The sequence below is a fragment of the Molossus molossus genome, unplaced genomic scaffold, assembly GCF_014108415.1.
Source record: "Molossus molossus isolate mMolMol1 unplaced genomic scaffold, mMolMol1.p scaffold_m16_p_4, whole genome shotgun sequence".
NCBI lineage: Eukaryota > Metazoa > Chordata > Mammalia > Chiroptera > Molossidae > Molossus > Molossus molossus.
Window position 1 is genome coordinate 78,029,478 of NW_023425377.1, and position 142,368 is coordinate 78,171,845.

At 48.0% G+C, this 142,368-nt stretch overlaps 5 protein-coding genes and 3 pseudogenes across 7 annotated transcripts in view; 4 read left to right on the plus strand and 4 right to left on the minus strand.

Moving 5' to 3' along the window:
* Positions 1-8,233: 8,233 nt before the first annotated feature.
* On the minus strand, positions 8,234-52,807 carry UHRF1 (ubiquitin like with PHD and ring finger domains 1). 2 transcript variants are annotated; one of them, XM_036240338.1, is made up of 18 exons: positions 52,755-52,806; positions 51,952-52,118; positions 37,974-38,246; positions 37,132-37,292; positions 34,094-34,309; positions 27,445-27,545; positions 27,145-27,331; positions 25,132-25,255; positions 24,927-25,034; positions 24,556-24,660; positions 22,907-23,013; positions 20,718-20,880; positions 20,504-20,641; positions 17,030-17,186; positions 16,797-16,954; positions 14,396-14,494; positions 9,518-9,601; positions 8,578-8,642 (listed from the first exon to the last, which is right to left on the minus strand). In XM_036240338.1, the coding sequence occupies exons 2-18, from the start codon at positions 52,102-52,104 to the stop codon at positions 8,637-8,639; spliced, it is 2,340 nt and encodes a 779-aa protein (XP_036096231.1). In that variant the 5' UTR covers positions 52,105-52,118; positions 52,755-52,806; the 3' UTR covers positions 8,578-8,636. The 2 variants fall into 2 exon arrangements, with proteins under 2 accessions (XP_036096230.1, XP_036096231.1); XM_036240337.1 differs by having other exon boundaries at positions 8,234-9,601; positions 52,755-52,807.
* On the plus strand, positions 18,369-18,975 carry LOC118615414 (annotated as a pseudogene).
* A 4,670-nt stretch (positions 52,808-57,477) lies between the features above and the next one.
* ARRDC5 (arrestin domain containing 5) lies at positions 57,478-70,225 on the plus strand. Its single transcript, XM_036240339.1, has 3 exons — positions 57,478-57,748; positions 59,020-59,225; positions 69,698-70,225. The coding sequence occupies exons 1-3, from the start codon at positions 57,496-57,498 to the stop codon at positions 70,223-70,225; spliced, it is 987 nt and encodes a 328-aa protein (XP_036096232.1). The 5' UTR covers positions 57,478-57,495.
* An 18,029-nt stretch (positions 70,226-88,254) lies between these two features.
* PLIN3 (perilipin 3) lies at positions 88,255-111,248 on the plus strand. Of its 2 annotated transcripts, none has more exons than XM_036242014.1 (8): positions 88,255-88,300; positions 91,808-91,889; positions 95,614-95,812; positions 95,981-96,063; positions 98,723-99,020; positions 103,703-103,899; positions 105,435-105,560; positions 110,412-111,248. In XM_036242014.1, the coding sequence occupies exons 2-8, from the start codon at positions 91,824-91,826 to the stop codon at positions 110,754-110,756; spliced, it is 1,314 nt and encodes a 437-aa protein (XP_036097907.1). In that variant the 5' UTR covers positions 88,255-88,300; positions 91,808-91,823; the 3' UTR covers positions 110,757-111,248. The 2 variants fall into 2 exon arrangements, with proteins under 2 accessions (XP_036097907.1, XP_036097908.1); XM_036242015.1 differs by having other exon boundaries at positions 88,294-88,325.
* On the minus strand, positions 106,830-107,170 carry LOC118616438 (annotated as a pseudogene).
* An 8,735-nt stretch (positions 111,249-119,983) lies between the features above and the next one.
* On the plus strand, positions 119,984-129,701 carry TICAM1 (toll like receptor adaptor molecule 1). The gene is made up of 2 exons (XM_036240324.1): positions 119,984-120,022; positions 127,253-129,701. The coding sequence occupies exon 2, from the start codon at positions 127,394-127,396 to the stop codon at positions 129,452-129,454; it is 2,061 nt and encodes a 686-aa protein (XP_036096217.1). The 5' UTR covers positions 119,984-120,022; positions 127,253-127,393; the 3' UTR covers positions 129,455-129,701.
* Positions 123,586-124,373, minus strand: LOC118615403 (annotated as a pseudogene).
* Positions 129,702-142,154: 12,453 nt separating the features above from the next.
* The window catches only part of FEM1A (fem-1 homolog A), a 4,088-nt gene continuing 3,874 nt past the window's right edge, over positions 142,155-142,368 (minus strand). Inside the window, exon 1 of the mRNA XM_036240775.1 lies at positions 142,155-142,368. This exon is cut by the window's right edge and continues 3,874 nt beyond it. The gene's annotated coding sequence lies outside the window, so the exon portion shown is untranslated.

Sequence of the window (142,368 nt, forward strand, 5' to 3'; positions counted from 1 at the left end):
GTCTGTTTTAGGGGCTTTCTCCAACCTGGGGCAGCTAGATAAATGGCTACTGAGGCAGATGGATGGTGCAGGCATCCTCAGACCTTAAGACAGTGCCAGCACCCAGTGGAACCCAAAGGGGCTTGCTGAATAAATGCCACTAACAGAAACATGGAAAAGGACATACTTTTTACATATAACAGGATCTTGGACAGAACTCAGCAGTTCCCCAGGTGCACCTGAATTATTAAAACAAAAGGATCCTCCCCGGAAAAAACAGACGGGACACACCAAAGCGCACATCACATCTACCCCGCACCCGAGGGGGGGTGAGGGGGGGAATCCCCTGTAAAATCTTCCACTTTGCCCAGGTGGACCTGCACCCCAATTCCTTTGGTGCCATAGCGTCCACCCGACGCGGACCTGGATCCTTGCACATCCCAGGACAGGTCTCTTTCAGAATGAATCCGCTCCCAACTCCCACGGGGGTGGCTAGGACAGCAACAGGGGGTGGGTGCCGGAGAGACTCACAATTTATTGCTAGGGAAGAGGGGACTTCGAGATGGCGATGGAGCTGAGAGGGGGGAGGGACTAGGGGGACGCGTCTGTAATCTGTGATGTGCATAGCAAATGGATACATTTTTTAAATAAAAAATTCAGATTGCATGCTTATTTTAGGGAGGGGGTGCTAACGGAGATGGGAGGCAAGTTTGGAAGCCGCGATGGCACTGCGGGTTGACTCGGAGAGGGGAGTGGGATGCAATGATAGATATTTCGGGGAGCGCCCCTGGGAAGCGCCCCGTTAACCCCACCGGTGCTCAAAGGGCCGGAAATACAGGAGGGTTCCACCCAGGGCCTGGGCTCTCTTTATTATAACAATTTTTTTAATTATTAGAATTGTTGTTAATAATAGAAGGGCCCAGCCAAACAGGGCCGGCCGGGCCGGGCCACCCACGCTGTCATCTTTTGTGCGGGGCCGGCGGGGACGCCCCGGCCCAGCCCCCGCGCGCCCCCAGCCCAAGCAGTGCTCCCCTGCCTCCCGCCCCTGGCCCCGCCATTGTCCAGCCGCACCGCCCCCGCCCGAGGCCCAGCGGGCGCCCCGGGCCGGGCGGTTAACGCCCCCAACCTCCTCGCAGGCCGGGACAAAGCGCGGCGACCGCGGCCAGAGCAGGCCTCACCCGAGGCCTGGGCCTCGAGTCCCGGGCGCCCGCCCGCCCACAGCCCCCGGCGTGGCGCGGGTACGGCAGCGGCGAGGCCCGCGCTCGGATGCGGCGGCCCCTTCCCGCGGGCTCACCTGAGGCGGCGCGCGCGGCCCGATCCGGAGCAGCGGCGCGCGCTCCCCCGCCCTCGGCGTCGCACCCCCAGGTCCCGCTCGGGCCGGGCCCCGCTCGGTCGCTGGCGGCCGAGCCCTCCGCGAGCGCCTCGGGCGGGGCTTATGAGGACGCGGGCCAGCCCCGCCCCGGCTGCCATTGGACCCCGAGCCCACGCCCGCGCCCCCATTGGTTGCCGCTGACAGCTCCGCCCCTCCCCTCTGCCGGGCCGATCAACACCTCACGGACCGCCTCCCGCGAGCCTCGATTGGGCGGGCGCAGTCGCCGGATTCGCCTCTCTACTGGACCGTAGGCGGGTACACGCCGGCGCCTACCCACGTGCCCGCTGACCGGCTTCATTCTCATTGAAGGCGACGCACGCCAGTCAAGGCGGTCGCGACCAACTGGACGGCGGCTGGGCCTCGGATTGACAAGGACGCCTCGGGGATCCCAGAGGAACAGGCGGGTATTGGCTTGCGGGGTCAGCCCGAAGCGCGGGCTGGCTGAAGCGGGTGCCAATCACGGTTCGGGCCCCGCCCTGGTTATCAGGCGGCAGCTGAGTACGTGAGACCCTGCACAACATCAGCACCGGGTCAAGGAGGCCTGGCGGTAGAGTTCGAGACCCGTAGCCGGAATTTGGGCACAGTTCCCCAATTCAAAAAGTCCCAAGTTAGGAAGCACAGCCCCAAGGCATTACATTGTGCAACGATGAAGAATTGAGAACTGGAGAAATGAAAAGTCAAGCAGCAAACGCACTCCCCCACCCCGCCCACCCGCAAATTAACGAAGTTCATATCCATCACAATCAACAAACCTTTGCAAAGGAGGCGAGGCCTTCTGGATAAACTTAGGTGCCTTTTCCCTAGTTCCCTAAAACTTAGGAGAGGCGAGGAGTTTGGTGTTACCTGACCTAGGTGCAAAGCTCAGCTGGGCTCCACGTCTCGCCGTGGGTGGCCTCCAGTGGAGTAAGTTCACTGGGCCTGTTTTTCTGTGAAATGGATATGATGGTCACACACAAACTCTCTCTCTCTCCTCGCTCTCTCATCACACACACATGCACACCACTGTTGCCAGAATTAAGCGGGAGAAGGCACATAAACAGTTTGAACCTGTGGCTTCGCACAGTGAACATTTAATCAAGGTTTGCCGTTACCATCATTATTAACTGCGTATCAGAAAAGGTTGTGGGCACGCCTCCATTTCCCAGAGAGCAGTATAAATTGGGCAATTAAACATTTCTAGTAACATTTTCAGTGTATCTAACACTATATTCCTGGAGGTCAGGTACCCTGAGAAAGGTTCAAGGATGCTTGCTGTAATAACTGTATACAATTGTTTACCATGTTTTGTTCTAAATATCCATCCCTGCGAGATAAGTAACTTGTGGCAGATGGTACTGTGCAATACTAAGTAGCAATGAAAAGGGAGGTAGATCTACATGTACTTTCTTGGAATAATCCCCTACAGACATTGCAGAGCAGCTGCAGAGGAATCCAGGGTTCTGTGTCCAATGTATGAAAACAAATGCACAGAAACCAAGGTCATGTGGCTTCTAAGGGCACATATCTGTGTTAACACACAGGAGTAGTTGGTAAGGACTTGAATCTGTTCTGGGGTATTTTTAATCTTCCTGGAATCATATTCATATATTCCTCATGCAGTTAAAATTTAACTTTAAAATAGGAAATAGTAACTGTTCCCAAGGAACTCCATAACCAGTGGGAGAGACAGAAATGGAATTTGAGAATGGTGTCAAAAGTGCAATAGCCCTGGCCAGTTTGGCTCAGCAGTAAAGAGTTGCACGCACGCAGACCAATGATGCTCGGGTTCGATTCCGGTCAAGGGAATCAGTTGCGTTTCGTCCTAGCACTGGTTGGGTTGTGCGGGAAGCAACCCGTTGATGTCTCTCTCTCTCACATCAATGTTTCTCTCTCTCTCTCTCCCCCTCCCACTCTATCTGAAGAGAAATAGAAAAATATACTCAGGTGAGGATAAAAAAAAAGTGCAATAATGAATTTTATACACATGCGTGCACGCCTTTCTTTTCTTCCAAGTTTTCCATATAATAAGACAATAAATTACAGGTGTTTGGATTTCAGACTGAAATTTTCATTTCTTCATTGGGGCACCTAAATAGGTTGTCAAACTTACTTTGCTTAGGGAGACATTTTTTTAATGCCATCTATTGTGTTAAAAACTTACTCTTAACAACTACAGAATCAGACAGTAGGTATATTTAAGATTCACTACAATTCTTTCCACTTTTCTGTTTGAAAGTTTTCATGATGAAATGTTAGTTAAAAGTATAATCAGGGCCCTGGCCACTTTGGCTCAGTGGTTAAGAGCTTCAGCCCGCAGACCAGAGAGGACAGGTTCAGTTCCCACTAAGGGCACATACCTCAGTTGCAGTTTGTCCCTGGCCTGCCTGGTTGAGGTCATGTGGGTGGCAGTCACTCAATGTGTCTCTCTCACTTTGATGTTTCTCTCTCTCTTTCTTCCTCCCTCTCTATCTAAAGATGAATGCAAAAATGTCCTCAGGTGAGGATAAAAAAGTATAATCAGGCCCTGGCTTGCTCAGTGGTTAGAGCGTAGGCTCAAGGACCAAAGAGACTTTAGTTTAATTCTTGGTCAAGGGCACATACCTGGGTTTCGGGTTCAATCCCTGGCCCCAGTTGGGGTCATGCAGGAGGCAACCAATCAATGTGACATATCAATGTTTCTCTCTCTCCCTCTCTCCATCTCTCCTTCCCTCCCAAAAAGAAAAAGAAAAAAGTATAATCAGCCCTGGGCGGTTTGGCTCAGAAGTTGCAGCATCAGCCCTCGGATCAAAAGGTCGAGGGTTCAATTCCCAGTCAAGAGTATGTGCCTGGGTTACAAGTTCAATCCCTGGTCCCTGGCCTGGTTGAAGTCATGCAGGAGGCAACCAATCAATGTGTTTCTCTGACGTTGATGTATCTCTCTCTCTCTCTCCTCTTCCTCTCTCCCTTTCACTCTTATCTAGAATTAATGAAAAAATATCCTTGGGTGAGGATTAACAACACAAAACATATAATCACTATCATTTTTTAAGTGTCATATGCATAGTAGAAATCACACACTCCCAGAATTTTCAAATGGACAAATTTGTTTGGGGTTCTGGCCAGTTTGGCTCAGTGGTTGGAGCATCGGCCCGTGATCCAGAGAGGCCCGGGTTCGGTTCCCGCTAAGGGCACATACCTTGGTTGCAGTTTGTCCTCGGCCCTGATTGGGGTTGTGTGGGTGGCAACCACTCAATGTGTCTCTCACACGTCGATGTTTCTCTCTCTCTCTCTCTCTCTCTCCCGCCCGCCCTCCTCTCTCTCAACATAAATGCAAAAAAAACCTGTCCTCAGGTGAGGATAAAAAAATAAAAAATTAGTTTGGGGAAAACACCTACTTGCCCTGTTTTTTGCCTTTTTCATATCTTTGCAGACAGGTGCAAATCTCATGGCCTCTCCCTAAACAAGGCCAGGAGGTACACTGATACTGGCCCTCAAACAGACTGAGGCCTGATTTTTTTTTTTTCTTTATTGATTTTAGAAAGGGAAAGATAGAAACATTGATGAGAGAGAACATTGAATGGCCGCCCTGCATGCCCCCCACTGGGGATTTGGCCCACAACCTGGGCATGTGACCTGACCAGGAATTGATTCGAACCAGCGACCTCTTGGTGCATGCATGGGTTGATGCTCAACCACGGAACCACATCAGCCGGGCCTGATTGTTTTTTACATACTTGGTCTTCACCTTCTCCAATGGGCAAGGTGTGGAGCAGGAGAAATATCTCAAACTTTTCAGACTCCACTAGTGCTTCCAGGTGTCTGATGAATAAAAAAGACATGGATGGAAAGATACATCCTCCTATGCTTAAAAAAAATACACATGCACCCCGGCCAGTTTGGTTCAGCAGTTAGGGCGTTGGCCTGCAGACCCGAGTCACAGGTTTGATTCCAGTCAAGGGCACATACTTCGGTTGTGGTTCGTCCCTGGTCCTGGTCAGGGTTGTGTGGGAGGCACCAGTCGATGTATCTCTCTCACATCAATGTCTCCCCCGCCCCCACCCTATCTGATGATAAATAGAAAAATATCCTCGGGTGAGGGTTAAAAAAAAAATACCAATGGGGGAGGAATTCTAACATTTCAAAACTTCAAGCACATCACTAGACACATGTAGCATGTTTCACATTTATGAGCACAGACACAAATATGCAAACACCAGACCATAGCACACATGCTCATTTACTAAGGTGCTAGACAAAGTGGCTACTTAATAAGTGAACTGAAATCAATAGAAAACTGAACACAAGGCAGAACATACAGCACTGTTCCAATTGTTATTTAAGTTTACATATAAAACAAATATATAAATATACATGTGCCTCACCTGCAAAACGACTAAGTCAAAACTATCAGAGAGCTGTTCTGAGGTTGATTATTACAGTGCTGACACATATACATGTACAAAGAAAGCTTGAAAATGGTAACCCTCTGGTTGGCAGGATTATGTATTTTGACTTTTTCTTCATGTAGTCCAAATGTTCTAAAGAGATTGTGTATTAATTTTATAACCTGGGATGAAGAAGAAAATTTTACTTTAAAAAGTCAACCAGATGAGTCGAAAATATGGTCCATCTACAGAATATTACTCAGCCATAAAAATGAATGAAGCTCTGACCCTTGATATGTGAATGAACCTTGAAAACAAGAGACCACAAAAGACCCAAGTATTTCATGATTCCATTCATATGAAATGTCCAGAACAGGCAAATCCAGAGTGAATTTGTGGTTGTGGGGCTGGGGTGGGATTGTTTTTGGGTGATGAGAACCTTCTGGAACTACATATTGGTGATGGATGCACAATTCTGTGAACATGCTACAAACCACTAAACTGTACACTTTAAATGGATGAACTTTATGGCAACATGAAATACATTTCAATGAAGACATTAAAAAAAATTTTTTTTAATCTACCAGAAAAAAAATGTGCCTAATATTGTGATTATTTCTAGAGTGGTTCCACAAATATACTTTTTTTGGTTTCACTTTCTTTGTTGTTAATCCTCACCTCATATTTTTTCCATTGATTTTTAGAGAAAGTGGAAAGAAGGTGGGAGAGAGTGAGAGAGAGAGATTGATTGATTGCCTCCCACATAGGATTAACCTGCAACCCAGGTTCATGCCTTTGACCAGGAATCGAACTTCGACCCTTTGGTACGTGGGTGATGCTCTAACCAATGAGCACACCAGCCAGGGCTTGCTAATTTTTAACAATGACATTGTTAACTTTGAAAATGAGAAAAACTCACCAAAATTCCACAATCTTGATAATGAACCCACCTCAGTGTGTTCTGTTCCCATGTAGGGCCCACCCAGGGACACAATGTGGACTTTCTTCCATTCCTCTTTGTTAACTATCTTTCCTGTTGTTTTTTTTCCTTTATTGATTTTAGAGAGAAAGGGAGAGGGAGAGATACAAACATTGATAAGAGAGAATATCAATTGGCCACCTCCTGCATGCCCCCTACTGGGGATTTGGCCCACAACCTGGGTATGTACCCTGACCGGGAATCAAACTGGCGACCTCTTGGTGCATGGGTTGATGCTCAACCATTGAGGCACACCGGCCCGGGCTATCTTCCCTGTTTTTATTTCATATCCACACACGACATATTTTTGACATATAATTTATATACTGTACAAGTCACCCATTCGAAGTGTACATTCAATAAACTATAGTGTATCGCCCTGGCCGGTTTGGCTCAGCAGTTAGAGCGTCGGCCTGCGGTCCGGAGAGACCCGGGTTCGGTTCCCGCTAAGGGCACGTACTTCGGTTGCAGTTTGTCCCCGGCCCTGGTTGGTCGTGCGGGTGGCAGCCACTCGATGTGTCCCTTCACGTCTATGTTCCTGTCTCTCTCTCCCTTCCTCTCTCTCCCTCCCACTCTATCTGTACAAAAAAAAAAAGGAAAAATATCCTCGGGTGAGGATTAAAAATAAATAAATAAATAAACTATAGTGTATCTACAGATATGTACAACCATCACCAGATTTAGAACATTTTCATCAACCCAAAAGCCCCTTCCCCCTGCCCCATCTGCCAGCATCACTAAGCCGTCTCTATAGATCCCTGTATTGGCAGATTTCATATGAAATCATATATGACCACTGTGACTGCCTTCTTGCATTTAGTGTGTTTTCAAGGACTCCTAACACTTTTTTTTTTTTTTAATCCTCACCCGAGGACATTTTTCCATTTTTTGTTCAGACAGAGTGGGAGGGAAAGAGAGGAAGAGAGAGAGAGAAACATCAATGTGAAAGGGACACATTGAGTAGCTGCCACCCGCTCAACCAACCAGGGCCAGGGACAAACCGCAACTGAGGTATGCGCCCTTAGCGGGAACCAAACCCAGGTCTCTCTGGACCGAAGACTGACGCTCTAACCACTGAGCCAAACCGGCCAGGGGTCAACTTCTTGACTAATGATTTGGGCTGGTCTTTTAGTAGGGGACCACTGCAGCCTAGGTTTCCTCAAATGTAAATGGGGACAGTAGCACCTTGGTAAGAAGTGACCATTCTACTTCAAGCTGGAAAGCTAGATTTGACCCCGTGGCTATAGTTTGCTGACTCCTATAAAGGTCAAAATCAAACCCCTCCTGAGCAGCAGTTAGAACCACTGTCCTATGATTTTCTGTGTCTCTGTTTTCTCATTTGCAAAGTGGGGATGATAATACCTGCCTCATCTGTCTCCTGGGGTTTTTGTGAAGAGCAAATAAAATAATGGGAACAGAAGTGCCCAGTGGGCCACAAGGCGATTAGCAAATAGGAAAAGACAAAACCAACATCTGTAAAAGACATTTATTCTGAGAATCTAAAATCTGGACAAAGAATATTGATTGAACTTTTTAGAAAATGCCTACACAAGATTTTGTCATTTTTTCCTAATACATTAACCACCTAATAATAAAGAGGGAAAAAACTTTCAAACGATATTGTTCGTTTGTCTGCATTTATGTGATTTAAAATATTCCTGTTCTATTGAGGTATAAGCTGCAAACTTTGGTAAAGTTTGTAAAAAAATTAACAAATAATTCCAAAAAATACAAAAAAAAAACCCTAAGTTATAAATTTCTTGGTACATATACAGTAACTACAAAAAATTTCATTTAAAAAAAGTATTTATTTAAAAAACAAATCCCCTCTTGTAATACTCAATTGGTGAGTTGAAATTTCAATTTAAAGGAAGAACAAAACGCAACCTATCCCCAAACACTCACCCGGTTTTGGAAAGAACTGGTTGGCCAATCTGAGAATCTGGTTGGCATTTTCAATAATTCAGTGCTAAAAAAAGAGCCTTGTGTTTAGAAAGAAAGAAAGAACTAAAGGCACTTGAACATGGCTTAGTGCATCTGCTTCTGTGGTGTTCCAGATCGGACAGCATTTGGCTGCACACTCAGCCCCACGTAGGAGAGTCCAGTGGAGGTAGCTTCTGTGTGGCCTCAACTCTGCTCAAGGGATACAGGTCTCTGCTTGCGGGTCTTAACCACAGAAGCCGACTGGTGGCGGATGGCTTTGAGGCCAGAGTTAAAACTGAGCTGAATGAGATTTTTTTCCTTTTTCCCTTTCAACAATGTCCTGATGGATGACAGCAGGGCCACACCACACCCAGGGCCACCACCAGGCACCATCCTGCTGGGTGTTGGCAATAAAATGCTATCAGAAGGTGTGCTTGCTTTCAGCTTTGGGGGCCAACCCCACACACCTGGAAAAGATTGTTCTAGGCAGTCAATGCCCTCTTGCAAGAATCTCTGAGAACTTGATATTGGGAACATAAGTCGCCTTCAGGCTAAGGAATTTCTAATTTCATCTTCAGGAAAAAAAAATTTTTTTTTTTTTTTGCTGATACATTGCAGGCTTTATATTCTTTTAAAAACCAAGATAAAACACTGAGCAGTCTAACTTTCTTTCTTTCAGCCATAATACAAATTCCTGAAAATTTATAGATAAAAACAAAACAAAACCAGGAAGACAAGGCTTTTTAAAAGGAAGTAGAGGAAAAACTACATATTTAAGTTAAGCCCACTAAAAACAAGAGGGGCCAAGGATGCCTCTGATGCGTTTTTAGAAAACGCCCGGCGAGAAGTGCTTGAGGATCACCGTCCATTGCCATAACCTGGGAAGAGCTGGCTGAGGACTGCCTGCAGCGGCTGGTTCACCTGCATGGCGTAGTTCCGGCCCAGATCATAGCGGCAGGCGGGGCAGGTGAACACCTGAGCTCTGAAGGATCTATCCAGGCAATCCTATGAGAGAGTGAAAAGGTGAGACATGCCATCCACATCAGTGGGGCTACTCCTGGCCACCCACTGTCCCCTCTGACAGAGTTGAGAACAATTAATGACTTCTCATCGGGTCCAGAGGCCCCTTCTGATCCTCAGTCTCACTTTCTACCACTTACCTGCCAGCCAGCCTGACCCTCCCAGGACCCCTCAAAGACTCTAGGCTCATCCTGGCCCCCAGGCCTTGGCACTTGGCACAGGTGACACCACCTAACAGATCTGTCCTCTGGCTCTCTCATTACTTACTCCTTGACTCAAGTCACCTCCTCAGAGGAACCCTTCCCTGACACCCCTGGACTACTGAAAGCAGCCCCACACAAGCCAGTCCTAGCATCTCTCCAGTTTGCCTTAAAACAGCACCTTCTACCTTCTGGCATCATCTTGCTTACTAACACGTTCATCTCTATAGGCCAGATGCTCTCTGTGATTTGGAGCTGTGTCTGGTTGACACTCCCAGCACCACACATAGGATAAGACACATAGTAGTAGATAATCAATAAATATGCATCAATGAAAATAAAGGGAAACAGGAAGAAATTCTGGCACCAAGCCAGACTTCTGGATTAAAACTAAACCAGGCAGAGACAGAGTTATAAAGCAGACAGGCCCTAGAGAGCCAAATTCCCAATCAGAGAAACAGGAAAGATACCAGCCACCTGGGCAGAGACAAAACACACAGGTATGCAGGCACCTGTACAGGTGTGCACACCTAAAGGATGACATCATGCAACTGGATAAGGGAGTAAATGTCATCACAATGAAAACTGGCTAGTGTCGCTCAGATGGTTGGACATTGTCCCATGGACCAAAGGGTCGTTGATTCGATTCCTGGTCAGGGCACATGCCAGGATTTTGGGCTTGATCCCCAGTGGGGGGTGTGCAGGAGGCAGCCAATTGATATTACTCTCACATTAATGTTTCTCTCTCTCAAAAACCAATAAAAACATTAAAAAAAAAAAAAAAAAGGAAAGCCCTGGTCAGTTTACTCAGTGGTTAGAGCATCGGCCTGCGAACTAGAAAGTCCCGGGTTTGGTTCCTGCTGAGGGCACGTGCCTCGGTTGCAGTTTGTCCCCAGCCCCAGTTGGGGTCGTGTGGGTGGCAACCACTCGTATGTGTCTCTCTCACATTGATGTTTCTCTCTCTCTTTCCCCCTCTCTCCCTCCTGCTCAATCTGAAGATAAATGCAAAAATGACCTCAGGTGAGGATAAAAAAATAAATTAAATAAATAAATAAATAAATAAATAAATAAATAAAGGAAAGAAAGCCTATTGATGACATAGCACATTCAACCATGAATGCATGCTGAGGATTTTTTTTATCCTTACCTGAGGACATTTTTGCATTTATCTTCAGATAGAGAGGGAGGGAGAGAGAGAGAGAGAGGAACAGAGAGAGAGAAACATTGACATGAGAGAGAGACATCGAGTGGTCGCCACCCACACAACCCCAACCGGGGCTGGGGACAAACCGCAACAGAAGTACGTGCCCAGGACTTCTGGGAACCGAACCCAGGACTCTCTGGTCCACAGGATGACGCTCTAACTGCTGAGCCAAACTGGCCAGGGCTGTTTACTAATTTTTTAAACTCCTGAATTCTTTTTTCAATATAAAGTTTATAGCTTTGATTCCAGAGACAAAGGTAGCTCTTTCTGCTCAATACAACTAAGATTCGGGTCCACGTTCAAAAATCATGTTCTGAATCACTGCATGATTCATAGCATCCAAAAGGTGAAAACAGCTCTGGCCTGTTTGGCTCAGCGGTAAAGCACTGGCCCTCGGACCAATGAGTCACAGGTTTGATTTCAGCCAAGAGCACGTACCTTGGTTGCGGTTCATCCCCAGCCCTGGTCAGGGTCATGCGAGAGGCAACCAGTCGATGTGTCCCTCTCACGTTAATGTTTCTCTCTCTCTCCATTTCTCTTCCTCCCACTCTATCTGAAGATAAATAGAAAAATATCCTCAGGTGAAAATTAAAAAATAAAAATAAAAAACAAAAGGTGGAAACAAACCAAGTGTCCATCAGTGGATGAATGATACAGAGGGTGTGGTCAACCCAGACAACAGAATAATAGTATTTGGTCTTAAGAAGGAAATTCTGACACACATGCAACAATGTGAATAAACCTTGAGGACATTATGCTTAGTGAGAGAAGCCAGACATGAAAGGACAAATATACCCTGGCCTCAGTAGTTAGAGCATCAGTCCCTGGACTGAAGGGTCTCAGGTTCAATTCCTGGTCAAGGGCATGTACCTGGGTTAGAGGCTCGATCCCCGGCCCTGGATGGGGTCGTGCAGGAGGCAATCAATCAATGTGTCTCTCTCACATTAATGTTTCTCTCTCTCTCCCTCCCTCTCTTCCATTCTCTAGAAATCAATGAAAAAAATATCCTTGGGTGAGGATTAACCATAAAAAAGAAAAATTAGAATGCTAAATTTTATGTTATATATATTTTACTACAATAAAGTAATTTAACAAAATAAAATAAATTAGCCCTGGCCAGTTTTCTCAGTGGTTAGAGCGTTGGCCCTCGGACCATAGAGGCCTGGGTTTGGTTCCCACTAAGGGCACGAACCTCAGTTGCAGTTTGTCCCTGGCCCCAGTCGGGGTGTGTGGGTGGCGAACACTCGATGTGTCTCTCTCACGTCGATGTCTCTCTCTCCCTCCCTCTTTCCCTCCCACTCTATCTGAAGATAAAGGCAAAAATGTCTTCCAATGAGGATAAAATACTAAAAAAAATAAAATAAATCAGGTGCTGGGACATCAGGGTAAAGGGTCATTTTCCCGTAACTCTTCACATGCTGATGTTCTGGGAGATGTAACTACAGTTGCATGGACAGTTTGGGCAGCCACATAAATGTCGGTACCCTCTTCCTCCACAAGCTTGGAACTTAATGACACATATGACTGACCCGAGACACTTGGTCCCCGAAACCTCATCAATCCAGTCAATGTCTGCAGTGCTAGCCAGGTGTGACCTTTGCAAGCTTCCCCACATCTCGTGCCTCCTCTACGTGCTTGCCCAGAGCACTTTAGCACGTGTCACCTAGAGCCAGGAGCAGGCCAACAAGGTGCTACTATGCTTTTTCATTAAGGGATAACTGAAGCTCGGAGAGTTAGGTGGCCTTCCAAGGATGAGAGGCACAGAGCTGGGGGGAGGATCAAACCCTGGCTGCTGACTCCAAAGCCTTCATCTCACCATTGTCCACCAATCCTGAGCCTCTTCACAGGTCACAGAGCTGAAAGAACACCATCAGCCCACATGACATGGCAACACAGCCTGAGAGCAGAAAAGTAAAGGCCTGACCCTGATGGCCAAACAACCAAAGAGCTTCATGTTCTCTGAGCCTCTTCCCTAGTGTGACAGCTGAGGGACTGAGACAGGCCCAAGGCAAGGGGCCAGGGTGGAGAACAAAATCACCAGCAGCTCAGAGACCAACATTGACAAGGAAGTGGGACAATCTCTTCTAATGCCATCTGCCTGCACTGCCCATAAGTTCCTACTGACAGACTTTGGCTAGGAAATACTGACAACAAACCATTTATACAGGCCAATGCTTCCCAACTGGACGATTCTGCCCCCAAGGGACACTGGGCCATGTCTGGGGACATCTGTGGTTGTCATGACTTGGGGAGCTCTTGGAATCAAGTGGGTGGGGATCAGATAGACAGTTCAACACTCCAGTGCCCAGAACTGGCCCCCCCACAGAGAATATTCCAGCCCTAATACCTGCAATGCCACAGGGGAGACTGTAGTTTAGTCTAATTTCAGCTCCCATCTCTCTTTTTTTTTTCATCCTCACCTAAAGATATTTTTCCATTTATCTTCAGATAGAGTGGAAGGGAGGGAGAGAGAGAAGCATCAATGTAAGAGACACACATCAACTGGCTGCCTCCCACACAACCCTGACCAGGGCCGGGGATGAACTGCAACCAAGGTACATGCCCTTGGCCGGAATCAAACCAACAACTCATTGGTCCGCAGGCTGATGCTCCAACCACTGACCCAAACTGGCCAGGGCACCAGCTCCCCATCTCTTTTTCAATCATTTTGTTTCTCTCCTGAGAATGACCATTAAGCAGAGCCTACGACCTACCTCCCAGTCCCACATCCCCTACAGGCCCCAACTGTTCAGACATGACTACCTACCCAGACAAGACTACCTGTCCAGACTTCTGCACGTGCCATTCTTCCTGCCTGCCTAGAATGCTTCTCCCAGAGGCCCTCTTTAGGTGATAGGCTAAGGCCCCCTCCTCCAGGAAGCCTGCTCCTATAGGAGACAAGCACCTTATTCCTTTACCAACTGCTTTATAGTCATTTACTATGCCCAGAGCTCGGGCCAGGACTGCCACCTGTCCTCCCCCACCCTGGACTCCCAGGCATATGAGAGGTTGGAGGAGAGTGTTCCAGAGGGAGGAGAGAACCAGCCAATGCACAGCAGAGGGCTAGTATGGCTGGAGTCACGAGGCAAGGTGACACTGGAGTGCCAGGCAGCCAAGGTGAGTCCGGTGGCCAGGGCAAAGCATTGGCATTTGATTCCACAGCACCAGAAAGGCACAGGAGGGTGGGAAGCAGGGAAGTGGGGTGATGGGATCCCTTGATGAAGGCAGGGAGGCAACTATAACCAAGGCTACTTGGAAAACAGACACTGAGGCCCTACAAAAGCCAGGAGCCAGGAGTATGAAGAAGCCAAGCCAACAAGCCCATACTATGTACTGGGTGTGTGGCAGCCCAGCTCCCGTGCCCACTCCTCTCACCTTGCACACATTGTGTTGGCACACGGTTGTGATCGGACGGAATACCAGCTCCTGGCAGCAAATACACTGGAACGTTTCTTCCACTTTACTCAGGAATTTCTGAAACCAGAAAAGAGGAGGTATGAGACCAGCAGAGCCTTGTACCAGAGGAACAACCATGTTGATGAAATCTTCAGAAAATGGGGCTCCCTGCTAGGGCCTCACCACGGGTCCCGTAATTTAATCTTCCTACCCCACCCCAGGAGACAGGCATGGTTGTGATCCCCATTAAGATGAGAAAGCGGAGGTACAGACCAGTGCAGGCCTTGCCCAGGACCTGGTGATGGGCATAGCTGGCCAGGGTCACAGCCTTGATGGTGCTGAGTGGGACACCCAGCGTCGAGGTCAAGAGTGGGCTCTACCTGAGGGTGTGAATCTGGATCACTCAGTAAATGGTGCTGAGCACCTTCTGTGTGCTGCCCAGATGCCGTCCAGCAGTGGAGTAAACAGAAGAACCCTATGCCCTCATGGAGGTTGGAGCCCCATGGGAGTCAGGGGCAACAACAAAACAGGGAAAGACAGAAATGTCACAAGAGTGTTGGAAAGTACAGCATGGAGCCTGGGAGGGGACAACCCAAAATGCAGGCGCTCAGAGAACACACTGTAGAGAAGGTGACCTGAAGGACATGTGCCCAGCTAAATCATGGCCCTCAAAATGCCACATCCGAATCCCAGGATCAATACCTATTTCCCTTCCATAGCAAAAGAAACTCTGCAGGTAAAATTAAATTGAGGACCCTGAGATGGGACTATATTAAACTAAAAAAAGTTTTTGCACAGTAAAAGAAACCATCAACAAAACAAAAAGACAATCTACTGAATGTGAGAAGATGTTCACCAATGATACATACAATAAGGGGTTAATACTCAAAACTATATAAAGAACTCAGACAACTTAGCACCAAAAGACAAACAATCTGGTTTAAAAATGGACAGAGGACCTAAACAAATGTTTCTCCAAAGAGGACATACAGATGGCTAATAAACATATGAAAAGATGTTCAACACCACTAATCATCAGAGAAATGCAAATTAACCACCATGAAATAGCACCTCAAACCTGTCAGAATGGCTATCATCAACAAATCAACAAACAACAAATGCTGGCAAGGACGTGGAGAAAAAGGAACCCTCGTGCACTATTGCTGAGAATGCAGACTGGTGCAGCCACTACGCAAAGCAGTGTGGAGTTTCCTCAAAAAATTTAAAAAGTACAACTACCTATGACCCACCAATCCCACTTCTGGGTACAGACAGCCACCGACTTAACAATTTTTCAACTTTGCAATGTTGTAAAAGCAACACCCATTCAGTAGAAACTGTACTTCAAATTCTGAGTTTTCATCTTGTCCTGGGCTAGGGATACGCAGTTTGACACTTAGCCACGGTGCTGGGCAGCAGCAGCGAGAGGAGTCTGTACCACTGGAGGCGAATGTACGTGTTCTGAGCATGTTCACAGTGGGGTGGGTTAAACTGTGGTGTTCGGTAGGTTAAATACATCCGATCCCTGTGATTTATGATGGATTTATTGGGACAAAACCCCATTGTAAATTAAGAAACATCTATATATATCCAAGAGAATTGAAACAGAGACTAGAAGAGATGGTTGCACACCCATGTTCACAGCAGAATGATTCACGATGTTCAAAACATAGAAACAACCCAACTGTCAGCTGACAGATGATGGATACACAGAATGTGGTCCTTCCAGACAATGAAACATTATTCAGCCTTAAAAAAAAAAACACATTCTGCCCTGGCTGGTTTGGCTCAGCAGTTAGAGCGTCGGCCCGCAGACCAAGGAGTTGCAGGTTTGATCCCCAGTCCCAGTTGGGGTCATGCAGGAGGCGACCAGTAGATGTGTCTTTCTCACATCAATGTTTCTCTCTCTCCCTCCCTCCCTCCCTCCCTCCCACTCTATCTGAAAAAAATCAATGGAAGAAATATCCTCCAGTGAGGATTAAAAAAAAAAAAAAAACATTCTGAAACCTGCTACAACATGGATGAACCCTGAGGACGTTATGTTCAGTGAAATAAACCAGGCATAAAAGAACAAATACTGTGCAATTCCACTTATAGGAGGTCCAAAAAGGAGTCAGATCCAGAGACAGGAGTCAGATCCAGCAGCTTGGGGAGGACAATGGGGAGGTAGTGTATAATGGGGACAGTTTCAGTTTGGGAAGATGAGAAAGTTCTGGGGATGATGGGGATAAATGCATGATGATATGAATGTCTTTAATGCCACTGAGCTGTACGTTGAAAAATGATTAAGATGGTGCATTTTATGTTATCTCTATTTTGTTATAATAAAAAGAAATAGTGAGGATGGGGGGAGGCTGCCCAGGCCATACTGGGTGCTCACCGGCCCATCCTTGAGCGACTTGAGGATCTCGGTCCACAGCTTGTTGTTGCTCTGGTCCTCCTTGATAAGGCCTTTCTGCTGGGCTGTGAGGCTGTAGGGTTCCACCTTGGTTTTCTTGGGTGTCCTTCCTGGGGACCAGGCACCAGTCCTGCCACCTCCTAAGATAGAGCAGAGTGGTGAGGGCAGGTGAACCCAAGGGCACATGGACAGGCTGCCCATGGAGAGACACCCACCTTCCGACTTGCTCTTCCGTTTGCCCTTCCTAGGGGACGTGAAACCCTCCTCTTCCTCCTCCTCTTCCTCTTCCTCTTCCACTTCTTCAGCCGTCCTCTTTCTGTTCTCTTTCTCCTTCTCCTTCTTGGCCAGGGCCTCAAGGTAGCCTTCTGGGTACTACGAGAGAGCAAAATCACAGGCTGGAGCAGTGGGCCTCCTGAGCGACCCAGACTCCCTACAGGGGTTCAGGAACCAGGAACTGCCTCACCCTGACATCTACCACCCTGGCCCCAAACTTCCTGCCATCTCCCTTCACCTTGTCACTCCCTCCTCAGTCCCCAAGCCTTAACTCCTAACTGACAGCTTCAGATCTCAGCTTCCACTCACTTAACTCCAGAGCCTAGGGCAGTAACCTCATTACCATACTTACCAGGAATTCAGAGCTAACCTGCCCTGGGCAGGGTGAGTGACGCATCAAATGAGATAGTGCAGTAAAATGCTTAGCATCAGATCCAGGCAATATGATAATCTTACTATCTTTATTATTTCCTTTAAGGGGCAGGCAAACTTTCCTATACGGGATTAGGTGGTAAATGTATTTCCAGCTTTGTGGCCCAACAGCAGACAGAGCCCCTTTGTGAATGAACAGGTGTGATTGTGCCCCAAGAAAACTCTATTTGCAGACAACTGCCTCAGGGCCTTAGCTGCCATCCAACCTCATCTTGATGGCTCTTGGGCTCCAGGTCTGAACAAGCATGACTTCGTTATAACCCTGTGTCTAAGGCATCTATAGTCATGTCCAATTCTGAAAGATTTCATCAAGAAATCTCCAACTGCCTGGGCTGGTGTGGCTCAGTGGTTGGAGCGTTAGCCCATGCACCCAAGGGTCATGGATTCAATTCACAGTCAAGAGCATGCACCTGGGCTGCAGGTTTGATTCCCCCACCCCTGTTGGGGTGTGTGCAGGAGGCAACAGATTTATGTGTGTACATGTGTGTGTCTCTCTCTCCCCCCTTTCCTCCCTTCCCATCCACTCTCTCTAAAAATCAATAAAATATATCCTCAGGTGACGATTAACAAAAAACAAAAATGAAAAAAATGCAATCTCCAACCTTCTTTAAAAGAAACACTAACTTGCAATGAAACTGAAATCATAAATAAAAACCCTACTCCCAGTAGACACTGATGTTCCTGTCCCACAGCTATTCTCCGCAGTTCCCCAGCTTCTGAAATTGCCGGTTGCACACAGTATGTTCAAAAGACAACTCCTGGGTGTGTCGTTACTTTTGAAACGAGTGGCAGGAGCTGCTGCGAGCCCCAGCTGGCCATGTGCAGTCTCCGTGTGCGGTGGGCCTAGCCATGGCGCGGCAGTTGGCCTGGGAGCAGGGCATCACCCTGTGTGGGAGCGCTGACATCATGGCCAAGTTCTTCTCATTTGGCATCAATAGCATTTTATATCAGCGTGGCATTTATCCGGCCGAAACCTTTACTCGAGTGCAGAAATATGGACTCACCCTGCTTGTAACCATGGATCCTGACCTCAAGAAATACCTAAACAATGTGGTGGAAAAGATTAGCTGTACAAGTGTTCGGTGCAGAAACTGGTGGTGGTCATCACGAACACTGAAAATGGGGAGGTCCTCAAGAAATGGCAGTTTGACATCAAATGTGACAAGATTGCCAAAGATGACAGTACACCCAGAGAAAAGTCTCAGAAAGCTATCCAAGATGAAATCCACTCAGTGATCAGACAGATCACAGCTACCGTGACCTTTCTGCCCCTGCTGGAAGTTTCCTATTCATTTGATCTGCTGATCTACACAAAGATTTGGTTGTACCTGAAAAGTGGGAAGAGTCAGGACCCCAGTTCATTACCAATTCGGAGCAAGTCCGTCTGCGTTCCTTCACCACTACCATCCACAAAGTGAACAGCATGGTGGCCTACAAGATCCCTGTCCATGACTGAGGGGCCGAGCGCAGTCGTGGATTCTGTGTTTCCTGAAACCATGTCAGCCGTGTGCATGTCCTGTCTCACTAAGTAGTTTTTAGATGGAGAACTTTACAGTATACTTTACTGAGCTGTGCACGGTGTTCCAGTTTTTGGTACCTGTTTGGCTTTCCGTAGGGTTGATGTCAGGTTTGCACACTGTTCAGAGGGAACCAGCAGGTTACAAAAGTACAGTCAATCCCTTTGAGGGTGGTAACAGGAGATGGAAAACTTTTGCTATAAAGAAACTAAATGCCTTCCTAATCCAGACCTCTTGGTCAAGTAGCTTGACTCAGAGTGTAGGTCAATGTGAAACAGTAAAAGAAGTCTGAACATTCAGAATCTTTGTTTAGTCCTAAAGTAACTGATAATCCACAACCACAATATTCCAGGAAGGTTCTTTTGCAATTTATTTCATTTGTATAGTTTCCATGTTGAAAAAGATCTTCTTCCCTGGCTGGTTTGGATCAGCGATTAGAGCAATGGCCTGCGGTCCAGAGAGACCCGGGTTCAGTTCCTGCTAAGGGCACATACTTTGGTTGCAGTTTGTCCCCAGCCCTGGTTGGTCGTGCGGGTGGCAGCCACTCGATGTGTCCGTTTCACGTCAATGTTTCTCTCTCTCTCTTCTGTTCCTCTCTCTCCCTCCCACTCTACCTGAACAAAAAATGGAAAAATGTCCTCGGGTGAGGATAAAAAAAAGATCTCCAATGATTTGATTTTAATGTATATAATTTACACTTACAAAGCTGTCCCTATTTCTACTTTTTAAATTCTGGTATTATATAGAACTCTTAATGTCTTTGTATTTTACAAAATCAAGCTTTAAATGATAATGATAAAGTTAAATGTTAAAAAAAAAAGACAACTCCTTGTGACCTCCCTCCCAGGGGGCAGGTGCTATCAAACTCTCAATGACAATTAAGATTCCTTAAATAGTCCCAAAACAATTATCAGCTGTTAAAGCACCTCACCATAATAAACAGAAAACACCATAATTATAGTGCCAAAAGCCCTATTCCAGCACAGGGTGAATTCTCGAGGATGGAAGATTCCATTTCTGTAAACAGGAAGCGTTGGTTGGGAGGGATCAATCCTCATCATCTTTACACTAACTTCTCTACATTCCACCAGTTTTGCTGGTTTCTGCTGTTTTGGAGGGAGGGGCATACAAATTGATTTCAGAAAAACCCATTTACTAACACAGCTACAAGAAGTCTGTATCAACTCTAAAACGATGAACACAAAGGCCCAAACATGATCTGCCCATCTAATATCCACTGGCTACAGAACTGAAATGGAGCAGACAGCAGCAAGGTGTGGCCAGCTAGGCCCCTGGACATCACTTAGGATGAAAGAGAAACCCAGAGCTTCCAGGTCAAGAAGGCAGGTTCTGGCTGGCTGAGCACTCATGGTCCAGTCCTCCTTGGGGTGGCTGCTGCTATGACCAACCAGGAAGATGAGGCTCAAAGCAGGACTGCTGGGCCTGGTGAACATGGTCTGGACGCACCTGCATGGTTAGCCCCAGTTTCTTGATCCGGTCCTTCCCTTCCTTTGTCCAGGGGCCGGGTTCATTGTCGTCCCTCCGCAGAAGATAGCGCCACACCAAGAAGCCGGATTTCCCCTTCTCGGGCCAGTACCTCACAACCTGCAGAAGTGAAAACCAATGTCAGTGTCATCTGGGACTGGAGGTGGCCCCAGTGGGTGCAGGGAGAACCTCTCACCTTGTAGATGCCATCGTACCGGTTGCCCTCAGTGGGGGCATATTTGCTATGCTTGCGGCCCTTGACGTTGCGCACCACCCGGACCGGCTTCCCTGAGCGCCAGTCCTTGGCCTCAGCCCCTTTGCGGTCGTTGATGGGTGCACTGCAGTTGAGAGCCAGTGCCCTGTGGGGAGAGCCATGGCCACATGCTGTAGGTTGGATTGTGTGCCCCAAAGAGAGAGGGCATCAACCCATGGAACCTGTGAATGTGACCTTCTTTGGAAAGAGGGTGCTTGCAGATAAAGTCAAGTTCAGAGGAGGTCAGGATGGAGGAGGGGGGACCCTAAATCCAATGACTAGTATCCTTAGAAGAAAAGGAAACAAACACAGACACAAAGGAAAGGACACCATGTAAAGATTGAGGCAGAGGCTGGAGTGATGCCGCCATAAGCTAAGAGACCCCAAGGATTGCTGGCAGCCACCAGAAGCTGGAAGAGGCAGGCAGGACCCTCCCACAGAAATTTCAGAGGGAGTATGCCCTGGGACACCTAAATTTTGACTTTGCGTTTCCAGAAATAGGCCAGAATAAACCACCTAGTGGTCTTTTGTTACTTGAGCCACAGGCTACTAGCACATCAAGAAAAAAAGAAGAGGCAGTAAACACAGACTAGCCAGGCAGCTGTCTCGCCCAAGGGCACAGAGACCTGGGGCAAGCCGATCAGAGGTCAGGCTCAGCACACTGACCTCTTTATCGGGTGTGAAAGAAAAGAGCTGCAACCACAAGGCTGTTTTCCAGGTACAAACAGTACTTTTTAAACAAATTTCTAGTTTGTGTTCAGAAAGTATCACTTAATGTTAGCTTACGTGCAGTCCATCACATTAAATCTTTTCTTAAAACGTGATTTTAATACCTGCTGAAATTAAAATATTCCACTAGACAAATAACCTTCCCTTTTTTATAAAGACATTCAGGTACTGATACTTTGCTGTTTTACATAATGGTAATAACATAAACATTACTACCCATAAGATTTTCCCCTCCCCATGTCTCATAACACACTTTCAAAAAGCAGAATTAAAGCATTATAGGTCATTTTCATAACCTTTCCGAAAAGAAGGTACCAATTTGTATTTCTAATAATAGGGGAACACCAGTCTATGCTGTAACATTTCTCAACATTTTAGGTTTTTTTTGGCCAATTTCACAGAAGAAATAAATAGTACTTTACCATCACTTCATTTATACTTCTTTGATTACTAAAGTTGAAAAATTTTTCGTGGTCATTGGAGAGTTCTATTTTTTCTGTGAATGATCTGTATGTCCTTTTCTTTCTACTAGTTTTTCTTACTGATTTGCAACAGCTCTTTACATAATAACCATGTGTCATGTTTGTTGACTTTCCCCCCGAAGAGTCATCTGTCTCTTCATTTTACTTATGGATTTTACTAATGCAATTTATAATATTTAGGTCATCAAATCTGTTTTTTGGGCTTTATATTTTTTGTTTTTACTGATTTTAGAGAGAGAGAAAGGTGAGGGGGAGAGAGAAACATCAATGTGAGAAACATCAATCAGCTGCCTCCTGCATGCCCCCTACTGGGGACTGAATCTGTAACCTGTGCCCTGACCAGGAATCAAACCAAACCACCTGAGCCACACTGGCCAGGGCAAGGCTTTATAATACTTTCTTTACTTAAAAAGACTTCCTCCCTAGCCAGTATGGCTCAGCGGTAAGATCGTCGCCTGGGGCCCAGAGAGTCCCGGGTTCGAATCCAGCCAAGGGCATGTACCTCAGTTGTGGTTCATCCCAGCCCCAGTTGGGGTTGTGCGGGTGGCAACCAATAGATGTGTCTCTCTCACATTGATGTTTCTCTCCCTCTCTTCCTCCCTCTCTCCCTCCAGCTCTATCTGAAGATTAATGTAAAAATATCCTCAGGTGAGGATTAAAAAAAAGTCAAAAAGATTTATCATCTGGCCTCTTTGGAGAAAAATTTACTTTAATGCACTGAATGACTCATAAGTCTTTAGCAGATAGAGAAGAGAAGACATGGATTTTCAGCATCCATATATGTTCTATCACACTCTTAATGGGAATCTAACTTCCGGGACATGACAACCCAAAACAGAACCAACCCGCTTCCCTGTGTAGCTCCCAGAGAGGGGCAGAAGTGAGTTGGTGAAAAATTAAGAAAATTTTGTTTCTGCAAACCTGTTGGTGTTGGTGAGTTTCTGATCACATGACTGTTCTGCTGTCCGCTTGTTGCCGGAAAGATCTCGACCACCGCTACCAGTATATGTGAACGAATTCCCATGGTCCTAAAACAGAAGGGCAAGCTGAACCCTCACCACAGGAGAGTAGAAACTCCACTAAAAATAAACCCACAACACCCGGGATGTCAACTGTCAAAGAAACAGAAAATAACCAGTAATGATAAGGATGTGGAGAAACTGGAACCTTGTGCACTGCTGGTAGGAATGGAAAATGGTGCAGCTACTGTGGAAAATGGTATGGAGGTTCTTCAAAAAGTTAAATGTGATCTAGCAATTCCACTTCTGAGTCTGTCTATACCCAACAGAATTGAAAGCAGGGCATTTCAGAGATATCTGTACACTCATGTTCACAGCAGCACTACTCACAATATCCAAGAGGTGGAAGCAACTTAAGTGTCCATCGACAGATGAATGGATAAACAATATGGTCCACCCAGACAATAAAGTATTATTTAGCCTTAAAAAAGAAGGAAATTCTGCAGTATGCTACAACATGGATGAACCTTGAGGGCATTATGCTCAGTGAAATAAGCCAATCACAAAAGGACAAATACTGTGTGATTCTACTCAGAGGAGGTCCCTAGAGAAGTCAGAGTCAGAGACAGAAAGTGGATGGTGGGAGCCAGGGCTGTGGGAGAGGACTTGGAGTTAGTGTTTAATGGGGACAGTTTCAGTTTGGGAAGATAAGTTCTAAAGAAAAATGGTGGTAATGGTTACACAAGTGAATGTACTTAAATGCCACTGAGATGTACACTTAAAAATGATTAAAATGGTACATTTTAGCCCTGGCTGGTGTGTTCAGTGGTTAGTGTCGGCCAATGCACCAAAGGGTCTCGGGTTTGATTTCTGGTCAAGGGCATGTACCTGGATTGCAGGTTTGATCCCTTGGCCTCAGTCAGGGTGCATTCAGGCAACCAATCGATGTGTCTCACATTGATGTTTCTCTCTCTCCTCCCTCCCCCTTCCACTCTCTCTGAAAATCAATGGAGCCCAGCTGGTATGGCTCAGTGGTTGAGCATCAACCGATGCACCAAGAGGTTACCGGTTGGATTCCCGGTCAGGACACATGCCCAGGTTTTCGGCCAAATCCCCAGTGGTGGACATGCAGGAGGCGGCCAATCCATGTTCTCTCTCATCGATGTTTCTGTGTCTCTCTCTCCCTCTCCCTTCCTCTCTCTCTAAAATCAATAAAGAAAAAAAAAATTTTTTTTAATCAATGGAAAAATATCCTCAGTTGAGGATTAACCAAATTTTTTCAAAAAGGTACATGTTACCCTGGCTGGTTTGGCTCAGCAGTTAGAGCGTCGGCCTGCGGTCAAGAGAGGCCCAGGTTCGGTTCCCGCTAAGGGCACATACCTTAGTTGCAGTTTGTCCCCGGCCCTCATTGGGTCATGCAGGAGGCAGCCACTCAATGTGTCCCTTTCACGTCGATGTTTCTCTCTCTCTCTCTTCCTCTCTTTCCCTCCCACTCTGTCTGAACAAAAAATAGAAAAATGTCCTCAGGTGAGAATAAAAAATAAATAAATAAAAAGGTACATGTTATGTGTATTTTACAATTAAAAAATAAACAGAACAACCCCTACTCACCACATCATCCTCATACCCCCCAGCCAGGACCAGGGAGTATGCCCCGTCATTGCTCCGGCCGTGGATGCCCGCCACATGAGGCCGATGGACTCCTGATTCACTAACCTGTGAAAACCACCAAGAAACAAATGGCACCTTCTAGACTGGCTGTTGTAGAAAAGCTCAACCCCATACTCCTGCTGCTGCCTTCAGAGCCAGTGGCTCCACTGTCCCACTGAATGCATCACACCTCTTATGAAAACCTCTCCCCTGAATCTGGGCCACAGATTGAATTCCAGCCATGCCACCTGCTCAACGGGTGGCCATCTCTAGGTGAAGGGTCTTCTGGAAAGCCAGTGCCTATCGGCCAAACCCCAGATGTTTCTGAGTACCTGGACTCTGAACCTCCACATGGTGCCCACGGGGATCCCTGGGATGGGTCCATAGTGGTTGGATGGAACGATGGTGCACTCCTTGGTGCGCCCCACGCACGCCATGCCCTGTCCATTCAGGAAACAGATGAAAAGAGCAGTGTAAGCAAGCACAGGAGGCTGGACAGGCCTGCTGGGGGCGTGCAGGGCGAGGGGGCTACCTTACCTTGCCCCAGTCCCGCTGCGAGGAAGACGTGGCTGATGCCATCTTCGCTTTCTTCTTACTCTCTTTCAGTTTCTCCCCTGCCAACACTACCTCGCTGGCATCATTTCGACACTCAGGGCAGTACCTGTGACAACAGGGATGTTACCACTTGTCCTTAGCCCACCCCGCTCCTACTAGTCCTACAGACATAGCCGGCTCCTTCCAGCTCCCTGCCATCCTGTGCTGTCCAATATAAGGAATCTTTTATTTATTTTTTCTTTGTTGGTTTTAGAGATAGAAGAAGAGAGAAAGAGAAATATAGAAACATCCATTGCCCGCCTCCTGCACATCCCCCACTGGGAATTTAGCCCACAACCTGGACATGTGCCCTGATGGGAAATCAAACCAGCAACCTCTAAGTGCATGGGTCGACGCTCAACCACTGAGCAACACAGCCGGGCTAGATAGGAAACCTTTTATTTTTTATTTTTTCTATCCTCACCCAAGGACATTTTTGCACTTATCTTCAGATAGAGTGGGAGGAAGAGAGAGAGAGAAACATCAATGTGAGAGACACACATCAAGTGGTCGCCACCCATATGACCCCAACCGGGGCCAGGGACAAACTGCAACCGAGGTACATGCCCTTAGCGGGAACTGAACCTGGGACTCTCTGGTCCACGGGCTAACAGTCTAAGCACTGAGCCAAACCAGCCAGGGCAAGATAGGGAACATTTTAAATTTAAATTCATTAAGATTAAATAAGCCCTGGCTGGTTTGGCTCAGCGGCAGAGCATCGGTCCACGGACCAGAGTCGCAGGTTCAATTCTGGTCAAGGGCATGTACCTCAGTTGCAGTTTGTCCCCAGCCCTGGTCGAGGTTGTACATGAGGCAGCCAATCGATGTGTCCCTCTCACTTGATGTTTCTCTCTCTCTTTCTCTCTCTCTCCCCCCCCCCTTCTCTGTTTCTCTCTCCCTCCCACTCTATCTGAACAAAAATGGAAAAATGTCCTTAGGTGAGGGTTGAAAAAAAAAAAAGATTAAAGCCCCGGTTGGGGTCTTATGGGTGGCAACCACTCGATGTGTCTCTCTCATGTTGATGTTTCTCTCTCTCTCCCTCCTGTTCTGAAGATAAATGCAAAAAAAAAAAAAAAGCCCTGGGCAGTTTTGCTCGACGGTTAGAGCATCGGCCTGCAGTCCAGAGAGACCCGGGTATGGATCTTGCTAAGGGCATGTACCTCGGTTGCAGTTTGTCCCCAGCCCTGGTTGGACGTGCAGGTGGCAACCACTCAATGTGTCCCTTTCACGTCAATGTTTCTCTCTCTCTCTCTCTTCCTCCCACTCTATCTGAACAAAAAACGAAAAAAAAATATCCTCGGGTGAGGATAAAAAAAAAAAGAGTAAATAAGAAATCCAGTTCCTTGGTCATACGTGCCACATCTGAAGTGGTCAATAGCCACGTGTGGTGACTGGCGACTGTCATAGATAACAGAGCATTCTACCAAACAGATTCTTGCTCCTCTCCCACTGGAAATTTCACAGCACCTCCCAATAGTGGGAGAACCCAACTGGGGTGTGGGAAGCACGGGGAATTCAATGGGCACCTCTTCACTGCCACAGACGCAGTTTCCCCACCTCCACAAGGGGAGGTTCTGAACAATAGCTACCTCCGAGTTATCCTGACAACTGTTAAGAGGTCAGTGTGCTGACACCGGAGCCTGGTGCATCCCTACCTTTCTACCATGTCTGTGCCAAGAGCATCATGGCCAAAAGGTCTGCTCTTGGGCGATGCCGGGATGCCCGGCTCTCTGCTTCCTGCCTGCAGAGTCTCCTTTCTCACATTTACCCAGAGGCCTAAGACACACCAGGAACACAGGATGTCCCCTCACCCCAATTCTCTCATTGCCCCTTGTGGGTTTACTAGGTGATAGACAACATTAGTGCCATTTCTTGGCACCCACCAGCCCCCTATCCCGAATATCCGAGCACCACAGCCCCGGGCCTGTCTCTGGAGCATCCGAGGCATCCACTCACCACTCGTCCTCCTTGGGAATGCTGCTGAGAGGTGGGCAGAGGCAGTACGTGTGAAAGGCCATGTCACATTCATCACACAGGAGCTGCTTGTCAGGATCCTGCTTGCCCCCACACAGGTGGCAAGCGCACACCCGGCAGGTCTTGCTCTGGTCGTCCTTGCAATGCTTGCAGGAGGGCCCACTCTTCCCTGGACACAGGAGTCGAGGTCACCTTGGGCAGGGCCGGTCAAACAAAAAAGAAACAGAAGCCCCCACCCCACGCCCAATGTGGGAGACAGAGAAGAGCAGAATCAGAACTCACTTCTCATTGGGTTTTCCACCACAGGGCTCCCCTCTCCTGGACGCTCAATCTTAAAAACTTCATCCACGAAGATGATCCGACAGTCGTTGAGAGAATTATCCCTGTGAGAGACAAGCCGTTGGAACATTCCAGCTGGCCAACCCTGCAGAGGCGCCTGAGAGGACCTGGTCACGCAGCACATTCTCAGAGCGCTATCAGCTCCTCTAATGATATCAAATAAGAGGCTTCTCAAGGCCCTCGTGCATTCACGTAGCTATTCCCCTCACCAATCCAAATCCTACTAAATCAAACACAAGATAAAAGTAGCATATAAAAGTTTCATTACATGATGCATTGAGAGTAAGTTCTAACCTTCAGGCAGGAGAGGCCGATTGAACAGGGCCCATCATGCAAAAATTTGCCGCCATCAAAATACAAAAGCTTGCCCTGGTCGGTTTAGCTCAACAGTTAGAGCATTGGCCTGCGGTTCAGAAAGACCCGGGTTCAGTTCCCACTAAGGGCACGTACCGCAGCTGTAGTTTGTCCCCGGCCCTGGTTGGGTCATGCGGGAGGCAGCCACTGGATGTGTCCGTTTCGAGTCGATGTTTTCTCTCTCTCTCTCTCTCTCTCCCCCTCCCTCCCTCCCACTCTATCTGAACAAAGAGTGGAGGGATGTCCTCAGGTGAGGATAAAAAAATTAAAAAGAAAATACAAAAGCTCCTCTAAGTTAAAATGACCCCGAGTCAATGTGACACTTATATCCATAACATCCAACAGAAATGACCGCGAGCCACAAACACGTGCCACATGGGTTGTTCCACATTTCCTAAGAACCACACTCAAAAAGTAAGAACAGATGGAATTAATGTGAATGTTTCATGTAACTCGATGTACACAAAATGTTATTTTAATATGTAATCAATAATAAAAAAATTATTAATAGCTTTTTTACAAAAATACTTTATTTTTTAGAGCAGTATTTGGCTCACAGCCAAATTCAACAGAAAGTACAGATTAATAGCTTTTTATAGTCTTTTTTAGCACTAAGTCTTCAAAATCCAGTATGCGTTTCATACTCACGGCACATCTCAGTATGCACTGGCCACATTTCAAGTGCTCGGTAGCACATGTGGCCCATGGCTATAGAAACTAGACAGCACTTCCCTGGCCAGTTTGGCTCAGAGGTTAGAGCGTCAGCCTGTGGACCAAGAATCCCGGGTTCAACTCCGGCCAAGGGAACCTGCCGTACCTTGGCTGTGGTTCGTCCCCGGCCCCAGTTGGGGTCATGTGGAAGGCAGCCAATAGATATGTCTCTCTCACATCAATGTTTCTCTCTCTCCTTCCCTCCCTCTCACTCTATCTTAAGATAAATGGAAAAATACCGTAAGGTGAGGATTTAAAAAAAGAAAAGAAACTGGACAGCACAGGTCTAGACCTATCGGCCAGTTCACAGGAAATGACACCGTGAAAATGCAGATGACAACATCCAGACTGCAGAAGTTCTATGGGACAAATGATCATGTTTTCTCAAATAAATTAAGAAAAGGGGGAAGATAGGAAACCTAAAGATAAAAGACTTAAAACATGCATATTGACCTAACTGAAATCTGTAGACATTATACTTAGATCCTGATCAAAGAAATGTTTTTTAAAAAAAGTGAGATAATTGGAAGATTGAACAATGGATTGAACATAATGGATTAAAAAGACTCAATTATATGTTGTTTACAAGAAACTCACTTCAAATTCAACTACATAGGTTGAAGGAAAGGGGAAAAAAAGATATACCATGCGAACAGTAATTTTTTAAAAAAGCAGGAGTATTCAATATACATGCACACATAAATCCTCAGATAAAGTAGACTTCAGAGCAAAGAAAATAACTAGAGACAAAGAAGGACATTACACAATGATAAAAAGACTGATTAACCAGGAAGACATAACTATCCTAAATGTGTACACACCAAAGAACAATCTCCTAATTATGAAGCTCAAAGGGGAAATAGACATATCCACAATTATAGCTGAGGACTTGGACAGCCCCTCATCAACAGATAGAAGTACTAGACAGAAAATCAGAAAGAATTAGAAGTTGTGAACAACACACTCAATCAACACAATCTAACTGATATAAAGGACATTCTACCAGACAGGAATACTTTTCTTTTTCAAAGAACCATGGAATATTCCACCAAAACAGACCTTATTCTGGGCCATAAAATAAACCTCAAGAAACGTAGAAGAACTGAAATCATAGGGAGTTATGTTCTTTCAACATAATGAAGGCAAGGGGGACTTCCGGTCAAGATGGCAGCATAGGTAAACGCGGTAGCGCGTCCTCCCACAACCACATCAAAGTTACAACTAAACTACAGAACAACCATCATTCAAAGCTGCCTGAAATCAAGCTGAATGGAAATCCTACAGCTACAAAATTAAAAAAGAACTGCATCGAGACTGGTAGGAGGGGCGGAGGCACAACGGGCTGGTCCCACAGCCACGTGTGGAAGATAAAAATCAGGAGGACACTTCAGCTGGGAAGGTCCTCCCTGAGGACCGAGGCGCCAGGGTTCCAGTGCCAGGAAGAGAAGTCCCCATAACTTCTGGCTGAAAAAACCAGCGGGAACTGAGGCGCAGGGAGGCTGAGGTGGCTGGAGCCCCAGGCAGCTCCCCTTAACGGGCCCGTGCACGGACTTACTGGGACTTGCTCCCTCTAAGCTCAGAGGGGAAGCAGCTTGAGGGGTGCCAGAGACACATAGGGAAGAACTGAGCTGTTTGGTATTGGAGCGAGGGCTGGAGAGGGGGCTTTCTCCTGAAGAGACATGCTATTAGAGGCCTTTGTTCCTTTGGAGAGCCCTTCCCTGGGGCGGCAGACAGAAGCCATATCTGGGTCTCCAGCAACCTGGCTCACACTGTTTGCCCCGCCCTGGTGATTCCGAGGCCCCGCCCCACCCAACTTTCAGGCCCACCCAAATGGTTGCCAGTTGCTTTACCATAGGATTGGCCTGTCTTGGATCCTGCTTCAGGTTTTCCTAAATTCTTTCAAACGAGCAGCATCTGGTCTCAGCTAACTCCATACCTCTCGTTAAGTAATACATAGAAACAAACACAGGGAGGCAGCCAAAATGAGGAGACAAAGAAACAGGTCCCAAATAAAAGAACACAACAAAACTCCAGGAAAAGAACTAAGAGAAATGGAGATAAGTAACCTAACAGATGCTGAGTTCAAAATATTGCTTAGAAGGATGGTCAATGAACTTAGTGAGAACCTCAGCAAACTTAGTGAGGGCCTCAAGAGCATAAAAAAGGACCAGTTAGAAATGAAGGATAGCCCTGGCCAGTTTGGCTCAGCAGTTGAAGAGTCGGCCTGAGGTCTGGAGAGACCTGGGTTCGGTCCCCGCTAGGGGCACGTGCTTTGGTTGTGGCTTGTCCCCGGCCCTGGTTGGTCGTGCGGGTGGCAGCCGCTCGATGTGTCCCTTTCACGTCAATGTTTCTTTCTCTCTCCCTCTCCCTCTCCCACTCTGTCTGAACAAAATATCAAAAAAGAAAAAAGAAAAAGAAATGAAGGATGCACAGTCAGAAATGAAGGAGGCACTAACTGAAATAAAGAATAATTTACACAGATTCAATTGTAGAGTAGGTAAAGCCAAAAAGCAAACCATCGAATTGGAAGGAAGCAAAAAACACCCAATCAGAACAGCAAAAAGAAGAAAGAATCCCAAAAAATAAGGATAGTGTAAGGAGCCTCTGGGACAACTTCAAACATGCCAACATTTGCATCTTGGGGGTGCCCGAAGATGAGAAAAAACAAGAAATCGAAAACCTGTTTGAAACAATAATGGCAGAAAATTTCCCTAACTTGGTGAAGGAAACAGACATACATGTCCAGGAAGCACAGAGAGTCCCAAACAAGATGCAGCCCAAGAGGCCCACACCAAGACATAACATCATCAAAATGCAAAAGGTTCAAGACAAAGAGAAAATCTTAAAAGCAGCAAGAGAAAAGCAGTTAGTTACCTACAAGGGAGCCCCCTTAAGACTGTCAGCTGATTTCTCAAAAGAAACTTTGCAGGCCAGAAGGGAGAGGCAAGAAATATTCAGAGTGATGAAAAGCAAGAACCTACAACCAAGATTACTCTATCCTGCAAAGCTGTCATTTAGAATCGATGGCCATATAAACAGTTTCCCTGACAAGAAAAAGCTAAAGGAGTTCATCACCACCAAACCGTTATTATATGAAATGTTGAAGGGTCTTCTTGAAGAAAAAAATTAAAAATATGAACAAACAAAATGGCAGTGAATACATGTGTATCAACAATTGAATCTACAAACAAAATGAACAAGCAGAACAGAAACATTCTCATAGATACAGAGAACATTTTGTTGGTTGCCAGATGGGAGGGGTGTTGGGGAAAGGTGAAGGGATTAAGAAGTTTAAATTGGTTGCTAGACTGACAAACCGAAAAAGGAAGGGGGTTGGGGGGTGGGAAGAAATAAACCAAAGTACTCATATGCATATGTGCATAACCAATGGACACAGACAACACTGTGGGCAAAGGCAGGAGAGGGATGGGAATGGGGAGGAGGGGAAAAATGAGGAACATCTGTAATACATTCAACAATAAAGATAAGTTTAAAAAATATAAAAATTATAAAAGAACATAATGAAGTCAAATCATAAATTAATAACTAAAAGACAATGCAGAAAGCTCTAAACATTTGGCAATTAAACAACACACTTCTAAATAAGCTAGCAGTCAAAAAGGAAGACTCAAAGGAAATAAAAAAAAAACAGAGAACCAAATAAAGAGAAAAATATAAATACCAGAAAGTGTGGAAAGCAGTTAAGGCAGTGCTTAGAGGGGAATTTATAGCACTAAAATGCTTACAAGAAATTTCTCAGATCACTAATCTAAGATGCTACCTCAAGAAACTAGAAAAAGAAGAGCAGAATCAATCCAAGGAAAGGAGAAAAGTAAAAGGATGAGAAAGGAAATTAATGAAATTGGAAACAATAGAGAAAAAGTGAAATAAAGGGTTGGTTATTTTTTCACAGTAACATCACTGCAGCCTCCTCCCTGGTGTCTCTGCTGCCACGCTGCCCCCTGCAGTCCATTCCCTGGGCTGCCAGAGTGGTGATTCTCAATCATAGGTCAAAGCATGCGGCGGCATTGCTCAAAATGCCCCAATGGGCCTTGGCCAATGAGGCTTAGAGCGTTGGCTTGTGCACCAAAGGGTCTCGGGTTCAATTCCCAATCAAGAGCACATACCTGGGTTGCAGGTTCAATATCCACCCAGGTCAGGGCTCGAGCAGGAGGCAACCAATCAACATGTCTCTGTCACATCAATATTTGTTTTTCTCTCCCCACCTTCCACTCTCTAAAAATCAAAAGAAATAAATATCCTCAGATGAGGAGTAACCCTACCCCCCAAAAAAAACTCACCGCAATGACTGCCAGCAAGAGAATAAACACCAGTTCTGTACCACTCCTGGCCATACTCTAAACGTCCAAACCCATGGAGGCTCCAGGCTCCACTCCTTGCTCGCTCCCTCCCTCCACTCTAGCCCACTGGACTCCTCACTAGGCCACAGATGTACCAGGAATGGCCCTGCCCCAGAACCTTTGCACCTATCTTTGCTTGGGACACTGTTGTCCAGATATGTGTCTATATTCACTATATACAATGTAGTGATATTCAGCCACCAAAAAAGGAAGGTCTGACACAAGCTACTACATGGATGAACTTTGAGGACACTATGCTGAATGAAATAAGCCAGACACAAAAAGACAAATACTACTATGTGATTCCACTCATATGAGGTCCCCGGAGGAGGGACAGAAAGAAGATGGTAGGTGTCAGGCTGGGGGAGGGGGAGAGGAAGGGAGAATTAGTGTTTAATGAAAATAGTTTGTTTGGGATGATGAAAAAGTTCTAAATATGGGATAGTGTTAATGGTATCGATGGTTGCACAACAATGTGAATGTACTTAATGCCCCTAATATACACTAAAAAGGTTAGGATGGTAAATTTTTTGTTATGTATTATTTTAACACACACCTACAGAGAAAGGCAAATTAGAACAGAGGCTGGCAAATATTTTCTGCAAAAAGCCAAAAAAGTTTTCAGTCTCATTCCCAACTACTCAAATGTGCACTTCCAACACAAAAGGAGCCACAGATAATCAGTGAACAGATGGGTATGGCTATGTCAATAAAACTTTATTTGACAAAACAGCAAAGGACCGAATCTGGCCTGCAGTCTGCTGACCCTGGATGTGGAGCACACCACTGTGTGGATTTGTTTGTTTATGTGTATGTTTATGCTTGTTAATGCACAGAATGTCCCTGGAAGGTCATGGGAACAGTCGTGTCTCCAGAAAGGAGAACTGGTGACCAAGAGACAGAGAGCAGGGAAAATATTCACTGTGTGGCTTTCAGTACCTTCTGGATTTTGGTACATCTGAAGTTCTTACCTATTTGCCAAATCGAAACAAATAAAAGAGAACAAGGCAGGCTGAAATCTCCATCTGGGGCTCAGAGATGGTTCCTGAGCAGGAGCATGAGGGGGTCAGTCTCAGAACGATCACCAGGAGCTGAGCTGAGCAGGAAGTTGGAGTGAAACCCCAGAGGGGAGGCCAGGTGGAGGCACCAGCTGGATTGCCACTCACCCGAGCCTGACGTTGGCGTACAGCTCCCTCACTGTCCGGGTCTCACGCTTCCGCACGATCTCTGCATCATACCAGAAGCCTCGATCCTTCGGGTTATCAGGGTTGTAGTTGACCATGACCTCCTGGCCCACCTCCAGCTCCTGCCATTTGAGGATGTGTCGGGCACGGGCCCGGACGTCCCGTGAGCTCATCTGGACCACACCGTTCTCCGGGTAGCTGGGAGGAAAACCCCATGCTCAGATCCCAGGATTAACACCAGACCACTTTCCCTCCGTGAAGAGAAAAGCAAGGAGGAGAAGGCCACACACGACATAGCTGTTATTCTCATCCCAGCAGCAAGTAAATTCCCCTCTGCTGGTGTCAAAATTACACAGGTACAGAAGACAGGTTTCAATTACAAAAGGTGTTATTTGGGTTGATCCTGTGTCTCCCAAAAACATATGCTGGAAGTCTAACCCTTGGCACCTCGAAATGGAACCTTATTTGGAAATAGGGTCTTTGCAGATGTAATCAAGTTACGATGAAGCCACACTGCCGTAACCCATTATAACTGGTGTCCTTACAAGGGGAAAACAGTGACAGAGACAGAGGAGAATGACACATGAAGGCAGAGACTGAGATTAATGTGGCCACAAGCCAAGGATTGTCGGCCACCACCAGAAGAGCTGGAAGAGGCAGAAAGGATTCTCCCCTACAGGTTTCAAGAAAACCAGTGGCCCAGCTAACACCTTGATTTTGGCCTCCAGAATTGTAAGAATGAACTATCATTATAAGCAACCCAGTCTGTGGTACTTTGTTACAGCAGTCCTAGAAATTGATACAGAAAGAAATCTGGGGAGGGTAAAAAGCTAACTTTTCCCACATGCACGTTTTGAAAATGATTTTTGCAGAGGGACACACATTATTTCATTTATGTAAATATAATGCATTGGACATTAGGACATAATGGGAAGTCATTATTCTAGATACGCAGGAACATTCTGGCAGCCTTATGAAAGGCATAAATTAATTGGGCTGAAAGAAACAAATTCTAGCCCAGAAAGTGTGGCTCAGTGGATTGAGCGTCATCCCATGGACTGAGAGGTCCCAGTTCGATTCCCAGTCAGGGCATATGCCTGGGTTGCGGGTTCAATCGCCAGTAGGGAACATGCAGGAGGCAGTGGATCAATGTCTCTCTCTCACATTGATGTTTCTATCTCTCTTTCCTGTCCCTTCTCTCTAAAAAAAAAAAAATCACTAAAAATATATTTTAAAAAGAAACAAATTCACCCTCGCCGGTTTGGCTCAGCAGTTAGAGCATCGGCCCACAGACCAAAGAGTTCCTGGTTCAGTTCCCACAGAGGGCACATACCTCGGTTGCGGTTTGTCCCTGGCCCCAGTTGGGGTCCTGTGGGTGGCAGCCACTCAGTGTGTCTCTCTCACATCAATGTTTCTTTCTCTCTCTTCCTCCCTCTCCCCCTCTCTATCTGAAGATAAATGCAAAAATGTCCTCGAGTGAGAATTAAAAAAAAAAAAATTCTATCAGAAACAAAGTTAAACCTCAGCTGTGAGGGAACAACCCCAAATCTATCACGAGTGGCTGTATCACCTGGCACCCATTATTTTCACTAGTAAACCAAGAAAAACAAGGGTTGCCAAACTTTTCCTGTAAAGGGCAGGAGTAAATAATTTTGGCTCTGTGAGCTAGAAGTCTCTATCACGAACACTCAGCTGTGCAGCTATCACCAAGAAAGCACTCACAGACAGTATGCAAACAAATGGGAGTTGCTGTCTTTCAATACAGCTTCACTTACAAAAACAGCGGTGGGCCAGATTTGGCCCTCAGGCCTTAGTTTGCATCCCCTAACCAAGAGAATGGGAATCTTGTGTCTACTATAATTCCTTACTCAATTACTTCAGTAATTTGTATGGAGCTAGTAAGCTTAGTATGTGCCAGAAACTTGGGTAGACAGTAGGGACCCAGCAGAGAACCAGATGGAGATCCTGTGCCCCCTGCAATGTGAGCTCCCCGGAAGCAGACATGTTTCCCCTATGTCATGGACTAAACTGCACCTCCCCCAATGTGACTATATTTGCAGATAATAAAGTTAAATGAGGTCATATGGTTGGGTCCCTAATCTGATGGGGTTGGTGTCCTTATCAGAGGAGATACCAGCCCTGGTTGGTTTGGCTCAGCAGTTAGAGTTTCGGCCCTCAGACCAAAGAGTTGCAGGTTCGATTCCGGTTAAGGGCACATACCTCGATTGCAGTTAGATCCCCAGCCCTAGCTGGGGTCCTACAGGAGGCAACCAAGGGAGGCAACCAATCAATGTGTCTCTCTCATGCCAATGTCTCTGTCTCTGTCTCTCTCTCTCAATCCCTCCCTCCCTCCCTCCCTACCACTCTCTCTGAAAAATCAATGGAAAAATATCCTCGGATGAAGATGAAAAAAAAGAGAGAGAGAAGACCCCAGAGCTCTCTCTTTCCATGTGAAAACACAGTGAGAAGCCAGCCAAGAAGACAGTCCTCCCCAGGAAGCAACCCTGCCAATGCTTTGATCTTGGACTTCCAACCTCCAACTGTGAGGAAAGAAATGTCTGCTGGTCAAGCCACCCAACATGCGGTATGCCGGCAGGGCGGCCCAAGCCTAGTAAGACACTCTCTGGGTTCACAGACAATTCCCTGTGCCCAGCATAGGGCCTGACACACAGAGTATGTGCTCAATAAATACTCACACATTCCAGTGAGGGAGAGAGACGATAAACATGTAAGACAGTTTCAGGTGGTACCAGGGATATGTGATATGAATAAAATAGGAAATGGGGGAGGGGATCTGACTAGAAGATCAGAGCACAGTTCTCTGAGGAGACCTGAGGAGGGCTCATCCTAGCTTTGGGTCCCCATGACACTAATCCTCTAGGGGTGGCCTCCTGTGGGGTTTGGGAACATGAGGGTGGGGGCCTCGAATCCTCACCATCATCCCCAAGGCTGTGCCAAACTCCAGGTTCTATATATACAGAGCCAACAGCTCAGGCCCACCTGCCTGCAATGATACTCACTCATCATATTTCACGTGATAAATGACATCTTCTTCCAGGGTGGAACAGGAGGTGGAGCTGCAGGGTTCATCCTGAGATGGTGCCTTCCTCGTCACCCTGACAACCTGGGCCTCAAACCAAGCTCCCATGTTCGTGTCCCGAGCATCGACATACTCATTGACCTGCAAAGGAAAAGGAAACTCTCTCATCCGACCCAGGGAAGGAAATCTGATCAGCAACACCAACAAGGGCCTGTTTTGATTCTTGGCACTGGCTGCTTCAGGCCTGAGACATAAACTCAAACGCCTGAAACAGGGTTTCTCAACTGCAGCACTGTGGATATCTAGGTCACTCTGTGACGGACTATCCTGGGCACTGTGGAGGTGCTGAACAGCATCTCTGGCCCCCACCACTCTATGTCAGCAGTACCCCCAGTTGTGACATCCACAGATGTCCCAAGATGTTGCCAGTGTCCCTGGAAGCAGGATCAGCCCAAGGAGGCCAGAACTGCCCATTTCTCAAGAGAAGCTGAAAATCCATATCATTACATGAAATTTCATGATGGTAGAGGATGGCAGTGAATTCACAATTTTACAGCCACTGCAAAAGCCAGAGCCGACACCCAGGATTCTGCTTTAGGGATCAGGAAAGAAATCTGGAGTAGTGTATGTTTCTGCCAAAGAAACTTCAGGAGGTTTTCATGGCAGGACTGGGAGTGCCCAGCCACAGGGATGGAGGGGAGCTGGCCCAGCCTCATGAGCTTACAGCTGGATGGTAAAGAAGCCAAAGACAGAGGAGTGTGGGGAGTACTGCTTAGGGGTACAGAGACCGGCCAGACCTCAAGCCTTCTGCAGTAGCCTCACCTTGTACAGGCCCAGCTCAGTCTCATCCCATACATCCTCATCCGCTAAGCCTGCCTTCCCGTCCGCCTCCACAGCTGCCTCGCCGCTATTTGAGGACTTGTCCGACTCGCTCTGGCCCAGGCAGCAGCCAGAATCTGTGTCAGAAAGCTCGGAGTCTCTCTCCTTGCTGCTGCTGCTGCTGGGCTGGGGAAGCACAAGGCTCTGCCGAACCAGGAGCTGGATGGTGTCATTCAGGCGAACATCGTAGTCAAAGAGGGTGTGGCCATTCTCCATCTGCAGAGATAACAAGAGAGATCACTCACCTGCCAGACATTCAGTGTGTCTGCTGGGTGCCAGGCAGCATGAACACGTCATGAGCAAAGAACTGAATCTGCTCTCGGATTATGGGACAATAAAACCTGTCCCCTCCTGGGTATGCACACTGACACCCCCTCCCCAGCGTCCCCAGACCCTCTCAAATGAGGACTCCTGGAGTCATACAGTAAATGTCTCTGCGAACACACAATATAACTGTGCTGTGTGCTGTGGACATGCACTGGGTATCAGGGGAGACTTCCTTAGTACCCTATGTTTTACAACTTCTGTTACAGTAAACATGCACTGTCTTTATCACTAGTTCTCAAATGAGGGCAATCCAGCATACAGGGGACACTGGCCACAATGTCTGGGGACATCTATGGTTGTCTCGATGGGGTAGGTAGGACCAGAAATGCTGCCAAACCTCCCACAGTACCGAGGACGGCACCCCACAGACAATGACCTGGCCCCAATGTCAGCAGTGCCCAGGGAGGACACCTAGCCTGCGTGAGCCCAAGAAGACATATATCCCATCATCCACCAGTCTCCTTTGTAAGGCTCTAAGATCAGGTCTTACCCACCCAGGGCAGCTTTCCAGATCCATTAATTCCACCCCTCTCTGTTAACTCCTTTATCCTAATTCCACCCACACTAGACACCTGCTAACAGGACCCTGTGGCCAGCACAGCTCAGAAATCTACACCCCTGGGTGTAATTCGGCAGGTATGAAGGAGTTTTCTGTCTTCTGAGTTGCATCCCAACAGCACAAAAGGCCGAGGAGTTGCCTTTTATTGGAAACTATCCCACTGCACTCCACCAATACCCAACAAGAACCTGCAAGTGCATCTCACTCTATCCAGATGCCACTAAGGCAGGTTAGTGCCCTCGGCAATGTGACACTGGGTGGACCGTTCTCTATGGGGGCCGTCTCAAGCACTGCAAGGTGTTGGGCAGCATCCCTGGCCCCTACCCACAACGCCAGGAGCTCCCACAGTTATGGCAACCACAGATATTTCCAAACTTCCAGTGTCCCCTTGGGGCAGGGGCAGAACAACCTGGTTCAGAAGCAGTGCCCTAAAGAAAAGTGAATAGAGAGGAAAGCATACACAGAAAAATCAACTTTCCCTCCTCTCCAGTTTTTACCAAAAACTGATGTTCCAAAGGGTTGGTTGTCATGAACATGCAAATAGGACTGGGGTCACAGTGGAGGCAAGTTCCACGGTCCAAGGTCGTCACCCTTCAGTCCAGTAGTTATTCTTTCTTCATCACAAACCTGAGAATCTGATGGATGATGACCCCTGTCCCCCAGAAAAATGCATCTGAACACACTACCACTTGCCTAAGCTGTAGAGGCTGCCAGGGTCCCTCTGAAACCCCCTAAATGTCTAGGGCCCCCTCTACCTGCTCACCCAGCACAAAGTGAAAGCCTGTCTGGCACTGCCCAGGTACCACAGGGAGGCCAGAGAGACCTAGATGCGGCACCAGCTCTCCAACAGGGGCAACACAGAACCATGACACCAGGTTAGAAGTAACACGAACGGAAAGGAAGAGACAGGTCAACCTGTGTGCACCCGTTTACAGCAGCCACAGTAGCCTAAGGATGGACACAACCCAAGTGTCCCCTGATGGGTGAATGGATAAACACAATATGCGTAGCCACACTCTGGAATATTATTCAGCCATGAAAAGGAGTGAAGCGTTGACACTCGCTATAACATGAATGAAACCTTGAAAACATGATGCTCAAAAGGCCACATAGTGTGAGATTCCATTTATATAAAATATCCAGAACAGGCAAATCCACAGAGACAGGAAGTGAGTCAATGGTCGTCAGGGGCTAGGGGAGAAAGATGGAGAATAGGGCAGTGATAGCTAAAAGGTACTTTCTTTTGGATGAAAATGTCTTAAAATTTACTGGGGTGGCGGTTACAAATCACTGTAAATATAGAGCAGAATATTGAACTACATATTTTACTTATTTATTTTTCTTTATTAATTTGAGAGAGAGAGGAAGGGAGAGGAAGAGAGAGAAAGAAACATCGATGAGAGAGAACACTGATTGGCCGCCTCCTGCATGGCCCACACTGGGGATCAGACCCACAACCTGGGCTTGTGCCCTGACCAGGAATCAAACTGGTGACCTCTTGGTGCATGGGTCGATGCTCAACCACTGAGCCACACTGGCCGGGCTGAATCGCATATTTTAAAGGGATAAATTGTATGGTATCAGCTCAATCTCAATAAAGCTACTTAAAAAAAAGGCCCTGGCCATCGTGACTCAGTTGGTTGAGCGTCTTCCCATGCACCGAAAGGTCACCAGTTTGATTCCTGGTCAGGGCACATGCCCAGGTTGCAGGTTCAATCCCTGGTCTGGGTGAGTACAAGAGGCAACCAATCGATATTTGTCTCACATCAGTGTTTCCCTCTCTCTCTCCCTCTCCCTTCCTCTCGCTCTAAAATCAATAGAAATATTTTTTTAAATAAGAAAAGAAGCCCTGGCCGGTTTGGCTCAGCAGTGAAAGTGTCAGCCAGCAGACCAATGAGTCGCGGGTTCGATTCTGCCCAAGGGCACATACCTCAGTTATGGTTCATCCCTGGCTCTGGTCAGGGTCATGCAGAAGGCAACCAGTCGATGTGTCCCTCTCACATGGATGTTTCCCTCTCTCTCTCTCCCCCTTCTCACTCTACCTGAAGATATTTGAGAAAATATCCTCGGGAGGGGATTTTAAAAAAGGCTCAGTGGTTAGAGCATCAGCCTGTGGACCAAGGAGTCGCAGGTTTGATTCCAGTCAAGGGCATGTACCTCGATTGTGGTTCGTCCCTAGCCCTGGTCGGGATCATGCAGGAGGCAACCAGTCAATGTGTCTCTATCACATCAATGTTTCTTTCTCCCCCACCCACTCTGTCTCTATCTCTGTCTCTGTCTCTGTCTCTCTCCTTCCCTCCCTCCCACTCTATCTGAAGATAAACAGAAAAACGTCCTCGGGTGAGGATTTTTTAAAAAAAGGAAAGAAGGCTACATATATGTAATTCCAACTACAGATGGTCCTCGACTTACGATGGTTCAACTTGTGGTTTTTCCACTTTCTTCTAACCACTGAGCCAAACCAGCCATGGCTGAGTTTTTCACTTTTTGATGGTACGAAAGCATTACGCATTCAGTAGCAGCCGTACTTTGAATTCTGAGTTAGGATCTTGTCCCAGGCTGGTGTATGGAGTCCTATCCCTCCCATGCTGCGGGTAGTGGCAGTGAGAGGCTTCTGCCCAACCGACGGCTAACGTAAGTGTTCTGTTCACGACAGGCTGCGCTAAACTGTGATGCTTGGTAAGTCAGAGGTATTAAATACATTTTTGACTTAAAATATTTTCAACCTAGGATAAGTTTGTCGGGATGTAACCCATCGTATGTCAGAGAACATCTGTATATGACATTTTGGAAAAGGCAAGACTATGGAGACAGTAAAAGGATCAGCAGTTGCTAAGAGGTGGAGGAAGGAAGATAAATAAGTGCGGCAAAAAATATTTTTAAAGGCAATGAAACTACTGTGTGTGTGTAGTTTCCAAACCCATGGACTGTATGACACCAAGCATGAATCCCAATGGAACCTATGGACTCTGGGTGACTATGAGGTGTTGATATAGGTTCACCAGTTCTAACGAATGCACGACAGTGGGCTGTGGTGAGTATATGGGAAATCTCCAAACCTGCCTCTTTATTTTGCTGAGAAGGTAAGATTGATCTCAAAAATAAAGTTTATTAATTTTAAAAAAAGATGGAGAGGGACAAATGTCCCCAGTTTAACTGTGACAAGGAAACCAGCAGAGGGCAAGCCAAATGGCCATAAAAAGGATAAACAAGACATTCGCACCTGGGGCCCAGCACTTCCCCTCATTCGGCCAGCTCATTCTCTGTGGGGGGCCACCCTGGGCACTTCTGAGCACTGAACAGCATCCCTGGCCTCTACCCACACCTAATGCCACGAGCACCCCCACTCATGACAACTCCAGATGTCCCCAGACATGGCCCAGTGTCTCCTGGGGGGAGATGCCCCCAAGTGAGAACCAGTAAGCTAGAGAGACCCTCACATGTGCTTGAGAAACACGGACACTACTGTTCCTTCCTGGTACATTCACAGAAGCATTATCTGCAAGCAAAACTGTGGCTTATTCACCTGGCTGGTTTGGCTCAGCAATTAGTGTGTCAGCCTGCAGACCAAAGGGTCACGGGTTTGATACCTGGTCAAGGGCACTGGGTTGCAGGTTCGATCCCTGGTCAGGGTCATGAGGGAGGCAAACAATCAGTGTCTAATACCGAGGTTTCTCTCTCTCTCCCTCCCTTCCACTCTATCTAAGAATTAATAGAAAAATACCCTCGGGTAAGGATTAGCATAAACAAAACTGTGGCTTATTCATACAAAAGAATATTACACAATTGTGAGTGACAGTGAAATGCAGCGAAGTAGATGTGTCTCACACACACATCAAGGGAAATGCAAACTTCAGAGGACGAGAAAATCCTAGCCACGCGGACAACAAAGAGGCAGTGGAAGAGCTGAGCCAGAAGGGAACACATGATCAGATTTCTGTTTCACAAAGAGCACCGGACAGAGGCCGAGTTGGAGAAAAGAGAGGCCAAGCTGGGAGGAAGAGGTAAGAGAAGAGGTAGAATGCACCAGAATGGCCACTGGGGAGGCAGAAGAGGGGTGGAAAGTGCCACATAGACACTGAGGCAGAGGGGATCCTGATTTGGGCTCAGCATCCATGCCACTCTTCTCTCGTGTTATTTTTCTACTGACAACACCTCCCACCAGTTGAGCCTCTTGCTGGGCCTGAGCTGACCCCTCACCTCCATGACAGTTAGGAAGCCAGGCTGACAGAAGCCTACCAAATTGCTCAGGGCCTGGGTTCCGTGGAGGTGACACGCCTGCCCATGCAAGGGTGCAGGCAGAGGCAGGATGTGGGCAGGAAAGGGGACACTCAGGCTGGGCCAGGCTAGCATGAAGCTCCACCTCCAGGACATAATTCACAAGCTAGTCTGGCTGCATCCAGAGGCCCCTTCTGGAACTTTCCAAAAGGGCCCCGCAGTCAGCAGAAAGAAGATTGCACAACTGTTTGTTATGGTGAGGAGGTGTATTGTGTGCCCCTCTTCCCCCACCCTGCTTCCCCAAAGCTGTGCAGAAACAGTTAGGAACCACAAGGAGAGAGGATGGGCACAGGCCTACCCTATGCTAACATGTCCGCAGGAGGCGACTGAATAGTCAAAGGTTTGGGTTCATTAGTGAGATCCTAAATTTCAACCAAGGCATTAATAAAAGCTATAAAAACTGCATAACAAATGAGCAGCACCTTACGTTAGAGATTCCAGTGTTAAAATTACACTTTAAGTTAAAATGCTGAACAACCAAAATTTCCACCAAAAATTCCTTAAATTGTCTGTAGTAAAACATGTAGTTGTACCTAGATATCCACGGGGAATCGGGTCCTGAACCCTCAAGGACACCCACATTGTCAGATGCTCAATTCCCTTACAGAAAAATGGCACAGTATTTGCACATAACCTATATTTGCACACAGGCTACAGCAGGGTACATAGAGCAGGGCACGCCTACATATCCCTTCAATTGTGTGGATGGTAGTGCTTGGCACATGGCAAATTCAAGTTTTGCTTTTCGGAATTTCTGCGCTTTCTACCCCACCTCCTAAATATTTTTTTGATCTACGGTTGATCGAATCTGTGGATACAAAACCTGTGTCAGGCCCTGGCTGGTATGGTCAGTGGTAAAAGCATTGCCCGTGGACCAAAGACTCCCGGGTTCAATTCCGACCAAGGGCACAACCTCGGTTGCAGTTCGTCCCCGGCCCGGTTGGGGTCATGCAGGTGGCAACCAATCAATGTGTCTCTCTCACATCGATGTTTCTCTCCCTCTCTCTCTCTCTCTCTAGCTCTATCTGAAGATTGATGTAAAAATATCCTCAAGTGAGGATCAAAAAAAAGACAGCCCCACTGGTGTGGCTCAGTGGTTAAGCGTCAACCCATGCACCCAGAGGTCACTGGTTTGATTCCCTGTCAGGGCACGTGCCCAGGTTGTGGGCCCGATCCCCAGTGGGGGGCATGCAGGAGGCAGCCGATCAATGTTCTCTCTCTTTGATGTTTCTCTCTTTCCGTTCCCCCCCTCTAAAAATCAATAAAAAAATATATATATTTAAAAAACAAAACCTGTGTCAGCCAGTGCACCAAAGAGTCGAGGGTTTGATTCCCAGTCAAGGGCAAGTACCTCAGTTGTGGGTTCGATCCCCGGCAACAGTCAGGTTGTGCAGGAGGCAGCCAATCAATGTCTCTCCCATAGCCCACAGTGATGTTCTCTCTCTCTCTCTCTCTCTCTCTCTCTCTCTCTCTCTCTCCCCCTCCCTTCCTCCTTCTCACTCTGTCTAAAAAAATCAGTGAAAAAACATCCTCAGGTGAGGATTAAAAAACAAACAAACAAACAAAAAACTCTGCAGATATGGAGGACTGACTGTATGTGATTTGGGGCAGATAACCCTGTACTGCAGATTCAGGTCTGAAGGCAAAACTGCCTATGGTTTGTTTGTTTTTGTTGTTGATTTTAAAAGAGAAGAAGGGTAGGAGAGGAGGAGGAAGAGAGAAACAAAGACATCAATTTGTTGTTCACTTATTTATCCATTCACTGGTTAATTCTTATACGTGTCCTGACTAGGGATCGAACCCACAACCTTGGCTTATCAGGACAACACGCTAACCATCTGAGCTACCCGGCCAGAGCCAACTGCCTATGGTATTTAAATTATATTTCTCTCTCTCTTTTAATCCAAGTATGCTTCCTGGACATTTGGAATTTTATGCCATGAGCATCATGTAAATCTAAATAAACAAATATATGACTTAACAACTAAACACTTGGAAACTTGTACTGAAAGCTCTCCATGCCACCCTGGCCAACGTGGCTCAGTGGTTAAACTGTTGACCTGTGGACAGGAGGGTCTTGGGTTTGATTCCTAGTCAAGGACACGTACCTGGGTTGCAGGTTCAATCCTCAGACCCAGTCAGGGTCATACAAGAGGCAACCAATCAATCTCTCTTTCCTTCTCTCTCTCCCCATCCCTCCCTTTCAGTCTCTCTAGAAATCAATGTCCTCGAATAAGAATTAAAAAAAAAAACTTGCCATGCCTGTTGCTCCTGCCTCCTTTCTGTCCCTCGTGACATTTCTGGAGGATATTTTTCAGGGTGCTGAGTGCTACCCCAAAACACAAGAGAACAAGACATGCATGCCAGATTGGGTATGTGGTGGTTCTCTGGTTGGCATAAGAAGTGGCGATTTGGGTGAGGTGGAGGGAACATAAACCAGACTGCAGGGTCTTAATAAGAGTGTTGTGAGTGATGTACCAAGATGGACCCCCAGAACTGGAGGAGAAAAGGGAACTTGGAGAGAGGAAGTGAGAAACCGCTCTGTCCCTCTTTCAGGGGATGCAGCACGCCCCCCTCCCCACCTTCCCATCTCAGCTTCAGGCCTCCAAAGCTACCTGAGATGAGGCCAGACAGACGGGAGAAAACAAAACACAGGGAGCAGGATCCCAGAAGTGGCAGAGGTGACACAACTGCCCACTCAGGAAGGAGTGAGCAGAGTGACTAGCACCTCAAGGACAAGCATGACCCTTCTCTCACATCCTAGCCCCTCTGGACACAGAGAGGGCAATTCAGGCATGACAACTGAACTGTCCTTTGACCCTGCAGGGCCATAGCTAAGGATATGCCCTGGAGCAACATTTCGGTGGTCTGTAAGGCCAAAACTCTTGTGATATCACCACGCTGTCACTGGCCATTTTCACTCCTATAGACTCACAGGGATACAGAGAAGCCAATATGACGCAGGATGATGCCACCATTCTGATGACTAAGGAAACGTGCACACGTGAATTCTAACTTCTAATTTCCAATTTCTAATACAACAAAAACGGATAGATCTAATCCTCATCATCAGAAGCTCTTCGGGGTCCTCAATCACTTTAGAGGGTGGAAAGGGGGCCTGAGACCAAACAGTCTAAACACTCCTGCCCTCCTGCAACAAAGTGCCCTAGGGGACCTGTTCTAGCACATTCCACAGCAGTGCTGTCAGTGAGAGTAAAACCTGGCTGTACCAACCCAGAGCCTGGATCAAAGCACAGGGTTATTGGCACACCACAGCCTGTATGACAGTTCTGTCCCGCACCTGATTTGTCAACAAAATGTATTGTGACTCCTCCTGAAACGTGCCTGTTCGTTTACATACTATCTATGGCTGCTTTCCTGCTCCAGTGGCAGGTGAGCAGCCCCCAGAAAGACACATATTTACCACCAGGCTCTTTACAGAGGGCCTGCTGATCCCCGGCTTAGAAGGCATGCCCTCCCCTTGGGCACTCTCCAGGGGGAAAAGGGACCCCTTCCCTCAAGCAGCCTGAAGGATAGGTCTCTGCAAGGAGATTCTATTTGCTGCCTGACCCTACCCTTTGAGAAGATAGGCAGCATTCTGGAAAGGCCAATACAGGGACATTTGGTGGGTCACTGTGACATGAGTGACCCTTGCAAGGCCATTCCCAGTGTACCATTTCAACTGATCTTTCAGACTGACCTTAACAGAGCCTTTGAGCCCAGCAAGGCCAATTTAGCTGTTCTCCTAAATTATCTACAAAATTAGTAATTCTCTACTGGGGGTGATTCTGTCCCCAAGAGGACACTTGGTGATACTGAGGATATTCATGGTTGTCACAACTGGGGGTGCTCCTGGCAAGAGTGGGTTGGTCCAGGGATGCTGCTCAATACCCCACAGTGTCCGGGTCGGTCCCAACATAGAATGACCGGCCCCCATGTCAGGAGTGCCCAGTGGGACAGACCCTGACCTGGTTTACTGCGCCTTTATCATGAGCCAGGCATGGGGCTCATTCCTTCACATCTATTACCTCACTGAATTCTTACCACACCACAATGTGGTGGGTCCACAATCAGCCCCATTCGAACAGTCAATGGCCAAGCCATTTGGCCAGAGCAGTTGGGAAGATTATGTAAAGCACAATGCATTGTACCTGAGCCTCCTGTTCGAGGCTATGCTACAAATGACAGCTATTGTTATTTTTATGGGCAGCCAAAAAACAGGCACCAGATGCCTCTCTCCTTGCTCAGGCTGGGCCTGCCTTGGAAGTCCCTTCTCCCAATGCTCCCTGTATTTCCACCAATCAAGCGTCATAACGGCCAACCTATTAAGCCTAAATAAGCTGCCACAAAACCATCCCATGTCCTGAAGAAAAACTCAGCTATGTTCTGCTTTATAGTCTCAGTCAACCTCACTGCAGATCTTGGATTGCTATATCATATTTTTTTTTTTTAATCCTCACCCGAGGACACTTTTCCATTTTTTGTTCAGATAGAGTGGGAGAGAGAGAAAAACATTGATGTGAAAAAGACACATCGAGCTCTGGCTGATTTGGCTCAGCAGTTAGAGCCTCGGCCTGCAGTCCAGAGAGACCAGGGTTCAGTTCCTGCTAAGGGCACGTATCTCGGTTGCAGTTTGTCCCTGGCCCTGGTTGGGTCGTGCGGGTGGCAGCCACTCGATGTGTACCTTTCCCATGGATATTTCTCTCTCTCTCTTCCTCTCTCTCCCCCCAACTCTATCTGAACAAAAAATGAAAATGTCAAGTGAGGATAAAAAAAAAGGAAAGAAAAAGACACATCAAGTGGTTGCCACCCACACGACCCAACCAGTGCTGGGAACAAACTGCAACCGAGGCACGGGTCCTTAGCGGGAACCAAACCCAGGTCTCTCTGGACTGTAGGCCAACGCTCTAACCACTGAGCCAAACCGGCCAGGGCTATATTGTATTTCTTTAAAAATGCGGGAAAAAGATTGTGTACTCTCTAGAACATTCCAGAAAAACAGCTCTCTTGCACCTACTAGAAATTGCACTACTTTCTATCACTATTAGTCAGATCTGTTTGCAGACTTTACTTGCTTCGAGCTGCTGCTTCTGAGCTTTTGTCACCCACCCTCCTGTCATGTCCACACTTCCCAGTGACCAGGCCACTTAGGGAAATTGCATCAGGCTCTGTTCTTTCCTAACCCGGAAGACAGAAACAACTACACATTTCCTAACAAAGGTGCTGAGTGGGGCACTGGGAAGGGGAATAGGCAGCTGTGGCCCTGGCCAGTTTGGCTCCGGTTAGAGCCTCAGCCTGAGTCACGGGTTTGATTCCAGTCAAAGGCACATACCTCAGTTGTGGTTCGGTCCCCATCCCTGGTCGGGGTCATGCAGGAGGCGACCAGTTGATGTGTCTCTCTCACATCGATGTTTCTCTCTTTCCCTCCTCCCTTTCACTCTATCTGAAGATAAATGTAAAAAACATCGAGTGAGGATTTTTTTTTTTATCCTCACTTGAGGACATTTTTCTATCCTTTGTTTAGGTAGAGTGGGAGAGAGAGAGAGGAACAGAGAGAGAGAAACATCGATGCGAAAGGAACACATCGAGTGGCTGCCACCCACACGACCAACCACGGCCGGGGACAAACTGCAACCGAGGTACGTGCTCTTAGCGGGAACCAAACCTGGGTCTCTCAGGACCGCAGGCCGATGCTCTAACCACTTAGAAAACCGGCCAGGGCAGGATTTTTTTTTTAAATCCTTACTTGAGAATATTTTTTCCATTTATCTTCACACAGAGTGGAGCGGGGGAGACAGAGAAACATTGATGCAAGAGAGACACATCAACTGGTCGCCTCCTGCAAAACCCTGACCAGAGCCAGGACTAAACCACAAACGAGGTACATGCCCTTGACCGGAATCGAACCAGCGACTCTTTGGTCCGTGGGCCAATGCTCTAACCACTGAGCCAAACCAGCCAGGTCTTGAGTGAGGATTTGGAAAAAAAAAAAGCTACACTGTGAAAAGGCAGCGTTAAGAGCCCTGTATCTCACTGCCAACAGCCTTAAGGTTAAAGACTCTATACATATGTCTAATGCACCTTGGTGTTGCTGTCATTACGCCTTGCAACTTACACAGATGTTACAAAGACTTTAGAGTAGATCAAATATTATATGATGAATAAAAGGAGATAGGGTTGCTCCGGCCAGTTTTGCTCAGCGGTTAGAGCGTTGGCCCGCAGACCAGAGAGTCCCGGATTCAGTTCCCGCTAAGGGCACGTACCTTGGTTGCAGTTTGTCCCCAGCCCTGGTTGGGGTCGTGTGGGTGGTGACCAGCTGATGTGTCTCTGTCACATTGATGTTTCTCTCTCTCTCTCCGCACCCCTCCCGCTCTATCTGAAGATAAATACAAAAAAATAAATAAAATAAAATAAAAAGAGATAGGACCCTGGCCAGTTTGGCTCAGCTATTAGAGCATCGGCCTACAGTCCAGAGAGACCCGGGTTCAGTTCCCACTAAGGGCGCATACCTTGGTTGAAGTTTGTCCCCGGCCCTGGTTGGTCGTGCGGGTGGCAGCCAGTCAGTGTGTCCTTTTCACATCGATGTTTCTCTCTCTCTCTCTCTCTCTCTCTCTCTCTCTCTCCCCCCTCCCACTCTATCTGAATAAAAATTGGAAAAATGTTCTCGGTGAGGATAAAAAAAATAGACAGGGTTTCGTTATGTGGGTATAGACGTCTGTCAGAACTCCAAATGGTTTAAGATATGCCTTAAGTTCTGGCCAGTTTGGCTCAGCAGTCAGAGCGTTGGCCTGTAGACTGAAGGGTCTCAGGTTCAATTCCTGGTCAAGGGCACGTATCTAGGTTGCAGGTTTGATCTCCAGTCCCGGTCGGGGGTCGTGCAGGAGGCAACCAATTGATGTTTCAATGTTTCTCTCTTTCTCTATCTTTCTCTCTCTCTCCCCCCCCCCCCTCTAAAAAACAATGGAAAAAATATCCCTGGGTGAGGATTAACAACAAATAAAAATAAATAAAGCTAAAAAAAAAATGTCTTATGTATACAAATTTTACCTAAAAAGGCAATGTGAACCACGAACAAATAGTGAACTCTACTTAATGACAGCATGCTGAGTGTTTAGGGGTGATATGAACTAGTGTTTGCAGCTTATTTTGAAATGCATCCCCAAAAAAATAAGACAAAGTGGTGGGCAGACAGAGCAGGATAGAGAGCTGTGTGATAAAGAGACTACATAAAATACTAGTAAAATCTAGGGGTAGGTGTTTATGTGTTCGTGGTTTTCAACTTTTCTGCATGTTTGCAATGTAAAAATTAAAATGAACAGTGTTTGGCACACAGGTAATCCAAAATACACGCTTCCTTGAACTTGAGAGAACTCGATCGATCCAACCTGCCTTTGAACTACACAATGAACTGCTTAGCAGGCACATGCAAGAGGTTTTCGGAGACTCTGAAAGGACCTCTGCTGAACAAATAGCCTGAGTGACAAATCATAATCAGTGTGGAGGCCACAAAAATGAGCCACCCTTGAAAGAAGCAGGAGATAGCAGCCCAGCGGAGCTCCACTCACAGCCCTGACTTTTCTCAAGGTGCACAGGACTGCACAGTCAAATCCCCAAGTTTGTAGAATGGGCTTCCCCTCCCCAGGCAGGGCAGGTTAACTCAGATTCTTAAGACATTCAGGTCATCCTATCTCTCACAGGAAGGAGGCTAAAGGTCTCCTAGGGCGCTGCAAGCCCAAGAAATTAATCATCAGGTCTTATTTCAAGTAAGTACACAGGATCCTCCCAGCCCCCAAAAGTCATGCCCAGGAGCACAATGTTTATTTTTCAATCTAGACACCAGATGGCGGCAGGATCCAGTTCAAAATGCAACAACAACAAAGTCGGGCACACAGCCCAACTGAAGACTTTTCATCCTACAATCTCTACACCACTGTTCCTATAGTTCACCCAACTCCAGGATAGTCCCAGCAGATGGGACCAATACTTTGTTATATCATCTTCTCCCACTCAGGGAAATCTCATTCACAGTAACTCCTGCCATCCCCCAAGGACAACTACAAAATTGGAAACCTCCCCCAGTGCCACTGGGGAAAGCGTCCCAATTTTGGGCAGCCACCAAAGCAAAGGTGGCCATTTTAAATACTACAAGGGGCTGTGGAGAGAGCGCAAAGAAAGGAGACAGAGGAGCAAGGCCATAGATCACCCACCACACCAGCCCCAGCTCATAAGCAGCCCCACCAAGAGCAGGCCCAGAATGGCAGAAATTCCCGATTTGCAAGAACCATCTCCCGCTTCTAAATAAGCTGATCCAAATTCCTAGAAAACACACCCTGTGGGGTCAAACCCTAAAAGGTATTGGCCATGGGCCACCAGTGCATGTCTCAAAGAACAACCCAGTCCCTTCTGTCCTGATGCTTGAGTAATGATTCTAGGCTCTTACTTGAAATTCATCAGCCCTCAGCCACCTCCAACTTCTTTTCCTAGAAATGATTTTGAAGAGCAGCTTTAAAACAATAAAATAAAAAGGGAATTGAAGAGCCCAAATGCTACAGATTCGAGTGCCAGCTGCCTGCCCAGTGTGTCAATCTGTGAGTTGAGCCTTTGTTCCTGGCTCAGGCATTTGAGTTTTCTGTGGAGACATGAAGCGGGACCGGATGAGGGGGGGGCAGACTGAACGTGCTGGTGGCGGAGGAGCAAAGCCTGGACTAGACAAGAACAAAGGTGCTGGGTGGTGGGCAGCCTGCAGGGCGGGTTTACCTGTTTGCCCCTGTAGAAAAGCCTTTGTAGGCCTGGCTCCACGTGGAACAGCTCCTGGATCTTCTTCCTCAGCTCTTCCACCTTGGTCAGCCTGGAGAGCGAGTCCACAGTGTGGGCTACCTTCCCATCCATGGTGCGAACCTGGATCCACATGGTGCCTGCTGGTGCTGAGAGAGCAGAGAGTGGATCCCTGGGTCAGTCCTGCCGCTGCCACCACCAGGCCGTGTCATACGTGGGTTATCCTTGCTTTGTCCACTCTATGGACATCCAGAAACTCCCTGAATGCCCTCCTGGCCTCCCTAGTCCCTAAAGACTGCCAGAGCTAGCCCAAGGCCTAGCAGAGCAAATTGAATAGTTAACGCATAAATAACTAACACCGGTGTAGGATTTAGGAGGAAGGAGAAATTAGGGAAAGACAAACGGCATTTTGGACCCTCAGTCCAACCCACACCTCTCCTTCAGAGGAAAGATACCAACGTCCACAGGAGGAAGGACACGGCCAAACTGTGGAGGGTCGAGTTTGTTCGTTTGTTCATTCATTCATTCATTCATTCTTTGAGTTAACACTGACGGAAGAGGGAAACCCAAAAGTCCCGCGCAGGTCGGAACTTCAGAAGTCCATGGAAACTTAACTAAGTGCAATCAAATGGGAAGAACCCCACCGGAGACACGCGAGCCCGGGACCATTCGGTGTCGACGACCCCCACGGCCCCCGCGCGCGCGTGCGCGACACAGCCAGCCCCGCGGTGGCCATGGCAACTGGCCGCCCTGTCCCGGCCACCCCCGCGCGCCGCGCGTCTCACCTCGGTCCCACAACGGCCACGCGTGCCGGTTCTCGTTCCTCGGACTCAGACTCACGTCCCAGAAGCCCCTCTTGGCCTCCCTCCCGCCTGAGTGGGCCACGCCAGCGAGCCCACGCCCACCCCCACCGCTGGGACCGACAGAGGGGCCCCTCGCGCCAGGTCCCGCCCCTTTACTTGATCCAACTCGCTCACTGGCTTCGCCGCGCCAGGCCGCCCCGCCCATCTCGATCCCCATTGGCCCAGATGTGCCCGGGGAACTAAGGGCGCGCGAAATCGGGCTCCGGCGCGACAATTGAATCGCGGGGCGCCCCGCGCGCAGGCGCGGAGCCTGACACGCTCCCCCGCGACTCTCCTGGCCCTCCCCCACCCAGCCGGCGCGACCCCCGCGGGGCTCGGGGGATGTTCCGCCTGCCAGGGACCAAGTCCAGAATTCCGTAGGCGACTGCCCAGGACTGGCGGGGCTAGGCCCAGGAGACCGCGTGCAGGGCATTTCCAACGCGGGGGATGCGGGCACCGATGCTGACCGCGCGTCTTTGGACGCTCTGGAAAGTTTTGCAAAGTCTCAGTGCCGGGTGTGCCGGGTTTCCCACCCCCCTACACACACACACACACACACACACCGGCCGGAGCTGATGCCCCATTCCGCCGAGCCGCTCACCTCTCGGGCCGCCCCGACCACTCGCCTACCTGCGCGCCTGACCGGCCTGAGGATGGCGATAGAGCCGCGTGCTTGGCCCAGACCCCGCGCGGACGTGCGTGAGACCCGGAGCGCCCAGCCTGCCAACACTGCCCGCCGCGCTGCCAGCTGCTCTGATTTTTTTCCCGCGAAAACTCGGCGTTTGGGAGTTGCGGGACCGCGGGAGGCCACTCCGGGGGCGGGCGCCTGCGTGGTGATTGGCCGCTGCAGTGGCGCGAAGCAAGAAAGGGGGTGGGGGGCGCCCCCGCCTTAGTCCACCCGGTTCCCGGAGCGGGCCACGGCCCCGCCCAGCCCTGCGCGCTCTGCTGGGTGTGCCCAGCGTACAACGGGGCCCATTGGTAGGACTGGGCACCCCCAACATGCGTGGCCTCCAGGAGTCCTAGAGATCCCCGGAGTAATAGAGACCCCCTGACCTACTCAAGTCGGTTCCTGCAGCCCCCTCCCTACCCCGGGCATGCATTGACCAGTAGGGCAAGGAAGGCCGGAATCAATGTCTAAACACTGAAGGAGAATGTGGGTGGCCTCCAGGAGACAGCCTGGCACCCGAGTGGCCTGCCTAATCAACCCCAGCCCACCTTTATCATCAGGACCCGCAAGCACTCCCACACTACCCACCCGCAGGACTTGTTTGCTGGTTTTTCCCGCCTCGTTTTCCCGCCTTTTCCCCGGCTGTCCAGGCGGGAAGAGCTGCCCTGCCCCCTTTGCCCTGCCTGCTCTGCTCTGGCCAGTCTTGGAGGGCACCCATGCTGGGCATCTACAAAGCCGACTGGACAAGGAGCTCAGAGCTACGGCCCCAACATTGGACAAGGCTGACCCTGTGGGTGTCTCCAGTAGGGTAAATTTTTATTTGGAGAAACGGAGCAAGACATGAATAAATGAAGCAAATCATTTCAGACACTACATGCAATAGCTGGAGAATGCCCAGTGGCCATATGGAAGTAGGGAGAGAGGATATTCTGGTTAAGGTGGAGAGGTGAGCCTCTCTTGGAAGATGACATTTGAGCTGAGATCTGAGAGGAAAAACCAAGGACAGATGGGTCCAGGAAGGGAGGGCAAGCTCAGAAATGGGAAAAGGCTAAGAAATGTAGGGGGAGCAGCAAGGAGGCCAATGTAGCTGGACAGGCACAGCAGAGGAGAGGTTGGGAGGGGATGAGGTCAGAGGGGTGTCAGATAAGACCTTAGAGGCCACCAGGAGAACGTTGGTCTTTCTCTTGGAGGCAGCAAGTAGCATAGGAGGCTGTGAGTAGAAAAGTGATGAGTTACCATTTATTTTTTACAAGGTTTCTCTGACACTGTGTAGACTCCGTTCCATCTTGGCACTGGTACTTCTGGTTTGATTTTCCCGGTGTTGACAGAATCATGCCTCCCCTAAAGACGTCCACATTCTAATCCCTGGAGCTTGTGAATAGGATACCTTCCATAGTAAAAGGAATTTTGCAGATGAGAGTAAATGAATGCTCATGAGATGGGGAGATATCCTAGATTATCTAGGCTGGCCCAATGTCATCACAAGGGTCCTGATAAGTGAAAGAGAGGAGAGAGGGTCAGAGTCAGAAAAGGAGATGTGACAACAGAATTGGGGGTTGGAATGATGAAACCAAGAGGCAAGAAAAGTGGGAAGCCTCTGGAAAAGGCCAGGGACAATGCTCTCCTGGACCCCTAGAACACAGTCAACAACTTGATTTTAGCTCCTTAAAACCCATTTTAGACTTCTTACCTCCAGAACTGTAAAAGAATTAAGTTGTGTCGTTTTAAGCCACTAAATTTGGGGTAATTTGTTATAGCAGCCACAGGAAACCAATACACAAAGTCCAGATGCTGCTAATTTTCTCCAACTTTAAGACTCTGTACTATCAAATGCATTTCTGAGTGCCCAGCCTTCAGCCACATATTGACCACGTCCCAGGTGTAAGTAGGTATAAAGCAGGCTTACTAGAGCCTGTGAAGCAAATGAGACCTTCCAAATTGAGAACACCTGCTGCAGGACCCTCTTCTGTTCCTGCTGAGAAAATATCATTTGTTGTGCAGGCTGTTGCAAAAACTCAGCATGGCCCAAATGGGTAATACATTCTTTGTGTACATTTGGTGCAGGACACAGCCCAGGCTTCTTGGATATCTGAAGTTAAGCATCACTGAAAGAGGCATCTGGCTTTCCCTGCAGAAAAGCCTATAAGGACTAGTGACACAAGGCCCCATTTCTCTAGTAATTTCGAGACAGTCAGAGGGGTTGCTTGGGTTAATTAACAAACATGAAGATACTATGCCAAGTACCCTGGCCAAGTGGCTCAGTTCATAAGAGTGTCGTCTCGATGTGCCAAGGTTGCGGGTTCGATCTCCAGTCAGGGCACGTACAAAAATCAACGAATTAATGCATAGATCAGTGAAGCAACAGATCAATGTTTCTCTTTCTCCCTTCCTCCCTCTTTCTAAAGTCAATTTTTAAAAAACATACTATGGCCCTGACTGGTTTGGCTCAGTGGTGAGAGTGTTGGCCCACAGACCAATGAGTTGCGAGTTCAATTCTGGCCAAGGGCACATACCTCAGTTGTGGTTCGTCTCTGGCCCTGGTCGGGGTCGTGCGGTAGGCAGCCAGTCGATGTGTCTCTCTCACATGGATGTTTCTCTCTCTCTCCCCCCCCTCCCTCCCACTCTATCTGAAGATAAATAGAAAAATATCCTTGGGTGAGGATTAAAAAAAAACAACTATTCCAACCATCTCCAAAAGACACTTACAAACCCTTTAGGGAGACAAGATATCAATGTCCACAAAAGACATCATGTAAATTAAAACAAGGTACAGCAAAAATAATGAATGAGGCCTGCCAGAGTCTGGAGAATGGACAATTTCCAGTGCTGCTTCTGCATTAGTGTCACTTCCACTTAGGCACGGGCCTATGTGCTGATCAGACACCAGGAATAAGAATGCAAAAGACCTCAGTTTCCCTTTTGCAAAATGATATGCTCTTGAAGGTCAGTAAGACATTCAGCAAACTTTTATTGACTTCCCTTGTCGGAATCAGGCCCTAGATCCGGCAGACACTGGTAGACACAAAGCTTACTGAGACAAAGTCCCACTCTGGAAGTACTTCCCATCCAATGAGGAGACTCAGGCATAAAGAGAAATGCTAGCTGTGCAAGGAGATGGTTCTTCATGACAGTGTCCATGTGTAGGTGGACCACACAGTGCTCTGAGCAGCTTCAAGTCACATTGGATTTCATATCCTGGCCACATCTTTAATTATTTTTTCTAACACTGACTGGTATGAATATAGAATCATTAAAATGAAAATGATTGTGTATGGCCCCAAAACAATGTGTGAATCCTGAGAGGCACACATGTCATATTTGGAGTAGAAAAGATCTCTGGCCCTGGCCGGTGTGGCTCAGCAGTAAGAGCGTCGCCCATGGACCAGAGAGTCCTGGGTTCAATTCCAGTCAAGGGCACGTACCCCAGTTGCAGTTCATCCCCAGCCCCAGTTGGGGTTGTTCGGGTAGCAACCAGTCAATGTGTCTCTCACATTAATGTTTCTCTCTCTCTCTCTTCCTCTCTCTCTCCCTCCAGCTCTATCTGAAGATTAATGTAAAAATATCCTCGGATGAGGATAAAAAAAAAACAGAAAACATCTCTGAGCTCATTTGCTGTGCCTCTCCACCTATACGTGGGGCTCATAACACCTACCTCAGCAGAGTGGTTGGACGAATTCTTCCCACCCAAGGCCCCTAAAGCCCTAGCATGATGACAGGTGTTCCTGAGTGGTAGGAATATTGATGCCTTATGGTTGTTTTCGTTTGTTTGCTTGTTATTTTTTAGGAAAAGGTGGCCAGGCTACCATTTCACAAAACACTGACGATTCTGGGGTTCCCAAGCTGCTGCCCACTCCCGAGCAACAACCTTGCCGCCCCTCCTCCTGGTCACTGGGAATCCCTTCCCAGAACCCTGGCTGGATGATGTCACAGACAGGTGACCTCACTGAGGCCAAGGAACCCAGCATCTCAGTGGCATGGAGGAGGGGGAAGGATGTTTCTCCACCCGCCCAACCCTCCATGTCTGTGGTGAAGTCAATCGAATTAGTGCTGCCCAAGGATGCGGTCTACCTGGCCGGCTCCTGCATTGAAGGGCAGGTAGTTCTAACCCTGAACAGCACCCTGGTGGACCCCATTGTGAAGGTGGAGCTCGTGGGAAGGGGTTATGTGGAGTGGAATGAAGAAACTGGGGCCTCCCGTGATTATAGCAGAACTGTTATTTGCAACAACAAGGCCGACTATGTACACAAGTCAAAGACGTTCCCAGTGAAGGGTAAGGACGAGGCCAGCAGCCATCCCTAACTATAATAGGAACCTGGGTCTGGAAGGTAAACACACCTGTTAGTTGGTTAACAAATCCCAGAGATATCAGAAATAGCAGAGATGTGGTTCCTCCCTAGGGGGAATCCACGTAAAACAATGACCATCAGATACACATAATATGAAAATAATGAGACATAAGGAGCTGCTCATGGAGGTCTCTCCAAAGAGGTGACAACAGAACTCAGATATGAGTGATGGGAGGGATACTAGCCATGCAGATATGTGGGGGAGAAACAGCAAGATGCCAGATCTTAATACTCAGCAATTATGTGGCCTCTCTGTGTTCCAGTTAAGTCATCTGGAAAAATGAAAATAACAAGTCCTGCCTCATAAAATTTCTTTGAGGGCTTCATGATTTAATGACTTAGATAGTGCAGGGCATACAGTAAGTGCTTGATAAGTGTTAATTCTTTCAACCAAAACACTCCTCATTAGGCACCACTCCTTCCACATTTCCAAGAGATTGTAATTCCCCTCAAAAGCATCAGCCTCAAGTCTGAGATAGGTTTATTCATTTATTTCACAAACATTTAATGAGCACCTACTGTATATAACACTGTTCCAGGTGCTGGGGATACAGCAGTGAAGAAAATAGACATGGTCCCCTGTATCATTGGGTTGCCTTCAAGCAGGGAAAACACCATCATAAGAGGGTTTTGGAGAAATGCAAAAAAAAAAAATGTGAGTTCACAAAAAGTGGGGGCAGTGTGATTTTCTTCCTGGCCCACAGTCACCACTCAGTCAATCAGCAAATATGAAGCACCTACTGTGTGCTGTGCCTCCAGTGCACTGAAGACTGAGCTCCACGAGGGCCAGCAGATGTGGCTGCCTCGCTCACAGCTACAAACACGGCCTGAAGAGCCTCTGGCGTGCAGCAGGGCCTCAAGATGTGTTTGTGGAATGAATATGTGACCAAATCGTGAGGACCAGTGTCTCAGGCCCAAGGCAGAACTGAGCAAGTCCCTGTCAAGGTTTTGGAGTGACCACACCAGCCACGTCACCCACCCGGAACATTCCCTTCCAACCCAGCCAAGGCCTCGGCCTGATATTTATGGGCCATTCAGGTTCCTAAAAGCACATAGCTCAGCCTAGTTCAGGGACAGACAGACCAAGTTCAGAACAACCTCCCCTTCAAAACAATGACTAACGAGGAAAACAAAATGAAAAAGGAAGAAAAAGCTTCTAGAACCTTCTGATGGCGTCGGTGTGTTTTGCTTTCAGATAATTGGTTAAGTGCAGGCAGCCACACCTTTTATTTCCATTTCAACTTACCTCCCAGGCTTCCTTCTACCTTCACCAGCAAAATTGGCCATGTCTTCTACTACGTGGAAGCCTCCTGTATGGGTCGGGAGCACATTCTAGCAAAGAAGAGAATGTACTTGTTGATTCAAGGGACTTCGGACTTCCACAGAGAAAACCCACTGCAGGTAGTAATGGGAAAGCAGTGGTGGGGCTTGTCCTCAAAGCTCCAGGGAGGCAGGGGGCATGTGTGCGAGCAGGGACAGCAAAGGCCTGGCAGGGAAGAAGGGAAGGGCTTGGAGGCTCCCCAGGCCCAGTGAGTTCACAAGTAGGAATCAGAAACCAGGGCAAGAACTAAGACAGTGGGACTCAACAGGGGTGATTCTGCCCCCCAGGGGACTGGGCAATGTCTGGGGACATCTGTGGTTGTCACGACTGGGTGTGCTCCTGGCATTGGTGAGTGGAGGCCAGGGATACTGCTTATCACCCTATGTGCCCAGGACAGCCCCCCACAGTGAACGATCAGGCCCCAATGTCCTTGACCCCACAGTAAGTCAAGACTGAGCCAAGGTCCCCTTGCCACCCCCTGGATGAGAGAGAGGCTTGGACACTCAGTGACTTTCCTCAGGCTTTGAGCTCTCAGACAATGCAGATGGTGTCCCGCACCCTGCCCCAAGAAGCAAGGGAAGGGGGTGGCCTCCATCCCAGGGGAAGGAAGGGCATGTGGCATCAGTCTGCAGGAGCAGAGGTTTTCTGCATGGCTGCTAGAGGCCCAGGTGCAGAGGCAGAAGTTGGCGGGTAGAGGAACGTTGGCCACAGTCACTTCACCTTCCTAGGGACTATTTGCTATCAGTGTGGTGGCTAAGTGGGCCGGCATTTTTGTTTTTGAGGTCCAGATGAAAATCCCAGATCCCCCACCTACCTGCTGTGTGACCCTCTAGAAGTGACCTTGCCTCTCTGTGCCTCCATGTCCTCGTCTATAAAATGGGCATAGAGGCAGTGCCTGCCTCCTAGGTCCAGGGCTTCGCAGAGTGCCTTCATGGGGCAATAAACCTTGCCGCTGCTGCTACCACCTGTGTTATTATCTGTGTACAAAGGGTCATTTCTAGCCCAGCCAACCTCATGGGATGGTCTGGAAGGCTGCCAGAAGAGGGGTGGATCAGCCCTGAGATGAGCAGACCCAAGTTCAAGGCCTGCTTGGACACCTGCTCCCTGTGTGACCTTGAGCAGACTATGTCCCATCTCTGGGCCTCCCTTCAGAGGTTGTCTGGAGTGCAGGGGGCACAAAGCAGGAGTTGGGGGCAAAACACTGGCATTGGGTCAGATCCCGCTTTATTATTATTTTTTAAATTAATTAATTTATTTTTGTTACAGATGTTTCTCCTTTTCCCCCCACTGGTTCCCCCCTACCCCTCCCTCCCTGCCCTGTCCCCAGCTTTGTTGTCCATGTCCATTGTTCATGCATAGATGCATATAAGTTCTGTGGTTTATCTCTCCCCCACCACCCCCTCTTCTGGGGATTGTCAGTCTGTAGATCCCGCTTTATATTTCCACTGCCAGACTCTTCATTAGCCAGATGGCCTTGGGCAATTAACAGCACCTTGCAGAGCCTAGACTGTCCTGATCTGTACAATGGGAATAATTAAGAATAATAATAACAACACTTCCCTCAGTGGGTACCTGTGAGGACTGCTAAGCACTAAGCCCAATGTCTATACATAGGAGGTACCCAGAAAGTGGGAAGAGCTAAAATTGTTATCACAGCAGCAAAAGGGAGTTATCACATGTAAGTTTTGAGAATATGAAAATACCGTTTTTTCCAAGTACTCAGTACTGTTTTAACCAAACTGGTCAAGGGAGGCCTCTTGGAGGAGGTGACATTTTAGTAGAGAAGTGAAAGGGGAGAGGGAGAAAGCCATAGGGGTAGTGTTTTAGGCAGAGGACATAACATGTGCAAAGTTCCTGAGGCAGGATAGAGTGTATGGGGCAGGATGAGGGCAGGAGCTGATGGGCCAGGGCAGGGGCTACTGCTCTGGTTCAAGTAGAGGCTGAGTCTTCACCCCCCAATAATCTGTCCTACTCAGAGCAGATAGAGGAAGTCAGGTGATGACCCTTCTCTGCCCACAGCCCTCCAGGGCTCCTACCCTTCTTGGCGTAAAAACCCAAGTCCTCCCCTCAGCCCACAAGGCTCTGCATGACTTGCCCCCATCTCCTCTGTGCCCTCACCTCCTCCCTCTCTCCCCTTTTCTCACTCTGCTCCAGCCACATGGGCCTCCTCCCTGTTCCTCCAACACACCAGGAACAGTCCTGCCCCAGGGCCTTTGCACAAATTGTTCCCTCTGCTTAGAACACTAAAAGGTGACCTTCCTATCCTTCCAATCTTAACTCACCTGCATGATTGATAGGTGAATAAACTGCCACAGGCCCCATGCAGGGCATTTTAGCCACATCTATCCAAATTAAAATGAACATGCACTTTGCCTCAGCCATTCCCCTTCTAAAAACTTATCCTACTAATATTCTTTCACATGTGTGACATGACCTCCCACAGCACTGTTTATAGTGGCAAAAAAAAAGGGGGGGGGGTCTAATGTTTGTTGCTAAGGGAATTGTTTTAGTAGAAGTACCAGGTCAAAAAAAAAATAAAAATACTCTATAGATATAGTAAAGCAAGAGAGGCAGAGACAGGCCAGATCTCTAAGTCACTGGGTTGAAGGAATAAAGCAAAGCTCAGAACAGCAGGTCTAGCTTGGCACCGTTGGTGGTGAAAACAAATTACTTCCTTGCAGGTGTAACTAACATCTCTGGAAGGAGAGCAGAGCAACTGGCAACAGATGCTGCCTCCTGGGAGGGGGCTGGGGAGCTAGGAGCAAAAAGCAAAGCAACTTTTCCCCTTTCACTTTTTGTTTTTAACAGCTTTATTGAGATATAATTCACATACATTATAATTCACCCATTTAAAGTGTACACAGAGTTATGCCACCATCACCACAGTCCATTTTGTTTAAAATATGTTTTATTGATTTTTGGAGAGAGAGGAGGGGAGAGGGAGAGAAACATTGAGGGGCTCCTCCTGCACGCCTCCTACCAGAGATGGAGCCCAAAACCTGGGCATGTGCCCTGACCAGGAATGGAGCCGGTGACCTCTTGGTGCATGGCTCAACGCTCAACCACTGAGCCACACCAGCCAGGCACCATTGATTTTAGAACATTTCATCACCCCCAAAAGAAATCTTGCATCCCTTAGCTATCACAACCTCCCTTTGATCACATCCCCAGCCCCCTGACAACCACTAATTCACTCTGTCTCTGTGGAGTTACCTATTCTGGACATTTCACATAAATGGACTCACACCCTGTGTGGCCTGTTTATGTCTGGTTTCTCTCCCTGAGCATCATGTTTTCAAGGTCCATCCTGTGTTGTAGGGAGTGTCAGTGCTTCACTCCTTTTCATGGCTAAATCAGTGCATCGAGGGCCGCATATTAATGTATCCATTCACCTACTAATGGACACCTGGGTTGCCTCCTTGGTTATTATGAATCATGCTGCTGGTAACATTCAAGTACCTTGTGTGGGTGTGTGCCTAAGTCTTCCTTTCTCTTGGGTGGATTCCTAGAGTGGAATTTCTGGGACCGATGGTAACTCTGTTTCACCTTTTGAGGAACTGCCTGTTTTCCACAGCCAGGGCTTCATTTTACCTTCCCACCAGTAAGTAATGCACAGGGTTCCAATTTCCCCACATCCCCTCCACTCTTTGTACCAGTTAGAGTTTTGAAGACATGACCCATTTCCTTTTCCAATAGTCAGTACCATTTGGGAGAGGAGCTTGTCCTAGAGTCTCTCCCTAACCATCAACTCCAAGGGAGTCCCCATTCCCACTCTCCTTATTTCCTCCCCCCAACTGGCATCCCATCACAGCCTCATCCCAACCCCAACCAGAAATGACCTGGTTCATTTTCACATGTACCATTTATGTTCTCAACCACAACAGGTATTCACTGCCATGGGTTTTCTCTAAACTCGGCACTAAGTAAATACAAATAAAAATCAGTTGAATGGCCCTGGCTGGTGTGACTCAGTGGTTAGAGCGTAGGCCCTTGCACCAAAGGGTCTTGGGTTTGAGTCCCGGTCAAAAGCAGGTACCTGGGTTGCAAGTTCAATCCCCAGCCCCGGTCAGGGTCATGCGAGAAGCAATCAATCAATGTGTCTCTCTAACATTGACTTCCCTCTCCCTCTCTCTCCTTCTCTCTCCCCCTCCCTCCCTTCCACTCTGTCTAAAAATTGATAGGAAAATATCCTCAGGTGAGGATTAACATCAACAACAACAAAATGAATGAATGAATCCCCCTGAAGTTTCACATCTGCCGAAGGAATACAGGGTTCTGAAGGAATACAGGGTTCCAAAAAACTCAGTTCCAGGAACTCCAATATTGACTTTGCATTGGAAATGTTATTGGGAATCAGAGCCGGTTGGTCCACCCCCACCTGGTCAGGCGTGAATGTCTCCTGGACCACTGCTGGTACTCCTTGCCGCCTCCTTCAGGTCCAGGACAGAACTACAGACTTGACCCTGAGTTAGAGCAGCCAGTTCCTTAATGCCTGCAGGGTCCTAACGCATGTCATGAAATTTCGAATAAGAGTAGAAGGATTTAGAACCTAAACTCCCTGCAATGAGCCTAGAGGAAGGAAAGCATGGGAAGGCTAACAAGAAGCAGGGGCCACAGGCAGAGGGCAGGAGCTGAGGTCCACAGGGGTCAGGGGTCACCTGAGGTCTCCAAAAGGAAACACAGGAGACCTGCAGTAGTGTTTTTCAAACCACAGATCATGACCCATTAGTGGGTTGCAAAATCAATTTAGAAGGTTGCAAACATACTTCTGTAAAATGAAAGAATAGCCAAGACCAAAATAGAAAATATCGATTTTGTGGGGTGCATTTATATTTATATAAATTTATAAAAATCATATATATTTATAAAGAGAGAACAGAGAATAAAATAAGTAGAATAAAAATATCAGAAAAAAATCAGTTCAGTGGATTGCAATCAACTTTTTTTAATAGTTAATTTATTAATTTTTTTATTACAGATGTCTCTCCTTTTTCCCCCTTTGACACCCTCCTCCCCTCTCCCACCTTCCCCCACTCCCCACCCCCACTTTCACTGCACTGTTGTCTGTGTCCATTGGATATACATACATGCATATAAGTTCTTTGGTTTATCTCTTCCTGCTGGCCCCCACCAGCCATCCCTCTGAGGTTTGTCAGTCTTTTCCCTACCTCCATGTCTCTGGATCTATTTTGTTCATCAGCTTATTTTGTTCATGATATTCCCCAAATAAGTGAGACCATGTGATGTTTGTCTTTTTCTGATTGGCTTATTTCATCCCTCCATGTCAACTCAAAGGGTAAAAGATCTTTCTTTCTTATAGCTGCATAGTATTCTATTGTGTATATGAAACACAGTTTTTTTATCCATTCATCTACTGATGGACACTTGGGCTGTTTCCAGATCTTAGCTATTGTAAATAGTGCTGCTATGAACATAGGGTTACATATATTCTTTCTGATTGGTGTTTCAGACTTTTTAGGGTATATTCCTAGAAGTGGGATCACTTGGTCAAATAGCACTTCCATTTTTTATTTTTTGAGGAAACTCCATATTGTCTTCCATAGTGGCAGCACCAGTCTGCATTCCCACCGGCAGTGTACTAGAGTCCCCTTCTCTACACATCCTCACCAGCACTTGTTTGATGATTTGTTGATGGCAGCCATTCTGGCAGGTGTGAGGTGATACCTCATAATCGTTTTAAGTCGCATCTTTCTGATGATTAGTGACATTGAGCATTTTTTCATATGTCTCTTGGCCATTTGTATGTCCTCTTTGGAGAAGAGTCTATTCAGGTCCTCTGCCCATTTTTTAATTGGTTGTTTGTTTTCCTTTTGTTGAGTTATATGAGTACTCTACATATTTTGGAAAGTATCCCCTTATACGATGTATCATTGGCAAATATGTTCTCCCAGAGAATGGGTTCCCTTTTCGATTGAAATAAAGTTTAAATGAAAGAATAGTTTTCCAGAAAATAATTAATTTGATGGATTACAACCAGCTAATTTTAATAAAAATTTTATTTTATATAAAACAAAATAGAATAGCCAGTTTGGCTCAGCAGTTGGAGCATGGGCCTGTGGTCCAGAGAGACCCAGGTTTGGTTCCCGCTAAGGGCAGGTGCCTCAGTTGCAGTTTGTCCCCGGCCCTAGTTGGGTTGTGTGGGTGGCGGCCACTCGATGTGTCCCTTTCACACCCATGTTTCTCGCTCTCTCTCTTCCTCTCTCTCCCTCCTACTCTATCTGAACAAAAAATGGAAAAATGTTCTCAGGTGAGGATCAAAAAAAAAGAATAGAGCAGTGGTTCTCAACCTTCCTAATGCTGGGACCCTTTAATACAGTTCCTCATGTTGTGGTGACCCCCCAACCATAAAATTATTTTTGTTGCTACTTCATAACTGTAATTTTGCTACTGTTACGAATCGCCATCGTAAATATGTGTTTTCTGATGGTCTTAGGTGACCCCTGTGAAAGGGTCATTCGACCCCCAGAGGGGCTGTGACCCACAGGTTGAGAACCACTAGAATAGCATAAGTAGGCTAGAAATAACAAAAATAAATTCAGAGGTTGCAACCAACATTTTTTAAATGAATAGAGTATAACAGGAAACAGCAGAAGGCATATAACAAGGATAAACAAAATTGCATAAAACTTGCTTTTCTTTCAGCGATCTAGGTGGAGATGTACATACAGATTTGTATTCTTTGCCACAATGTTAAAATCTATATTTTAACTGGGAGTTATGTGGTTTTTTTTTTTTAAAGGAATAGTAATGACAAATACTATATGTGGCCTGCAAAGATTAAACTATAATTATCATCCGTTCCTGTACAGAAAATGTTTGCTAACTCATGCCTGAGAACAACTTTCAGATGGAAGCCTAAGAAAATTGTGTTCAGGCTGCACTTATAGCACTTTTATGGTGTCAAACACATGGAAACAATATCATTGTCCGGCACAGGGGGAGGAATAAACTATTTTGCAACACATATATTTGCATTCAGGAAGACAAATGAACCAGAATGACAGGCAACAAACAACATGAGTACATTTCAAACAGAATATTGAGCTGCAAAAAGCAAGTTGCTGGGAGATATATGCAGTCTGCCTTATGTAAAATTTGGAAATATGTAAAACAATAATGTATACCTATACTGCAAATTGATGTATTCGTAAATGTAAAAATTCTGCCCTAGCCCGTTTGGCTCAGCGGTTAGAGTGTCGGCCCGAGGACCAAAACGTCAAGGGTTTGATTTCAGTCAAGGGCACGTACCTCAGTTGCAGTTTGGTCCCCGGCCCTGGTCGGGGTCATGGGAGAGGCAATCAATCAATGTGTCTCTCTCACATCAATGTCTCTCTCCCTCTCCCTCCCACTCTATCTGAAGATAAATGGAAAAATATCCTCGGGTGAGGATTAAAAAAAAAATTCTAGCCCGATGGGGGTGGCTCAGTGGTTGAGCATCGACCCATGCACCAGGAGGTCGCCGGTTTGATTCCAGGTCAGGGCACATGCCCAGGTTGTGGGCCTGATCCCCAGTGGGGGAGCATGCAGGAGGCGGCCAATCGATGTTCTCTCTCATCGATGTTTCTATCTCGCTCTCCCTCTTCCCTCCTCTCTCTCTCAAATCAATAAAGAAAAATAAATTCTATGAGAACCACAAATACCAAGTTCAGATCATAGCTGGCAGTGCAGAGGAGAGGGAGCGTGAGGTGAAGCCCACAGAATCCAGAGATTTCAGTCTAATTGGTAATGTTTCCTTGCTCAGACTTATTGGAAGATACATTTTAGGTTTTTATATTATTCTTTACATACTTTTTTTCTAAAACAGTATATCTTTCTAGGTCCCTACACATAAACATGTGCAGGTACAAGAGAGTGATTACTATAAAATTCAGAATAGTTGCATCCTGGCCCGTGTGGCTCAGTAGGTTGGGCATCGACCCCCGCAACCACAAGGTTACCTGTTCAATTCCCAGTCAGCATGGAGCGTGCAAAAGGCAGCTGATTGATGTTTATCTCTCTCTCTTCCCTTCCTCTACCTCTAAATATCAATTTAAAAATATATTTTTAAAATAAAATCCGGATAGCCCTGATCAATTTGGCTTAGTGGTTAGAGTGTCGGCTCATAGACCAAAGAATCCTGCGTTCGGTTCCCTCTAAAGGCATGTACCTCGATTGTAGTTCATCCCTGTCCCCAGTTGGGGTCGTGCAGGTGGCAACCAGTCAATGTGTCTTGTCTCTCTCACATCGATGTTTCTCTCTCTCTCTTCCTCCCTCTCTCCCTCTTGCTCTATCTGAAGATAAATGCAAAAATATCCTCAGGTGAAGATGAAAAAATAAATAAATAAACAAACAAACAAACAAATAAAATCAGGATAGTTGCATTTTAGGGGCTGAGTGGGCATATGTGAGAGACTTTGAGGGAAAACGGGCAATTTTCTACTTCTTCACTTGGGTGGCTGCTACAAGAGGGTGGGCTTTATAATAATTCACAAAATTATACATTTGTTTTATGGGGTTTTCTGTATCTGAGTTGTAGTTCTTAATAATATTTGAGTTTTTAAAAAATGCATAGACATGATACACCCCAAATTCAGGATAATGGTTACCTCTAGGGAGGGAGGGGGTGATGGCATTGGGTGTGGTCCACGGGGGCTTCAACTAGATTGCTGATGTTTTTGTTTGTTTGTTTTGTTTTCTTTAATCCTCATCCGAGGACATTTTTCCATTTTTTGTACAGACAGAGTGGGAGGGAGAGAGAGAGGGAAACATCGATGTGAAAGGGACACATCGAGTGGCTGCCACCCGCACGACCAACCAGGGCCGGGGACAAACTGCAACCGAGGTACGTGCCCTTAGCGGGAACCGAACCCGGGTCTCTCCGGACCGCAGGTGGACGCTCTAACCGCTGAGCCAAACAGGCCAGGGCGATTGCTGATGTTTTATTTATTTTTATTTTAAGTTGTAAAAATACATAACATAAAATTTGCCATCTTAACTATTTTTAAGTATACAATTCAGTAATGTTTACATTCACATGGTTGTACAACACCAGTGTTTTATTTCTTTTTTTGTTTTGTTTTGTTTATCTTCACCTGAGGATATTTTGCCATTGATTTTTAGATAGGGTGGGAGAAAAGGAGGGAGGGAGGGAGGGAGAGGAGGGAGAGAGAGAGACAGAGACAGACAGAGAGAGAGAGAGGCATCAATGTCAGAGAGGCACATTGATTGGTTGCCTTTCACACGACTCTGACCGGGGCCTGGATCAAACCTGAAACCCAGTTATGTGCCCTTGACTGGGAACCAAACCAAAGACCTTTTTGTCCATGGGCTGACACTCTAACCATGAGCCAAACCGGCCAGGGCTGATGTTTTATTTCTTTTCTTTTTCTTTTTTTAAATCCTCACCCAAGGATAGAGTGGGAGGGGGAAGAAGAGAGAAAGAGGGAGAGGGAGAGAGAGAAAAACATCGATGTGAGAGATACACATCGATCAGCTGCCTCCCACACAATCTGATCAGGGCTAGGGACCAAACTGCAACCGAGGTATGTGCCCTTGACCCCTCAAACCCATGACTCTTTGGTCCAAGGGTTGATGCTCTAACCACTGGGCAAAACTGGCCAGGGCCTGATGTTTTCTTCTTAAGTAAACAGAGCTCTGAAATAAATTGGGAGATGTCCTAACTGCTGATAAAGCAGGAACATGGCAGTGCTATGCTAGTAAATGGTTAACAACCTGCTCTGGTGCAAGACAGCCCTCATGTGTAAAGTTTGTCAATTGTCATGGTGTAAATACTCCCATCTTAGTCAATTTCAAGTTACCAACTTCATGTCACTAATAGGAAGTTGGAAGGGAGTTTGCAAGCATTTTTTACACTATTCTCTCTCTCTCTTTCTCATGCTTAAAAGGAATAAACATGCACTAGAATTCTAAGACGACCCACATTATAGCAAATCTTTTAAATGTTATCCAAAAATCAAAAAAATATTACTTAAGCCACCCATTAAATATAATGTACATTTGCAATCTAGCAGCTGTCTAGTTGATATAAGAGCTGCATTTTGAGGCACTTATTTTAACACATTACATAATTTCAACTCTACAGTTTTCTTTTCATGATTCTGAACCCATCATATTTCTGCTCTAAACCTGAACGACTTGGATAAGCCTTAATTTTGGGCTTAGACTGCAAGACATTCCCTTTTTCCCAGAAAACCAAGGCTCAGAGAAGTCAAGCCACTTCTTCAGGGTCACACAGCAAGTGAGTAACAGAGCTGGGGATAAAGCTAGGGTCTTGTGGATTTCTTAGCCCTATTTCACATATAAAACAATTTATAGTCAGAATGGCAAAGGGCTTTGATGAAAGGAAACTAGGAGACGAATCCAGGCTTTTGGCTAAAAAATCCCCAAGAATCCAGATTCCATCTCTATGCCTTTTATTAGGAGAGTCCCGAAAGTCTTGGAAGGGCTAACACAGTAGGATGTTAGGCAGGCGAGTGGGTCTTGTGGCCACGATCCCTCACAGTTGTCCATTCCCCCAACCCACCCTGTCTAGAATCCTCTGTTTGTGGAGACTGAGAAGAAGGTCTCCTACAACTGCTGCAGCCAGGGCACCATCTGTCTACAGATCCAGATTGAAAAGAACACCTTCATGCCAGGGGAGAGGGTCGTCTTTACCACGGAGATCAACAATCAGACCAGCAAGTACATCAAGACTGTCACCTTTGCCCTCTACACCCACGTGCAGTACGAGGGCTTCACACCCAAGGCAGAGCGGCGGTCACGGGTGGACAGCAGCGAGCTGCTCCGGCAGGAGGTCAACACCCAAATCACACCCTTCAACATCACCAAGATCATCAGCATCTTCAACCTCCCGAAGGTGTTGTCTGTGAGCAGTGACATGCAGGATGGCGAGATCATGAGCACCCAGTACCAGCTGGTCAGCATTGTCCACCTGCCCTGGTCCCTGACCAGCGTGAAGGCCAAGATTCCCATCACCATCACCAGCGCCTCCCTGGACTCCCAGAGCTGCCAGCTTCAGGAGGGGTCAGTGTTACCCGTGAGCGAGGATTGCCAGAATTAAGTGCCCAAACTTCTAAATATTAAAAGCTTTATCACTCTACCCTCAGCCCTTTCTTTGTCTTGCACAGGTGGCCTTCAGATAAGTCTGGGTGTGGAGAGCACGTTACCTAAACCTCCCCAAGCTCCAGCCGCTTGGGCATCCATTTCTCCCACTCCCAGAAACTTCACCACCATGAGGGGCCAGAGGAAAAAGACAAGCCTTCCAGGACCCCAGCTCAAGGCCCATCTCCTCAATGGGGTCTTTTGGTGCCCAGAACAGGGGTCCTCAACCAAGGGTGTCTCTGTCTTCCAGGGGACACTCGGCGATGACTTGGGGAGGGTGCTCCTGGCACCGAGTGGTTGGGGCTCAGGGATGCTCTTAACACCCCATAGTGTCCAGGAAGTCCCAACCCAGAGATTGACCCACACCCAATGTCAGTAGTGTTGAGGGAGAGAACCTGGGCTGGAGCAATTCAGGGGGGCAGGTGGTAGCTGAGTCCCAGGGCTGCACCTGCAGGCCTCTTACCCACATCAGCTCCCACCCCTCCTCCACCCACAACCCTCCTGGGGCTCCAGAGCTCCCTTCACCTGGAGTCCTCCCAGCCAAGGACATGCATATCTGCCACGTCCAATCCATCAGCATGACACAGAGGCCCTCTCCTAAGTCTACCCAGAATCTTCCCATTTCTCTCCCCTGCTCTGCCTGCGCCTTGTTTCCACCCATCCGTCACCATCGCTTACCTAGACCCGTGAAGTCACCTGCACATGGGTCTCCTGGCTCCAGACCTTGTCTCCCTCCCTGAAAATAAAAAGCCAGGGTGCCTGTCCTGGCTGGTTTGGCTCAGCGATTAGAGTGTCAGCCCGCAGACCAGAGAGGCCCGGGTTCGGTTCCTGCTAAGGGCATGTACCTCGGTTGCAGTTTGGGTAGCAGCCAGTTGATGTGTGTCTCTCACATTGATGATTCTCTCTCTGTCTTCCTCCCCCTCTCCTTCCCGCTCTATCTCAAGATAAATGCAAAAATGTCCTCAAGTGAGGATTAAGAAAATAATAAAATAAAATGTTTAATGACCAAAACAAAAAACCCAGATGCCCACTGAAATTTATATTTCAAAGGGACAATAAAATTTGTTGTTAATCCTCACCTGAGGATATTTTTTCCATTGATTTTAGAGAGAGTAGAAGTGAGGAAGTGAGGGGGAGAGAGAGGGAGAGAGAGAGAAGCACTGATGTGAGAGAGAGACATCGATTGGTTGCCTCCTGCAGCACCCTGACTGGGGCCAGAGATTGAACCTGCAACCAGGTATGTGCTCTTGACTGGGAATCGAACCTGTGACCCTTCAGTGTGCGGACCAACGCTCTAACCACTGAGCAACTTTGGCAACAATAAGCCACTGTTTTAAATTGAAAAAATTTTGGTTCGGGGAGACAGAGTGAATAAGATGCACAGATGTAAATATTTATTTTTTAATTTTTGGAGGGGTTGAGGGAGAGGTCCCTCACCTATAACCACATTATTAGGATATCTGCAAAAGATCTAGGTAGGGTAGGGTCCTGGCTCCCTGCAGTAGGTTGCAGCTGGGCCATGGTGGGGATGTGCTCCTGCTGGCTTGGGTATGTGATTTCCCTTTGCAGAGGACAAACGGGTCCATCCCTGGGGTGGCATCATCTGGCTGCCCACTTCCCATAAACTCACAAAAAAAGCTTTTTGCGGGGGAAGGGGACATATGGGGATGGTCTTACTTGCCCTAGTGTCCTCAGCCCCAGACAGAGCATCCTCAAGGCTCTGGAGGCCAAGTCTGGGCCATCCATACATCCCTAGAACCAGGTCCAGAAGGGCTGTGTTCTTCAAGGCGGCAGAGCCAATGCCCAGTTCCCTTCCTGCATCTAACCCTGACCACACGCACTGCAAAGGACTGTGTCCAGCTCTGCTCTACGCCTTGGGGAAATTAAGGTGGGGGCAACCACGGCAGAGCCCTCCTTGGGGCTCCAGCACCACCCCAGACCCCAGGTGTTTGTAGAATGAAATACAGTTGCCCCATGAACAACACAGGTTTGGACTGTGTGGGTCAATTGAAAAAAATCTGTGTATAAGTGGACTTTGAAGTTTAAACTGCATTACTCAAGGGTCAACTGCATAACAACAGCGTTTAGGACTCCATATATATATATATATATATTTTATCCTCACCTGAGGACATTTTTTGATATTTTGTTCAGATAGAGTGGGAGGGAGGGAGGGAGGGAGAGAGAGAGAGAGAGAAACATCGACGTGAAAGGGACACATTGAGTGGTCGCCACCCACATGACCCAATCAGGGCCAGGGACAAACTGCAACCGAGGTACGTGCCCTTAGCGGGAACCGAACCCGGGTCTCTCCAGACCGCAGGCCAACGCTCTAACCGCTGAGCCAAACTGGCCAGGGCAGGACTCCACTTATATTGAGTGGCGGGAAGCAGCAATTCAGGCACACCAGAAGTAGGTCATAAGTCAGCTGGTGAAGGCCCCTCACAGGCGGGGTGTCATCAGTCAGGAGGGGGACACTTTTGAACCAGAAGGAGGCCTCAGATTTGTTCTGGGTTGTTTCACCTCACCATACTATCCCTACTTCCATCTGCTTTAGGGCAAGTGATTTCACCTCTCTGGGCCTCAGTTTCCTCATCTGTAAAATGGAGAGAACAATAATATTCACCTCTAAGGTTTGGAGGACCTTTTCACCTCACTATTCTCGTCTTCTTTTATTGTTTTAGGCTTTTAAAAAAATATGTTTTTATTGATCTTTTAGAGAGAGTGGAAGGGAGAGAGAGAGAAAAAAAAGCATTGATGCGAGACAGAAACATCGATTGGCTGCCTCCTGCATGCCTCCTACTGGGGATCAAGCCCTCAACCCAGGAATGTGACCTGACTGGGAATCGAACCCAGACCTTTCAGTCCATGGGATGACACTCAATCCACTGAGCCACACCAGCTGGGCTGTCTTAAGCTTTTATTTGGAAAAATTCCAATCCTATGGAAAGGAGTTGAATGAGTGATACAATAAACATGTGATCTTCCCCCCTCAATTCTCCAGTGGTTGATATTGACCTTTTTGCTCTTCCTCTTCCTCTCTCTCCCAAACTGCTTTGAGGTAAGTTGCAGCATCATAGCACTTCGTTGCTATGCTTTTTGCTCCACCCCATGTGCTAAGAATCAGCAGCTTTTGCTTAATTAAGAATGAAAAACTTCAGCCCTGGCCGGTTTGGCTCAGCAGTTAGGGTGTCGACCTGTGGTCCAGAGAGACCAGGGCTCGGTTCCTGCTAAAGGCGTGTACCTCGTTTGCAGTTTGTCCCCGGCCTTGGTTGGTCATGCAGGTGGCAGCCACTGGATGTGTCCATTTCACGTCGATGTTTCTCTCTCTCTCTGTTCCTCTCTCTCCCTCCCACTCTCACTGAATAAAAAACAGAAAAATGTCCTCGGGTGAGGATAAAAAAAGAATGAAAAACTTCAGTACCATTATCACTCTCTGGGCTTTACCCTGAGGCAACAGAACCATCTCAGATACATGCTCCATATTCCAGTTTCCACTGTCCCACAGATCTTTATTACTGTAATAAAATATATGTAACATAAAATTTACCATCTTAACCATTTTTTCACTTATTTATTCTGTTAATCCTCACCTGAGGATATTTTTCCATTGATATTTTAGATAGAGTGGAAGGGAGAGAGGGAGAGAGGGAGAGAGAGAGAGTAATATCAATGTGAAACAGACACATTGATTGGTTGCCTTCTGCAGCACCCCACCCGGGGCCAGGGATCAATCCTGCAACCCACGTTCCCTTGACTGGGAATTAAAACCACAACCCTTCAGTCTGATGCTCTAACCATTGAGTAAAACTAGCCAGGGCAATCGTAACCATTTTTAAGTGCACTGCTCAGTGAAAGTAAGTACATTCACACTGTTGTGCAACCATCACCACCATCCATCTCCAGAACTCTCTCATCTTCCCAAACTGAAACTCCGTCCCCATTAAACACTAGCTCTTTCTTCTCCTCCCCCAGCCCCTTTCTTCTCCTCCCCCAGATGGTGGCTGGTACCCACCATCTACCTCCTGTCTCTATGGAACTCACTCCTCTAGGAACCTCCTGTCCGTGCAATTACACGGTCCTTGTCCTCTTGTGTCTGGCTTATTTCATTGAGCACAAAGTCCTCAAGGTTCATCCATGTTTTAGCATGGGTCGGAATTTCTTTCCTTTTAAGGCTAAATAATATTCCAGTGTGTAGATGGGGACCACATTGTGTTTACCCATTCATTCATCGATAGACACTTAAGTTGTTTCCATCTTTTGGCTCTTATGAATAATGCTGCTATGAACACAGGTGTACAGATAAATATTTTTTGAGATTCTGCTTTCAATTCTTTGGTGTATGTGCCCAGAGTGAAATGCTGGACCATGAGGTGATTCTGTTTGAGGACCTGCGATACCATTTGCCACAGCAGCTGCATCACTTCACATTCTCACCAAATGTATCTTCTATAGTTGGGATTTGGGGAGTCCGGGAGGAGTGGCAAGGAGGTGGAGACAAATCCGGGCTCCAGTGGGGATCACACATTGCTTTTTATTTATTTATTTATTTATTTATTTGGTCACATTTCTTTTGTTCTCCTTTTTTTTAATGTAGAACATTCCCCTTGCTTTGTTTGTGTGCTTCACAACTGTCATTGTTCAGGGGTCTGGGCCAGTGGGCTTGTAGGATTGCCCACAATCTGATGTTTCCTCCTGAGTAGATTCAGGCTGAGATTTCAGAAATGATTTCCACAGTGTGTGGTACCAGGAGGCCCATGGAGCTGCTTTGTCACCTGACTAGTGATGTGAACCTTGATCACTTGGTTCCAGTGGTGTCAACCAGATCTCCCCATTACAGGTTCCTTTTTGCCTTTGTAATTAATAAGCAATTTGTGACCAACTTGTCTCTTACAACCTTTCACCCAGTGGGTTTTGCCTCTATGGGTGCCCCTTGCTTGAATCAGTTACTTCACTGGTGGTTGCAAAACAATGCTTTTCTAATCCTATAGACTTTCTATATCTGCTACCTGACTTGTTCTGCAAAGAGGAGCTTTCCCTAATCCACTTCCACCCTGCTCTCTGTCTAATCTCTCTCCAGCATTCCTTAGAGCTGACCATATCCTTTCCCCCACAACATCCTCTTTCCTTGACTTCCCTGATGTGACACCATTCTCATTCTACCACATCTCAGATTTTGGGTGTTTGGCTTCTGCTTTCTTCCAAGCCACAGCATTAATGACTCCTCTTCCAGGAAGCCTTCCAGCAGTGACAGGCAGAGCCCCCCACCCGCACCACCCTTCCTCGTCTAGGTCCGGAAATACAGATGGCCTTCAAGGTTTATTTCCATGGACACCCACATTCCACTGTTTACTCAACATTTTAAACTCTGGAAATCCTAGGTCACTGAACTTGGCTTATGAAGAAATGCTTGGAATATTTTTCTTTGTTGATGGGATAGAGAGTAAGGATTTGAGAAAAAAGGTTTGAAAATCACTCCTCTGATCCTGTGGATGGAATAGAGTTGAAAAAGAACATGGGAGTAGAAATATGTTCAGGAAGCTGCTAGGTCTCAATAATAACAGAAATAATTAGGACGGTAATAATACTGTGGCACGGACAGGTACAACGGCCATCAAAGGGTTTCCTCCTGGGAATATGGCTAGACTACATTTCCCAGCACCCCTTGCAGTTAGGTGAGGCCATGTGACTGACTTGGCCAATGGGGGGAGGGATGTGAGACAAAGTGATATAATTTCCAGTCAGATCCATCAAAAACTTTCCACAGGTGTCTTGTTCTTTATATCCCCTTTTTGCCAGCTGCTTGGAGAGGACTGGAGGAGAGCTGCTCAGGAAACAACCTACACTTGATTGTCACATACAACAAGAAATAAAACAACCTCCACTGAAACTGAGATTTGCTTATTCCAGCCACTGGTCTACCCTAGGATTTCTCTACCACATGACATTTAGAGTCAGATGATTCTTTTTATGGGGGCAGTCCCGTGCCTTGTAGGATATTGACTACCATCTCCCACTTTTACCAACAAGATGCCAATAGCAATTCCCCACTTCACCCCAGTTGTGATAACCAAAAATGTCTCCAGACATTGCCCAGTGTCCCCTGGGTGGGCAGAATCACCCCCAGTTAAGGGCCTCTAATCTATTCTTCTTTTTAATCCTTACCCAAGGCTATTTTTCCATTGATTTTCAGATAGAGTGGAGGAAGGGAGGGAGGGAGGGAGAGAGAGAGAGAAAAAAACACACCAAGGTATGTGCCCTTGACCAGAATCGAACCCTGGACTCTTTCGTCCATGGGTCAACACTCTAACCTCTGAGCCAAACTGGCCAGGGTTCTAATCTATTTTATTTAATATGTTTTTATTGATTTTTTTAGAGAGAGAGATAGAAACATCGATGTGAGAAACATTGATCGGCTGCCTCCTGCATGCCGCCTACTGGGGATTGACCCCGGCAACCCAGGCATATGCCCTGACCCAGGAATCAAACCGGGACCTCTCAGTCTATAGGACGATGCTCAATCCACTGAGCCACACTGGCTGGGCTCTAATCTATTCTTATAGCTACATTTGTGGGAGACCTTGGACATTTTGGAGACAAGGACTCAATGTGGTCATAGCCAAATCGGTCATCCCATCTTCCCCCACCCCGACTTTTACCTATTTCCCCCTCAGCCCTCAGTTCTCCACGGTAATGAAGGCTCCTCCTAAGGGTTATTACTGACCTTTTATTCTCCCTAGTCCTGTTTGTGTTACTTCCTAAATAATTATTAAACCTGTCTACTTCTCTCCATCCTCCCTGCCCCACCACCTGAATCCAGGCATGCCTGGACCGTTAAAGTAGCCACTCCCAGGTGGCCTGCTTTGCCTCCTTCCCTCTACAGCCCATCATCAACACGGCAGCCAGGGAGCGAGCTTTCCCAAATGCATTTGTGATTACAGGCTTGTCTGGGGCTGCAGGAGCGCACTTCCTAGATAGCTCCTCCACAGGGCTGTTGGCGGGTGGCCTCAGTTCCTTTCCAGGGGGGTTTCTTGGGTATCCTTGCAACATGGCAGCTGGCTTCCTCTGGAGGAAGTGATACAAGACAGAGAAAAAAGAGGCCACAATGCCTTCCATGACCTGGTTTCAGAAGTCTCAGAATGACTAACACAATCACTTCTACCATATTTTGTTGGAGACACGATTCACTAAGTTCAGCCCACAAGCATGGGGAAGAGAATTAGCCTCTACCTTTCAAAAAATTTGTGGATCTATTTAAAAAAAAAACATTCCCCTCCCTGGCCAGTTTGCTCAGTGGTTAGAGCATTGGCCCACAGACCAAAGGGTCTCAGGTTCGATTCTCAGTCAAGGGCATATATCTGGATTGCATGATACCTGGTGGGGGTCGTGCAGGAGGCAACCAATCCATGTGTCTCTCTCACATAGATGTTTTTCTCTCTCTGCCTCCCTCCCTCCCTTTTACTCTCAAAATCATTGAAAAAATATCCTTGGGTGAGGATTAACAACAACAACAACAAAACACATTTCCCAACCAATTTCTCAGCATATCCTATTGGAGCCACCTTCAAAATCCTTCCAGATTCTTAACCTTTCCATTGTCACTACCTGGTCCAGCAACCTGAGTGTCCATTGATGGATGAAAACATATACACAATGTGGTCTATCCAGACAATGGAATAGTATTCATTCTTAAAAAGGAAGGAAGGAAGCCCAGCCAGTGTGGCTCAGTAGTTGAGTGTTGACCCATGCACCCAGAGGTCGCTGGTTCGATTCCCAGTTAGGACACATGCCCAGGTTATAGGCCTGATCCCCAGTGGGGAACATGCAGGAGGTGGCCAATTGATGTTCTCTCTCATTGACATTTTTATCTCTCTCTCCTTCTCCCTTCCTCACTCAATAAAGAAAAAAAAGGAAGGAAATTATGACATGCTACAACATGGATGAACCTTGAGGACATTATGCTCATTGCAACAACCCAGAGACAAAAGGACAAATACTGTGCGATTCCACTCATAGGAAGTCTCTAGAGGAGTCAAATACAGAGATAGAAAGTAGATGGTGGGAACCAGGGGTTGGGAGAGGAATGGGGAGTTAGTGTTTAATGGGGACAGAGTTTCAGTTTGGAAAGATAGAAAAGTCCTGGAAATGGGTGATGGAAATGGTTGCACAACAATGTGAGTGGACTTAGTGCTACTGGATGGTACACTGAAAAATGGTTAAGATAGCCCGGCCGGTGTGGCTCAGTGGTTGAGCATCGACCCATGCACCAAGAGGTTGCCGGTTTGATTCCTGGTCAGGGCACATGCCCAGGTTGTGGACCAAATCCCCAGAGGGGGGCAGCCAATCGATGTTCTCTCATTGATGTTTCTCTTTCTCTCTCCCTTTCCCTTCCTCTCTCTCTTTAAGATCAATAAAGAAAAAAAAATTTAAATAAATAAAATGGTTAAGATAGAGTTTTATGTTATATGTATTTTATCAAAATTTTAAAAATTTTAAATAATAATATCCAACCATTATATGCTACTTACTGTGTCTCAGACACTGCTGAGATATGTATTGCCTCATTTAATTCTCTCCATCATCTTTGAGTTAGGGTCAACAATCAACACCCCTATTTTACAGATGGGGCAACTGAGGCTGAGAGAAGTGCAATGATTTGCCCAAGTTCTTAGTCAGGATTAGATCCCCTAGCCACTGCACATACCACTTGTGAACCACAGAGCCTCTTATTATTACTACTTCAGCTAAAAAGGAAGGGACCTGTCACAGAGATACAGAGCTGAGGTGACATTGCTGGCCAGGGTCCTTCAGCATCAGTCCCGAACTGGGATGATGTGTGAAAAGGGCTTCTTGCCCTGGCTGGTACGGCTCAGCAGTTAGAACACCGACCACGGTTCAGCCCGCAGACCAATGAGTTGTGGGTTCGATTCCAGTCAAGGTCATGTATCACGGTTGTGATTTGTCCCTGGCCCTGGCCCTGGTCAGGTGGGAGGCAGCCAGTCAGTGTGTCTCTTTCACATCAATCTCTCTCTCTCTCTCTCCCTCTCCCACTCTATCTAAAGATAGAAAAATATCCTCAGGTGAGGATTTAAAAAAAAGGGCTTCTACACCAATGAGCAGAGGAGCCTGTGCTAATGTTGTAGGTTGGAGTCTTCATTTATATCTCCACTCTGGACCTCAGTTTCCCTTAAAGCTTAAAAAGGTACTATAGAAGCAGCCAAGGGTAATGGGGTCCCTGGGGAGACCCAGAAGTCTAAATCATAGGCTTTCTGAACCTCAGTTTCCTCATCTGTAACATGGAGATAACATTTATTTTATTTATTTATTTATTTGTTTGTTTGTTTTTAATCCTCACTCCAGGATACTTTTCCATTTATTTTCAGACAAAGTGGGAAGGAGGGAGAGGGGAAGAGAGAGAGGGAGAGAGAGAGAGAGACATCAATGTGAGAGACACATCAATCTGTTGCCTCCCGCACGACCCCGACCACGGCAGGAGACCAAACCACAACTGAGGCACGTGGCCTTGACTGGACCCAAACCCGCAACTCTTTGGTCTGCAGGCCAATGCTCTATCTGCTGAGCCAAACTGGCCAGGGCCATGGAGACAACATTTAATAAAAATAACTATTATTATTAATGTTACTGTTTTTTCACCTCTGTAAGGCTCTACATTTGGGGTTGAATTATTCCCTGGGTGGGGCCATCCTGGGCACTGTGGGATGTTGAACACCATCTCTGGCCCCCACCCAATTGATGACAGAAGCATCCCTTAGTCAGGACAACCAAAAATGTCTCCAGACACTCCAAGGACACCAAGGATCGTGAACCTCTGTTCACATCATAGGGAAGGGAGCCTACGCTGAGTTAGTATATCTGAAAGTAAATACTAATGAGAATCCCAGCTCTGTTTATTTGCTGTGTGACCTTGAGCGTGTCACTTCTGTTTCTGAACCTCAGTTTCCCCAGCTGTAAAACTTGGATTCATCAACAGCCCCTCCCTCCTAAAGACATGGGATTAAATGAGCCAATGTCTATAAACTTTATCAGCAAAAGCAAGCAGTCACTCCACAGGTGCTCTTACCACAGCCGGAGTCTTCTGGAAGATTCGGACCTGCAATAGTGGCCCCTGCACCCTCCCCGCTGGCTGCCTCCCCTGGAGGCCCCAGGTTCAGGGCTCCACACAGGCGGGCGTTGGGAACACTTCCTGTGTGGTGGCCTGCGGTGTCCACAGGACCAGGTGGGCCAACCAGAGAACACAGCTGGGGCCGGCCCACTTCCTGCCCCAGGAGGCACCGCTCACGCTCCTTTGCCTCCACCCCCAAAATAACATACCCCCCCCCCAACCAAAGCTACCAGCACCAGCTGCAGCCTTCAATTCGGCACAATGGCCACCACAAAGCCTGCGCACTGGGAATGCCCCCCCTTCCCCTGCCTCCTCACCTCCAGCATTCCAATCTGAGGGGGTGACCTGGCCTCCCCCACGGTCTGAGACTCCTGAGCTCTGAGCAGACAGGGCTGACTAGGGGAGCGGTCTCCTTTGCCACCCGGGGTGACAGGGGATCCTCTCTGGCCAGAACTCCCAGATCCCAGGTGCTTCCAATCTTCACCTCAAGAGACTGTTTGGTGTGTTGGGGGAGGGCTGGTTGCCATGACAACAGCCCCCCATCTCTGCCTGGAAACAAAGGGGCAGCCAGGAGAGCCAAGAACTGCATGTTCTTTTCCTGCCAACGTGACTGGCACATCCCGGTGGCTGGCACTCAGAGGACTGTGTCCTGAGTCTCAGGGCTGGCCACCCTAGACAGGGCCATTCATTGTGGGGGCGGGGCTGTAGCCTGGAAGGATCTAGTTGCTGGTAAGCTGCCCCTAGGCCTCTGTCCTTCCGGTACCTTCTGACAAGGAAGTCTGCCCACTCAACCCGCAGAACTTCACATGAAGGCCAGGGGGCCTCAGATGTCTGGCTCTGAGCTGGATGGGCTGCCAAGGCCAGGGAAGGAGGGTGGGAGCCGGAAAGGGACCAAAGCCCATCTTTCCTGCAGCCTGGACCCCTGGCCTGGCATTCTGGGGCTGAGGGTGCCCACTGGGACCTGCCTGCAATGGGCTGGCCCAGGGGACAGTGTGTCTTAGCACGTCTCCCTTCCCCCTCCCCTAACCCAGCCACCACCAGGCAGGAGGCATTGGACAGCTGGCGCCCTGAGGGAGGGGGTGGTGCAGGACGCAGGACAGGCCAGGGCCTGCCTGTTAAAAGACCCCGGCTTTCTCGGCTAGCCGGCCAGAGGACACAAAACCTTGCCTTCTGGGCCACGGTTGGTCAGGCTGTCCGCCCACTGGTTGGTTCTGTGGTGTAGGGGAAGACATGGGCAGGCCTGTCATGGCTGGGTGAGGCTGCCAGAAAAAAGTACAGGCCACGCAAGTCATTTCTTAACATAAGTATGTCTTTTGCAATATGTAGGACGTACTTATGCTACAAGTATTTATTGTATATGGAATTTGCATTTAACTGGGTGTCCCGTATTTTTGTTGATAAGCCTGCCATCCTAGGCCAGGGGCTCTGGGAGAGTCACAACTGAGTTCACCTCCAAACCTCCAAACTTGCTCTTTGGCTGGTCTCAGCCTCAGGGATGGCCCTGCCGTCCCTCCCTCCCACACCCCAGGGGGCCCCAGCCAGAGGCCCACATCATCCTCACCTTCTGGACTATGGCCTGTCCAGTCTCCCTCTGCAGTCTCTCTCCTATTTGCCCCCACTCCCAGTACACCCTGCCATGGGACATGAGTTCCCACCTGCCCCCACACTACTACTCTTTCTTGATTAGGTATGCTTTCCCAAAGCTTTCGGTTCTCTCAGGACCCCAGGCATGGCCTATAGCCCCAACCTGAGTCAGGTCCTGGCCCTCCTTTGCCCTCCAGCACTCCCATCTTCCTCTGGGTAGAGGCTCAAGTCCTCTCGGCTCCTCCAAGGCCCTGTAGGACCTGCCCCATCCCCTCCCTGCCCTCACCTCCTCCCTCTCTCCACCTCACTCCCTCTGCTCCAGCCACCCAAGCCTCTTCACTGTTCTTCCAACAGCCAGGCGCGGTCCTACCCCAGGGCCTTTGCACCAGCTGTTACTGCTACCTGATGCACACTTCATCCAGAAAGCCATACAGTTCAATGGCCTCCCTCCTGTAGGTCTCAGCTCAAATGTCACCTCCTCAGTGAGGTATCCCTTATCTACCTTACTTAAAATCACAAACCACCCTGACTCCCTATCCTCCTTTCCTGCTGTAGTTTTCTCCACAGCTCACACCACCTTCCAATAGACTATGTAATGTGTACTTTGTAGTTTTGTATCTGGTCTATTTCCCTTGAAGAGGGCAGGGATTTTCTCTTCCTGGTTCCCTACCATATCCCCAGAAGGACACACAGGAGGTATTTAATAAACACTTCCTGAAAGAATCAACGTCACTGTGTCTGGAAGATCCTCCCACAGCCCTCCTTCCACCTCTCTAAATACTACCTTTTCTTCAAGACTCACCTGAAAAAGGTGAACTCATGACTCACCTGAAAAAGGTGGACGCGTGACTCGCCTGAAAAAGGTGAACTCACTTTCCTTTTCTAGGTCTTTATCCACAGGGCAGCCCAAGAGATCTTGCTGACCCTGCTCCAGAATCTTCTGTGGCTCCCCAGTGCCCTCAGGACTCTGTCAATCTGGCCCTTGCCAACCTAACTTTAACTCCATCTATGTTCTCCGACACTCCTGCCTCCACCATATTCCACCCTCCAGCCTCACTCTACACCTTCACACTCTGTTCCCTGTGCCTGGAACAGCTTTCCAATACCTTCACTTGCCTGATCCTTATTCATCTCTCAGACCTCAGTTTAGACATCACCTCCTCCTGGAAGCCTTCCAGGACCCTCCATCCCCCACCCAACTGGGTCCGGCCCCTCCTCTAGACTCCACTATGCCTGGGCACCCTCTTCACAGCCCTGATCACCCTCTATTTTATCCACCTGGTCACCAGAGCCAACTCATCTATCAGACACCAGGCCCCACAACACTTTTAGGGATGTACAAAATGGCTTTATTTTAATCTCTCTGAAAATCAGGAGAAACAAATTAATAAAATAATACCGAGGCAATTGTAAAAGATACTTTGTAGTATTTTTTCATGGAGGGAGGCACATGCCTGGCAAAAGTGCTTTGGCCCCCGAAGGTCTTTTTTTTTTTTTTTTTTAATGTAACACATTTACTTAAACCCAGAGAAACCAGGGAGCAGTGCCTGGCTAGGCCAGGGCTAAATAAGGTAAATTCAGAAGAAAAGAAAGTGATTCCACATCTTCTAGCCACTTTTGGGACTGGAAGAAAGATACCAAAGTGAAACTTTGGGACAGGGGCCACTCAGGTGGAGCTCCCCATGGTCGAGTGACACACACTCTGCCTTTACCCCCACCAGAGGCTAGGGAAGGCAGCCCCAAAGCGGGGAAGATAAGTTTCCTATCTTTTGGATAAATACACAAAGCTAAAATCCTGAGCTGTAAACACATTTATGAGTAAAACTCCTGTCCCCAAAACATTTGCAAAGTGAATTTGAAGTTTATTTAAATAACCCCCATTAGAACAGGGTGGGCCAGTCACTACACCTTCCTCGTAATAGCAATTAACCAAAACAGGGAGAGTAAGCAGGCCCTGCGGCCAGCCTGCCGGCCACGTGGTGAGGGGTGGGGTGCCTCTCAATGGAGGCGGCCAGGACCTCGGCCGACCAGCAGCTGGAGGTGCGTCCCCTGTTGAGCGAGGGTTCTTGATGGTTTCATCTGCGGACAGGATAAGGCACGCAGCCTCAGAGGCCGCAGTGAGGGCGTTGATCCGCACCATGGCTGGCTCCCACACGAAGGCCTCAAAGTTGTCAGCAATGTCCTCGTTGTTGATGTCTACCCCGTACCACATGCCTCCCTGGGCATGCCCAGCCCACCCCCGAAGGTCATAATGTGGTCCTGCTGGTCCCGAGTGTGTCTCCCCACTAGACTATGAGTGCTAGCGAGGTGGAAACGGAGACTGGGTCCCCAGAGCTGCCCAGCAAGGGCCTGGCACACAGCACATAATAGGAGATGCTTGATAAATATATGGATGGACAGAGGGAAGGGTCACAGAGCAGAAAGGACACCTGGACCAGGCCGACACCAAGCTGGGACCAGCAGCGCCACCTTGTGACACAACGCTGGCCTGCTTCTCCCTCCACTACACTCAATGGGAAAGAACTGAAGAGGGTTTGGAGTCCTCCCACTGGAAGGGAGAGGAGTGAAGGAAGAAGAGGAAGAGGAAGAAGGGGTGGAGAGAAAGGTAGAGGAGGAGGAAGAAGAAGGAGAGAGGGAGGAGGAGGGGGAAAGAGGCAAAGGTGGCAGCAGGCAGAAATCTCAGAAACGAAGACTGAAGACAGACAACTCTGGGTCCAAAGCCCTTGGCTGTCCATTTCCAGCTGTGTGATGGGGGGATGACATCACCTCTGATCCTCAGTTTCCTCGTCCAGAAAGTTGGAAAAATCAAAGTCAGGCTTCTGAACAACGTGATGAAATAGCTCAGAAAACAGCAGCTATTTCTCCCACCTTGAGGCTCCTGGACAGGTGTTGCTCTCAAGTAGCGCCCGCCAAGGCTGGGAGATGACAGATTTTCCATGAAGACATGGCAGGGGCAGGAAAGGGAAATGGGTTCGGGGGTAGAGTTAGATTTAGCAAAACCGACAAAATAAAAAGGATGCCCGGCTCCATTTGAATTTCAGATCAACAATGAATAATTTTTTAGTATAAGTATATCCCAAATATCACGTGATATACTTTTTTTTGTTGTTGTTAATCCTCACCCCAGGATATTTTTTCCATTGGTGTTTTAGAGAGAGTGAAAGAGAAGGAGGGAGTGGGAGAGAGATAGAGATGTGAGAGAGACATCGATTGGTTGCCTCCTGCACAGGCCCCGATCAGGGGCAGAGGGTCGAACCTGAAACCCAGGTACATGCCCTTGACTGGGAATCGAACCCACAACCCTTTGGTGCACAGGCCAATACTCTAACCACTAAGCCATACCAGCCAGACACATGTGGGACATCCTTATACCCCCAAAATGTATTCACTGTTGACCTGAAATTCAAAGTGTATTGGGCATCCTATACCTTATCTAGCAACCCTAGCATGGGGAGACTAGGGAGGTAGGTGGGAAGGCTTCCAGGAGGAGGGGACAGTAGTGGTGGAAAGGGAGTGGAGCAGCTCCACTTTCCTTCCCATCCTCCACCCACTTGTGAACATGCTCAGTGGCAAATGCCTTTGACTTCACTCACTGGGGACTGGAGGGTGGAGGTTGATCCCCACACCGGGGAAGGAGATGAGCGTGACTCTTCTCCTTTTGTTCAGAAGATGTGGGGCAAAATCACTAAGACATTATTTTCCAAATCAGAATTCGGTTACATCCCCCTGACCAGGAATATTTTGGCCATGTCTCAGCACTGAAGGCCACTCGGAAGCTGAAGACTACCAGGCGTATCTCCTAGTCACTTTAGAGCTGTGTGACTTTGGATAACACACTTCACCTCTCTGAACTCTATACATTCACCAACCCTTTCTCTCCCAGCTCTCCCCTCCTGCTCCAGCCACATTGGCTTGTTGACTGCACATCCAGGCATGGCCCAGCCTCAGGGCCTTTGCACATGCTGTTCCCTTCATCAGAAACACTCTTCCCAGATCTTTACATGGCTCCCTCCTCTCCTCTGACTTTTGTGTTCAAATGACACTCAGAAAGGCCTCCCTAACCATCCTATTAAAAGTTGAGCCCCTGCCCTGGCCAGTTTGGCTCAGCAGTTAGAGCATCAGCCTGCAGACCAAAGATTCGCGGGTTCGATTCTGGTCAAGGGCATGTATCTTGGTTGCGGTTTGTCCCGGCCCTGGTTGGGTCGTGCGGGAGGTAACCAGTCCATGTGTTTCTCACATTGATGTTCCTCTCTCTCCCTCCCTCCCTCTCTATCTGATGATAAATGTAAAAATATCCTCAGTTGAGGATTAAAACATAAATAAAAAGAGTGAAGCCCCTTCTCCTCACCCTGGATGGTGTGACTCAGTGGTTAGAGTATCAGTCTCCACACCGAAGGATTGTGGGTTCGAGTTCTGAGCACCTACCTGGGTTTCAGGTTTGATCCTCTGCCCCTTGTCAGGGCCTGTGCAGGAGGCAACTGAATGATGTGTCTTTTGCACATCAATGTTTCTCTCTTTCCCCCTCCCTCCCTTCTACTCAATCTAAAAATCAGTGGAAAAGAATCCTTAAGTGAGGATTAACAACAACAAAGTGGAGCCCTCACATTACTGATCCTAGCACTCAGCACAAGAAAAATTGTTGAATGAATGAATAAGAAAAAATGGTCTGCAAGCAAATGTGAAGTTTGTATCTGTTATAGTTTATTGCTCCTCCTTTTTTTTTTTTTTTTTAATCCTCACCCGAGGATATTTTTCCATTTTTTGTACAGATAGAGTGGGAGGGAGAGAGAGGAAGGGAGAGAGAGAGAGAAACATCGACGTGAAGGGACACATCGAGTGGCTGCCACCCGCACGACCAACCAGGGCCGGGGACAAACTGCAACCGAAGTACGTGCCCTTAGCGGTAACCGAACCCGGGTCTCTCCAGACCGCAGGCCGACGCTCTAACCGCTGAGCCAAACTGGCCAGGGCTATAGTTTATTGCTTATATCATTTTTGGATCTCAGACTCACTTGCAAATCTGACTAGCTGCATGGGGTTACTTAAATGTGAATATTCAGTGTCTTGGTGTGCAACAGCCATATGGCACTAGTGGCTGCCATACTGGATGGAGCAGAATTCTAGAATATTCCTAACATCTCAGACAGCTCTGTTGCACAGTGTGAGTGTAGAACCTCTCAATAAAATGCATTTGGTCACAGACACCCAATTTTTTCCATGTTCTTTCTGGAGGTTCCAGAAGTCTTACCTCAACCCACATAATTTAGCGAAAACCTGACTGGGTTTTATTTGGTCCAATAGTTTTCTAAGAGGCAGGACAGTGCTTCTACAGTCTGGAATTCCTGTGGATTTACGAATCCCTGGGTGAGCCTCCACAGGGCAATGATCTGCTCTGTTTATGCAGGGCATGCTACCATCCCATTTACCTCTTGCCAGGCCCTGAGTTTAAAACCTTGGATTATAGACCTTAGTTTTTTGGAGAAAAAAATTAATCTAAGTGGGTGTGGCTTCAGGAAGAGGTTGATCCAGGAGTCAGAGATCCAGGAGTTGCTCCCTGCATTGCCTTAGATGGGTGGTCTTCTGAACCTCAGTTTTCTCGACTGCACACAATCCTTCGGTGTGCAGACTGACGCTCTAACAGCTGAGCCACACCGTCCAGGGCAAGGAGGAGGGGCTTCACTTTTTTATTTGTTTTTTAACCCTCACCTGAGGATATTTTTACACTTATCGTCAGATAGAGAGGGAGGGAGGGAGAGAGAGGAATATCGAGAAATGGGGATAAAGGGACACCGGTGTTGGAGAATTAAGTGGTGCTATACAGGTCAGGGCGGGCAGAAGGCACTGGATATCTGTTCATCGCTGTGGTTAAAGCTGTTCATAATGCTGGGTCCGGTTTGGCTCACTCACCCTTGTGCCCTAGTGGAAATATGGTTCCTGACTCACCGAGTTCTCACAGCCTCGGTTTGGCCACTGGAGAAAAGGGGGTCCGGGGGACCCCAGGATCGTGCTCACCTCCCAGGGCAAAGTTCATAGAATCTCTAGGTGGGGCTGGTGCGCCGTTGGCTGGATCCAGCGTCGTACCGGGTGTCCGCCAACCCCCGGGCACCCCCACCCCACGTCTGGCTTTTCCTGGACTTCACTAGTGGCACCAACGTCCCGGGCCGGAGAGGGGCGTGGTCTACAGGTCCCCAACCGGATTGGTCCTTCGGACCGTCACTCCCGGGCGCCCGGCCCCCAGTATAAAGCCCTCCCTAGGCCAGCCCAAGACCGTTTTGGAGAGTGCCTCAAAGTCTTGTTCGCCGCGCCCCGGACGTCCCGCTGACCGCGGTGAGAGGCGGGGTGCCCGGTCGAGGTGGGGGACGGGACCTGCCGAGCCTTGGGGTGCCCCAGGGTTGGGAGCGGTGGGGAGGGCCTTTCCGGGGGCTCTGCTGTTCTCTGCGGCCTGGAGGAGGGGTCTCCAGCCGAGTGATCACCCCTCCCCCTTCCCCAATCCAACTTCTGGACCAGGCTTAGACTTTCCAACGCTCTCCTCCTAATTCCTGGGACTTTCGGGGGAAGTTGTGAAAAAGCCCCCTACAAGTGGCAGTATCAAGAGGTGGGGGACAAATCCCCCGTCCCAAACCACTTGCTTACCAAATTTAAAGGGTGTTTGCTCTGCAAACGGGCAAGCTATAGCCCGTCCTGCACTGGAATTCCGCCCTCTGTGGGACTCGGAGCCCACCCCCCACTCCCGCCCCTCACCGGGGAGCGTCTTCTGCCTAGCACAGCCCCCTCCCCAGCAAATGGTTTTGCTGCCGGGGGCCCGCCCTTGCACCAGCTTCTGACCCCCAGAGGACGGTGGCAAATCCCGCCCCCTTACTCCTGGTGGCTGTGGCCAGCGATTGCGCAAGACTGCGGGGCAGGAGTAGGATTGGGGAGGGAAGTCCTACCCCTTATCTGAGTCCTTGAGACCTAAGTGAGGACTGAGATGAGGCGCGGGGGTGGGAACTAAGTCTCTGGGAACTTTGGAAATTGGATTTTAGCGTATCCTGGCTGCCACTGGAAGGCTGCGGACTCCACCCAGTTCTAGCCAGCTCCTGCTCTGGCAGCTGCAGGCAGGTTACAGACCCCAAGGACTTTACTGGGGTGCTGACATTTGCAGTGGTCGCCCTTAGTTAAACCGGTTCAAAGGATGGTAGGAAGGACCTCTAAGCTGCCCAGGCGAGCTCAGGCTCAAGGGAAGGTGAGGGGGACTCATGTGATAATCAACAGGGACAAGGTGTATCTCCTCACCCCACTTTCCACCAGGGCGGAGGAGCTTCTGGAACAAGTTGGGACCTCTGGAACAAGCAAGAATCTCATTTCTGGCTGGCTTCACCTTTTGTACACAGCAGCCAGAGTGGCGTGACATTGATCTGTTTATTGAGCAACTACTATGTGTCAGACTAAGCACCGCATGTGTAGCATCTTCTCCAATCTGAAGGGACTCTTAAATTAGGAATGGTTATCTAAGCTAACAAGTGGCAAGTGAGGCTCCAAGAAGAGGTGCTGCCTTTCTAAGCTCCCACTGCTAGTGAGATGCATATCTGGGATTAGAACCCAGTTTAGCCCTGACTCCATTGCAGGGCACACACAAGAATCAACCAACAAATGCATAATATGTGGAACACCAAATCCATGTTTCACTTTATCTCTCAAAATCAATTTTAAAAAACTTTAAAAAGAACCTGGTTTAGACTCCAGAACTGGTGCTCTCAAAACATCAGGTTCCACTTTGGGGATGGTGAAACACATCTGGGCTTCATTACTCTAGAACAGTGGTTCTCAACCTTCCTAATGCTGCAGCCCTTTAATACAGTTCCTCATGTTGTGGTGAACCCCAACCATGAAATTATTTTCATTGCTACTTCATAACTAATTTTGCTACTGTTATGTCTTAGGCGACCCTGGTGAAAGGGTCGTTCGACCCCCAAAGGGGTCGAGACTCCCGGGTTGAGAACTGCTGCTCTAGAAGGAAACTCAGAATCAAGGTCAGGGGTTCTCAACAGGTTCACTCCAGAACTGCCTGTGGGACCAGCCTTTAAGGCAAGCATTATTGTTAGCCTCATTTTATAGGTGAGAGGACTGAGGCAGAGAGGAAGCTCCTTGCCCAACACAGCACAGCGTGGGCAGAGCTGAGACTCCTGGAATCTAGTGTGAGGATCTACCCATCTCATCTCACCTGGCCAGGAAAATGAAGCACACCTGTGGCTCCCATCTCACCTGCAAATGTGTGCATTAGACCTATCTGGGGTGCCTCCCTCACCCTGTGCACACCCGAGCCTGACTTGATTGGTTTGCAGTGGGGCCAGACATGGTCTCTCTAATAGTTTTTCTTTTCTTTTTTTTAAAGCCTAATATATATATTTTTTAAACAGGTAATACTGTCTGTCTGGTTCAAAAGGTAGAAGCCAGCCCCAGCTACCTGATCTTCCTTCCTGAAAGGTGGCCACCTTTAACAGTTAACTGTGTCTCTTTAAAGAGCTTTTACAGCCATGGCCAGTGTGGCTCAGCTGGTTGGAGCTACTTCCCGTGCACCAAAGGGTTGCAGGCTCGATTCCCAGTCAGGGCACGTGGATGTTTCACTCTCTCTCTCTCTCTCTTCCTCTCTCTCTAGAATCTATGAAAAACATGTCTTCAGGTGAGGATTTTAAAAAGATTCTGTACAAATGCAAGTAAACCCTTTTTTGTTGTTAATTCTCACCAGAGGATATTTTTTCTATTGATTTTTAGAGAGTGGAAGGGAGGGAGGGAGGGAGAGGGAGAGAGACAGAGAAACATCAATGTGAGGGAGATACATAGATTGGTTGCCTCCTTCAAGCGCCTCGACAGACCAAGATCGAACCTGCAACTCAGATACATGCCCTTGACTAGGAATTGAACCTGTGAGCCTTTAGTACACAGGCCAGTACTCTAACTACTGACCCACACTGGCCAGGGCACAAATAAACACTTTTATCCGATTGACACCTTTGTCTCTTTAGGGTATCTTGGTCCATGTCAATTACATGTAAATTCCCATTCTTTTGCCAGGCACTGAGCTAACCTGGTATTTTCTTTCCTTTTTTATCCTCACCTGAGAACATTTTTCCATTTTTTTTTGTTCAGATAGAGTGGGAGGGAGGGAGAGAAAGAGAGAGAGAAACATCGACATGAAAGGGACACATCGAGTGGCTGCCTCCCACATGACCCAACCAGGGCTGGGGACAAACTGCAATGAAGGTACGTGCCCTTAGTGGGAACTGAACCCAGATCTCTCTGGACCGCAGGCTGACGCTCCACCTGCTGAGCAAAACCGGCCAGGGCTAACCTGGTGTTTTCTTTAGTCTCCTTCTGCTGAGCAAACAGGTTGTTACCAGTGTCTTCTTGTGGCCAACACAGGTACCCTTGCCTCTGCCCACTTGGCAGTACATTTGTGGGATGGTCCTTGAAATGAGGTTTCCGGGCCAAAGGGTAGATGCCTCTTGAACCTTGGTAGCTATTGGCAAATTGCCATCCACAGAGGTTTTGCTCCTTGGGTGTCTCTGGAGTATTAATACAGGTAAGCCTTCAGAGGGCTGTACCCTGACCTTGCCCTTCAAGGTATAGCCCTGGATCAGTGGCATCAGCAGCACTGGGGAGCTTGTTAGAAATGTAGACTATCAACCCTGCTGAATCATCACCTGCTCTTGAATAGGTTCAATGGTGTATGTTAATGATTGAGAGGCAGGGCTCTCAGAATTGGGTGGGGATTGTTGGAGTGCAGGTGTGAACCCAGACTTCCCCTTGGAGAGAGGGGCAGGTCAGGCTGTACCTGACTAGTCTATCTGTCCACAGTGTGTGCTTCTGAGAAATGTCTACCAATGAGACAGAAGCCCCTGCCAGCACGCCGGTGACACCTGAAGAACCGGTACAGCAGGTGAGGAAGGTCTGGAGTCCATAGGGTGAGGCTTCCCATGTCATGGTACCGTGGAAGGGAGCCAGGGAGCTGTAGGCAGCACATGGGGGTTAAGAGATACCTTTCTGACTGGGTGGAGGAGAGCCAGCCGACAAACCTCTAACAGGTGTCCCACTGACAGATGAGGGCAGGAGAGCTGGGACTCTCAGAGGCTCTTGGAAGAACGGGTACTGTTTAAAACTGCCTGGCTACCTCCCCCTCAACCCACTCCCCCCAAAAAATGCTCTCTGCTTCTGGAGGTTCTCTTTGGGTCCTTCTTCCAACAAACCAGTCCCTATTCCACCCCCTCCCCAGTTTAAATAAAGGCCCCTTTTAATAGACTATTATAGTATATCTGCATACCATAAAATCCGCCCGTATGAAGGTGCTAGTCAGTGATTTTTAGTGAACTATCAAGTTATGCAGTCATCACCACCATACAGTTTTAGAACATTTTTCATCTTGTGCAAAACAGACCCCCATAAGTGCCTGGTCGGTGTGGCTCAGTGGTTGAGTGTTGACCCATGCACCAAGAGGTCGCTGGTTCGATTCCTGGTCAGGGCGCATGCCCAGGTTGTGGGCCCAATCCCCAGAGGAGGAGGTGCAGGAGGCGACCAGTCGATGTTCTCCATCCATGTTTCTATCTCTCCCTCTCCCCTCCTTTCTCTCTAAAATCAATAAAGAAAAAAAAATTTAGAGATCCCCCCCCCCATAACCAGTAGCAGTTACCCCCACCCCATCCCCCCATCCTCCTCAGGAATCACTCTAGTTTCAGTCTCTATGAGACCCTTTGATGTCTGGCTTCTTTCACTGAGTGATGTATTAAAGGTTCATCTATATAATGTGTGTCAGTGCTTCATTCCTTTTGTACAATTGCGGTAAAATACACTTAACATAAAAACGCTCTATTTTAACCATTTTAAAGAGTATACAGTGCAGTGGGATTAAGTACATTTATAATGTACAACCATTCCCACTATCTAATTCCAGAACTTTTTCATCACCCCAGATGGAAATCCCATCTCCATTAATAGTCATTCCTATTTCCTTCTCCCTCCAGCCCCTGACAACCACTACTCTGCTTTCTGTCTGTGGATTTACCTATTCTGGTGTGGCCGTATGCCAATAAAACTTTATTTACAAAACCAGGCAGCAATGGAATATTATTTAGCCATATAAAGGAATAAAATACACGTACTGCAACGTGGGTGAACCTTGAAGATATGCTCAGTGAAATAAGCCAGACACAAAAGGACAAGTTCTGTGTGATTCCACTCATATGAGGTTCCCAGAGGAGTCAGATCCATAGACACAGAAAGTAGATCAGAGGGAGCCAGGGGCTGGGGGATGGGGAGGAGGAGTTAGTGTTTAATGGGGACACTTTCAGCTTGGGAGGATGAGAAAGTTCTGGGAATGGATGGTGGTGGTGATTGTACAACAGTGTGAATGTACTTAATGCTACTGAACTATACACTTAAGAATGGTTAAAATGGCCCTGGCTGGTTTGGCTCAGCGGTTGCAGCGTTGGCCTGCGGTCCAGAGAGACCTGGGTTCAGTTCCCACTGGGGGCATATACCTCGGTTGCAGTTTGTCCCCGGCTCCCCGGCCCTGGTTGGGTCATGTGGGTGGCAACCACTCGATGTGTCCCTTTCATATCGATGTTTCTCTCTCTCTCTCCCTCCCACTCTATCTGAACAAAAAATGGAAAAATGTCCTTGAGTGAAATAAAAAAAAAAAGGTTAAAATGGTCTGGCCTGTGTGGCTCAGTGGTTGAGCGTCGACCCATGCACCAAGAGATTGCCAGTTCGATTCCTGGTCAGGGCACATGCCCATGTTGTGGGCCCAATCCCCAGAAGGGGTCAAGCAGGAGGCGGCCTGTCGATGTTCTCTCTCATCAGTGGTTCTATCTCTCTCTCCCTCTCCCTTTCTCTAAAATCAATAAAGGAAAAAAAATTTTTTTAAGTGGTTAAAATGGTGAATTTTATGTTACCTATATTTTATTACAGTTTTTTTTAATATCTTTTTTTTTATTGATTTTTTAGAGAGAGAAGAAGGGAGAGGGAGAGAGAGATAGAAACACCGATGAGAGAGAACATCGATCAGCCACCTCCTGCATGCCCCCCACTGGGGACCGGGCCCACAACCCAGGCATGTCCCCTGACCGGGAATCGAACCGGTGACCTCTTGGTGCATGAGTCGACGCTCAACTACTGAGCCACACCAGCTGGGCTTATTACAGTTTTTTAAAAAATGAAGCATTCACATACACTACTACATGAATGAACCTTGAACACATTCAGTGAAAGAAGTCAGACTCAAAGAAAGAAGAATATATGATTTTATTTATATAAAATGTCCAGAATAAGCAAATTCATAGACAGATTAGTAGTTGCCAGGGACTGGAGGGAGGGGAGAATGAATGACTGTTAATGGGTACAGATTCCTTTTCGGGCTGATGGAAAAATTCTAGGATTATTGGTGAAGATTGCACAACCTTGTAAATATGACTAAAATCCACTGAATTGTGCATTAAAAAAAATTATTTTTATTTTTGGTTTTTAGAGAGGAAGGGAGAGGGAAAGAGATAGAAACAATGATGAGAGAGAACATTGACTGGCCACCTCCTGCATGCCCACCACTGGGGACTGGGCCCACAACCTGGGCATATGCCCTGACCGAGAATTGAACTGATGACCTCTCGGTGCATGGGGTGGATGCATAACCACTGAGCCACACCAGCTGGGCTGAATTGTGCACTTTAAAATGGTGAAATTTACCCTGGCCGGTTTGGCTCAGTGGTTAGAGTGTCGGCCTGCAGTCCAGAAAGACCTGGGTTCGGTTCCCGGTAAGGGCACATACCTCGGTTGCAGTTTGTCCCCAGCCCTGGTTGGTCATGCCGGTGGCAGCCACTCGATGTGTCCCTTTCATGTCGGTGTTTCTCTCCCCCTCTCTTCCTCCCACTCTATCTGAACAAAAAATAGAAAAATGTCCTTGGGTGAGGATAAAAAAAATAAATAAAATTAAAAAAAATAAAATGATGAAACTTACTACATGTGAACTTGATCTCAATAAAGCTATAAGGAAAAAAACCAGACAGGAATGAAAACATTAAGTGGCAGGTGTGCTGATGAATGAAATAGACCCAGAGACATAGAAAGAAGTATGGTTCAGACTGACAAACCTCAGAGGAGGGATGGATGAGATGAACCAAAGAACTTATACGCATAACCAGTGGACATAGACGACAATGCTGGGGGGGTGGGGAGAAGGGATGGGGAGGAAGGTGTCTAGGGGGGAAAAAGGAGAAATATCTGTAACAAAAATAAATTAATAAAAATTGGGAAAAAATAAAATAGAAGACCAAACAAACAACATTAAGTGGCAGGATGGACTTGGCCTGAGGGCTATAGTTTGCAGGCCTCAGTTTTAGACTGTAAGCTCTGTGAGAGTAGGGTCCTTGTCTCTTGTCACTACCTGGCACACAGTGAGTGTCAAAAGACACGTTCAAACAAATGAGCTGCAGAGCTAAGACAAAGGCAGCACATGGTGGAACCCTGGCTTGTGCAACTGTGTGGATCCAAAGGGGGGTGAGCTGAGCATTTCCCTGGCCACGCGAGACAGTGAAAGTGCCAGCACCTGAGTTTCGGGCTGTGTTGCCCAGTCTCCCAACCCCGGCCCAGCACTTCTCAGCTGCTTCTCCCTGTAGCCCAGCGTGATGGACCGAGTGGCCAGCATGCCCCTCATCAGCTCCACCTGCAACATGGTATCGGCAGCCTACACCTCCACCAAGGAGAGCTACCCCCATGTCAAGACCGTCTGCGATGTGGCGGAGAAAGGCATGAAGACCCTCACAGCGGCTGCCATCAGTGGGGCCCAGCCCATTCTGTCCAAGCTGGAACCCCAGAGTAAGTGAAGCCCCAGAGAACATAGAACTTCCCTTCCTGGCTGTTTTTTGGGGAGTCTGTTCCACCCTTGGCCCTGTTTTCCCAAACTGGCGGCTGAAATTCCCTGGACCCTGACAGATACTCATGTGCAGTAACCATCATATTTCTGTCTTTTCCCACTTCCTGTAGTCACATCAGCCAGTGAATACGCCCACAGGGGGCTGGATAAGCTGGAGGAGAACCTGCCCATCCTACAGCAACAGTCGGGGAAGGTAATGGATCCCTGCTGTCAGGAGCCCTGTGGGGACGGGGACAGAGACCTACCTGGGTGTTGAGTCTATGTTCCGCCTTAACTAGAATAGACCAGAGTGACAGCTTATTCTCTGACTTCTTCTGTATGCTCCACACACTCCAAATCTATTCTGCACTGGGCAGTTGGATGAATGTTCTCAGTGCCAGCTAGATCTGCTCTAATCACCCTGGTCAGTGTGGTCCAGTGGTTAGAGTGCCAGGCCCTCACACCGAGGGGTTGCAGGTTCGATTCCCAGTCAACGGCACGTACGTGGGTTGCAGGTTTGATTCCCAGGTTGGGGCACGTGCAGAAGGCAACCAATCGATATGTCTCTCTTGCATCAATCTTTCTCTCTCTCTGTCTTTCTCTTCCTCTCTCCCTACCTCTCACTCTCTCTAAAATCAATGGAAAAAATATCCTCAGGTGAGGATTAACAAACAGAGAAACAGACAAAAACCCTCTTTATCTCCCACTTTGCCCAGAGAAAAAGCCAAAGCCCTCCCCACAGCCCACATGGCCCCACCTGATCTGGCCCCACCACCCTCCCTGCCCTCATCACTTACCATTCTTGCTCCACTCTAGCCACATTGGCCTTCTTACTCAGTGTTCAGTAATATCAGTGCCTGTGGTATATACCAGACACAGTGGTGGAAACCATTCTTGCACTCATGGAACTCATTCTGGGGAGGTAGGGGAAGCAAAGACAACACACCCAACTCAGTCCTACCCCAGGACATTTGCACATGCAGTTCCTTCTTCGTGGACCAGGTTTTCAAGTCTCTGTTCTAATCACACCTCTTCGGAGGCCTTCCCTTCCCTCTTAAAGATTCTAGCTCAGCACTGCCTAGTAGAACTTTCTCTGACATACATGTTCTTTCTCTGCACTATCCAATATGGAAACCACCAGCAATATGAGGCTACTGGATCTTTAGAATGTGTCTAGTGTGACTAAGGAATTCAATTGCTAATTTTAATTAATGTACATTTAAATAGCTACTAATTTGTAACCATCACCATTCATTTTAGAACATTTCATCACCCCAAAAAGAAACCTCACACCCCTTAGCTGTTACATTCCTTCCCATCAAACATCCCAACCCCTGGCAACTACTAATTTACTTCCTGTTTCTATGGATTTGCCTGTTCTGGACATTTCATGTAAATGAAATCATATAATATATGGCCTTTTGTGTCTGGCTTCTTTTGTTGAGCATCATGTTTTCAGGGTTCATCCACATTGCAGTGAGTGTTAGTGCTTCACTCCTTTTCATGGCTGAGTAATATTCCAGTGTGTAGGCGGACCGTGCTTTGTTTAGTCTTTCATCTGTTGATGGACATTTTAGGTTGCTTCCGCTTCTTGGCTATTATGAATAATACTGCCATGAACATTTGTGTACAAGTTACATTAGTTTTTTTACAACATAAAATTTACCATCTTAACCACTTCTAAGTGCACAGCTCAGTGGCATTAAGCACATTGACATTATTGTGCAACCACCCATCTCCAGAACTTTCTCATCTTCCCAAACTGAAACTCTGTCCCCATTAAACACTAACTTCCCATCCTGTGCTCCCCAGACTCTGGCACCCACCCTCTACTTTGTCTCTATGGATCTGATTCTTCTAGGGACTGTCGATGAGTGAAATCCTCCTGCATGACCCCCTTGTACCTCCAACCCAGGTTCGTGCCTTTGATCGGGAATCAAACCTGCAATCCTTTGGTCCACAGCCTGACACTCTAACCACTGAGCCAAACCAGACAGGACATTCTAACTCTTTTTTAATCCTCACATCGATTGACTGTCTCCTGTATGCGTCCGGACCTGGGACTGAACCCGCAACACTTTGGTGAACGGGACAGCATTCCAACCAGTTGAGCTACCTGGCCAGGGTTGTTTTTCCTTTTTAAGGCAGAATAATTAATATTCCAGCTCGGCCGGTGTGGCTCAGTGGTTGAACGTCGACCCATGCACTAAGAGGTCGCCAGTTCAATTCCCGGTCAGGGCACATGCCCAGGTTGTGGACCTGATACCCAGTGTGGGGCATGCAGGAGGCGGCCAATCAATGTTCTCTCTCATCAATGTTTCCATCTTCCTCTCCCTTTCCCTTCCTCTGTCTCTAATGTAGCAATAAAGACAAAAAATTTTTTTTATAAAAAGAATAATTAATATTCCATTGTCTCGATGGACCACATTGTGTTTATCCATTTGTCTGTCAATGGGTTGCTTTTACCTTTTGACTGTTGTTAATGCTGCTATGCATGTGGGTATATAGATACCTCTTTGAGACCCTGCTTTCAATCAAATTTTATCTAGTTTTAATTATTTTAAATTTAAATAGCCACATATAGCTAGTGACTAGTATTAGTCAGTGTGGCTCTGGGAGGACTGAGGCACAGAGAAGGGGCCTGACTTGCCTGAGGCCGCACAGCTAAGAAGTATGAAGCCAAGGGTTCTAACCAGGCAGACTGCTTTCTGAGCAAGTGGTCTTAACTGTGATACTGGATTCAATGTTGATCCTTCAGGATCACTTGGGAGCTGGAACTCCTCCCTTTGGCTTTCCTGGAGATTGGGGTGCAGGGGTGGGGCTACCCAGATACAGAGGGCGTCCAGAGATGCTAATGCTGTCCTGACTCGTAGGTCCTGGCGGATACCAAGGAACTCATGTCATCTAAGGTGTCAGGGGCCCGAGAAGCTGTGTCCAATACGATGTCCAGTGCAAAGGACACAGTGGCCACCCGCATGACGGAGGCAGTAGATGTGACCAGGGGAGCTGTGCAGAGTGGTGTGGACATGACCAAGTCCGTGGTGACCAACAGTGTCCACTCGGTCATGGGGTCTCGCGTGGGCCAGATGGTGCTGAGCGGAGTGGACACAGTGTTGGGCAAGTCGGAGGAATGGGTGGACAACCATCTGCCTATGACAGACTCTGAGCTGGGTGAGTGTGGCCCATGGGCCTGAGACTCCTTCCTGGACCCCCCAACCTGGGCCCCTCTCTGCTACCTGTATTCTGGCCATTTGAATGAACATTTAAATTAGCAAATAAATGCCAGAGTTGGGGGAGTGGAACAAGAAAGGAGAGTCTGGGTGATTTTACAGTCGTCCCTGCCACTTTGTGCTTCAACTTTCATGGCTTCACTCTATCGCGGTTTCTTCAAATATATTCATTAAAAAGTTGATCGAGACAGTGAAAATAATACCGTGCGTGCTCGGATGTCTGAGTCAATTATACACCCCTGTACTACAATTAAAATTAAAATTACTGTATGTATGGATTATAGGCCTATGTATTCGAGCACCCCAGGACTCCTTCAACGCCAGGTGCAACTGCTAGAGTCTGGAACGGATTAACCACGATAAACAAGGGGCGACTGTATTTAGGATTTGAAGCACTTGCTGAGCACCAGGTCCTGTTCTAGACACAGGGACACAATCAGTGAGAGAGGGAAGCCTCTGCTTTGTAAAACTGATGACAGAGCCGATGACCAGTGCTTGAGAGAAAAGAATAGTGTTGCCCTGGCCGGTTTGGCACAGCAGTTAGAGCGTCGGCCCACGGACCAGAGAGTCCAGGGTTCAGTTCCCGCTAAGGGCATGTACCTCTGTTGCAGTTTGTCTCCAGCCTCGGTTGGGGCTGTGTGGGTGGCAGCCAGTCTATGTGTCTCTCTCACATCGATGTTTCCCTCTCTCTCTCTTCCTTCCAATTTCCCTCCAGCTCTATCTGAAGATAAATGCAAAAAAAAAAGTAAAAAAAAAAGAAAGAAAAGAACAATGTTCTAGAATGTGGTAGGGGAGGGTTTCAGGACACAATGTGGATGAGGAAGTTTGCGTTTTTAGAGGCCCCATGGGAAGGTGGCATTTGAGCACAGAGCTGGAGGTAGAATGGAGCTAGCTACCTGGATGTCTAGATTAAAAATGGTCCTGGGAGAGGGAACAGCCCATGCAACAGCCCTGAGGCAGCACCTTGCCTGGTGTGTTGGAGAAACAGCAAGGAGACCCCTGTGCCTGGAACAGAATGAGCAAGGAGATACAGGAAGCGCGTGCAGGGGGAGGGGACAGGAACAGGTCGGCAGAGCAATGTGGGCCAAGGGGAGGACTGGGGGTCGTAACCTGATGAAAGTGTAAGGTGGTTGGGCTGGGAGCAGAGGAGGGAGTGGACCTGAGGAGGGTGCTTACAGGCGCCCTCTGGTGGCTGTTTTGGGGAGGACAGACTGGGAGGCAAGGATGGAAGCTGAGGGACCAGGACAGACATAGCTACCCTGGTTCAGGCCAGTGAAAATGGGGCCTGAACCGGGTCGGGGTAGAAATGAAGTCAAATAGACAAATGGGGGGGGGGGGAACCATTGGAGACAAAGCAACCAATCCTACTCATGGTCTGTACCTGTCCTCTTATACCCAGGGCTCTGGGGTGGGTCTTGATGCCACATTTGTACATGTGCCAGAGACTTGCAATGTACTGGTGTATCAGCCAATACTCACTGCAGTGAAGGCCCATGATGGCTGCAAGTAACTAGACACCGTGCTCCACCCAGAGAGCAGCTTGGCCTGGGCCCACCGGCTAGAGCTAGTTTACTTGAATGAGAAGCCAAACATTTGGGAGAATAGCAAAAAGCTTAAGACAGGTACCAGGCCGGTGTGGCTCAGTGGTTGAGCATCGACCCATGCACCAGAAGGTCGCCGGTTTGATTCCCGGTTTAGGCACATGCTCAGGTTGTGGGCCCGATCCCCGGTGGGGGGCATGCAGGAGGCGGCCCATCGATGTTCTCTCTCATCAATGTGTCTATCTCTCTCCCTTCCTCTCTCTCTAAAATCAATAAAGAAAAAATTTTTTTTAAAAAAGCTTTAGACAGGCTAGATCAGGACTTCCCAGCTGTGGCGCTGCTGCCGTTGGAGCTGGGGCCATCCTGGGCACTTTGTGGGGCTAAGCAGCATTTCTGGTTCTCACCTACTTGATGCCAGGAGCACCCCTAGTTGTGACAACCACAAATATCTCCAGACATTGCCTAGTGTCCCCTGGCGGGGGCAGAATTGCCCCTGATGAGAATCATTGCTTTGACTGTTCTGGAACGTCCTATAAATGGAATCCTGTGGTTCCCTGATGGGTGAAGAGCTCATCTTTATCTCCATTTCTCTCTCTCTCTTTTTTTTAATCCTCACCTGAGGACATTTTTTCTGTTGATTTTTTAGAGAGAGTAGAAGGGAAGAGGTTGTGAGAGAGACTCATCTCCTGCGCTTGCCTCTACCAGGCCGGGGATCGAACCTGCAACCCAGGTACATGCCCTTGACCAGGAATCGAACCCATGACCCTTCGGTGCACCGGCTGACACTAACCACTGAGTGGCACCAGCCAGGACTCTATCTCCTTTTCCATTTGGGATTGCCACAGGTCACTGTTAAATGTCACTCTTTCCCTTGGCTGGAACACTTCCATGGAGAAAGTTTTCTCCACTTTTGATTACCCCCGAGTACAGTTTATTGCGGAAAAGCACCAGCACCCTCCATGGTTGGTAGCTGTTTTTATATTATAGATTTGAACACAGGGATTAACATGACATATTCCAATCTGAAGTATTTATTTTATTGACACTTTATTTGTCCCATTATTTTCGGCCGATTGGAGCCCCCCACGAGCTGGCTGTGAGCCCCATGAGTCTCCCTGAGAATCCCCAGTGGAAAGGGGAAGTCCCTTGCTTTCTGGAGAAGTTCAGTGTTCCAATCAGGGCTGGCAAGCTTCAGTTCTGTGGCTTGAGTGTAGCATGTCACTTGTCCTTTGAGTTTCCAAAACCCAACTGTGAACCTCCTGAAGGATACGATCTGGCTGATGTCTTCCCTACTGAACCCCAAGTTCAGTGCCTGCTGGCCCCTGTAGGTGCTTCGCCTCTGCGAGACTCAGCTGTGGGTTTGGGCCCCTAAAGGCCGGAGGAGAAAGCAGGGTCTGTTGGAGGAAAGTCTTGAGCCAGGCCTGAAAGCTACAGCAGAGAACAGATCCGTCTGAGCAGCTTTGATTTTCTGCATCCATCCACCGAGGATGAAATCAGTCACTGTGCACACCAGAGCTCAAGGTCCTGGGTGGTCTGTAGGTGAGGGTAGGAAGCGCTGTTGCAGTGTCCTGTTAGAGCTAGGTGTGTTAGTGCGGGGCTCGGTCTAGGAGAGCAGCCCTCCCCCCTCCAGGGATCTCCACTTTGCCCAGGGCACCTGCCTCCTCCCCGGGGCTTTGCTGGCTTGCTCAGGCATGCCAGGACTCTGCCAGATATCCTTGGCCTGAACTACAAAGCTGCTTTCAGAACTCGGGGGTTTCCAGACAGCCATAAAGAAGTTCTAGACATTAGCAGGGTGGGTTCAAAGTGTTGGTAGTTTTGGATAGTCTTTGCAAATCTGCCTTTGGTGGTAGAATTGGGAGGAATCTGTTTTTTTCTCAAAGTGCAGGCTTTTATTTTTGCTTCCTCGAAGTGTCTCATGTCTTTTTTGTGTAGTTTTTTAAATGTCAGCATGAAGTAATTCTTCCAGGCCATCTCTTCCCACGTACCTCGGTTGTGGTTCGCAGCCAAGGAACGTGCCCCAGTTTTCTCAACTGTAAAAATGGGAGAACAGCCCTAACCGGCTTGGTTCAGTGGTTAGCGTGTCGGCCCACAGACCAAAGAGTTGCGGGTTCGATTCCAGTCAAGGGCAGGTACCTCAGTTGCAGGCTTGATCCCCGGCCCTGCACGGGGTTGTATAGGAGGCAGTCAGTCAATGTGTTTCTCACATCGATGTTTCTCTCTCTCTCTCTCCCTCCATCCCTCTCTCCACTCTTTCTGAAAATCAATGGCAAAATATCCTTAGTTGAGGATTTTTTAAAAAGTTAAATGGGAGGCCCAGCCGGTGTGGCTCAGTGGTTGAGCATCAACCCGTGCATCAAGAGGTCTCCAGTTCGATTCCTGATCAGGGCACATGCCCAGGTTGTGGGCCAAATTCCTAGTGGGGGGCATGCAGAAGGCAGCCAATCGATGTTTTCTCTCATCGATGTTTCTCTCTTCCCCTCTCCCTTCCTCTCTCTCTAAAATGAATAAAGAAAAAAATTTTTTTTTTAAAGTTAAATGGGAGAACAGTGCCTACTTCACAGAGTTAAGATTTGACAAGAATGCCCGTGAAGCACCTAGAACATTGTGAAAGATTGGCCACTGTTAATATGTTCCAGGCACTAATACAGGATCAGCTGACTTTTTTCTGTAAAGGACCAGATCATAAGTATTTCAGTCTCTGTTGGGCAAGAAGCCACAAACTCCACTATTGTAGTTTGAAAGTAGCCCCAAACAATATATAATGAACATGCATAGTTGTATTCACCATTCATACAAAACCAGAGATGCTTTGGATGTGTCCTTCGGGATGTAGTTTGCAGACCTTCAAGCTAGTCTAAGGCCTCTTAATCCTGGGAAGTTTGGTTTTCATCATACCCATTTTGCAGATGGGGAAAACTAAGGCCGGGAAATCTATCACTCCAAGGCCTCAAAGCTTGCAAGCATCAAACTTGGGTAGTCATGCGAAACCAAGGGCCATACTCTAGTGTGTCAGGGAGCCTGAGCTGCTTGCTCTGTCGGCACCCCAGCCTTCATGATGCTTTTCCTTCCTCCCCGCTTACAGCCCACCTCGCCACACCCCTGGAGGGCGACGATGTCTCCGTGCAGCAGCAGCGGCAGGAGCAGAGCTACTTCGTGCGTCTGGGCTCCCTGTCGGAGCGGCTGCGCCAACAGGCCTACAAACATTCGCTGGGCAAACTGCAGCACACCAGGCAGAGGGCCCAGGAGGCCCTGCTGCAGCTGACACAGGCACTCAGCCTGGTGAGGCCCTGCCCACGCCATGGGGATGCAGCACAGCATCATTCTCTTTCATGAACCCTCTCCCGACCTAGTGGCTTATGCTCACTATTCTGCATGTCCGCCTGGGCTGGTTCATGGGCTGAGGTCCTGGATGAATTTGCAGGAGTCACCATAACCAAGCCCCATGGTCTGTGCAGCTTAAACAACAGACATTTTTGTCCCAGTTCTAGAGGCTCGAAGTGCTGACAGGGTTGGTTGTCGTTTGGGCTGTAGAGGGCCATCTTCCTGTGTCCTTACATGGTCATTACTCTGTGAGTGGCTGTGTCCTAATCTCTTTTCTAAGGACTGCAGTCATACTGGATTAAGGCCCACCCTCTAACAACCTGATCACAAATATAGTCATATTCTGAGGTCCTGGGGGTTAGGGCTTCATGTACGGACCTGGATGGGACATAGTTCAGCCCCTGACAGGTTGGCTGGAGGCTGGGCCTCTCCAGGGTCCTCCTCCAGCCAGCCAGCTCTTCCCCGGGAAGTGGTCTGAGGGATCCAGTACAGCGAGAGCACATAAGACTCTTTTTTTTTGTTTGTTTCAAGTCAGTTTCATAGAGATATAATTTACGTAAAATAAAAATCACACTTTTTTAAGTGTACCATTCGAAGAGTTTTATAAATATAAATGGACAGACATATCACTGCCACCGAAATCGAGACTTGGAGTATTTCCATCATCCCATAAATTTCCCCTGCCTCTTTACAGTCCAGTATCCCCACCTAGGTCTTTTATTTTTGTGTTCCCTAAAGAGCTAAATTGCTATTATTTCCTCTCAACTTCCTCTGCTAAGTATATTCTCTCTCTCTTTTAGAATAGTTTTAATTATGGAAAACCACACATAGCATAAAATTCACCATCATAACCAGTTGTGAGTACAGCTCAGTGGCATTTGGCACATTCATACTCGTGTAGCTATTCCCACCATCCATCTCTAGAACTTTCTCATCTTCCCAAAGTGACACTCTGTCCCTATTAAACACTCCCCATCTCCCCAACCCCAGTCCCTGGCTCCACGCATCTACTTTTTGTCTATAAATCTGACTCCTCTAGGGACCTCCTGTGAGTGGAACCACAGTATTTGCCCTTTTGTGTCTGACTCATGTCAATGAGTGTAATGTCCTCCGGGTTCATCCCCACTGTAGCAGTTGTCAGCATTTCCTGCCTTTTCAGGGCTGAATAATGTTCCATCACTAGCACTTTTTAAGCCTCTGTTTCTATTCCATCTGCTCATGTTCTGTTGGCCACAGCATCAGGTGGCCAGGCCCAGTTGCAAGGGGAGGGGAGAAACAGACAAAATAGGAGGGGCTGCAGAAAAGTTTTGACCAGTTTGTAGTTATGGAAACTGTGCGGAAACAGCTCCTCTCCCTTCTTCCCTCACCTCATCTCATTAAAGGAGGACTCCCCAGGCTCCCTCTGGAGTCCTCCCTCTGGATGCACAGGGGCTCCGCTGACCTTGGTCAAGCACCGGAGGCAGCCTTTCTCACTGCTCGCTCTCCTGTTCCAGATGGAAAATGTCAAGCAGGGAGTTGATCAGAAGCTGGTGGAAGGTCAGGAGAAACTACACCAGATGTGGCTCAACTGGAACCAGCAGCAGCTCCAGGGCAAGGAGGGGGACCCAGTAAAGCCAGAGGTACCCATTGTGGGGCTGGGGACGGGGTGCTTGGGGCCCTGACTTCTCTTTCCACACCTCTGCTCGATGGGCCAACCTGCCTGAAATGCTTCCCCCAGCCTCGCTTCCCATTAACTGCCTCCAGGGCTCACCAACACCTCCTCTGGGAAGCCTGCCTAGTTTTCTACTTGGGTGTGGGTGTTGCTTCTTCTTTTTTTTTTGTCATGTGCTTCAAACGATTCTTTCATAATTGAGATTTTATTGTTTGTTTTGAGGATAAGTACACAGACATTTCAATTTGTACACAATTCTTAACATAAGTACCAAAAATGTAATTTTGGTAGTTGTGATTCTTTTCTAAACTGTTATTCCAGCCCTGGCCAGTTTGGCTCAGCGGTTAGAGCGTCGACCTGCGGTCCGGAGAGACCCGGGTTCGGTTCCCGCTAAGGGCACGTACTTCGGTTGCAGTTTGTCCCCGGCCCTGGTCGGTTGTGCGGGTGGCAGCCACTCGATGTGTCCCTTCACATCGATGTTTCTCACTCTCTCTCCCTTCCTCTCTCTCCCTCCCACTCTATCTGTACAAAAAATGGAAAAAATATCCTCGGGTGAGGATAAAAAAAAATAATAATAAAATAAACTGTTATTCCAGTGACTTTCCAGCTTAAGATTTGGAGGCTAATTTTCCTCAAGAGTATCAAGTACCAATATCTTCAAATGTTGATCTGCTGTTACATCAAAGTCCCACTAATTCACAATTTAATATCATATATATTACATAATCAAATTTTCAATCTTTCATAGCACATTAACAAATTTACTAGGAAGACTGGACTACCACACCAAAGATGCTACAGAGTGCACGGACTTCCGACGGGGAGAGCCAAGATCAAGGAGTGGTTTCTTTAGGAAACAATTATACCAAAAACATGGGAATAGAAGTAATTTAAAATGTTCAAGACATTAAATGCACAACTGACTCCAAACTGCCATTTAGTATGCTTTGTCTTATAGGATATAAAAACCTCCCCCAGCTATGGAATGTTAAGCTGACACCCAAGACAATCAAAGCCTTCCATATTCAATATCCTGCTATTTTCTGGTTGTACCAAAAAATAAACAACCAGCAAATGATTTCACCTCTTTAAAAAAAGCATTTACACTTTAAAAAAAGGGATGAGGTGGAATTTCCTCCTTAAAAATGTTTCTAGAGCTACTAAAAACTTGCATTTAAAAAATAGTTGATAAAAATATTCCTCTGGATTGTACAAGAAGGGAGACAGGGACCACTGATCAGATATGGTAAATGATATCAATCCGACTTGACTTTTTTACTGCTTCATCTGAGACTGGATTCTCCTCGTTTGTAGTTTCTCCGCGGGTAGATCTTCTGTAGGTTCCTCCGCGGGTAGATCTTCTGTAGGTTCCTGGTCAGCCACTTCGGCCTGCTTTCCCTTTGCTCCCCTTTTCCCTTTCGTTTGCACTTTCTTGTCTGCAGATTTATCCTTTCCCATCGCCTTTTTTGGCTTTGTTTCCACTTTTGTAGGAGCAGGTTTGGCTGACAACCTCGCTGACCTTCTCTTGGGCTCCTCCTTCGTCGCCCCTTCGGGGGAGCTAACCTTCCTCTTGGGCATCCTGGCAGTGGGGCGGGCACATGCTGAGTGCCTGAGGGCCACCCCGTGCCTTGTGGCTTTGGGAACCTGGGCTGCCTGGCCACTGCCGCTTCTCCCTCCGCCCAAGCTGCTCGGACCGGACCGGACCGCAATGGGGGCAAAGGGAGAACCGGATGAAACCTGATCCTGGGACTCTTGATAGTGATGTGTCTCAACCTGATAAATTCTAAGCTGTCTTTTTTTTTTTATTATTGATTTTAGAGAGAGAGAGAGAGATCGACAAGAGAGAACACTGAAGGCCATCTCCTGCATGCCCCCCATTGGGGGTTGGGCCCCCAACCTGGGCAAGTGCCCTGACTGGGAATCAAACCAGCAACCTCTTGGTGCATGGGTTGATGCTCAACCACTGAGCCACACAGGCCAGGCATGTCTTGTACTTTTAAAAACAGTTTTAATTATTGAGATATAGTTCACATATTGTACAATTCACCTACTTAAAGTGTATGATTCAGTGGTTTTTAGTATACAGATGCTCCTCAACTTACAATAGGTTACTTCCTGATAAACCCATTATAAGTTGAAAATATTGTAAGTCTGCACTGGCTGGTTTGGCTCAGCGGTTAGAGCGTCAGCCTGCGGACCAGAGTGTTGGGTTCGGTTCCCGATAAGGGCATGTGCCTCGGTTGCAGTTCGTCACCAGCCCTGGTTGGAGTCGTGTGGGTGGCAACCAATGGATGTGTGTCTCTCACATTAATGTTTCTCTCTCTCTCTCTCCCTCCCTCCCTCCCTCCCTCCCTCTCTAACTGAAGGTAAATGCAAAAATGTCCTTGGGTGAGGATAAAAAAACAAAAACAAAATATTGTAAGTCGAAAATGCATTTGCACCTAACTGCCAAACATCACAGTTGAGCCCAGCCCACTGTGAACGTACTCAAAACACATCCATTAGCCTGGCCAGTGTGGCTCAGTGGTTGAGCGTCAACCCATGCACCAAAAGGTCACCAGTTTGATTCCCAGTCAGGGCATAAACCTGGGTTGTGGGCTTGATGCCTGGGTTGTGGGCTCCATCCCTGTTAGGGGGTGTGTAGGAGGCAGCTGACCGATATTCTGCTCTCACATTGATGTATCTCTCTATCTCCCTCTCCCTTCCTCTCTCTAAAAAAATCAATAAAAATACATTTTTAATTTTAAAAAAAATTTTAATCGATATTTTAGAGAGGAAGGAAGAGAGAGATAGAAACATTGATGTGAGAGAGAAACATCGATCGGCTGCCTCCTACACACCCCTCACTGGGGATCAAACCTGCAACCTGGGCTTGTGCCTCAACTGGGAATCGAACCAGGACCTCTCAGTCCATGGGATTATTCTCAATCCACTGAGCCACACTAGCTGGGCAATAAAAATGTTTTTAAAAAATGATTTTAGGGAGAGGAAGAGAGAGAGGAAAACATCAATGTGAGAGAGCAACATCGATCAGTTGCCTCCTGCACATGCTCTGACCGGAGATCAAACCCACAACCTGGGTATGTGCCCTGACTGGGAGTTGCCTGTCACCTTTTTGGTGTTTAGGGTGATGCTCTAACCAGCTGAGCCACACCGGCCGGGGCAGTGCTTCACTCCTCAGAGCTGAGTACTGTTCCGGTGAGGGACCACAGTGTTGGATGTGCATGGTCACCAGTTGATGGACATCTAGGTTGTTTCCACTTTTGGCTGTTGTAAATAGTGCTCCTGTGAACACTGGTGTACAGGTTTTTGTGTGGACGTATGCTTTCATTTCTTTTCGGCAGTTACTAGGTGGAGTACTGCTGCGTATGTGGTAACTCTATGGTTTAACATTTTGAGGAACCACCAGTCAGTGACTGCACCACTGGCCAGTCCCAGGGCTCCAGTTGCTCCCCGTCCTTGCTGACTCTTGTTATTACCTGTCTTTGTGATTCCAGCTGTCCCCGTGAGTGGGAAGCGGTGTTTCATCGTGGGGTTGAGTTGCATCTCCCTAATGGCTAATGAAGTTGAACATCGTGTGCTTATTGGCCACCTGTGTGTCTTCTTTGGAAAAATGTCTGTGCCTGTTTATCATTTTTAATTTATTTTTAAAACATTTTTTAAGATGTATTTTTTATATGTCTTTATTTTATTTTATTTTATTAAAGACATTTTTTTCTTTGTTGATTTTAGAGAGGAAGGAAAAGGGAAAGAGAGATAGAAACATTGATGAGACAGCACATTGATTAGCTGCCTCCTGCATGCCCCCCACTAAGGATTTGGCCCACAACCTGGGCAGGTGCCTTGACCAGGAATTGTATTTATTTATTTATTTTTTATCCTCACCTGAGGACATTTTTCCATTTTTTGTTCAGATAGAGCGGGAGGGAGAGAGAGAGAGAGAAACATCGACGTGAAAGGGACACATCGAGGGGTTGCCACCCACATGACCAGCCAGGGCCAGGGACAAACTGCAACCGAGGTACGTACCCTTAGCGGGAACCGAACCTGGGTCTCTCTGGACTGCAGGCCAACTCTCTAACCGCTGAGCCAAACCGGCCAGGGCCTGACCAGGAATTGAACCGGCAACCTCTTGGTACATGGGTCGACGCTCAACCACTGAGCCACACCGGCTAGGCTCTTTATTGATTTTTTAGAGAGAGAGGAAAGGAAAGGGAAAGAGAGATAGAAACATCAATGAGAGAAAATCATCAACATCGATCGGCTGCCTCCTTCACACACACCCAACTGAGGATCGAGCCCTCAACCCGGGCATCTGCCCAGACCGGGAATCAAACTGGCAGCCTCTTGGTGCATGAGTTGACATTCAACCACTGAGCCACACTGGCCGGGCTATGCCTGTTTTTCATTTGACCTGTGTATATCTCACGGTTCAAGACTCTAAGAGCTGGCCCTGGCTGTGTGGCTCAGTTGGTTGGAGCATTGTCAAGTACACCAAAAAGGTGGAGGATTCAATTCCCGATCAGGGCACATACCCGGGTTGGGTTCGATCCCTGGTCGGGGCGGATGTAGAAGGCAACCAATCAATGTTTCTCTCTGCTATCAATGTTCTTTTCTCTCTCTCTCTCTAAAAATCAATAAAGTTTATTTTAAAAAATCTCTGGTAAGAGCTGATATTCCAAACAACAGTGCTAGCGGCTCCCTATGGAAGGTTTTCCCAAAGGCGGGTTTTTCTTTTTCCCCAGCTTTGGATCCAGTTTTCCCCACAGCAGTGGTCCTGATCACCCCCCTCCTCCCCCGCCCCACTCTCCCTTCTCAGCAGGTCGAGTCCCAGACGCTCGCCATGTTCCGTGACATTGCCCAGCAGCTGCAGGCCACCTGTACCTCGTTGGGGTCCAGTATCCAGGGGCTGCCCACCCATGTGAAGGACCAGGTGCTGCAGGCTCGCCGCCAGGTGGAGGACCTCCAAGCCACCTTTTCTGGCATTCATTCCTTCCAGGACCTGTCCAGCAGCATCCTGACGCAGAGCCGTGAGCGAGTTGCCAAGGCCCGGGAGGCCCTTGACCACATAGTCGAGTATGTGGCTCAAAACACACCCATCACATGGGTGGTGGGACCCTTCGCCCCCGGAGTCACTGAGAAAGCCCCAGAAGAGAAGAAGTAGGATAGACAGGAAGGGGGCTCGGGGTCTCGGTCCCTCCCTGAGGGGCCGACAAGGAGCACTGGACTCCTTGCCCCCAGCTCATCTCAGCTATTGCTTGGGAAGCTGAGGTCTTCCAAACAGACCAGCCCCTCCCTGTCTCTGACCCTGGAGGAGGCATGTTCTGAGCCTTACGTCATCAGTCATTAGTGTGAGGTTTCTGGAAATTTTTTTTCTGGAAGTTTCAAACAAATTGTTTTAGGAGAAGGTTCCCAAAAAATGTTTTTTCTTTCCTAAAAATCAGGGATATAGTTCTTCTACCCCACTTCCTTTTCTATATCAAGGGCCACAGACTTCAGTCATCAGGTATTGGATGGACTTCTGGTCTGTGAAGTGGGCCTCCTGCGACAGGTTGGAGGTGGGGCCACCTAGGTGCATTCTAGAGCAGAAGGGGGCTGAGGCCTGCCTGGCAAGCCGTAGGTGCCTGGAGTTTGTGTTGCCTTAATAAATTTTATCTGCAGCTAAATACAGGCGTCTGTGTGTGTGTGTGTGTTTGTTTCCAGCAGCTGGGCAATGCCGGCATCTCCATGTGGCCACTTCCGCCCCATTTTTGCTTTGCTCAGAAGGGTGGGACAGGTGGACTTGCTACTGAACTTGAAGTTTGACACTCAGTGTCTCAGACAGCCCATGCTGGTTGGCAGTGATGTGCTCACCATCCTTGCTTGGCCTTGAGGCATCGAATTTGGTCCTGGATGTTGCCAAAAAGGGCCGGGTGCGGGGGCCTCTCATCCCTACCCTGGCATGCCGGAGTCTTGCCCTGTGTCATGTCATGTCATAGGTACGTGGCAGAAGCAAAAGGGCTGCTGCTTTTCTTGTAGTGGAACTTCCTAGGTGTGTGGGGGACCAGTGTGGCAGGCTGACTCCCCAAAATGTCCACATTCGAATCCCCAGCACCTTCCATGGCAAAGGGGCTTTGCAGATGGGATTCACCTAAGGATCTGGAGGTGAGAGGTGATCTTGGATGATCCAGGTGGGCCCTAAACGTTGTCACAAGGGTCCTTATGTAAGAGGGAGGTTGGAGGGTCAGAGTTGGAGGTGTGAGGACAGAAGCAGAGATGGGAAGATCTCTGCTGTGTACCTCGATGATGAGTGCAGCCACGAGCCAGGGATTCAGGCGCCTTTAGAAGCTGGAAAAGGTAAGAAGCCAGTTCTTCCCTGAAGTTTCCAGAAGGAAACAGCCCTGCCAACACCTTGATTTTTACCCCAGAAGACTCATTTCAGACGTCTGACCTCCAGAACTGACAAATGAAGCATTGTGATTTTTTCTGCCTCTCAGTTTGTGGTCATTGGTTACAGCAGCTGCAGGGAATTCACACCACGTGCGAGGAATTCAAATCGCCACCGAATAGAACTCAGCTTGTCCACTTGTGTCACTGGCCGCTCCCATTGCTAAGCTGACCTTTACTTACAACACCGAAGCCGGAGCCTCTCATTCCTACTGTGGCCCAGGCCGTTCCACTACTGCACACACAAACCCCTTTCATAGCCTCAACCTTGCAGGGTAGGTGTCCCCACTTTACAGATGACAAAACGGAAGCACCCAGCCAGGGAACACGGTTGCCTCCTCTCAGCCACATCCACAATGCCACGGATCTGTGCTCGCTCTGTTTGCTGCGTGGTCCTGAGGGCCAGGCATTCTGTGCTCCTTGGTGCTGGCTGGATGACGCTGGACTCCAGCTCAGTGATGGGACATAGGTCTGCCAGCCAGGTCCCTGGTGTGGGACCCTCAGTGGGGGCCTTTGCCTCTCTATCCCTCAGTGTCATCATCTGAGATCCAGCTTCAGCGTAGTTCTGGTGCCAAGGTTGTGCATTTAAAGAGCCTGGTGCTTAGGGTATCTCAGGGTCTGTCCCCCTAGGCACAGTGCACATTTGAGGCTGGGTCATTCTCTGGGGGGGCCATCCAGGGCATGGTGAAGGGGGTGTTGAGCAGCATCCCTGGTCCCCACTCACTGGATACCAGGAGACGCCCTCAGTCATGATGACCACAGCTGTCCTCAGACATTGCCTAATCACCCCTGGGTGAGAACCACTGAGTTAGCTGGCTTCATCCCAAACACTTATTTTCCTGCCTTTTGCTTAAGTTAGTTAACTTAGATTCCCCAAAGTGGGCTGTTAATCTGGCAGGAAGCAAATCTCTCTTTAGACTAATGATACTAATCTGGGATTGGGCAAACCGCAAGTCAGATGCTGTTCTGAGCACTTGGTGGATGTCAGCCTCACCCTCATCTCAACCCTCTGGGGTAGTTGCTACTAATCTTCCCATTTCATAGATGGGGGAACTGAGGCAGATAGGAAACCAATAATTTGCTCAAAATCTCCTGGTCATTAAGTGGTGGACCTGGGTCTCAGACCAAGGTGGCTGGCCCTGGAGCCCACAAGGGCTTGGCAACTCGGGGTTCTTATCTTTCTTCATGTACTCTGACCCCCTGGCTGACTGGCTTCCCCTCTGCCCATCATTGTTCCCTCCCTTCTGAAAAACAGGATGTAGTAATTAGCTATTGCCATGTAACAAGTTAACACAAACATAGTAGCTTTCAACACATTTCCCCGCATATTTCATAGTCAGTTGTAATGTAATTAGAGGATTGTCTGTCCATCACAGGCAGCATCCAATCTGCTATATATATATATTTTTTTAAATATGTTTTTATTGATTTTAGAGGAAGAGGGAGGGAGAGAAACATTGTGAAAGAGAAACATTAATCGGTTGCCTCCTGAGCAGGGATTGAACCCACAACTGGGGCATGTGCCCTGACCAGGGATCAACCAACTGAGCCACACTGGCCAGGGCCAGTCTGCTCTTTTGTGTTCATTCCTGTTCTGACACATGAGCAATTGCAGGCTTTTCATTTTTCTTATTTTTTTTCATTTCAGAGAGAGGGAGGGAGAGAAATATTGATTTGTTCCATCTATTTATGCATTCATTCGTTGCTTCTTGTGCATGCCCTGACTGGAGATCAAATCCACAACCTTAGCATATTGGGATGATGCTCTAACCAGCTGAGCTACTCGGCCAGGGCCTTCAGGTTTTACTTAATAAAAAGAATACTGTTGGTGGCCCTGGGGAAATCCCCTCTATCTTAAAAGGTGGGATGGGAAGAGGAAGGATATTCTCTTTTGCAAAGTCCGTGGCCCGCAAATTTTTAGTATCCCATCCTTGGTAGGAAAAGCTTGCCAGCCTGTGCTTGAGACCACTGTACTGTACTTTGTTACATTGTACTGCTTAGACTTAAATATTCCTCCCAGTGTTTAAAAGCTGCAGTGTGTTTTGCGACAGTAACTGTAGACATCGTCATGCCACACTTAAGGCTAACGGTGTGGCACACTCCAGCAGTGGCTCGCTGGTGATGTTGGCAGACGGACAGCAAATGCTTGGTGCTGGAACGATGGGATGAAGCAGCATGATGTCTGTCCCCAACTGAGGCATGGAAGGGAGAGGGAGACTTTGGCTCATCCCTGCCCCAGGCCCACTAGAGAGCTGAAATGACCTTCTGTACTTTCTCATTAGCAAGGGCAGGGCAATGTTGCTTTCTCCTGAGGGCTCTGGGTCTGATGGGCAAGGATTTACAGAGCCTTATTTTAAAAACAACCTGAGACACCTCCCCTATGTTCTAGCAGCCCCATTCCTGTGTTTGTACCCAAACTTTGTGCAGGTGTCCACACAAAGATGTGCCCCCAAATGTTCATAGCAGCTTTGTTCACAACAGCCTCCAACTGGAACATAACCCATGTGCACCCAGAAGAGAACAGATAAGCAAATTGGATTCACTGGTGGAATATTATGCAGCAAGGAATAAGGATACATTTTCGATATTTGTAACCACATGGATGAAACTCACAAGCATGATACTGAGTGAAAGAAGCCAGACACAAAAGAATACATATTCTGGTTCCATTTCTCTCTCTCTTCCTCCCTTCTTCCCTCCCTCCCTCCCTTCCTTTCTTCTTTCCTTCCTTCCTTCCTCTCTCCCTCCCCCCTCCCTTCCTCTCTTCTCTTCTCTTCTCTTCTCTTCTCTTCTCTTCTCTTCTCTTCTCTTCTCTTCTCTTCTCTTCTCTTCTCTTCTCTTCTCTTCTCTTCTCTTCTCTTCTCTTCCCTTCTCTTCCCTTCTCCTCTCTTCTCCTCTCTTCTCCTCTCTTCTCCTCTCTTCTCCTCTCTTCTCCTCTCTTCTTTCTTCCTCACCAGAGGATATTTTTCTGTTTGTCTTCAGATAGAGTAGGAGGGAGAGAGAGAGAGAGAGAACAGGAGAGAGAGAAACATAGACATGAGAGGGACACATCGACTGGTTGCCTCCCGCACAACCCTGACCAGGGCCAGGGATGAACTGCAACCAAGGTACGTGCCCTTGGCTGGAATCAAACCTGAGACTCATTGGTCCACAGGCCGACACTCTACCACTGAGCCAAAGGGGCCAGGGCTGGTTCCATTTCAATGAAGTTTCAAGACAGTGAAACTAAACTATGATGAGTGAAATTCACACAGTAATTGCACCATGGCTAATGAAGAAGGAAGGGGCTGATAGGGAATTTCTTGCCGCTGAAATGACCTACATCTTGATCTGGGTGTTGGTTAGAGGGTATATATATATATATACAGGAGATATATATATATATATATATATATATATATATATATATATATATATATAAAATCTCGAAAGTCCACTGACCTGGTCATTTAAAATTTATATACCATAGAACCTATGAATGATACTTCCAACACAAATTTAGAAAGTGAAAGTAACATTCCGCGGTGGATGGAGGAAATGAGCCCTTTCGTTCATTCTCAGTGAGACTGCAAACAGGGAGTGCTGATTTGGAGAACAATAAGTAGTATTTAGTAAGAGCGAGAATGTATCTTCGCCACGTCAGAGAAGTCCCAGAAGTTCCCCTTCTCTGCAGCTACCCCACAGTAACTCTGTTGACAGCATGTTACAAGGGAGGGAGACTGAGGCACAATTCAGAGGGCTAGCCCCTGGCCCCACCTCACAGATAGTGTCAGAGTTTGAACTCAGCACTCAGATTCCCCACCACCACCTGGCACTGTTCATAACCACCATCTTGTAAGGCATCAATGCCTGTTAGGGAATAGTGAAAGTAACCAACATGTCCAATGACAGGGGACTCAATAAATTGTGAGACCATAACACACTTAAAAAGAACAAGGTTGGCCCAGCTGATGTGGCTCAGTGGTTGAGCGTCGACTCATGCAGCAAGAGGTCGCTGGTTCAGTTCCCAGTCAGGGTACATGCCCAGGTTGTGGGCCAAATCTCCAGTGAGGGGCATGCAGGAGGCAGCCAGTCGATGTTCTCTCTCATCAATGTTTCTATCTCCTTTCTCCCTCTCTCTCTAAAATCAATAAAGAAAAACAAGGTTGGACTACATGTAGTGGAGTAGAAAAATGTTAGAGATGTCAACGGAACAAAGCTAAATATTAATGCTGGCTATGTCCGGAATCAGTGAAATACAGCCCCTGTCCAGCTTGCCACATGATTTTTGTAAATAAAGTTTTATTGGCACAGAGCCACGCTCATTTATTGACACAGTATCTGTAGCTGCTACAAGGGCAGTGTCAGGTAGTTGTAACATAGACGGTCTGGCCAGTAATGCTGACAATAATTTCTAACTGGTGCTGACTTCTGGCAGATATGAATTGTAAAGACAAACCAGACTGAGGAACATAAAATATCACACTCATGAGCCACAGCCAGGCAGCTCAGTTGGTTACAGCAGCCTCCCAATATACCAAGGTTGGGGTATGATTCCCCCAGTCAGGGCACATACAAGAAGCAACCAATGAATGCCTAAGTAAGTGGAACAACAAATCAATGTTTCTCTCCCCTCCTCTCACTAGAAATCAATAAAATTTTACAAATCATTAAGCCTGGCTGGTGTGGCTCAGTGGTTGAGCGTTGACCCATGCATCAAGAGGTCACCGGTTTTGCCCTGGCTGGTTTGGCTCAGTGGTCAGAGCATTGGCCTGCGGTCCCGAGAGACCTGGGTTCGGTTCCCGCTAAGGGCACGTACCTCAGTTGCAGTTTGACCCCAGCCCTGGTTGGAGTCGTGTGGGTGGCAACCAGTCAATGTGTCTCTCTCACATTGATGTTTTTTTCTCTCTCTCTCTCCCTCCCCTCTCCTTCCCACTCTATCTGAAGATAAATGCAAAAATGTCCTCGGGTGAGGATTAAAAAATAATAATAATAAGAGGTCACCGGTTTGATTCCCGGTCAGGGTACATGCCCAGGTTGTGGGCCTGATTCCTAGTGGGGGGCAGGCAGGAGGCAGCCAATCGATGTTCTCTCTAATAATGTTTCTATCTCTCTCTCCCAAAAAAATAAATAAATAAAAATTGTTAAATATTCATTATTAAAAATAAAGATCACATTCATGGATATGTATATATGTATGTAAAACTGAAGAAATGGGCACCCAAGTGGAGGTTCCCCTTCCTGGTACAGGAAAGAAAAATTGGATGGGAACCTGGATCTCACCTGGAATGCGGTCTTTCTTTCACTGAAGCAGAGAGGTGAGTAACCTGTCTGCATCTGCTCAGATTTATCCATCTGGAGCACAGGGTTTCCACTGGAAGACGGCATGCTCCAGCCCTGTTACTTCCTCTGAGCCTCAGCATTCTAACCTATGAAATGGGCACATTCAAGCCTACGGAAAGATTAAGATATGGATCAGATGTATTTGGCTTGGGTACAGATGCCAAAAATTGGTGATGGTGGGCCAGGGGGGAGAGAGGCATGGGAAGATGGGTTTAATGCGCTCTTCCCTTCCAACTCTAGAAGCCCCTAAATCTGGCATACCTTTCTTCCTGAGGTATCCCCAAAGCTTGCCCATGCCTAGCACACAGTAGATAAAACTCTCTCACCAGAGTCAGGCACTAAATAAGGGCCCCCTAGCAGATTTGCATCCGTATAACTTCCATTTGCAGCATCCTCCCCCCCAACCTTTAGGTGAACTTTGTCCTGAGATCCATGGGCCTCTTGGGGAACCTGATAATGGAGTTCAGGGTGTCGATGAATTGCTGGGGCGAAAAAATGCACATCTTTATTTTCACTGACTAATCGATATCTGTCATTTCCTTAATTATGAACGAAGGCAACAGCAGGACTTGTGAGTTTGTCCCTAATTGAAAACCACCGGTATTTTCATATCAGATTGCATTGCTGCAGCTGGCTCAAAATACAGCTGACACTCATCTCCACTACAAAGTCACTGCAGTTACTGGATCTTGTTAGTGAATATAAAAGTGTACATAAAGATGTCTCCCTAAGTGCTCTTTGTTTCAGTATAGCTCTATTTCAAAAGTATTTTTTAAGTGATTGTCTTACAAGTTTTTTTTTTAAGTTTTAAAAATTGCAGTTAAATATACTTAATATAAAACTTACCATCTTACCCTTTTTTAAGTGCACAGCTCAGTGGCATTAAGTACATTCACACTGTTGTACAACCATCCCCACCATCCATCTCCAGAACTTTCTCATCTTCCCAAACTGAAACTTTTACCCATTAAACATTAACACTCCCCTCTCCCCAGCCCCTGGCTAGCACTGTCTTTCTGTCTTTATGAACCTGACTCCTCTAGGGACCTCATATGAGTGGAATCATACAGTATTTGTCCTTCTGTGTCTGACTTATATCACTAAGCGTAATGTCCTCAAGTTTTATTCATGTTATAGCAGATGTCAGAACTTCCTTTTTGAGGCTGAACAATACATAGCCCATTGAATTGCTATACCACATTTTGTTTATTCATTCATCTGATGATGGGTTGCTAATTAAAAAACTATTTTAATAAATGCATTTCAACATAAATGTCCTTGAAACCTCTTGTATTTTGTGAAATCTACAAATGGTATTTTGAGAAGGGGCTCCTCCATTCTCCAGGCAGACAAAGGACCTACACAAAGGTATTTATAATTTTAATAAATGAATGAATAAATAAGTAAATAAGTAAATAAATAAAAATTAAATTTTACAACTGCATTAGTATAAACACGAATATAACCCAAGCTGGAATTCTATTCCTTGTTTTCTGATTTTATTTTATTATTATTTTTAAACATTTATTTTATTTTTTTAAGTCCTCCCTCGAGGATACTTTTTTATTTATCTTCAGATAGCGTGGAAAGGAGGGAGGGAGAGACATCTATGTCAATTGGTTGCCTCCCGCCAACCGGACCAGGTCCAGCCCAAATCTAAACCGAGGTCTGAGCCCTTAACCAGAATCGAACCGCCACTCTTTGGTCCGCCAGCCGGAGCTCCTTCCCCTGCGCCAGACTGGCCAGGGCTATTTTCCGATTTTAAAAGAAATAAAATATTTTTGTTGCCCCTAAATATGGTCGTCCTGAGTACGGCATCCTACCTATGCCGCATGGATCTGTCCCCTCTGGGTCCAGGACACCGGACAGGTTAGGACCCCTGCAAATTCTAAACCGTCGTGTTTGCAGCTTCAGCTATGCCATCTCCTTCCCCTCCTCCCACCACAGGGGTTTCCTCAAACCCCTCGGCCAGCCAGGATTCCTGTTCCTAATTTTGAGGCGCCCCACCCACCACCCACCATTTTCCCAGCCCCTGTTTTATTTCCTGGACAGTACTGATCAAGTACTGATCATGAACTGAGATGATCTCTTTTTTTTTTTATCCTCACCTGAGCTTTTTTTTTTTTCCATTTTTTTGTTCAGATAAAGTGGGAGGGAGGGAGAGAGAGAGAGACATCGACGTGAAAGGGACACATCGAGTGGCTGCCACCCGCACGACCAACCAGGGCCGGGGACAAACTGCAACCGAGGTACGTGCCCTTAGCGGAACCGAACCAGAGTCTCTCCGCTCTGACCGCTGAGCCAAGCCGGCCAGGGCGAGATGCTCTCATTGTGGTTCTTGTCCCACGAGCCTGCCTCGTCCCCGAGCGGCGGCCCCTCTGCTCCGGCCTGGCTCCCAGAGCTGCGGCAGGAAGTGCCCGACTGCAGCCTCGGGCGGCACCGAACGGAGGAGGGTGGCGCTGTGGGGCGTCTTGGGGACTTTCCGCGTCCGACAGGACCGGCGTGACCTCACCCCTTTTCCACCCCCGCCTACGGCGGCGGAAGGGGTGGGCAGAGGCCCCGAAGGAAGACGGGTCTGTGCGCCCGCCGCGCCGGGTTCTCCGCCTGCACCGCCGCCAGCGGTCGTGCCGCAGACCCGGCCCCGAGGACGCGAGCGGTGCCGCCGGCCGCCTCGAAGCCCGGGTAAGGGGGGAGGGGCCGCGGGCCCGCTGGGGAGGGGCGTGGCGCTGTCGGGGCGCCTGCTGGTAGCTGGGCGCCCGCGGCCCCTCGCCGGGGTTCGAGGCCGGCTGCCCCGCCCGCAGAGCTTCTGGCGTCGGAGCGCTGCGTTTTCAGTGCCCCTTTCAAGGCTGCAGCTCCGCTCCTGGTCACTCAGGTCCTCCCCAATCCCCCATTCTTCCCTCACCCCGAATTCCTTTCCAGTCCCTCAGATCTCTTCCTAGCCTCCCAGGTCTTCCCCAGCTCCCCATTTCTCCCCCATGTTTCTGATTGCTTCCCGAATCTCAGAGCTTTCTCTGGCCCAGCCCCTATACCTCCTGCCCCAGGAACGCTGCCCCTGCTGCCCCCACCGCCCCTCTTCTCAGCCCCTTCCGAGCCCTGAATCCTCACCTGTCACAGGGACCCCCAGACCCCCTCCCCGGGTAGGTCCCTTATCCTCCCTGGGCCAGCTGAGATCAGGAATATCTAGCCTCCCACATCTCTTTTCGTAGGGCGTACGGGGTTGGTACCAGGAGCTGCTGCAAGTCTGCCCAGTACTGGCGCTGGCACCAGTGAGAGCCCACGTTGCCCCAGACAGACACATCTGTCTTCCCTCTCACTGTGGCTAAGGCAGGGGATTGGGTGAGGGGGTACCACAGCGTGACCCAGGCGGGCTGGAGGTCTGGGATATGGATTCCAGAGTTGGGGGGTGGGGCACGCTGGGAAACTGCCTGGGCCTCTGTTTTCTCCTCTCATTAAGGGGCATTCATTAAATCTCCAACAAACTTTATGAAGTAGCTGCTTTTTTTTTTTTTAATTTTTGTTTCTTTATTGACTATAGAGAGAGAGGATGGGAGAGGGAGAAAGAGATAGAAACATCGATGAGAGAGAACATCGATTGGCCGCCTCCTGCATGCCCCCCACTGGGGATTTGGCCCACAACCTGGGCATGTGCCCTGACTGGGAATCGAACTGGGGACCTCTTGGTGCATCAGTGGATGCTCAGTCACTGAGCCACACTGGCCGGGCGGAAGTACCTGCTTTTTGCCAGGAGACAATGTTCAGTATGCTGGGCACACAGTAGGGACCAAGTAGTACCCTCATGGAACCCACAGTCAAGACAATAAGCAAAAACTGTGAAAGGTCACAGCAGTGTGTGCCAAATGCAGAGGGTGACTACCGGCAGCTTCCCCACTGGCCTGGAATGAGGATTCCTCAGCCAGGCATGGGAAGGGGCCTGCACATAGTAGGTGCTCAGTAAACACTTATTGAATAACTGCCCCTTCCGTTTCCAATACATCTTTCAGAGGCAGTCTGGCTATGTTTTACTTTCCAGGTCTTGTAACATTTCTTAATTAGCCAAGAAGTGCATTGTGCCCTATTATGTACCAGTCCTGGTGGGAACAGATTAGACTCGTTGTTGATTGTCCTCCACACTAGAAAGTCAGCTCTACTGTTTGGGTCTCTTATTTCTTTCTTCCAACAAGCATTTCAACACGTCAAGCCATTTACATTTTTGAAGCAGCCAGGCAGCCACATGACCTCTTCAGTCATTGCCCCCTGAGCCTCTGCTCCCTGAGACTGACAACCCCCATGCTCTCTCTGCCCTGCTGCTGACCTTCCTGGACACACCAGCCAGTGAACCATATGACATCTGCTTAAAACGATTTTTTTCATTTTTATTTTATTTATTTTTTCTTTTTAAACTTTATTGTTGAATGTATTACAGATGTCCCTCCCTTTTTCCCCCCATTGACCTCCTCCTCCCTACACCCTCCCCCCTCCTGCCTTCCTCACACTATTGTCTATGGACATTGGTTATGCATATATGCAATGAGTTCTTTGGTTTATCTCTTCCCATCCCCACTCCCTCCTTCCTTTTGAGGTTAGGTTTATCAGTCTCATAACCAATTTGTACTCCTTAATTCCTTCACCTTTTTCACTCATCCCCCTAACCCCCTTCCATCTGGCAATCAACAAAAAGTTTTCTGTATCTATGAGTGTTTCTGTTCTGCTTGCTCATTTTGTTTGTAGAGTCATTTGCAGATATATATGTATTTATTGCCATTTTATTTTTCATATATTTGTTGTTGTTATTCTTCAAGAAGACCGGTCAACATTTCATATAATACTGGTTTGGTGGTGATGAACTCCTTTAGCTTTTTCTTGTCTGGGAAACTGTTTATATGTCCATCCATTCTAAATGATAGCTTTGCAGCCCAGTTGGTGTGGCTCAGTGGTTGAGCATCCAGTCAGGGCACATACCCAGGTTGTGGGCCAAATCCCCAGTGGGGGGCATCCAGGAGGTGGCCAGTTGATGTTCTCTCTTATTGATGTTTCTGTCTCTCCCTTCCTCTCTCTCTAAAATTAATAAACTAAAAATATTTTTTAAAAAATAAAATAAAATGGTAGCTTTGCAGGACAGAGTAATGTTGGGTGTAGGTCGTTGCTTTTCATCACTTTGAATATCTCTTGCCACACCTTTCTGGCCTGCAAAGTTTTTTTGAATAATTGGTTTACAATTTTATGAGAGCTCCTTTGTAGGTAACTAACTGCTTTCTCTTGCTCCTTTTAAGATTCTCTCTTTGTCTTTAACTTTGGCAGTTTGATGATGATGTGTCTTGGTGTGGACCTCTCTGGGTTCATCTTGTTTGGGATTCTCTGTGCTTCCTGGACTTGTATGTCTGTTTTCTTCACCAAGTTAGGGACGTTTTGTCATTTTTTCAAATAGGTTTTCAATTTCTTGCTCTCTTCTTCTGGCACCCCCATGATGTGAATGTTGGTATGCTTGAAGTTGTCCCAGAGGCTCCTTACACTGTCCTCATTTTTTTTTTTTAATTCTTTGTTCTGATTGGGTGTTTTTTGCTTCCTTCTAATCCAAATCGATGGTTTGCTTCTTGGCTTCTACTATTGATTCCCTGCAAATGATTTTTTTTTTAAATAGGCTTTATTTTTTAAAGAAATTTTACATTTGCAGAAAAGTTAAGATAGTGCATGGTTGCCACATACCTGGCACCAGTTGCACCAACTACTAACATACTTCATTGGTACGGTGTATTTGTTACATTTAATAAACCAATATCAATACATTATCATTAACTAAAATCTATATCTGCATTTCAATAACAATTATATAAACAATCAAAAGAAAACTTATTTTGCTAGAAACCTACAAACTCAAATGTACGTAGAAAGCACATCAGAGTAACTGCCGATGCAGCCATGAGACAGGAAGTAAGACATGCGACTAAAAGGGAATCGATGAATAAATGAAATAAGAGCTTTCAGGAGCTGAAGGCTGTTACAAACTGAAAGTACAATGAACTAACCCTGAGGTATATAAAAAGGGAAGAGACTGAAGTGAGAATGACCTAAGGGTAAGGGACTGTCATACTTATTTAGCTGTTAACCCCCAGAGGAAAAGAACAAAATTTAGGTTATGAGGTACTAGCACCTTAGTGAGCATGCCAATTCCCCCCATTTTCTTCCTCCAACCCTGCTGTATTATCTCTAATGAAGCATAAAGATTCTTCTAATCATGTCACGTCGGCTCATTTCACCAGCTGTTTGGCCGCCAGTCTCTTGTCTGTCTCTTCAGCAGTGGTGAGACAGATACCCTTTGCCACAGGGAAGGGAAATCCATGGTTTGTTGCCTTTGCTGATAACAAAAATGTTGGAGAGCCGGGTGGCAAAGCTGTTGCCATTACCATTTTTCACATGAACTATGTCAGAAGAACCAGGGTGTTTCTCTCTGTTGGTGATCATGCCAATTCTTCCCAGGTTAGCACCCCCGGTCACCATGCACAGGTTACCAGTGTCAAACTTGTTGAAATCAATAATTTTGCCAGTCTCCAAATCAATCTGAATGGTGTTCACCTTGATGAGGGGATTGAGGTAGCGGATGGTGCGAGCATCGTGGGTCACCAGATAAGGGATTCCCTTTGTGCCCACAAAGATCTTCCTTACTTTGCACAGCTTGTACTTGGCCTCCTCAGGTATAATACGATGAACAGCAAAGCAACCCTTGGTGTCATAGATCAGACGGAAATTCTCTCCAGTCTTGTCAATGCTGATGACATCCATAAACCCAGCAGGGTAGGTGACATCGGTGCGGACCTTGCCATCGATCTTAATGAAGCGTTGCATGCAGATTTCTTGACTTTATCGCCTGTGAGGGCATACTTCAGTCTGTTCCTTAGGAAAATGCTGAGAGGGAGACATTCTCTCAGCTTGTGGGGACCGGTAGATGGCCGAGGAGCAAACACACCAGTCAGTTTATCCAGCATCCAATGCTTTGAGCTGCTACACGCTTCAGATGCTTCTTGAGACCACGAGCCATGGCTTAGGTAGGCACGGAAAGAGGACCGTCTTGCTAATGAAAACGAAATGAAGTTGATGAGAGGAAGGTAGTCACCCGCCACATTCCTGTCTTGGCTTCCAAAGTGATGGTGTCTGACGTCCTCTGACCCTCTGTAAAGTATTTTTTTTTTTTTATCCTCACTCAAGGACATTTTTCCATTTTTTGTTCAGATAGAGCGGGAGGGAGAGAGGGGAAGAGAGAGAGAGAAACATCGATGTGAAAGGGACACATCGAGTGGCTGCCACCCACACAACCAACCAGGGCCGGGGACAAACTGCAACCGAGGTATACGCCCTTTGCGGGAACCGAACCCGGGTCTCTCTATACCGCAGGCCGACGCTCCAATCGCTAAGCCAAACCGGCCAGGGCTGTAAAGTATTCTTTATTTCAGTTAGTGCATCCTTCATTTTTGACTGGTCCTTTTTTATGCTCTTGAAGTCCTCACTAAATTCCTTGACATTCTCACTAAGTTTCTTGAGCATCCTTATAACCAGTATTTTGAACTCTGCATCTGTTAGATTGCTTATCTCCATTTTGTTTAGTTCTTTTCCTGGAGTTTTGTTCTGTTCTTCCATTTGGGACATGTTTCTTTGTCTCCTCATTTTGGCTGCCTCCCTGTGTTTGTTTCTATGTATTAGGTACAGTTGTTGTGTCTCCCAGACTTCATAGGGTGGCCTATTGTAGTAGGTGTTGTGTAGGGTCGAGTGACACAGCCTCTCTGGTCACCCCAGCTGGGCCCTCGGGGTGCACCCCTCATGTGGATTGTACACCCTTCTGCTGTAATTGAGTCTTGATTGCTGTTGGCACATCAATGGGTGGGTTTTACTCAGGCTGATCAGCTACAAGGACTGGCTGTGCCCACTGACCACTGACCTCTGACTACCTTGGAGGATCAACTGTGCAGGGTCCACCACACAGAGCAAGACTTACTTCAGCAGGGCTCTGGTACCCACTGAGTCCACCCCTTGAGTGTGTCACTTGTGGAGGTGGTTGGGTGATGGTGCTTCAATGTGGTCTGAAGCTGTCCACTGGGTGTGCTGGCTCTGGGGCAAGGTCAGCCACTGCCCGTGTTCTACCCAGGGCCACCAGGCATAACCTACAAAGTGATCTGCAGGTGGCTACTTCTTTTGCTGGGCTTGGAGGTGCCCAGGCAAAGCCAAGCTGTGAACCAAGGCTGACTGCTTCTAGTGCCAGGCCTGGGACCGGTTAGCGAGAGTTATGGGGCTCGCAGAGACCAGATGCTGTTTGAGAGATTTTAGGAAAATATGAAGCCGGATCCAAGACAGGCCAATCCTATGGTAAAGCAACTGGCAACAGCTTGGGTGGGCCTGAAAGTGGGGTGGGGCAGGGCCTCAGGGAATGGCCAGGGCGGGGCAAACAGTGTGAGCCAGGTTGCTGGCATCCCAGATATGGTGGCTATATGGTGGCTGGCTGCCCGCCCGGAGGGGGAAGGGCTCTCCAAAGGAACCCTGGCCTCTGCCAGCATGGCTCTCTGGGAGAAAGCTGCCTCCAGTGCTCGCCCTGATGCCAAATAACTCAGCTCTTCCTGGTATGACTCTGGTGCCTTTCAAGCTGCCTTCCCCACGCTGGAGCAGGTTGAATAAGTCTGTGTGGTTCCTTTAAAAGTATTTGCCTGGGACTCTAGCAGCTACAGCCTTCCTTGGCCTCAGTTCCCGCTGATTTTTCCAGCCAGAAGTTATGGGGACTTCTCTTCCTGGCACTGGAACCTGAGCTGGGGGGACCCCTTGCTCCTCAGGGAGGACTTTCATAGCTGAGGAGTCTTCCTGATTTTATCCGCCACATGTGGGTGTGGGACCGGCCCTTCCCGCGTCCGCCCCTCCTACCAGTCTCCATGTGGCTTCCTTAATTTTGTATTTTTAGGACTTCCATTCAGCTCAATTTTAGGCGGTTCTGAATGATGGTTGTTCTGTAGTTTAGTTGTAATTTGGATGTGATTGTGGAAGTCCCAATGTTAGGGAGAGAAAATAGGCTCAGAGAGAAGGCCTTTCCAAGGGCATATAACAAATACATTAGGGAGGGTATCCCAAACTCTATAATTTAAGTCATCAAGTGCTCAAAGCATGTCATATTTAGACGTGGAAAAAACACAGCCCTAGGTCCATTCCAGGGGTCCATCTGGTTTATGCTGCCATCTTGACCGGAAGTCTCTTAAAAATCCTGAATCCTAGGCTAAGGTCCCTCAACATCAGCACTTAGCAACAATTGGGGCCACATCATTCTCTGTGGAGGGCCGCACTGGGCATCCCTGACCTCCACCCACTTGATGCCAGGGGAACCTTTCCCCACAGTCATGACAACCAGAAGTGACCCCGGACACAGTGTCCCTTGGGGGAGAGAGTTGTTCCCAGCTGAGAAGCACTGCTCTAGGCTGTAGATACTCATCGTGCATCCTAGAGAGGAACATGCTGTAGGCCTCAGCCCCGCTGAGGAACATGCAGATACAGTGTTCTTGGACCCCTGGAATGGACCTAAGACAGAACCACTCACCTACCTGCCCCTAGACGCCCGATATTTAGAAACTGTGAGATCATACTTGTTTATTGATTTTAAGCCACAAAGTTTTGGGGTGATTTGTTACACAGCTACATATAGCTAACTGATATAAGCAGCATTGTCAATATGGTGCACTAACCATTACCACGTGCCAGCTCTATGCCTACCAGTGCTGCCAAGCCATATGGAGGCGATGTCCTCTTTTCTCTATTTCTCAAAAAATGCCACACTGATTCCCACTTCAGGCTCCTTGCAGGCGCTGTTTCCTCTGCTTGGAGCACCTGGGCTGCTTCCCAGGGCTCCCCCCTTGCTGATGGTAACCACGTGTTTCCTACTTCCCGTAGGTCTGTCTGCTGCTGTAGTTCCCTTGGGTCTGGTACGGGGAGCGGGCAGGGACGCCCGGCGTGCAGGAAGGCAGGTGGTGTGGAACATGCCTCCACCAGCCAGCACTTCTCCTGCCATCAGAGGCCACACCCATCTTGCCCATGGCCTGCACAGGCCCGTCGCTCTCCAATGCCTTTAACATTCTAGGCACAGCAGGCCAGGACAAGCTCCTGTATCTTAAGCACAAGCTGAAGACCCTGCGCCCAGTCTGGCCGGGGGTGGACCTCCTGCACGCCATGGTGCTCCTGACACTGGGCCAGGAGACCGAGGCCAGGATCTCCCTGGAGGCCCTGAAGGCAGATGCGGTGGCCCGGCTTGTGGCCCACCAGTGGGCTGGCATGGACAGCAGTGCCGAAGCCATGGAGGAGCCACCAGACTTACCCTGGGCCGTTGCCCGGGTGTATCACCTGCTTGCCGAGGAGAAGCTGTGCCTGGCCCCAATGCGGGATGTGGCCTACCGGGCAGCCCTCCACGCTTTCAGCTCCAGGGATGACCCCCAACTCGGGGAGCTCCAAGAGGAGGCCCGGGACCGATGTGGATGGGACATCATTGGGGACCTTGGAGACTTTCAGCCCCTCCACTCTGCTCTGGGCTGCCTCCCGCCATCCTCAGCATCACCCTCCGTGACCCGTAGCCAACCTCAGCCCATCGAGGACCCCTTGGGCTGGAGCAAAGGATGCTCCCTGAGATCCACTGGCAGCCCAGCCTCCCTAGCCAGCAACTTGGAAATTAGCCAGTCGCCCACGCTGGCCCTCCTCAGCCAGCACCGCAGCCCCCGTGGGCCCAGCAGGCTGTGTGATGAGCCGCCGGTGCCTGAGCCTGTCCCTGCAGGCTTCCAGGAACCAGAGGAGATGAGCTGGCCTGCATCGGAAGAGATTGCTGACGCCCTGTTGCCACCAAGTAGCCCAGCCCCCAGGCTTCCTGAGGTGGCCTTAGATGCTGGCCTGTCCAACCCTTCTGAAGCTCCAAACACCAGCACCCACTACCCGGTGGAATGTACAGAAGTGTCACCAGCCCCCAAATCTCTCGCCTCACCCTCTAGAAACACCTGCCCTGTCAAGGACCAGATGCCACTACAAGTTCCTGTGGAAGATACCACTTCCCCGACAGCCCAGCCGTGCCCACCAACACCCTCAGCCCCAAAGACGTCGCCTCCCTATCCTTCTCTATCGACTCCTTGTTCAGCTCACCCGGCCTCTGTGAACCCGTGTCCTCCTTCTCCTGAGTTAGAGCAAGAATTTTATAACTTTGTGGTCTTGCACGCCAAGGCGGATGAGCACATTGCCCTGCGTGTCCGGGAGAGGTTGGAGGCCTTGGGTGTGCCTGACGGGGCCACCTTCTGCGAGGATTTCCAGGTGCCCGGGCGCAGCAAGCTGCGCTGCCTGCAGGATGCCATAGACCATTCGGCCTTCACCATCCTGCTACTCACTGCCAACTTCGACTGCTGCCTGAGCCTGCACCAGGTGAGCCAGTCGCTGATGTGCAGCCTCACGAGGCAAGGATGGCAAGACTGCGTGGTCCCTTTCCTGCCCCTGGAGAGCTCCCTGTCCCAGCTCAGTCCCGAGACGGCCAAACTGCTCACCAGCCTGGTATGGCTGGATGAGCACTCCCAGATCTTTGACAGAAAGGTAACCAACACCTTCAAGCCTCATAGGCTACGGGCTTGCAAAGCCAACTGGAAGAAGGAACAGGATGCCCGGGCCCTGCGGGAGCAGCGCCAACACCTTGAGGGTGAGCGGCAGCAGGCAGTGGCATTCAATGCCGCATACTCAGCCTACCTCCAGACCTACTTGTCCTATCAGAAGCAGATGGAGCAGCTCCAGGTGGCTTTTGGGAACCACATGACATCATTTGGGACTCAGTTGCCCTCTGGGACTCAGGTGCCCTATGGGGGCCAGGGGCCCCTGGGAGCCCAGCCACCCTTTCCTACCTTGCCCAGCCATCAGCCACCAACCCTGCCTCCATGGCTGGCTGGCACCCCCAGCCCAACCTTCCCACAGCCTCCGGTCTTCCCATCAGGCTCAACTGTGCCCCCTCAGAGCCCGGGACCACAGCCCCTCATCATCCACCATGCGCAGATGGTGCAGCTGGGGCTCAACAACCACATGTGGAACCAAAGAGGGACCCAGGCGCCTGAGGACAATACACAGGAAACGGAATAACCAAATGACAAACCTGATGACCTTGACTTCAGACCTCCTTTGGGCTGGACCTTGGAGGTCCCCCATCTTCAAGGAGTACAGTGGAGGATGAGGTCATCTGCTATTTTCAGGATATTACTGGGGACACCTTTATGTGTCAGGAAATCATGCAAAATGGTCCCCGATGACTTTCTGGCTTTGGAGGAAGCCAGAATTGGACGTGTTCATAGATTCTGGATGGTGGTGGTAGGAAATGGGCTGGGAGCTATTGGCACAGTGTCTTAATTATAATAAATATTTATTGAATGCTTCTCTAGTACTGTTCTCCTCTGGGAGACCTCTGCTAGGTGATAAGATAAAAACATACCTACTGTACCCAAAAAAGGGAAACTGAAGAGAGAAATTCTCTCCCCATGAATGGCATGAACCGGAAGTGTCTTGTATGTGCTCAATTAATTGACCAGAACTAGTCACTGGGCTCCTCTCCAGCAGGAAGGGTGACTGGGAAATGCAGTCTTTTTTTTTTTTTTTTTTATCCTCACCCAAGGACTTTTTTCCATTTTTTGTTCAGATAGAGTGGGAGGGGGAGAGAGAGAGAGAAAAACATCTATGTGAAAGGGACACATCGACTGGCTGCCTCTGGCACGACCCAACCAGGGTCGGGGACAAACTGCAACCAAGGTACGTGCCCTTAGCGTGAACCGAACCCAGGTCTCTCTGGACCGCAGGCCGACGCTCTAACCGCTGAACCATACTGGCCAGGGCGGGAAATGCAGTCTTTTGATGGGCTGTGTGCTTTGCTAAAACTCCATCTAATACTAGAGGAAGTGAAAAGATATTAGGGAATATTTAGCAGTTTTTGCTGCAGCTCTTGGGAGGTTATGGGTCTGCCTCGATGCCCTCACCAAGGCTGGGCTCAGATCCCACCATGTGATTTTGGGCAAGTGTCTTCACCTCTCTAAGCCACTACTTTCCCAGAAGTGGGTTTATGATTCCTGTGTTTCAAGGTCATCAGTAAATCGTTCCATAACTCTGAAACACCAGGGACAGTGTAAGGGCTTATTAACTGTACATAACAGGGAGGGGATTCATATTTTCTTGAGAAGAATAGAATTAAGGTTTGTTGAGCACTCACCACTTAACGATTCTGGAGGCTTTAAATATCTAAACATATTTTAATCTCACAAAATGAGCTCCAGGTAGAAGCTTCTATGGTTGGGCCCATTGTACTGATGGAGAAAACTGAGGCCCAAAGAAGTGAACTCCGGTGCCAAAAGTCATAGATTGGAACTGGGGGGATTACAATGGGAGAAGTCAAACTTCCAAGGGAGGAAATGATTGGAGGGCCCTGGAAGGGTGAATTTGGGCGGGCTGAGCCAAATAGCTGAAGACCTCCACCCAATTGTCTGATTTGCACGTTTACTTTGCATGCTCTTTCCTCTAGTGCCTGCCCTCCAAGGGCAGGCCTGGTGTGAGTCATCCAGGCTGTTTCGAAACTTGCTTTTAGTGGCTGACTCAGATTTTGCAGCCTGCCAGTCATGATGAAGTGAAACCTGGGGGAGGAAAGCCTAAAATTAGATTCCGGGGTCGGGTACGGAAGAATGGGGTTTTGGAGTTGGAAGGTTTTGGAGGCAAGAGCCAGCGGCAAATAACTGGACAGTGGCAGTAAATATTTGCTCATCTGATCAATGTTTATTGAGCACCTGCCAGGATTTTCCCAGGCAGTGGGGTTCAGTAGGGGTGGGTGTGATTGTCCCTTGCTTTCTTTTTAGTTGGAAGTGGAGGAGAGGGGAGCAGTGAATGAATCATCAAATAAGGAAGCAAGATAGCAGGGTGAGGTGATAGGAGTATCTCAGGAGAGACCTTTGGCCCAGGTGCCAGAGAGGGCCTCTCTGAGGAAGTGGTGTTGTAGCCAAGATCTGGAGGAAGAGAAGGAGCTGGCCATGGAAGAATTGGGTGGTGTGGCATGATCTGGGCAGAGGAAACAGCCAGTGCAAAGGTCCTGGGGTAAGGCCATGTTTGGCCTGTTTAAGGAACAACTAGGAGGTAAAAGGTCTGAGCCGGCGGGAGATCACATCCACAATGCAAGGCCAGTGTAGAGTCAAGTGGTTTTATTGCATACGCCTGGGTACAGGCGGACTGAGTCACAAATTTTGAGCTCAGCATTGGAATCTCTTTGTTCTCTGGGTTTTACAGTTGCAAACTACAGAAACTAAAAAAAACTACATAAAAAAACCCCACATTCTCTTGACACCGCTTAATTGGTGCCAGGGAGCTGACACGAGCTGTCTCAGAGGTAAGGAGTCTGCTCCAACAGAGGTCAGGGCCATCATTAATCTCCTTTTTTATGATCCCTCCAAGTTTCCCAAGGCCATCATTAAGCCCTTATCCTTATGGTTCCTATGGGTGTCAGTCCCAGGGTTTTTAAAAAACTGCTAGGGTGTTTAAGTGCAAAAATAATTGTCAGAATGGAGTTTAATTTTGTTAAAACATTATTAACCCTTTCAGGAGGCCCATGTGGCTGAAAGGGAGTGAGGGAGAGAAGAGGTGAGGGCTGGGAGAGGGAGGTTGTGTAGGGCCTTGTGGGCCACATGGAGGACCTGGGTTACCCCCACCCCTGGAGAGCTGTGGGCTGAGAAGGGCCTGGACCTGATTCAGATGCTCACCAGCGGCCTCTGGTGGCTCTGTGGGAAGGACAGACAGAACCAGGGTGGGAGCTAGGGGACTAGGGCAGATGGGCTCATTTCATCCTCCCAACAGCCCCAGGAACTGAAGACTATCATTGTCTCCAGTTTATAGATGAGGAAAATGAGGACTAGAGAGGTAAAGGTACTTATACAAGGTCACACAGCACATAAATAACCTAGAGGGGCAGGAGAAAGAACCGAGGGTCTCTACTGAATTCTAGCCCATAGACTGGGCAGCCTGTTAATTGTCTTGATTTTTAAATTATTTGAAATATTCTTGTTAATTTTATTATTTATTAATTCGTGGTTTCTCCACCACACCTTTCCCACCCTGAGAGGGCTGGGGACGGATCTGTCTTGGTCACTGGTATTTTCAGAAGCGAGCACAAACTGTGGCACATATTAAGTATATGGTAGTTGAGTCATTTAAAAAAAAATTTTTTTGTGTGTATTGATTTTAGAGAGAGAGGAAGGGGGAGGGAGAGAAAGATAGAAACATCGATGAGAGAGAATATCAATTAGCCAACTCCTGCATGCCCCCCACTGGGGATTTGGCCCACAACCTGGGCATGTGTCCTGACTGGGAATCAAAACGGTGACCTCTTGATGCAGGGGTCAATGTTCAACCACAGCCACACCAGCTGAACTATTTGAGTTGTTTTGATAGACAGTTATTGAGCACCTGCTGTGTGAGCCTGTGGGGACTCTGGGACACAGAACTGTTACCTGCAGTGAGTGAGGAGAATGTCGATTCATCTATCCACTTATCCAACCAACATTTATTGAAGTCCTACTGTATTCAGGCCCTGTGGACACAGTGATGAATGAGTGGTCACCCCCCCTGGAGGTGACCCAGAACAATCCGGTTCTGTCCTTCAGTGTGCATGGCCCAATGCCAGAGACAGAAACTGTTATGGGGTTAATAGTGCTGTGATGGGGAAGTGTAGGGGACTGCTGGAGCCCAAAGGGGACCCTTGGCCAGCATGGGGGGGATTGAGAAGCTTCTGGAAGGAGTAAGCAAGCTGAGACCTCAGGAATGAGCCATGAGTCAGGAAAAGTGTTTCTGGAGGTGGGCAGAGCATGGCAAAAGCCTGCGGGGAAGACCATGTAGGATAGGGCAACTCCATGCTGGAGGACAACAGTTTCCCAGAGTTGGGGGCTCAGCTATAATTCTTGCTGCATTAGCGCTCCCTAGTGGCCACCACCAGCTCTGCGGTCAGCCAGCCCCAGGTGCCCCCATGGGCCTGGGTGTTTCTTGGGGAAGTCCCATGTCCCCTCTAGGCCAAACAGCTTTAAGGAAAATAGGGAAATTTTCCCTTTAAAAACTGAAACGGCTGGCCAGTTTGGCTCAGCGGTTGAGCGTCGGCCTACGGACCAGAGAGTCTTGGGTTCGGTTCCCGCTAGGGGCACATACCACCAAAAAAAAAAAAAAAAATAGAAGGCAACTAAAAACTGAAATTGGCCCTGGCCGGTTTTGCTCAATGGTTAGAGCGTCGGCCCACGGACCAGAGAGTCCCAGGTTTGATTTCCGCTAAGGGCACATACCTCAGTTGCAGTTTGTCCCTGGCTCCAGTTGGGGTCGTGTGGGTGGCAACCAGTCGATGTGCCTCTCTCACATAGATGTTTTTCTCTCTCTCTCCTCTCCAAAAAAACAAACAAAAAACAATGAAATGGCCCAGCTTGTGTGGCTCAGTGGATTGAGAGTTGTCCTATGCACTGAGAGGTTACCAGTCCCGGACAGAGCACGTAGTAGAGATGTTCCATCCCTACTGTGGGGCATGCAGGAGGCAGCCAATCAATGTTTCTCTCTCATCAATGTTTCTATCTCTCTCCCCCTCTCCTTTCTTCTCTCTCTCAAAAAAAATCAATAATAATATATATATTTTTAAACTGTGAAATGTGCCCAGCCGGGGTGGCTCAGGGGTTGAGCATCAACCTATGCACAAGGAATACATTCCCATGTCTCAAAATTTAAAAGGCACCAGAGAGGAATCCGGGTAAAGTTGCCCTCTCTTCCCTATCCCTAGCCACCCAGTTCTCCATTCCAGAGACCCTATTGGTTTTTATTCAATCCCTGCCCCCCACAGTGTGTTCTCCCTTCAGCAGCCAGAGGATGCCTCTGAGCACCCATCAGGTCCTTTCTCCTCTCTTTCCACAGCCCTCCAGGGCTCCCAACTATGTCCCTCGGGATAAAAGCCCAAGCCTTCCCAGAGGTCCATAAGGCCCTGCAGGACCTGCCCCCTCCCCTCCCTGCCTTCACCACCTGTCTCTCACCCTCGCTCACTCTTCAGCCACACAGGTCTCCTTAACATACAAGGCCCATCCTCCAAAACAGAAGGTTGATCCTTCCCTAGAGCCTTTGCACAGGCTGTTCCCTCTGCTTGGAATGTCCTTCCACCAGAAACCTCCATAGCTCCCTCCGCATCTCCTCCAGATCTTTGCTCAAATGCCACCCTCTCAGTGGGGCTTCTCTGAGCACCCCATGTAAGATTTACTTACAATTACACCCTCTAGATGCCCCTGACTGCTCTATTTTTTCATAACACTTAGCACTTTAAAAAAAATGTTTTTTCTTTTTCTTTTTCTTTTTTTTTTTAGAGAGGAAGGGTGAGGGAGAGAGAGAGAGAGAGAGAAACATCGATGAGAGAGAACATTGATTGGCCACCTCCTGCATGTCCCCCACTGGGGATCAGGCCCACAACCTGGGCATGTCCCCTGACCAGGAATTGAACTGGCGACCTCTTGGTGCATGGGTTGACGCTCAACCACTGAGCCACATCAGCCAGGCAACACTTAGCACTTTTAGACACAATAGGTGCTTATTCATTGCCCATGTTGTCGTCCACCTTGTCCATGAGGAAGTGAATTTTGTTTGTTGACTTCACTGCTGGATCCCAGTGCCTGGCACACAGCAGACACTCAATAAATGAATTTGAATTACTGCTTCAGTCTGTTTTTAATCTTTAAAACAGATTCTTGATTGCATGTTCCCTTCCTGGTAGGCAGTTCATTCATTGTTATCCATTAATTCATTCATTCATTAAATAGTACTGAACACCTATTGTATGCCAAAGATGGTTTCAGATTCAGAGGACACAGTGTTAACTAAAGCAGACTCTGTTCTTGTCCTCATAGGGCTCAGACACAAGACTAGGTGGTTACAACTTGGGTAGTCCTGGGTGCTATGGGGCACACAGAGGTTGCTGGGGGGCTGTCAGGGGGGGGGTTCCTGGAGGGGGCAGTCCAGGAAGGAAAGGTTACTCCAGGCAGAAGTTACAGCCCAGGCAAAGGCCCTGTGCTGTGAGGGAGCTTGGCGCCTCTGAGGGACAGAGAGGAGCCAGTGTGGTTGACCTGGGTATAGGGCCCGCCTCCCCTGGTGGGAAGAACAACATGCTTCCTTTGTGGGGACCCGGGTGCTGTGATGAGCACTCAGCGCCATCAGGTGGCGCTGACAGTCTGTTTCCAGCCTCTCCCCCTGCCTGGGACTCGGGTAGGAGAATCCTCCCAAGAGAACCCTGAGGGGCAGGGACTCCCAGAGAGTACCCTCTCTCCCAGCTTACAGGCTTCTTAACACAGCAGCTATAAATCTCTCCATTAACTGGGTCTTTTGAAATCGTTCAGTCTAATGCTGTTGGGGACCGAGGCCAGAGAGGGCAGACACATGCCTTAAGTCACAGAATAGGTCCTACCCCTACCCAGCCTACACATACTTTCTCCCAGCCCTGAGTGCCTCTGGGTGGAGATCTTTTATTTTTAACTGGTCAGTGAACACGGCCTTATTATAGCCCTGGAAGGCGCACAGGTTTCCAATTTCCAAGTGAAGTTAAAAAAATTATTTTCTTCCCAAGTAAAGGAGCTGCCGGAGACTCCTCAGGGGCATTTGGCTCAATCTCCTCGCATCCCCAAGGCTCCCTGGGGTCCCTCAGATCCTCACCAGGCTCTATGCCCATCCCCACGCTGTAAACCCCATCTCCTTCCCTCCTAGCACCAGGCTAGGGGTGGGGTGGGGTGTCCGATGCCATCCCTTGCTGGGTCTCAGACTCCCCTTCTGTCATATGGAGCTGTCATGTTTCTCCTGTTGATCCCCAAACTCTGCTTTCCTGTTTATTGTCCTTATGATCTTTGCCAGCCATCTGCCCTCTTTTTTTTTCTTTATTGACTTTAGAGAGAGAGGAAGGGAGAGGGAGAGGCAGAAACATCGATGAGAGAGAACGTCGATTGGCCACCTCCTGCATGTCCCCCACTGGGGATCAGGCCCACAACCTGGGCATGTGCTCTGACCGGGAATCAAACTGGCGACCTCTTGGTGCATGGGTCGACGCTCAACCACTGAGCCACACCGGCCGGGCTGTCTGCCCTCTTATTAATTTTTTTTTCTGTTCTTTGAATCATTTGATCATTTTCTTTAAGCGGTTTTTACAATTAACCACCCCCCTTGGAATTAGATATTTATGATGTTATACAACGTTGGAACTATACTAAAAGCCACTGAATTGTGTACTTTACAATGGTAAATTTTATCTCAGTAAAAAATACAAACTCGTCTTTATTTTTAAAGTTGGGTCATTTGCAGTATTAACATCTGGGAACTCAAATGTTGGATGGAGCCAGCTATGCTTTGTTCCTTAAGATACATTCAAATAAATACATAGTATTTAAACATTTTAAAACTTCATCCATGTATTAATGTACAAATGGGCATGCAGACAGCAGGTGCTCAATAACTATGAGAGCTCACTGAGCACTTATTATGTGCCAGGACATTTTCATGGGAAAACTCACTTAATCCTTCATACAACACCAGGAGGCTACCATTACCCCATTTTATAGATGAGGAGACTGAGGTGCAGGGAGGAGAAATGATAGTCCCAAGGTCATGTGGCCTGTGTCTTAACCACTACCCCACACTGCCCAGTGAGCATGCCCATTCTCTGAAAGAGGAAACAACTAAATCAGAGAAATGATGGCAAGTTGATGGCCTGGGGGCCAAATCTGGACCTCTGCCCTCACCATGTGTTTAATTCAATTTAAACTTTAAAAAAAAAAAAGCCCTGGCTGAGTAGCTCAGTTGGTTAGAGCATTGTCCTGACACCACAAGGTTGTGAGTTTGATCCCTGGTCAGAGCACATAAAGAAGCAACCAATGAATGCATAAATAAATAGAACAACAAACTGATGTTTCTCTCTCCCTCTCTCTAAAAATAAATTTAAAAAAATTTAAAGCAGCTTTGGTTTCTATTAAAATCTTACTTAAAAAAGGAGGCTGGGCCCTGGCCGGTTTGGTTCAGCAGTTAGAGCGTCGGCCTGTGGTCCAGAGAGACCCCGGTTCGGTTCCCACTAAGGGCACGTACCTCGGTTGCAGTTTGTCCCCAGCCCTGGTTGGATCATGCGAGTGGCTGCCACTCGATGTGTCCCTTTCACATCGATGTTTCTCTCTCTCTCTCCCTCCCACTCTATCTGAACAAAAAATGGAAAAATGTCCTTGGGTGAGGATAAAAGAAAAAAAAAAGGACTTAAAAAAAGGAGGCTGGATTTGGCTGGAATTTGCAGGCTCCTGTCGTAGATCATTGATCTCCATTTTTACTCTCTTCTAAATACTTAAAACTATGCATTTCTCTCTAGCACTGCATTCACACAATTCATATGTTGTGTTTTATTCTCAGTTCAAAACAGTTTCCAGTTTTCTTTGTGATTTCTTCTTTGACTGAAGCTGGGTCCCAGCTGCCCACCCACCTGTGTTACCTGCTAGCCCCAAGTGACATCTGAGTTTGAGGTCTAGAAGTCAATGCTAAGCCACTTCAGCAACTCAAAGGCATACCTTCTCTAGGACTGAGAGCCATCTGTTAGTCAACAAATACTGACTGAGTGCTCACTGTATGCCAAGCATTTTTCTGGGTACTGGGTATACAGTGGTGAACAAGGCAGCTACGTGGGGCTCCCATGAGCCCCTAGAGCCACCTCAGGTCCAGAACTTGTCTCCATTTCTCCCCAGCCCATTAAACAGCCCCACCATCCATCTACCTACTGGCTCTGGCTCAAAACCTAGGAGTACATTTTAAACTCCTCTCAATTCCCATTCTCCAAACTAGATCATCAACGGCTTTTGCCAGCCCAACTCCAAAGTAGATCTGACATCCATCCATTTCTTTCCACCCATGGCATGGCCTGGCCTAGCCCACATCTCCCGTGCTCACTGGGACACCTGCCTATCTCCCTCCACCCTCCACCCATGGTCTCTAGATTCACCCCAAACCATTCCTCTAGCCTCACCCACAGTGACCTCAAAACTTAAATCAGGTCACTCCTCTTCAACTTGAAACTGCCACAGCTGCTTGTCTCCCTAAAGATCAAACTCAAACAGCTCACTGGGGCCTCAATGCCCTGCACCATCTGCCTGCGGCCCCAGCTCTCCCTCGGTCTTCTGATCTGGCCACTCGGGCCTCCTTGCTCTTTTTATTTTATGTATGTGTGTATGTATGTATGTATGTATGTATCCTCACCCGAGGACACGAGGACACTTTTCCATATTTTGTTCAGATAGAGTGGGAAAGGGAGAGAGAGAAACATCGATGTGAAAGGGACACATCGAGTGGTTGCCACCTGCACGACCCAACCAGGGCCAGGGACAAACTGCAACCGAGGTACATGCCCTTAGCGGGAACTGAACTCAGGTCTCTCTGGTCGATGCTCTAACCACTGAGCCAAACCGGCCAGGGCTCCTTGCTCTTTTTAGAGCAAACCATGTGAGTTCATTTATTCATTCAACAAACATTTACAGAGCTACTGTGTGTCAGGCCTTCTGTAGGCACTGGGAACACAGCAGGGAATGAGCTTGTGTAGGTGACGTCTCAGGGAAGGGACACGATGAACAAAGGAAGCACATAAAGAAGATGATTTTATCATGGAAGTAGGGAACAGACTGGCAAACCTCAGAAAAATAGGGGGGTGGAAGGGATGGAAAGAGAGAAACCAAAGAACTTATATGCATATATGCATAACCAATCGACATGGACACTAGGCTGGGGAAGGCATGAAGGGGGTGGGAGCGGGAAGGAGGGGGTCAATGGGGAAAAAAGGGGGACATCTGTAATAATTTCAACAATAATAAAAAGATAATTGTTCCAGCTGGTTTGGCTCAGCAGTTAGAGTGTTGGCCCGTGGACCAAAGGGTCACGGGTTCAATTCCCAGTAAAGGGCACACACCTGGGTTGCAGGTTCACCCCCTGCCCTGGCTGGAATTCTGTGGGAGGCAACCAATAGATGTGTCTCTTTTGCATCAATGTTTCTTTCTCTCTTTCCCCTCCTTCCCTTCCATTCTATCTAAAAAATCAATGGAAAAATATCCTCGGGTGAGGATATATATATATATATATATATATATATATATATATGGTTATAAGGGTTTAGAAGGGAATACACAGGGGGATGCAGTGGAGGATGGGTGGGCCTGTGCCTTTGATGATCTGGGAGGGCTTCATGAAGGAGCTGCTATTTTATCAAGATCATTGCTCAATGGGCTTATAATAGAAGACATTAGGGCATAGTCCTGGGGGACAGAGTTCCCTGGGGGATCTCAAATGCCTTTTTTTGTTTGTTTGTTTGTTTGTTTGTTTGTTTTGTGCCCTTGACCAGGATTGAACCCATGACTCTTTGGTCCGTGGGCCAAAGCTCTAACCACTGAAAAAAACTGTCTTGTTTAATATCTAAGTTCAAAGTCTCTTCTGTGACCTACAAGAACCACAGGTATTTGGGTCAGGGGAGGGAACATTTCTCCCCCAGCCCTGCAAGAGGTGTGGTGCTGCCTGAATTTGGGCTGGGAATTGCCTAACACATGGGACAACCTCTGGATGGAACCACTCTGTCCAGTCCTAACAGATTCTCCTACAGGAATCCATACCCCACCCATCCTTTCTCCAGGTACATGGAGTTGGTGCCCTGCTGTGCCAGCAGTCCCAGGGGTTGGTCATCTCACCTTTTCAGCCAGTGAAGTGATTCAGAACTGTGCTATCTTTAACTTCAGGCCAGGACGCTCCGCTCCCCTCCCGTAAACACTGCTCAGATGACAGTGCTGGAATCCCGTGGGGGTGGCGGGCTCTGTGCATGGTCCTGCCATCAGGGCCTGCTCCTTGTGTCCCCTGCTGCTGCCTCAAGTAGTCCAAGGACTGAAATACTGGGAGTCGAGAGGCACTCATCCATTTACTCACACAACACGTGGGTGCTAAGGACATGGCAGTGACTAAGACGGACCCTCACAGGGCTCTGGAGGGCCTGAGAAAGCATTAAACAAGTATATGAGCAAATGAGCAGAATTTAGGGCCTGACTTCGGTTCTGTGGAGGCAGGAAGGCGGGAAGTGACAGTGAGTAGGCCTAGTGGCTCCCACCAATGAGTTGGGCTACATGCTTCCTGGCTGAGTGAGCTTGAGCAAACCCCTATCCCTCTCTGAGCCTCAATTTGCTCATCAGTGAAATGGGTCATTTTCCTGGCTGTGTGGCCTTGGGCAGGCCACTTGGCCTCTCTGAGCTTATTTATTCACTGATAAATTAGAGGTAGTAATTTTATTATCATGTTTTTTTGTTTGCCCTCTTCCTCCATGGAATGTTTCATTTTACAGTACCGTCACTTGGGAGAGGTGGGCTCTTCCTCCGCCCCCCATTTCTGGGCTAGTGATTGGTCCAATCCAAGTGAACTTTGGATTTTGGCTTAGCAGAAAGATGCCTTTCATTCTGCTGGCTGACATATAGGGACAACTGGAAACAAGGTCATTCTTTGAGCTGTTGAAACAAACCTCACCTGAACCTGCCCGAGCTGTTTTAAGATCACTTTCAGTGGGGAGTTTTGGCTTATAAAGCATTTGGCACAGATCAGTTTTCCTCTTTGGTGAGCCTCATAATACCTCTTATTTTCTTTTCTTTTTTTTTTTTTTTATCCTCACCTGAGGACATTTTTCCATTTTTTGTACAGATAGAGTGGGAGGGAGAGAGAGGAAGAGAGAGAGAGAGAGAAACATCAACGTGAAAGGGACACATCGAGTGGCTGCCACCTGCACGACCAACCAGGGCCGGGGACAAACTGCAACCGAAGTACGTGCCCTTAGCGGGAACCGAACCCGGGTCTCTCCGGACCGCAGGCCGGCGCTCTAACCGCTGAGCCAAACCGGCCAGGGCTCATAATACCTCTTAAATCACCTCAAAATAGGAATAATAATACATACGTCACAGAGTTGCTATGAGCAGTTAATGAGGTGGCCCACTTAAGCATGTAGAATGCCAGCATACAGTCAGGGCTCAATAAATGCTTTTGCACTGTTGTGTGTCTCCCAGGAAGACATGGCTCTGAGAGCATCTGCTGATTTGAAATCCACTCCTTTAAGACAAGGATATACCCATGCTGTAGCTAAATGCGTGTTAGCTATTGAGAGTTTGACAGAACTCTCCAGCTCAGTGAACTGTTATTGGAGGTGAAATGTCACCAGGACATGGCCTTCCCTACTGCCACAGGAGGTGAGAACATGGAAATTTCACTGACCTAAGGAATAAAAGCTCAATCCTTACACCTAAGGGGATTGGCAAACAGTGGGTGCTCGGGAAAAACTCAATAACCACCTAATGAGGCAGTGATTTGGGGTAGGAGTTTGATTGTACTAATGTGGAGAAACCCAGAATTTCACAAATGAGATGGTAGTAGGAAAAAAAAAAAAAAAGAAAAGAGGGGAAGCCTGAATTTCCCTAAATTGGAATTAGCTCCACGAAACCCACCAAGTTCATGGACAGACTTCCTAGGCCACAGCACTCCCCCGTTCCATCAATGGGTCTCATGGAGTTAGTGGGCCTTCCTGTTTCCTCAGCCCTTCCTTGCCTTTCAGAAGAGTCAAGCCACCCTCTTTTCCACGGCAACCCTATCACACAGTGAGGAGCTTGGACTAAGTCAGTGGTTTTCACTTTTTCTTTTTTATACAGTAATACTCCATTTTCGAAAGAAATCTTACACAGAGCCCCGGCACATAAAAACTCCTTCAGTTAGAGGTGGCGACCAGAGGGCTACTTCTTTAAGTGGACTGTCTCTATGCGTTTTATTCTCAGAGGCACCCGCTTCCCTCCTTCTCCCCCACCTACCCCAGCAAGGAACTCTCTCTCGGGTGGTTTCCTTTAAATGTTATCTTTTTAATGACTTAAAACACCAGTGCCAGGACTCACAATTTAAACAGCCTCATTTCTTTATTCCGTGCTGTTTCCCACCTCAACGAAAGG

Excerpts from the sequence above, each read along its gene's own strand:
- UHRF1 (XM_036240337.1), bottom strand. The coding sequence starts at position 52,104 with ATGTGGATCCAGGTTCGCACCATGGATGGGAAGGTAGCCCACACTGTG. Across the intron at positions 24,661-24,926 it reads TGTGGAGGTTCAGAGTCCAG|GTTAGTGAATCAGGAGTCCA; the intron begins GTACTCAGAAAC and ends TGGTTTTCACAG. Across the intron at positions 17,187-20,503 it reads AACTGGGGCTAACCATGCAG|TACCCAGAAGGCTACCTTGA; the intron begins GTGCGTCCAGAC and ends GCTCTCTCGTAG.
- TICAM1 (XM_036240324.1), top strand. The coding sequence starts at position 127,394 with ATGGCCTGCACAGGCCCGTCGCTCTCCAATGCCTTTAACATTCTAGGC.
- PLIN3 (XM_036242014.1), top strand. The coding sequence starts at position 91,824 with ATGTCTACCAATGAGACAGAAGCCCCTGCCAGCACGCCGGTGACACCT. Across the intron at positions 91,890-95,613 it reads CTGAAGAACCGGTACAGCAG|CCCAGCGTGATGGACCGAGT; the intron begins GTGAGGAAGGTC and ends TTCTCCCTGTAG. Across the intron at positions 103,900-105,434 it reads TGACACAGGCACTCAGCCTG|ATGGAAAATGTCAAGCAGGG; the intron begins GTGAGGCCCTGC and ends CTCCTGTTCCAG.
- ARRDC5 (XM_036240339.1), top strand. The coding sequence starts at position 57,496 with ATGTCTGTGGTGAAGTCAATCGAATTAGTGCTGCCCAAGGATGCGGTC. Across the intron at positions 57,749-59,019 it reads AAAGACGTTCCCAGTGAAGG|ATAATTGGTTAAGTGCAGGC; the intron begins GTAAGGACGAGG and ends TTTTGCTTTCAG. Across the intron at positions 59,226-69,697 it reads ACAGAGAAAACCCACTGCAG|AATCCTCTGTTTGTGGAGAC; the intron begins GTAGTAATGGGA and ends CACCCTGTCTAG.